The following is a 144,179-nucleotide window of genomic DNA, read 5'->3' as shown; positions in this document are numbered from 1 at the left end:
CAGACAGCGCTTGTTTAATTTTTCATGCTACGAGAATAAAAACACCCTAAAGCGGTGGTTATATAGGCTACATACAGATGGTACGCACACACACACACACACACACACACACACACACACACACACACACACACACACACACACACACACACACACACACATACACACACACACACACACACACACACACACTGAAGATGCAGGTTTAGAAGGGAGTCAATAGCAGTTTTAATTATAACTTGAGATCAGACCATTATTTCAAACTTGTTCTCCCATACAGTAGATGCTCAGGTGCTGCAGTCATGTCTGAATACACACAGGGTGAACGTGTAACACACACTTCTGCTGCTCTGCGACTGAACGGCTGTGTTTTACTTGGCACGCACATATGCTGTAAAGTGCCTTGCTTCCTTTTACAGTTTGCCACTTGTAATTCTCCTCTGTTCCCGTTATAAGTTGCGTATACACAATGTGTCAAACACACTTAGGAGACAATCTTCTACTCAAACCCAAACACTCTACTTGGTGTAAAATCTAAAACTGGCTACACAGGCGTGAACTCTGAAAGCTTCCCCGTCTTACTTTTTGCAGTTTTCTGTTGTCACTACCTGGAAGGCATACAGAAATATAAATTTGTACAAGGAAAGATTTTCAGAGATTCATAAATGCTCAGTGGTACAAAACCGGATACTGAAATCATCTAACATCCAGCTCAGTCCTGGCTTTTCTTATAGCTGGTTCGTGTATGAGTTACAATGCATTCTAAATAGGGCTATCAGTTTTAGTTTGATTTAAAAAGCGTAGGAAATGGGCCAGAGATGAAGTCGATTAGGGAGTGTTGTTTTACGGTACAATGATAATCTCTACCTTATGCTGAGTAGAGATAACATTAATTAATGATGAAACAGGGAGGGGTGGAGAGTAATTTAGAGCAACTGGACTTTTTTATGTTATCTACTTGAGCAGCACACAAATGTACTGAGCACACTCACATTGCAGGCTATATTTACACATACTCTGCATGCATGTGTAGTTGTAAAAGTAATTATTTCTGGCCCATTTCCAAGCATTTAGAATAAGTTCAATTCCCAATCAAGTCTTTACTTGTTTCACTCGGTCTGGCAGGAATTCCACACGAGGACTCATGCATGGCGAATAATGGGTCTTGCATTATAAATGAAGAAGAGGAAGGCAGCAGCTGCTTTTGCTCACAGGGAGTTTTTGGTGTGAATATAAAAAAAAAGTCAGAGGATAGGGTTAGTTAAGCACTTCATGACTCCACTCCCGTCAGGAGAGGAGGACAAGTGCGACGGCCAGATGTCAGACAGATGTTCAGTCAAAGTGGAAAGGAAAAATTAGAGTTAAAAGACCATCCTGAGTTTGGATCAAACAAAAGTGATGGCACATGTCAATTTACAAAGTCACGGCTTATTTAACCTTCCAAGCTCAGGCCTGATACCATTAAGTTTACGGCATATTCTTTGTGTGCACTGGAAAACATCAAGAGAAACAGAGATGCTGCTGTGTTTGGGACTAATGATGATACAGTACGGGTCTTTCAGAGCAAATGAACCAGGCACAATATATTTTCTGTTTCAGGCAAAGAGAAACAGAGCAAAAAGTCCTACAGCTGAAGGACCAAGAAGGGGATTTTAAAAGAAACATATTTCTTCACTTATGTTTATTGGTATCTTGCCATACAGTTTACGTTTTATTTATCCAGGTTTTGAGTTATCTGTCTCTGAGATATCTGATCTGCATTAGTGTGAGCACCAAATGCAAAATTCCTCTTGCATCGTTTGTTTTGGTGTGGAGGTAGAAACATCAAAGAAGGTTATTTCATGAAAAGCAAAGAAAATCAAAACTCATTTCATGGCAAACCAAATCTAGAAGGACACTTGGTTGGCTGAGTTGGGCAATAATTAACAAGTGAGTGGGTTCATCACTTGCACATCATATAGTCATTTTTTCCATAGATGTTACAAACATATTGATTAGTGCAGCTTTAAAGATAATATGGCATTTGTACAATGATGCTTGAAGTTACACCTGAGCAATTCATTTATAAAACATAACTTTGCTTGATTAAAAACCATAAAAGACTAGCTATATGTTTCTTATAGTCAGATGGCTAAAATATCCATTGTAGTGGGTTGCCTGTGGAGTGGATCTCTTCAAAGGTCAAAAACAGATCAGACACAGAGTGCTCCAAAATAAGCGTCACATGTACATTGAATAATGGCTTGTGATGTTCTCTCCTGTTACCTACTACCACATGCCTGATAAGGCTCAGCCCTTCATAAACCATCCTATGCTTACTGTTAGTGTGAAAGCTCTAATCTCTTCCAGATCCGCAAATGTAACTGTATAGGCTGGACACATATGGCTGTGAAGGCTTGATATTTGGGGGGCCTGATTTATACCGCACTCCGTGCCCAAGCTACGGATCCGGTGTTTAGACATCACCTAATTCATCCACCATCCCGACGGCTTTAAGAGCTCAGCCTGATGTGCAACTTTAAGTTCACCCTCCACTCCATCAGCTCAGCAGCACGCTTGTGTCAGAGCCGCTGATGAAACTTCAGAGACGTGTCACAGAAGAGAAGGCAGCTGCTTTACGGCTTATGGAGAAACACAAATCCATGTAGACCATTTGCCTGAATTATTATTCAAATATGTGTCATAAATTTTATAAGCAACCAGTAATGTGTTTGGAGTTAGGAGGTTGATTATAACTTCATGTGGAAGTATCACTTTACTTATATTCAGCCATTGTTTATTCAACTAATCGGTCTTCTTATCTTTTCATATTAAGTATTTTATGTTTCTAGTGTGTGGATAATGAGAATGGATTATAGACATAACATCATTACACAAAGAATCTATGCTACACCCAAAAAGCTATGATGTGTTGAGCTCACAACTCTTGCTTTCGTACACAGTCTGGTTATGTGTGTCATAGTGTAGCACTCTGTCAAATCACTCCTTTTCCCCAGATGGATAATGAATGACTTACCCAGAGCACTTTGAGACTGGCTGTAGGTAATGATAGCTTATTTTGGTTCCTGGGGGAGAATGATAGAATGAAGCTGTTGACACACTTTTATCTCAACAGAGTGTCTTAACAGGGACAACTAAAATCAAAAGTAGGATTTATGTGCTCCTCTAAAGTGACAAAAAAAAAACAGCTTTTGGCTGCGTGTGATGTTTTGTCTGTGATGGTGTTTGGGCAGATGAATGTCCTCCTTTGGTTCCTGTCTGGGGTCAGACTCTGGCATTCGGCTGAAAAAACAAGCCTGTTTACTCAAACCGAAGCAGGGCGTCCCAGTCAAGCCAACATGACATCACTGCACCAGCACCCAGTTTAATAAGCTTCATAAACTTGCAGTTGCCTCCTCAGTCTTCCTTCTTTACAAGACATGCCACATTCACAAGATGTGTCCTGAAAAATAGGCTTTGTTCTACAATGCAGCATGAAACTTTACACCTAAGATCAAAACATGGAAATCCCCAAAACTAGAATTAGCTGGCTTTACCTTCACAAATGAATGCAGCACACACAATAGAAATTCTGTTTTTCTGCCTTCTGATATTCTCATTACTATCACTGAATGTTTCTTATGCACAATTTGAACACATTCCAACACTCTCTTATTCACTATAGAATACAAAATTACACGGAGCATACTGCATGTTGCCAAAGATGTAATTCATCTTATTTGGGTTTTGCCTGGAAATAATTAAATGTCATTAGAACCTGGGAATTCAGAAAATTATTACTCCATGTAAAGCAATATCCCCGGGTCAGTATGTTCCCAACAAAAGCATGAGGGAAACAAAGAAAAAGAGATGGTATGAATTAATAATTGTAATTTGACTTTATATGCTCATTCTCTACACCTGCTGACTCAACTCATCTTCGACCGCTTATCCGGGATCGGGTCGCGGGGGCAACAGCTCCAGCAGGGGACCCCAAACTTCCCTTTCCCAGGCCACATCAGCCAGCTCTGACTGGGGGATCCCGAGGCGCTCCCAGGCCAGTTTGGAGATATTGTCCCTCCACCTGGTCCTGGGCCTCCCTCGGGGTCTCCTCCCAGCTGGTCGTGCCTGGAACACCTCCCTAGGGAGGCGCCCAGGTGGCATCCTTACCAGATGCCCAAACCACCTCAACTGGCTCCTTTCCACGCAAAGGAGCGGTGGCTCTACTCCGAGTCCCTCACGGATGACCGAACTTCTCACCCTATCTCTAAGGGAGATGCCAGCCACCCTCCTGAGGAAACCCATTTCGGCCGCTTATACCCGCGATCTAATTCCTTCGGTCATGACCCAGTCCACATGACCATAGGTGAGGGTAGGAACGAAGATTGCCCAGTAGATAGAGAGCTTTGCCTTGCGGCTCAGCTCTCTTTTCGTCACAACGGTGCGGTAGAGCGACTGCAATACCGTTCCAGCTGCTCCGATTCTCCGGCCAATCTCACGTTCCATTGTTCCCTCACTCGCGAACAAGACCCCGAGGTACTTGAACTCCTTCACTTGGGGTAAGGACTCATTCCCTACCCGGAGTGGGCAATCCACCGGTTTCCTGCTGAGAACCATGCCCTCAGATTTAGAGGTGCTGATCCTCATCCCAACCGCTTCACACTCGGCTGCGAACCGATCCAGTGAGTGCTGGAGGTCACAGCCCGATGAAGACATCAGGACCACATCATCTGCAAACAGCAGCGATGCAATCCTCAGCCCACCGAACTGTAAACACTCCTCCCCACGACTACGCCTCGATATCCTGTCCATGAATACCACAAACAGGATTGGTGACAAAGCACAGCCCTGGCGGAGACCAACCCTCACTGGAAACGAGTCCGACTTACTGCCGAGTACCCGGACACAGCTCTCGCTTTGGGCGTACAGGGATTGGATGGCCCCCGGAAGTGGCCCCCTCACCCCATACTCCCGCAGCACCTCCCACAGTATCTCCCGGGGAACCCGGTCATACGCCTTCTACAGGTCCACAAAACATATGTAGACCGGATGGGCGTATTCCCAAGCCCCCTCCAGGATCCTTGCGAGAGTGAAGAGCTGGTCTGTTGTTCCACGGCCAAGACGGAATCCGCATTGTTCCTCTTCAATCCGAGGTTCGACTATCGGCCTAACCCTCCTTTCCAGCACCTTGGAGTAGACTTTACCAGGGAGGCTGAGTAGTGTGATACCGCGATAATTGTCACTAATTGGCACCTCTTGCCAACGGTCTCCTAGAAATAACAATACATATATATTGCCTACTATGAATTTGTTTTCTCAATTTACTTTTGTATGGAAACATAATTTCTGCCTGGGCTATGTTATTTTTTTTTCTAGTATGGGAAGCCTTAAGGGCCTTTCACACAAAAGCCGACAACGGTACCACTACACTCCGACACCCATTATTTTCAATGGCTTGCACGGGGCCACAACAGCTTTTTGCTACAGTGACCAAAGCATGGGTGGAGTGCGCTGCTTGGGCGCAGCAATGTGCGCAGAACACAGCAGTGAGTGCTTCCTGAGTTCAGAGCATATTTACTGCCTCCACACTGCTCTCAACATGGAGACGGCTGAGCTGGTGGCTAGCAGCTAAAAGTGCTAACAGTGTTTACCTGAGGGGGAAGCAGAGTCAGGGCATTACACTTCCGTGACGACGCCGTGGATCGGGAAGCTGTTAACTTCTAACCGCTGCATGAGCGCAGTGCAGAGTGGCGACCATTAGCTATCCAGCAGGGCACATCAGAGACTCACATGCACTATAATGCACACCCGGCCAGCCCGCCTATGTAAACAAAGCACAGAGAAGCAACACACAGAGAGGGAGAGCGGCTTTATTCTCTTCTCAGGTAGACTACTAAATCTTTGTTGTTTGCTGCCGTAGTAATGCTCTGAATTTCAAATTTGCACCTTTAAGGTTGATTCATGTTTTTCTACAAATGGGTATTTTATTGTAAGAGCAGATATTATGTGGAAAAATGAATATGTTGTCGTTAAACCATAGTGACATTACAGACATTATAGCTGGAGTTGTGGTTACATTGCATTTATCCATCATTACCCATTGGCAATTCACATTGTTGGTCACAGACACTCTAACACTATTGTACTAAATGTTTGCAGCGAGTAGTCAACAATTATTGTCGCCAATGATGTGTCTGTGTCTATGTCTGCCTGTCATTGAAAAGAAAGCATCTCTGTCTCTCTCCTCTGCTTTATTTTTCTTCTTTTCTGGATAGCAGCGATAGAGTTCTGCACGGTATCAGTTTTCAGGGAGTTTCTCTCACCATGACACACACACACACAATTCACACCCTGAGGTGAAAATGAATGTATGTCATTCAGCAATCACCTATAGCGTGTTGGCTTTAACGAGAGGTACTCGTCATCCTCCATAACACCTCACTTACTCCCCCCACAGGCATGAAACTTCAACTGCTTCCCTGGAACTCACTCAACTCTTCTTCCATCATGCTGTCTTGGTTGCAGGTTCACTCCACCCTGATGTACGTCATGCATCTTGCTGCGATAAGAAGGAATTCATAATGAGTGTGCGTAAACACACCCACACAAACAATATAAATTACATTTGACTGTTTCCAATATAAACCAACTTTGAACCTGAAACTGAAACTGCTGTATTTCATTGTGGATGAGGTTTGTTGCAGTTGGCCTCAATACAATAACCCCAAAACCTTTCTGATTGAGGTTTCTGAAATCCTTCTCTGTGTATACAAAGGAGAGTTTCCTTGCCACTGTTTTCCTAAGCTTGGTTTCAGGGTGCTCAATAAACTTTTGTGTGGCTTGACAAATGAGTTTGTAAAACAGCTCCTGAGAAATAAAACAAAATCGCAGCGAGATGAATGGGGGAGGAAGTTGTAGTTTCCGGGTGTGGATGAGGGTGGTTTGGATGGGGAAGCTGAGAGCTGACACGCCCAAGTGTGTGACACCAAATCTCAACATTCACCCTCACAATTGACAAAAAGAAAACATGCTACGGATTGTATTTCCCCTCCGGCCTTTAGTTATGAAAAGAAGATTTTCCGAGGTTTGTCCTCTTCTGTCCCCTTTTCATCCATGCAGTGGTTTTGAGTCGCTCTCGTGTATCAATTACTACCAGTTTTATTGTCTTCAAGTCATCAAGTCATCACAGCTGCAGCTATTTATTTTTTCAAGAACAAAGATTTTGAAACGCTAAAATACACAATGTAGCAATTAGCATCACCTAGCACCACTTTAGGCCCTTTATCCTTTTTTAACTATGTATGTTTGATTTGGTCCAGAACTGATGCGCAGTGGATCAACAAGTTAAATTTTTGCTCAAAAATAATCATTAGCATCAGCAGCAGAGTACAGGAAAGAGATTCACTCAACATGAAGACATGGAAAAACAACACTGGAGCAGAGATTCCTGTTTCGCTTCTTGTTTCATGAAACAAAATGATCATTTGATCATTTGCAGCACTGTCCAATTATGTTGCCATAGTTACCTAGAACATCAAAGGACAATCATTTTGGTCTTGGGGCCAAAAAATGCCAGAAAAATGGCAGGAGAGACAGAGGGAGTGAGCAAAAGATGAAATGTAAGTCCTTTGTGCACGATTTTCTAATTTAAGTGGGAACTCCCTCAATTAAAATGAAGACCCTTTGAAAAAAGGCAAAGAACATGAAAGGAAGGAAAAATACTGAGGAACATTATTTATTTTCGTGAACTTTCAGTTTGAGGTCTTAACATTATCACATGCAACAGGCACGCCAATCTTACACACTGGACACAAATCCAAATAAAGATTCAAACATAGAAAAAGAAAGAGAATATCATTTAGATGTTAGCATTTAGCTCAAAGGACCGCTGTGCCTTAGAGTACAACCTCACAGAGACATTAGCATTGTAGACTATAAGGCTTGTTTCAACATTGCTCTCAGATGGGTTTAAAGCTTGATACTTGTTAAACGTTACCTAATATTCTTCAGTTGTTCTAGAGTGGGCTGTACAGTAGAGGAAGAATATCAATAAAATGGTCAAGACCTGTATAAAACAATGACTAATTGTTAAGCTTTATGCAGAATTATTCTCAATAAACAGACAAATCACCTTCCATGCATCATTTCAACAGATGAAAAGTGGTAAGTTCTCTGATTCTTTTAGTCTGGTCTGTAAACTCCTGACTGTGTTGTAGATTGATGGATGAACATTTTCATTGGGGTCAATATGTCACAAGTAAAGCCTGCAACCCAAACTGGGCTTTCCATCCTGGCCTTACACTTGGTATATGGGTTGTAATTCTATAGGAGAAGTGGGGGGTTTGAACAAACACAAGTTTTGGGCAGGAGGCGTGCGTAGGTGTGTGTTTCACCACTCTCTGCTACAGTATTAAATAGCTTTACTTCACATACCTGTCACCTTGTAATCAATAATGCTAGAATAACACCCGGAACACAACAGCCATTCGTAACCTGTCACTCATTCACACCTGAACTTATCCACACATGCACATAAACTCAAAAGCATCTATCATCCATAAATGTCTGGTAGCTGCTCAGACAGGCACTCATATGAACACTCTGCAGCTCCAGAGCTTCCAGGCATCATCCATCACCTCGGCTCACCAGAGGGGGTCCATGGCAGGGACACACACAGGCAGCAAACCTGATCCACTCCAGGCCACAGACTGGTCACACACAGACCTTCCTCTGGGGATGGACAAATACAAACACACATAAAACACAGGTCACCCACGAGCGCACACAGGTGCCCTTTTACATTGCTCCAAGCTCTACAAACACTTCACATCCCTCTCTGTCATTACGCTGAGTAATTATTTTCAGTCCTTAATCAACATTCTTAATTAAATCCTCCTTTTTTTGTTACTTTCCACCCATGCCAGGCTCTTACCCTCCTCCTGCTTCTCCTGCTATGCGGATTATGTTTGCAGTGCTGTGTATAAATAGTGCTGAGTAGGTGGCCTTGTAATGGAAACACAGATATACAGATATCAAAGGTTCAGTCCCCTTCTTTCAAATTCTGAACACATTAATCAAGACTTCTGTTCAACAGATGTTTCTAAGCACATGTGTTGGCTGCTTTTTGCGCATGTGCGGCTGCAAATGTGCAGTGTGCACCCGTGCATGTCATGCCAGCGTGCAGGCTCAGTAAAAGCCTCAGGCAGGCTTAAAGATGTTGAAAGAAATAGCTCAATGAACTCGCAGGTGTGTGCTTCCATGCAACATCTTTAGCCTGCTTCATTCACAAGCTGAGGTGTAATAACTGAATGACAATGCAACTCAGTACAGAGGTAAAGGTGTTCATGACATACAGTCCCGAGAAACATTATCAACTCTGCTCTTCCATTAGCATCAGTCATGAGACGCTTAGTGTGCTTCAGTGTACATTTGGTCCCTCTTTCCTGATCCTATTCCCATGACCCGGTTCTTCTCAAATGGCAAAATACATAGTCTTAACTTGCTGAGAAAACAGCCTCAGTTTCTCTTAATATAGTCATAAAAGTTTTTGTTTTAAAGATCAGATTTGCTCTGAAGGACACAGTGAAGTTTATATAAACCAAAATGTATTTAGTACATATACTTTTCTATTGATTTTCTGTTTGCTTCATCGGCTTGAATATTTTATAACGTTTATTTACTGTTCTTGTGGTTCACCGTGTTCTTTGTTCTGCTGTAAAATTGTTATTGAGCATTCTAGGGAATAATAGCGACCATCATGCCCAAAGCAAAGATGAAATCAGTCAGTAAAATGCAGCCATGTTCACTTACCAGGCTAGCTCTCCTTTTTCATAAGTCTTTTACAACATTGTGTTCGGGTTCTGTCTCTTATCTTACTTCCGGGGCTTGTTGAAGGCTCTAACATTTTGTGTAGGGTGCTGGAAAGGAGGCTCCAATCGATTGTCAAACCTCAGATCCAGGAGGAGCATTGCGGATTAGAGGTTTTCCAGGCATGTCCAACTGGTAAGAGGTCCCTGAGTAGACCCTCGCTGGAGAGACTAAATATCTCGTCTGGCCTGGGAATGCCAAGAACAGCTGGAAAGCGTTGTTATGGAGCACGACGCCTAGAATACCTGTGACCCGGCCCAATAAGCGCGAAGAAAATGGATGGGTGGATGATTGATAGTGTATCACCTTGTATCTTAGAGTGTCCTTGTTTTGGTGTCAACATGGTGACGATGAGATAAAGTGGTTGACAGTTTCGGTTCAGGAATAAGGCTCCATTGTTATGTTTTCAGTATTACCTCATTTAATTTATAGTCAGGGAGTCAGCAAGTTGCTGACATGCTGCTTGAAGAAAAACTCCCTCAGTAATACATGAGTATCATGATTTTACAAATGAGAATTTATCACATAAACGTCACTGTTGAGGATGTGTACATTTTTGCTTGGTTACATCATGTTTTGTGATTTAGTTACTGTGTAGTTTTCCATCATGAGTCAGAGTCGAGAGAGGAAGTGACAGTTGCAGCTATAAATGGGTCTTCACTTGAATGCTGTGGTGATGGAAGTGGTGTCAAGGAATTCTGGTACTGTTGGTGGTCGTTCCTCTGGGACACAATACTGAAAAAATAGAAGCAGAAGCAGAACTGTGAAAATAACCTGAATAGGCCTCTGGAGCAGGATAAAGTCAAACCAATAAGTAAAAAGACATCAATACAGTCGAAGGACAGCCATCACATTGCTCACACACATGCAGGCCTCACAGAGGATTTCACATGTGAAATGTATATTCCTTGATTTGTGCCATCTGACAATACCTGGACAGCTGTCTTGACATTGTTAAATCCCTTAATATTTTTTTGGGTGCAGCGGATACAAGTTGTTAACAGTTCACTGACATTTTATCACCTTTTAGATAGCAGCCTTTTTACACATTCAGGGGACACAGGCATTCAATTGGAGTTATGCATCTGGACACCTGATGAATGTAAGCCCAATATTCACACAGTGAGAGTAAACCAAAAAAGTAAAAGTTGCATGCCGGAAAAGGCGCTAAAACGCTCTGTAGAGCTGAGGGGAATTGCAGTCTGGTTTTTATATCTCAGTCGGTTTGTCACAAGCGACACTTTTCACAGTACACATTCAAAGTACACATAGTCATTTAATCCTTTGTCATTTTAAATAAATATTCCTCATAGCAGCTTTAAAGAGCTTTTTATCTTTTGTTATCAAATGAATCAATTTGTCTGCACAGATAGCAGGAAAGTTGTCAAGCAAAGAGAGGAAATATCCCAGTGTCCACTATAACCTGCAAAAAACATCTGGACATGATATCTCGCCGCTGCTCAGAAGAAGAAAAACCCGCCCTTGCAACCCATGTCTCCATTCTCCTGATCTTTGCCATCACTGACTATGTCAAACCCTCATGGAAAATTTTACACAAACTTATGCAGTGAAGGGGATATTGATTATAGTCTACGTTTACCCATAAATCATTTGGGGAACACAGCTCGGAGACAGCTCTGGGCAGAAAGATGAAAATTGGACCCTCATGGCATCAAGCTGCTGCTGCTGCTAAAAAAAGCTTCCTCCACAGAACACTGGGATGTTGCCAAGGCAATGACATGAATCACTTCTTGTTTTTCTGGTATTATTTTAAGATGCTATTCACGGGTGTCTCGTATCCTTTGTCTGCAAGTAATGTGATTCTCCCACCGGTCACCAGCATAATCATTGCAACAATCATCCTATTCCTTTATGTATTCTTGGGTTTGTTGAACATTATGGGTTATTCTGCCTGTGTATTACACAGAGGATTTGATATGGATCTGAGTACACTGTGAAACAGATCCACACATGCAGGCACACTCAAAAACACACACATATAATTTAAACTTTCATTATGAATTAAGGAACCTGCCCAAAATAATCGTAGGAATTAAAGTCTTAGAATCTCATAGTGAGATGGAATTTTTGCCTTAAATAGTGCAGAGAAACACTCAAAATAAAAATAAAGATGCCCTTTCAGATTCCAGATTTGGTGTGGTTGAACTTTCCCTCACCTCCAGAAGCAGGGCAGGGACACAGCAGAAAAAACAGAGAGCGGGCCAGGGGAAATTCCTACCAGGGACGCACTAGTGTCTTAATACCACAGGAATGCACAAGTGAAATCTACATGACTGTCATGACAACTACAGATACGCAGTGAGATAAACCCAGGCCATCCCAAGCAGGTTGTTATTGCTGCTGTTGCCATTGGTTGCTATTTGTTAGTGAAAAGCTGCAGACACACCAGCACATTGTGTTTGTTTTCAGCTTCATCGCATTATAAACTTATGAATGTTGTTTGTTTACAGCGATCAAACTTTTAATGAATCATCATAGAATGTGTGTGGTCTTGTAGCAAGATTTACATTATGTTGACATATGCAGAAACATCAAAACAAAATTTAAATAATTTTATCGTCTAATGTATCTTAAGACAGCTAAAAAGCGTCTTACTCAAACTTATTTCTTTAGATAAACTTTATTCCATAAGGAATATTCCAGGAATTTAAGTTCAAACAAGAATAATATTAGTGTTGCATATTGTCATGCTAATTTGGCCCGTCTACCTTTAATTTATATAAAATAATAGTTTGACATTTTGGGAAATATACTTTCTTGCTAATGGTTAGTGAGCTAGTTAGAAACAAACAGAACATAATGAGAGCAAATTAGTGAGCTTTAGAAGTGCTGGATGGCAAATTCTGTTACCTCTGGAAAGAGAGGCAGGTCTGCTGTTTTCCCTGTTTCCAGTCTTCAAGCTAAGCTAAGCTGTTGGTTGCATCCAGGTGGCAACCTCTGGGTCTGAAAAGTGAAGCCAATTAATGTGGAAGTTGCTTAAACTTGCATTCTGTCTGATGGTCATAAGGGAGCAACTCCTCTGGTTACAAAAACAAGTCAGATTGCATAGAAGTGACCTTACACTTGACTTATTATCTCAATAAACATTGTAAACATGAGTTTATGGTCTCAATCACTTGTTTCAAGTCTTCTTCAATGCAGCATGATGATCATTTAGTAAATGATGCTCCCATTATGAGTAGAATAGACAATAAAGCAAGGTAACAGGTTTTCAGTTCCCTAGTGCTAGACCTTACATAACACCAGTGAGGGAACACCCTGTCACAGCCTGAAAAACAACATTGATTTGTTCCATTGCTGTACTTTATTGCTGGGTGGATCACCTCCAATACTGCCAGCGTTTCTATTTATCTCTCAAATAGTTTCTAAATTAGTGAGAAAAAGATTTGTCAAGGCTGGTGTGGATTTGTGGTTTACTTTTGTGCTGCACAACTCCCTATCGGGCCTCCATTCCTGTTGATGGAGTAGCTCGTGAAATCTGTTGGCAGAGGGCCCATTGATCCTTGCTCCTCAATTGAGATCCATATTTTCTGTATTCTCTTCTTCTCTCTCAATGCCGTGGGGTGTTTCCTGGCAAAGACGATAAAATATAAGTACCTTCCTCTTTGGAGCTGCTCTGGCTTTAGGAAACTATAAGGGACCAGGTTAAATGCTCTGTTTATCTCTAAAATCTGTTGAACTCTTTTCTTTGCCATTGATGGATATCACTGTGGATAACACTATAACTTTGTCACATTTAATGCAATGCATAAACAGTACCCTAACCCACATTACTGTGGCTTGTACCAATAAAGCTGTTTCTTTCCACCCCATCTTCTCTCATCTGATGAGCAGAGCAGTACTGTATAGCGGAGTCCATTATTAGCTGCTTCTCATGCTGGCTATCTGCCAGAACCCTGTAGAAAGCCACTCAAAGAGGCCAGCACCAGCCAAAGCCTGAAGCGTTCCCATGCCAAACAAAAACACATCCCTTAAGTCAATATTAGACTTTAATGTAGCCAAGCAGCAGGAGAAAGCAGAATACCACAAGCAAAAATACCTCAAAGGATATCTAAAGGCTGAATGAAAACTCTCAGATAGTAGGATCGGTGAAGTGCTCTCGTAGGTCTGTGTGTCTCCAGAGGGCTATAACCCATCACACTTATGCTCTCACTTCCGTCCATTCTCTGTGTGAGGTTAATTGGACGGTGGGACACTTTGTCAGGATGTGTGTGTAAGTCTTTACAGTCATTCACACTGGCCTTTTTTTTCTTTTTAATGGAAAGAGCTATTTCCCCTGACAAAGGCGCTCACATGTTTTACTGAAGACTCAGATGGAGTTAACTTAAATCCAAGCTGTGGTTCTCGTACAGTGACAACCACTATTTATTTATTGTTTCGTGCTTTTATTTTCTGACATTTGCAATAACTGTCCTTCTGTGCTGAAAGTACCGAGAATGATAGTGGTATGGATTTTTTTTTTACTTCATAAACAGAGAGAGTACACAATACCTCACATGACATATTTTGAAAGCCTTACATTTAGTGTCAATGACTGAAGTGCCTGAGCATTAGATGCATCAGAAATACCCCATTATCCTCGTATCGGTGAGTCATCTGTCATCTCAGAAAAATGCACCACCAAACAACACGCTTAGAAAGAGTAATGTTCGTTATCAGCTACTTTACAGCAGATTCTTTGGGGACCTGCGGGATTTTTCCTGGATTTTTTCAGACTTCCTTATACACCCGTCTTTTAGCTGCACTACCAATACATCTGCACTCACTCACTCGTGGATTAAGATGCTACTCCAACATGTAGAACATTGTTGTGATAAATTATTACACACAGACACACAATGGTATATTTGACAAATGATTAATACATTTAATAAGCTGTAGGAGGTTTGAGCTTTCAGTTGTGTTCATCATCAGTAATGACAATCCTGTCAAACTATTTATTTGATCTTCAAGTACTGTAAAATTGTCTGATTTTGTTAGTGGTTATAGTTAACTGTGTCAAAGACAGCAAAAGAGAATGTCACAGAGAGTTATGTTGTGTGTTCAACTTGTATGTAAGTAACTGCATCTGTGTGCATCCCAGAAACCAGTGTCCTGGTGTTGAAATCCCTAAACGCCTCTTCACTGAGGAGAAGGATTTTGGAGAATTTCTTGATACTGCTCAATTCTGAAGCACTCTCCACAGTGGGTCCAACAGCTGTTGGAAACACCAGATGGGGTCAGGATTCATATTTCCACTCGGAACATGTGATTGTGATAGTGATATTTCTCACTTTTTTTTTCAAAATAAAGTTATTTCCAAATGCGATCAATGCTCAGTGCCAAAGAGTTTGCTACATGTTGTTTTTTTCCACAGCTGAGTAATGCTCTGCAGCTGATGTTTGTGTTGTATTCTTAGCACTGACAGCGTGTTAACTCTTCCCAGCAGATGAGAGAATCCTCATGATTCACAGTTCAGCCTGCTCATAGATATCAACCAGGCTGCTCTCTGAAGAGTTTGGGCAAATTATCTCATTTGTTTTTAGGTTTGCTTTAGCTTTGTAGGGATTTAAGACTGTATATCTATATCATGTCGGTGTATATGTGTGTTTGAATATATTAAAGCAAAAAAAGCATAAGAGAAACAGATTTTGTTTGGCTGATACTAGCTATCTAAAAACACAGTTTAAAGCAATTCAGGATTGCACCAGTTTGAAGAAAATAAAGGAATAATGAAATAGAAGATCAATAAAAATCTTTCTGTATGATCTCATTAAACAATTTCATTAGAACTGGATTTTCTGTTTTCATAAACCAAACTCCTGTACTCTAAGAGTTCATGTTGTGAGAAAATATTAAACCCTGCTGTGTTTTCTCAGCAGCCCCCTTACATCCACAATCTTCAAATATTAAAGATTAAATCAAGTGGATTAGATGTTTTATGAAGTCGGGAGGAAAGCTCACATAAACCTACTCGTGGGCTACTGCTATTAAATCACAAAAAAAATATTCAGAATAAATCTTATTTTATTCTTCACAAGCTCATGTTGTCATTTTGAAATGTCACCGGTGCCCCCGTGGTCACATTTTTGGCCCTTTCAAGTGACACTTAAAGCACAAAACTATGACATTTGGAAAGGTCCATTTCTCCCTAGAGGGGTTTTTCACATGAAATTACTGTTGTATGCTGACCACTCCTGCTCTGTTCTGTGGTCAGGGTACATACAGTTGAGGTCATGTCAGAGAATACGCACCATGATATAAATTGATTAAATGCTGTTTAGATAATGGACAAAGCTAATTATTTTGATGACACTAACAGATTTTGGACATGTAGCAAGACAACATCTAAGCACATGTTGAAGGACCACTTCACAGATTTACATGTTTTTCATGTACTTCTAATGGTGTGATATACAACATAAACTAAAAGAAATCCTGCAGTCACAGGTCAAGCAGCACAAACAAAGACCTTGTTTTCCTGTTTCCAAAGTCTCAGTTCAATGTGGTTAATGATTACAGGCCTGTGGCCCACAGTGAGTCTTTGCATTTACTGCATTCCCTGTGAGTGCATCGTCATAATGAAAAGCCCTTTTACAACATCCAAAGAGCACCCTTTTTCCAGCAGGAAAACAAACTTGATTGGGAGCATTAACCTAGCGAAGGGAGGCAGCACCCACCCCACCCTTCCCTTTACAGTTATGGACCCCGACAGAGCGTCATAAAGCCCAGGAAGGGAGAGGCTGCAAGGACACATGTTCCGCACGTTCCTTCTGACCATCACAAGAAACTAGTTTATCGCTATCTGTTTGCTCAGGAGTCCAGAGTCAACTGCTGGGATGAAGCGGCAGGAAGGTTTCAATCAAGATAATACATGAAAGTTTGGAGTTTTACCAAGTCCTTGATAATCAACCACGTCAGAGGACAAAGAAAAAAAAAACTGGGCAGCAAAGTCTCAGTTCCTGTTCCTGCCTTCTATAACAAAGGTTATAGATCACATAAGCCCAGGTCATTAAAGGTTACAGCTCACATATTGTTCCAAGCAAATGTACACATCTTGAAGTGCACTTAAAGCATACACACAGGAATCCTCTCCTACATGGAATTAACTTACCATTTCCCCTGCAGATTAGCAATTGTAATATAGGAGGCTGATTTTCAGTGGGTTGTTCATTGGAACTGAGCTCACTGTTGGTTTACCAGATAATTAATTCGTAGTCGGTAAATGATGCACTTCAAAAAACCATTAAACAAGTTCAAACATGTTTAATTCACGCTGCTGTGTGGCTGTTAATTAGCTACCTGCAACGGCTAAATCTTAACCTGCAGGGACACATTTGAAAGTGCTGATGAAGCCATATGCCACTTTAGAGAAAAAAGTAATACCTTGTGGGAACACTGTGAAAAACAAATATTAATTTAAAGAATACTCTGACTGAAAAAAAGAATACTCTGACTGAGAAAAAAACACATTAATTAGCAATTTAACAACCAGAAACTGGCAACATATAACTATATAACTAACACATATGAAAAATGAACACACACCAATTTAGCAGTCGGGAATGGAATTGATTAGTCTTCAACTTTTCAACCAAAGACATTTTTAAATTGTCTTCACAGATGACTGAGATGCAGTAATGCATGTAACGAGGACCGCAGACCTACATGCCACGAAGAAGTAGAATATGTACAGTGCATTTTAATCATCCAAATAAATTCTGTAAGTTTTAGCCATTACATGTGGAGGGACCCACTCTACGCCCGGTAAGATGGTATTACAGAAAAGCAAGACTTAAAGCTCAATCCTCAACTTAAGGCTGTGAATCATCTTTAAAGCAGTAATGGAGTACAGTACTGGTAGTACTAGTTATTCTGGAGTGTTATTAAGATGAGAATATGTCAACAATGAGCAATAGAGACCAGCTTGACAGCATCCTGAAAGTCACATTCCTGAGCTACACTTAACCAAGAAAGGTGTCTTTAATGGGGACCTCCGGTAAGCAGAGGCCTAGGGTAGACTGAATGTGTGCTTGGTGTTAGAGCTGTTTACAGTAAAGGTGAAGAATGTATCTTTGTGTCAGCTGCAAGAGAAAGAATGGACCCTCTTAAAGATAAAACAGAAATACATCAACCAGATAAGTGGCATAAATCAATGTTGTGTTATTGTTTCACCTGTCTTAGTTAAAAAGATAATTGACACTTATTGCCGTTGTGAATCTTCCTTGGACTCCCACATCAAGTCTGCTCTCAAGACACCATGAAGGACTTCTGTATGGACAGACTTATGGGATAAAAACCAAACCCCTTGCAGACATGGCACTGGTCCACAAAATGACTGTCAAAGCCAGAAGCATTTTTTACCTTCCTCAGAGACTCTGGAGGCCCCAGTTCTTTATGTAGCCCACTTACTCTACATCAGCCCGACTCAAAAATCAAATATATCATCTTCCTGTCTGCCAGAGTACACCGTGCCACCAGTGTTTCAATCATTGCTGCAGTAAATGCAAATACTGGATACAACTCGTAAATGTCAGATTCTGTTTAGCCAATCTGAGTATATGAGTGTGGCTCTTTGTGGGCTGAGCAGAGTGCTGCAGAGGCTTTTTAAAACCTCAGCCATCTGCTTCTTATAAATCGCAACAACTTACACATCCCATCTTAAAATAATCATACTATTTCAGTGGCAAGATGATGAAGATGACAAACAAATGAAATATAATGAATACATATATATATATATATATATATATATATATATATACATATATATATACATATATATATATATATATATATATATATATATATATGTATATATATATATATACATATATATATATATATGTGCCGGTACTGAACCCTTGATCTCTGAAGAGTTATAGAGACACCAAACTGTAGGAGATAAATGCCATTAGGTCTAGGATTATGCAGGTATTGTGAGACATCTGAGACTAATTAAAACTTGTGTCAAATAACCATATCTTAGACATCACATGATCAGATTTGTTTGTATGACATCACAGTTGACATCATTGAGTGGGATGCAGGTGAGCAATGACTGGAGAAATAATACATGTGGCAAATAATATGAGATTTTATGTATGAAATCAAATTATTCACGACTAAAGAGTGTTGTTTACAAGCATTTTAGTCTGCACTAAGATATTGTTTTCATGGAAACCTATTGGCTTGTTTTGTCTGTTTTGTCGTTTGTTCATTTCTAAGTTGGTGTCAGGTATCGTGGGACAATAAAGGCTTTTCCAAAGGTACGAGTGCTACTGACCTTTTTTTTTTAATTATTATCGTTGCAAGAGGTTTTCTTTCTTCATACAGGTATCTGGCAGAAAATAGTAACTTTGCAGGCTAGCCAACGGCTTGAATCAATAAAATCAATTTTTTCTAAAGCCCGGACAACTTTATATCATTAAATGCCTGTGTCCTTGCAGCACCAAGCATGAACAAAAGTTTCTTCTATGGGGCCATCAAACTATCTATCCGGTCATACTCAAATGTAACTTATATTTACAGTGATGGGACAGCAGAAAGAGACTAATTGAAGGCAGACAAGAAATCTGTGAGATCTCAGAGAGTTGTTGAATTGTGAAATATAGAAGCAAAGGGTATGTTGGATAATTTGAAGAAGAGATTCACAAGGTTTGGCAATTTATGCCTTTTACACCATTACGCAAACTGTGTGTCCCACATTAGGCCTACTTAATGTGTTCCACATAATAAAATACACTGGTGATGGCAAAACAGTGTCCTGCATTACCCAACAAAGAACCGTTTGGATTTTAGGTTGTGTTCACATAACTTCTTGTTATGACAGTTCCTTGCCCATATGAGCTTTGCGCCATCTAGAGTCAAGAAGGTAGAAACGTCTATTTTGAAGGCGGAAGTTAGAGACCACAGGTGCATCAAGTTAACAACTGACACTAGCGTAAGAACGGAAGTGAGGATGTATTGCATTAAACAAAAACTATTCGACACCGCAAGAAAAATAATATTCTTGCAAAATTATGACTTGTTTGACCTGAAAGATAGTAGCTGCAAATGTATTGACAAAGCAAAACTCGAATTATTTACTTTTTTACTGTTTTCTTTTTATCTTTATTCCCTCGTTTTATTTTGAAGGGTATCAGCGGAAGTTGTGCTTCATGTTGCGGTTAACTGGTGTTAGCTGGCTGACTGCATGCAGACACTCACAGCAGCAACAGCATGGCTTACATTGCGAAGATCGGTCCGTCCATCCTGAGCAGCGACCTGTCCTGTCTGGGCAGCGAGTGCGTGCGGATGATGGGTTGCGGGGCAGATTACCTGCACCTCGATGTTATGGACGGGTTGGTTTGTCAGTTGGTTAACGTTAGTTAAGACAAGCTAGCATGTTAACTAGCGAGCCGATTGGAAGTTCAGTGCGTGAGAGCTAAAGTTGGCTAACACCGACAAGCTAAACTAGCTTGCCAAGAAGTTAAGCCGGGGAAGCCAATGTTTATGTAACTGAATTTAGATGATTTAAGTCTGTCGATAATGAGGCTTTCAACACCTCAGGGTGTCAAACATTATAATGTCTTGCAAGTGTTAACAACATACTTCCTCCTCCTGCTTCCTAGTTTAGTCGTTGTTTACCTTCCTCTTCACCTCTGCAAGGCGTTTGTTTGCAACCGTTTACGCAAGACGAGAGAATTTCATCACATCTGTTTTTGTTTCCCTTTTAAGGCACTTTGTCCCCAACCTCACATTTGGACATCCCATGGTAGAGTGCCTAAGGAAGTCAGTAGGTCAAGACCCTTTCTTTGGTGAGAGAGACTTGCCGTAACTTATTAACCCCATTTAATTGAATCCTGAATGCATCAGCTGTGCCTGTACATTATTGTGACAGTGATCATGTTTGCAGACATGCACATGATGGTGTCTCGGCCCGAGCAGTGGGTGAAGCCCATGGCTGCAGCAGGAGCCAACCAATATACATTCCACATAGAGTCCACCACCAACCCTGGTAACCTCATCAAAGAGATTAAAGAGAGTGGCATGAAGGTGAGAACATTGTGCTGCAGACTGAGGCATTAGCATCAGTGCTTTTGTGTAAACAATATATGAAATATTGGCATTGATCAACTACATACAAGATTTGCTGAGGCGACCTGTAATTTCTATGTCTTCATACTAACACTGTGAGTTTTCTAGGTGGGTTTGGCCATAAAGCCTGGGACTACTGTTGAAGAGCTAGCGCCTTGGGCTAACCAGATCGACATGGCTCTGGTCATGACTGTTGAACCTGGCTTTGGAGGCCAGAAGTTCATGGAGGACATGATGCCCAAGGTACGGTCAAACCACAGGCAGAGGAAGGCAAATGGGAACCGTACACACAGCAACAACAACATAAACTAGACCTCAAAGATTGTCACACAGTTAATCAGCACGTTTTTGATGCAGTGTCATTTTGCTTTTCCTGGCGTTTTTAAATGTAGTCCATAGGATGTTTCTGAATCAACCTGTAGCACTGTCTTTTTTTTTTTGCCGGTACGGTGTTATGCATGTTTCAAGCTCTTTGTTTTATTTCTGTGCATGTGTCCAGGTGAGTTGGTTGAGAAGTCAGTTCCCGTCATTAGACATTGAAGTAGATGGAGGAGTCGGCCCTGACACTATTCACAAGTGTGCAGAGGTAAGGGATTCAAACACGTATCATTCAACTAAAATTCCGATCCAGTTTTGTGTGTTTTTCAATAAATTTGCGCTCATTTCTGCTTCAGGCAGGAGCCAACATGATCGTGTCGGGCAGCGCTGTCGTGGGCAGCGAAGACCCTCGCTCTGTCATCGCTCTGCTGCGCACCGTGGTGGCTGAAGCAATCCAGAAACGTTCACTGGACCGCTGAGGTGTCCTCTTTGTGACGAACCTACCAGCCCATCCCAGCAATACAACACAACATCCGGTGGAACAGACTCAACACGAACATTTCTGGGGTTGAGGTCAGGGGGTAAGGGTACTGATGGCCTAATCCAAATCACTTTGATGTGAGTGAAGCTGCACCGTGCCTCTACAAAACATTTTGAATTCCATCCCGTCCTACCGCAATCGCCTCTTTGAACAGTTAACTGAAATTGAGTCTCATCTCAGCATGGGGGACATCCATTTGAAGACCGGAGCTGAGGTTATGCTTGTTTCACATATGTAAACAGTCCTTATTGTTTGACACTGTTTTAAGTTGATAATAATTATGGAAATAAAATGGTCCAAGGAGAACTGTGTTTAGAACATCTTCACTTTTGTGAGTCATTTTCTGACTTCCATCTGAAATCATGTTTAGTAAATTCTGTCTCTTTTTGCAGTTTGGTTGAAATAAACCATTCACAACTTGCTAAACCGCTCAGCTTAAATATTGTACACTTGTAAATTCAATGAGATTTGCTTTTGCAAATTAAAGACTCCAATGAAGTGAAGTATGGATTCGTATAAGTTTGCATTTGAATTACCACCAAATTGTAAAAGAAAATAGTGTTTGCTGGCCTATTAAATTAAATAACCCACTGATGTTTTACATTCAGCTTGGGAAATGCAGTTCACACTTACAAATTCTCACTGATGTGGTGGTGCACCTACTGTACAGTCTTTTTATTTTGAGGTGAAAAAGAATCCTCAGAATATATCCCTTGTAATGATACAATACAATATGTGATCATGAAAAACAAATTACATGATTTTTACATCATCAAAATCATCATCAATACATTTGAAGACATAATCTGAAGTGAAACCAGAAGATTAAATACAATTGTCTTTATATAGACCCATATCACAAATGTGCCTAAGAGGAAATCCTCTGTCCTTGGACTGTCACATCGGGTAAGGAAAAACTCCCCAACAGGGAAAACACTGGAAGAAACTTTAGGGAGAGCAAGTGAGGAGTGCAATATATGTCATGTAAAACTAAATAACTATGTAACTATGTACATTTACTGAAGTATTGAACTTAAGGGGGAGATATTGTACTTTTTACTCTACTACATTTAATTGGCAGCTGAAGTTACTAGCTACATAGCAGGTTGAGATCTTATATAGAAAACTAGTTTTTAGACAACTGTACATTGCTGTAGATTAAATCACCAAACAGTATATAAAGCATTAACATTTTGGTAAATACAAAAGGGTAATTACACATTAATAGTACTCAAATAATATAAATCTACAATATAACATAACCCAGAGGGACATTAAAAAAAACTTTTAACAAGTAAATGATTCTCTTAATTCTTCGGTATTTTAACTTGAAACATATAAATGTTTTCTTACTGACTTTTACTCCTTTTTCATACACTAGATGGCGAGTCTGGACAAAAGTATAGCTGCTAGCACCTGGGGGGCTCCATGTCAGTGTAAGAAATCATTTGATTAAATTGTAAGCATATATTATTCATTTGTAAGCATGGACAAATATTTGTACACAGTTCTAGATTAGAAAACACACTGCTGTAATCTATAATGCATTCAATTCCGTGGTGTGAACAGCGGCACTGACGGCGTTGCAGAGAATCGGCTACAGAGCGACTGCCACTGTTGGGTAGTTTGGCAAAATGATTGGAAACTTAAGTGTATTGTCCGACTACAGTACGTGCTTTTGCCCTTTTTCCTCAATCAAAATCATCACATTAATAAAGTTGTGTGTTTTTGTTAGTCATGTGAATCTCAGTAGCGCTGCCACTGACCATTTAACTGGAATAGAAATAAATCTAAGTTTGTTTGAGTAGGACATGTTTCCAAGAATCAATATGTTATTGCAGTTGTTGAGCCGGGTTGAGAAGCCTTTTCCAGAGGACACCCAGAAACACCAAAGACATGTGTGCGGCATCCTCATCTCTTTGAAAGCTGAAAGAATCCCTCCTGTCATCGAGAATCACCCATGACATACATTCCAACTGCAAGCAGCTCGCTCTTAATAATGCAGCATATGTCTTGGAGGCAATTCACGGACCAGTTGAAATATTGATGCCTGAAATCTGTATTTTCATTTCAACGTCACATATAATGCCAGATAATGTCATCATTTCTGCTCATCCAATCATGCGTTATAGAGGCACATACAGGGCTTGTGCATGTGACGAGGGAGTTTGTGTATAATACATGTTTGTGCACCGTGAGGGAATGTCCTGTGACAGACTCGTGTTCTAATAGATGATGACAGGCGTTTTGTATGCCTGTGTCACTGCCGCCTCGCAAAGACAGGGACACAATTCAATGCGAGGGAGCAGTCTGCACCTACACATGCACCACACTCCTTAAGCCATGTCGCAGTCTCATCATCAGTTAATTGACAGTTTCTCTCTCCAGATCACCTCGCACTGTCTACGTGCCTGTTTGTTGATTTATTATGAGACTACATATGCAGAGAGGGAAATATATGCAGCGTGGGGACAATGAAAGAGTCAAGTGCATGGAGGATGTTCATACAGTGCGAGGCACGGACGTGTCTCACATGCTGGGCCCTAACTTATACATCAAAGTCTCTTGTGAGAGGCTGTGGTGCCATGGCAACCATATCCACAGGTACTGTCATACGTGGTTAAAAGCAGTAATAGCTTGGGGATGGCAGGGACAGAGAGAAGAATGGTCGGATAACCATCAACACTTGGCCTTTCCTCCTGATCACCTGTGTGAATCCCTACGTCTGTCACAGCATGCACACACACACACACACAGGAAGGGAGAGAGAGAGAGAGAGAGAGAGAGAGAGAGAGAGAGAGAGAGAGAGAGAGAGAGAGAGAGAGAGAGAGCAGTTATTGAAAGTCCAGAAAAGATTTTAGGCCAAAAATGAGTCAGACAGCCATCATGTGGAGCTTTTGATCATCAGAGCAGGGCTGTGAGGGAATGTCTCAGTGGGCAGACTTCAACAGAGTACCACAGGTTGAACAACCACACAGTGAAGGCAGTCAGATCACCAAACAGCAGGTCCATTGATGGACCGCAGGAGCTACTCACTCACAGGAACACAAACCACTACAGGGAACAGCTACGTCTGGTTTGAGAAGGTGTAAAATCCACAAGAAGACATTTCACACCAGCATTCTGATACCAGAATATTCACGATCATGAGTGTTAAATCACTGAATGAGGAACCCTTGTATAAAATAAGCTGTCAAATATTCAATGGAATCATCCAAAGATACTGTTTGAAGAAGGTGTTTTTCCCAGAGGAACGTGGTTTTTACATTTACTCCCTTATTTATTTCTTCTCTTGCACTTTCTGCTGCCATTCATTTTGGTCCTTCTATTCCCTTCTGTGTTCTCTTTGCCTCCATGACTCACCCTTCCCCCTCTCTGGGATCATTTATATAGTAGAATTATATCTTTCTACTTCTCTCCTCATCTTCAGCACTAAAGGCACATTAGTGACGTCGCTTCGCCCTCTCATGCTCATTCATAATTACTTGGCTTCCCACAGGAGAACAAGATGCACATCGCTGATTATCTCGCTGTTGTTACCAGCTTTACTTATGCATAAAGGCCTCATCCTATTGTCTTATTAACAATTAAAAAACAACTTGCTTAGAATAATATTACAGAAGATCTCTTTGCTTTGCCCTGTAGCAAGGTGGGTTACTGTACAGAATATACTGTACATGATGGATAACTGTGGTTTAAAGAAGGGGGCCAGTGTCAAAGGGCAGCTATCAGCCCTGCTGCTGCTTCTCAGCACCCGTTTCCTTCACTGCTGTGTAAAATGCCTCAAGGCATATACTGTGATGCTATGAACTTATCTTTTCCTACAGATGATAATTATTCCTTTGCTTGTATGGATCTCTTACTATATAGCCCAACTCTGCGTTGGGTCCAGGATGAGTTCAAGGTAATTAAAGTCAGTACTCCATCCTCTTAGATGTACAATATATCAAAGCCAGGTTTTTAACAACGTGGCTGTAGGGATGGAAATGACGGTCGGTCGGTCCACTACTCTGTTCCAGACTTAAATATCTCAACATCTATGCAGACATTAATGGTCCCCATAACATAGATGCTATTTTGAAGCTTGATTCTCTGACTCCTCCTCTAGCACCACCATGAGGTTGAAGGTTGTGATTTTGAGTAAAATGTCTTCACAACTATTTGATTGATTGCCAAGATATCTTCTACAGACATTCATGTACCTGAATTTGGTGGATTTAGTAAACATAACTGCAAAACATAAGAATGTTAGCATTGTCATTGTGAACATGTTACCATACCACACTGTTAGCGTTTAGCTTCCGTAGCATGGCTGTTTACTCATGTTTAAAAATGCCTCAGGGATAGTTTCATCTGCTGCTGTTCACTGAAGCTTCCTCTGGTAAACCCACCCTTAGATAGTGAAAAGGTCCTTCATGCAATGACCAAGCTTGAGATTAGCTTTAGTGAGAGAGGTCAGGACAAACCGGCTTTGGCAAATTTTCCCTAATAAATTATACATTTTAGCAAGGTCATCCCACCTATCAGGTATTTAAATGTTCATTTAAATTCTCACGAAAACAAATAAAACAACGAATGCCTGGGACAGTTAATTAGCTCTCTGTCTGAATATCTAGGCTTCTGCAGGGCCTCAGAGAGTAGAGAGACTAAACGCAGGTCCCAGGGGAGCATTGCTTTAGTAGCAACCTTTGCATCAGTTTACTCTATCCTAGGCAGAACCAGTGGAAGTGCACACACAATTTTAGTGTTTATCAATTATGGATAAATTGAGAATATTCCAGTGTGTGTATCAGTTTGTGTGTTTGTACATTTGTGCATGTTTTTACTCCATAATGAACGATGTGTGGGACCACAAGTATTTTTGTTGTTTTTATGTCAGTAGGTGTCTTGTGTGTTTTGTGCTCTATGTGAATCCCTTTCTATGATAATCAACACCAAACTCTTTAACGTTTTTTCCAATGACCAGCCTTAACTAACGGGCCCATAATACAACTATTGATTCTTTTTTTCCCCTGCATTATTTATACAAATCACACAGCCCTTGAGATTACTGACTGCTGCTAATCCATCAAGAGCAAAGTGGCATTTGCATCAGTACAGGTGGTACATCTGTTTCTCTACTTTACTTAAATCATGTAGAGGCAAACCTACTCAAGATGTGATGTTACAGTTTGTGTATTAACAAGATTTCTCGCTGTTCTCATTGACTCACACTTGCATCACAGTGAGTCATACCACACAAAGCAATGTGAAATCACACAAAGGTGAGTGCAACAAGCTGCGCGCAGGCCTCAAAAGACTAGTCACACTCTACAAGCTGGTAATGTTATAGCTCTGCCTCCCTTATCTCTTCACCTCTAAGAACAGAACATATCCCGTTGATACATAGTGGCATTGTGTGTTCGCAGGTTAACTTGTTTTTGTACATAAGCGCTATTCACACCTGTATGCTGTTCATCTATACCAATCTTCATGGATTCTTCTCTCTGTCCTTGATATGACGCATCCAAGCTCACCACAGTGAAAGCAGGAGACGACATGTCCTGTCCTTGCATTGTCTTCGGCGCTTCCTCTCTCACTGGCGATAAATCATAATCTATTTGCCTGACTGCTGCCCTGCTGCTCTGGATCGTTAAGTACTGTCTGCCCATGTGTGCCCTCTGGTGTCTGCATCCGCATCAGCGAGGACCATAGATTTGTGAGTGTTTCTTACTTTTATGCAAAACAGATCTTTCCTCATAGGGTGTGCGCTTGAGAAAATGGGAGACAGAGAACAGAAATCGGGGGGGAAAGTGGGACAGTGCTCAAAGCTTGAGGATTGAATGTTTTTTTGCATCCTGTGAAGTTGTGATGGAGCTGACTGACAATAACATCAGCGGTATCAGTGTGCCTGCGATTAGCGCCGGCAGCATCAATGCATCTCTGAATGTGGGGGCTCTTTTCAGTCAGGACAGATTGTTGTCAGAAGAATCGACCAAAAGCTCTTTCAGGGGAACCTGTATGCATCACAACCCAGAAAACAATCCAGTAACTCCACAAGCACACACCAAACAGATTTTTCTTCCAGTGAATGCAGTTTTCCCTTCTGTGGCACCATGATTTATTGAATGGTTGGCAGCATTTGTTCTTGGCTTCATTGGGTATGCGTGCATCGATATGAGTTAATATGAATTCATGGGAGAAGGAGTCAAAAAGCAGTTTATGAATGCCATGGCCTGGTGGAAGACTGCAGCTTAATGCTGTGGAGTTATGTGGGTACATGTGTGTTTAAAAGAGAGGCAGGAAGAGTGAGCAAGTCCATCTGCATTGGATGAGTTATGAGTGGCGAGATGTGATTTGCTGAGGTTGTCAAAAAAAGTGCCTGGTTAACTTGCAGGAGACCTTCTAAGCATTATTTATCCCCTGACATGCTGACCCAATCCTTCTCTCTCCCACACACACACACACACACACACACCCAACTGAACATGCAGAATACATAAACCCTCGTGTTGAGGGGCTCAAAGGTCCAAATCCAACATAGACTCAAAAAGACCCTGCCGCCTGCAGGGCATTAACCTTGAGTTTATGGTTAAAGCAGAACTAGATGAGTGGGAAGGATGCTGGTAGTATTTAAATATATCAAGGTTGTTGTGAGAAAACTGGATCGATATGTTGTTTTAATAACTAATCTCAAAGTCGGTCTCCAAATGATCTTCACATAGAAATGCAAAAACGCATATAGTTGGAAGGAAAACAGGAAGAAGCACTGAATGTATTTTATTGCAATAAACTGACAATAGCAAAGTGCCTTTTTAATGGCCACGATGGCAACTATTTGATAGAATAACAAATGAAAAAATAAACAAACCATGGTCATATAAAAAAATACATCACTGAAAATAAAGCACCACTGGCTGAACTGAAAACATCACCACAAACTATGTTACACCTAAATCTGGAGCCAGCACACAGCCAATACATGCAGCCCTCAAAACGCAGCTACAACACTGTCATGTTCGGAGGAATCTTGGGAGGCAGCTATGGATGGTATTAATATTATTACAACCCCTCCCCCCCAAAAAAACACCATTCAGAGTTCAACTGTACATCCCCAATGATGGCGGCAGCGCGGTGACATGATTTTCATGATTTAAGCGTGTGAATATGTGATTTACACACTGAGGCCGAAGCAGCTGTTCAGTGGCACCATTTCCCAACCTGCATCTCTGGGAATGTTCAAGCTTTATAAAAGGCAATCACTCAGCCAATAAACACGCTCTTGTAGCTCTTTTTTGATTATAAATAACTAAAATCAGCTCCCTATTAGCATTTACTGCCAATGCAAATAATAAGATATGCAACCATTACCGTCAAATCACAGAAGAGCTTTCCAACAGCTCCATCAATTATTCCTAGTGATACTCGGGCCGGAAAAGGAACAGCATGGCTTCCCTGCAGTTTTGAAATATATATATATGTATACACTTTGACTTGCAGTAGCATCAGATCATATAGCAACAGGAGGCTAAAGACCGTTTACAATGGAAAAGAGAGGTAGTCCACACACTGACTATTGCAATTTAATGAGGCAACATTTCGACCAAGAAGGCCTTGGTTAGGCAAACATCCGTATGTGAGAAGAACAGGCAATATGTACAAAGAAAAGGACAACTCCACCTCCACTGAGGAGTTCACAACATACTATCACAAACTTGTTTCTTCTCACACACAATCACAATATTGTACATATTTCTGTCATAAATGTGTATTTTACAGTATATATTCTTAGGCTACTAACCAGCTTTAGCATAGTTGCCGTGTGAGGTTATGTATAGTGGATCACTTTTTGGCGTATAGGATTGCTTTTCAGCATCATGTGTAAATGTAGCTGGAGTTGTCATTTTATGTTTTGTTTTTTCCTCTGGATGTTTGACATAGAAAGACTCTGATGGCGGACATGTTGCCTCATTAAGTGCTTGCGAGCAGGCAATATGCAGTGTGTGTGTAACACTCGTCTTTGTCTGTTGTGTGCCTCTTTTGTCTGGCACCTTGTACCCCCCGAAAACACTTGTAAACACATGGTTAGTAATGAGTAGACTGACAGCTAATTGATGGGCATTTCCTTTGAAGACGGAATTCGCTGCCCGTGCATAACATTTCTCACTCCCCTGACTAAATAGCACCAGCCTTTACTCAACGTGGAATAGTGGGTGGTCTACTTAAAATGGACCGGTTACCTTGAAAAAAACAGTGAAGGAAGTTGAAATCACAGAACTTGGTGGTTCGTGTCAGTACCAGCTATGTACTTTTTGCTTCTTTCTGACATAAATCTGTTTAATGAAGTGCTGCATAAAAGCAAACATTAAAAAGACAAATATGAGCAATAATATTAAACACAATCTCCACAACAGCCATTCTTGAAACGGATTACTTCACAGGTTTCAAAGGGCATCTGGAATTGGCAGTCAAATATTGTAGAGGGGGGGGGGGGGGGGGGACTGGGCTTTTATGTTGACTCTTGGCTCAGGAAGTCGTGTTGGGGGGGGGGGGTGGTCAATCACTGCTTTGTCACACAAACACAATGCTCAAAGAGTTCAAAGTTTACAAAACATCAAAATTCCTCCTGCAGTATTGTCATGCAATATACATGTTGACACGATTGAGACAAGTTTTTCAAGAGTTTTCATGTCCAGTCTGGCAGTGAAAGGGTTCGGCCCAGGTTGGGGTAGAGGACTTCACGCCTCTCCTGGCTGATGAATTCCAGGGAAGGTGACACAGATTTTCAACCCTTCTTTCTTGCATCAGGGGAGCCGAGGATGACGCCTTCAGCTACAATCCATGATTAGAAGACGTTGTAACAGTTGGGTTTGAGTTGTCTTTGATCAAACGCCCTACCTCCGTGTTACATCACATTTCACTAAATAAACGCGACTCAAGCAAAAAGCATTAAGTGAATTAATTTCTGTGACTTGTCTGTTCAACTATTGTACATGTAAAGCCACAGTAATTTCATTATAGGTATAGATATACAGTGTTTTGACACTGACCAAACTCGACAATCTGGTATGAAATGCTACAGACTGCAATGCGCAGGACAAATCTAGCATTTCTACATCTATCACATTGCCAACACACAGGCTATTGACATAATCTGCTTGGTGCAGTTGCCTGGCAACACAAGCAGCAGAGTTCTTAGAGAATTTCAAAGCAAAAAGATTTTTTTTTTCCAAAGCTATGCAAAGTAGTAAAAAAAACAATAAATAGAAAAATCTTTAAAATAAACACAAAAGTCAAACATTTGCCCCCGAAAGTCATTTTGTTTTCATATAGTGTGCAGATTACAAGAACTGTTTTACTACACATCTACACAATATCCAGTGTGGCTCGTAACAAATCAAAAGTCCTTTTCAAATTCAATTTGCATCTTCTGTTATCTTTAAGGACTGGACGGAGTGGTCATACTGGGCAACTTAAAGAAATGTGCATGGAACTTAATTTTACTCAATAACCCCAACTGTGAAATCTAAGCAGGACAATTCAACTGATTTAACATGAGTGTAAAAATGTCCCTTTTGCCCTCAAGGACCATAAACCCACAGCAGGAGGTACGCAGACATATTTACAATCTGCTTCAAAAACCAATCAGCTTTCCGACTCACTTTAAAACTTCAAACATCAGCTGCAGAGAACAGCATGAAAATAAGGAGGTCTTGGCACTGAAAAAAAAGAAGAAGGAAAATCTCTTATTTGAAAGAACATATATCCTCAGCAGGAGAGCGCTGTTCATTTACACCCCCACCATTTCTGACGTCCCTCCCTCTCCTTCTCTCGTTGTCTCTTTTCGGAGAGGAGGAGGGTGAAGAAGAGCAGAGCAGTCTCTCATGAAGGCCAGAGTGTCTGGCAGTGTTAAAGTGGCGCGAGAAGACCGGTTTCTGTCTGCCAAGGCAAATTCATTGTGGAGGCAGGTGGGCCAACACACATCCTCACTTAGGACACAGACTTGTGTGTCCTTGCCTTTGTCTCTATGCAGGCTGGCAACCAAGTCATCAGCCACGGACTGAGTCAGTGGGTGCAGAGAATCACTATGGCAACCAACATAGTGGGCCAGGCTGTGAGACTTTTTTGGCTTCCACTCAGTGCCGGAGTCGATTATAGAGTTCCTTCTCTTAAATGTTCTTCCCGGTTTGGCCAATGATCTCAAGTGCACAGTTTTGTTTTTTTTCCTCCCTTGAAAAATAGACAAATATTTAGAGTAATGAAAACAAAATGCAGCTATGAGTTTCACAGAAAACAAAAAACAAGAGAGGCTCCTTCAAATCGCACTCGTACAATTAATCGTGCTAACATGGCACACCCATTCTAGTCCGCACACACACACTCACACTCACACACACACACACACACACACACACACACACACACACACACACACACACACTCTAACGTAAAACAGACAGCCACCAGGGTAGGGATTTTTGAACTGACTAATTCAGCACATCAGTGAACGACAGTAAGGTCTGAAGGTGGAGTCCAGATCTGCTCCCTGACATTGTGTTGGCTGGATCCTCGATGTGTGTGAAGAACGGGGGGCGGGACCCTCGCTTAGTCGACAGAGCCGGGGTGCAGGCTGAGCGCAGGTGGGTCCAGACAGGTGGGGGAGTAACTGAGGTGAGGTTCCTTAATCCACAGGAGGGGGGCGCCGTTCTTGCCTTCTTGGCTCTTGCTGTTGTTGCGGCTCTTATAGCGCACAAGCAGCACGGCGATGAGGAGGATGCCGAAGATGGGGAAGGGGTAAAAGAAGACAAAGTAGAAGAGGGAGTCGTTGGCGCACACCACCGACTGGAGGGTGGACACTGTTGACGGAGAACAGACAACGGTTAGTTTTTCACCGATGCAAAAGAGGTCCTGAAGACACTGGTGAATGAACCTGTTTGACATCTTTAGATCAGAGCACTACTTCTGACACCGCTAATCACTTAGCTTTAATGCTTAACAGCGGGTGGCCATCTCTGGCTGCTGCTTTTAACTGAGCTTCATCCTATCTTTAAAATAAATGCTGCAAGTGGGGAAGCCATATCATCAGAGGATGACATATAGAGTACCTGAGAGCTCCTTAATTGGCCCATAATATTCTCTAGTTATGTATACTGTAACACAGAGGACCTATTAGGATTGGGCAATACGACAATAGTGAGACGAAACATCTAAAGACGCAGCAGTTAATTACATCTTGTGCTATCTGTGAAGAAGCTCCCCGGTCTTAAATTGCCTGTATAATAATAGAAGACAGCCATGGATACAAGTATAGTTTTGTCACAGTGTTCATTTTCACCTGCATTCAGGGAAGCTTTGAGGATTTAGATAATTAAGGACTTACCTTGTTGCATTACATTGACGATAGTGAACCCAGAGTTGTTGGTGGCCAGCCGGTACCATGCATTGCGGGGGTTGAGTAGCCACTCCTCTACATGGCAGTAGTATCGGCCCGCGTCGGTCGGCCGCGCTCCTTGAATGGTCAGGCTGTACTGGTCGGAGGTCATCCTCTCAAACTGCAGACGGGAATTTGGCCCCGGCTCCTCTCTGGGGCTGCAGTTTCCATTTCCAAACACGGCGTCGTGGCCGATGGAGAACACGCACTCTCTCTCCTCCTCGCCCGGCTGCTCGTCGTCGTCGTCGTCTTCGGAGCGCTCCACGTACCAGGACACAGAGAAGCGGGAGTCTCGGGACGACTGGGAGGGAATGCTGCAGCCCAGCCGGATAGAGGCAGACTCTTCCACTGTCACGTTTGACTCCAATTCCTCCACCTGCAGTCGAATCTCTGCGGAGGTCCAAGAATATTAGACAGAGACACAGATGGGGGCGGTAAAAGTGGACATTTACTGATATGTACAGTATTTCTTGGGGCATAGCAATAAGAGCACCAAATCACAATGTTTATTCAAATTTACATTAATTACAACTTTTCTGTAATCTATTTGAACAAGAGCTGAGATGGCGAGTCATGGATTAGTCAATCAGTTAAAAATTGGCATCTATTTCAATAAGCGATTAATCATTTGAGTAATTTAACATTTAACGATAAGAACTTCTCAAATGTGAGGTTTTCCTGTTTTGTTAAAAAGCATCTGTGTTTTGGACTGTTGATCAGAAAACAAGTGGTTTAAAGATGCGAGTCTGGATTCTGGGAAATTGCAGCAGGCACTTCCACTAACACCGCACACAAGCAGCAAATGGTTCAGCAAACAGGGACACCAAACTTTCAAAATGTGTAAACAGAGGACAAAAATAAATAAATCCCACAGTGATGCCCACAGCTATCACCAGTCTTTCAGCTTTCCAGCAAGGTTAGATCCTACCCTGAGGCCAGCGTGTCTGTCTGTCTGTGTGGGTATGCTACAACCCTTTAGGGGTGGTACAATGCCCCAGTTTTTACTGCAGTAAAAAAGATGGCAGTGAAGACCTGGCTTGCTTAGGCTGCTCACACACACAGTTTGGAATGGTCCTCTTGTTAAAGCAAAATGAGAAGCAGAAAAGACAGCAGGAGAGCAGAAAAAAATAAGCGAGTTCTGGCACACATCTCCACTCATCTCTCCGCCCGACAGGCTGATTTCTGGATGGCTTCCTGGGCAAATGCATTTTTTAGCACCTTTGTGAATATCCATGATATTTATACAGCATATTCTTTTAATCGTATGTAGATATTTATGCATCATTAAAAGTAAAAACCTGTATGGTCACATATACTATACTTGTCATCCAGTAAGTGTTAAATATTAACCCAGACCCTGGTGAGCTTCCACAAACAACCATGTTTTAACTTTTGACTAACTAAAGCATGAAAGCAATCAGTGTCTTACACAAAAAAAATATAAGGTGCACATGTTTTCAAACCTATGCATTTGTATGGGTGCTGTAGCTCAATTAATTGTTTGAGCAGTGTCAGCTTCACCGTCTACATAACATACTAGCCTTTTCCTTGCCCTACTGGCTTGTGACCAGATGTTTTGATCCTCACATTCGAGTTGGACAGATGCCATAAAAGGGATTTCACTCTGCATTTGAAACAGGACACCTGAACAGATGAACAGCGCTCTCAGAGACGTCTGTGATAAGTAGCCCTTAGTTCGTGTGAGTGGAATGGACTCATACAAGGATGGGTTGTTATCATCAATTTGCGTTTGGGGGAGTTTGATTGTAAAGGAGGCGTTTGTAATTATGAATACTGTATGTGAATATGGGCTATGGGAAAACTCAGGACAGAAGAAGAGTGTGTGCTTAACACTACAGCCATGAGGAAAGACATCAGGGTTTGTAGGCAGTAGGTACATCATGGCTTTGAGTGCTCTGAAAGTTTTTGAGTACTGGACAAGAGGATTAGGTTCTCCGTCTGAGCCAGGCTCTGCCCTCTGGCATGGCATATAAGAACTGGCATGACTTCAACAAATTTTTTTGCCACCTGAGCTCTGCCCAGGACAGGTGTAAAGTCATCAGAGCGAGACGGCCTTGAGGCCTTGAGCAGAGCATGTGGGAGTGGTGAGGGCAAAGCAAATTGGAGGGGGTGGGCGGGAGGGGGGGTTGACAATGTCTAATGGTCTAAAACAAGGCAGCATGTGGGGCTAAAGTGGCAGCTGCTGCTTACCTGCAGTGGGAATAAATAAGCATTTATTAAAGAAAACAGCAGTTCGGACCGCTCGCTCACCTGGCTGTCTGACCAGAACCTGCGTGAACCCCGAGGATTCCCGGGAGAGTCGATACCAGGCTCCATCTGGGTCACTCAGCCACTCTTCCACCAGGCAGTAGTATGTCCCAGAATCGCTGTTCTCTGCCCTGTTTAACGTCAGCACGTAGAGACGGGTTGACAGCCTCTCGGCCTGGACTCGACGCCGCAGTCTCTCCTCCTCTGCGTAGGCGCCGTACTCGAAGGCCCCCGAGCGTTCAATCCTCAGCAGGAGCTCGTCAGCTTCCGACCCGGTCGCGCGCCTCACATACCACAGCACAGCATGCTGGGAGTCCTGGCTGGTCTGGGAGCTGATGGAGCAATTGATCCTGACGCGACTGTCCTCCAGGTGCACCTGGGACTGGTTGGTCTTTTGCACTCGCAGCTTGCTCTCTGCAAAGAATCAGGAGATGGAGGGAGGGGGGGGGGGGGGGGGGGGGGGGGGGGGGGTCAGGAGGGAAGGTAAAAGAGCAGACAGTCATTCCTTTGGGTGCAGGAGAATGTGAGCACTGGCGACAGGTACACAATGCAATTTCTGTTTTTGTGACAGACGACCTGCAGCTGGGTATATTTCTGGTGGCAGCAGGGCAGGAAAAGACAGTGGTGTGTGGGCGGGTGAGGCAGGTGACAAAAAGAAAGAAAGAAATACGAGGGAAAGGAGGAGGAAATGTCAGGCAAATCAAAGCTGAGGGGATGGTAGGTCTGTGGGTATCAAAGTAAAAAATGTAAGCTAAGATGCAGAACAGCAGAAGAAACAAGGGTGAAGGAGAGGGGGGCGGACTGTAAAGTTCGGCTGTGGATATTATTAGAGGTAAGATACAAAAAAAAAAAGCACTGCAGGAGGTCTGATAGTCTGCCAAAAAACAGGAGGAAACGGAAGGAAGAAGGAACCCATTCATATAAAGTCGAGCAAGGATGGGAAGAGAGCAGATAGGAGAGGGAGGAGATAACAGAGAGGTGTGACAGAGATGTCAGGAAGAAGCTGAGGCTGCCCTGAGTGCTGTGACAGGATTGGTTACAGTGACATCGGTTGTGGGATAGGATTAGCTGCAGGTACATCAGGTGTGACCACGGCCAGGGCCTCGCTGTCAAACACTTGGGGGGAGGATTAGTTCAGCACAGAGAATGTAGAAAACACACACACAAACACAAACACACTGCCCTAACACGAGGTGTATAAAAACACAGAAAAACTATTCACATCATACAATCCTCAAACATGAGATTCATAGATTTTTTTTTCTAGAATAGATAAGATTTGTTTCAAATTATAATCTGCGGTGTATTTACCTGCTCTCAAACAAATATCACACAGCTTGAATAAATGTAGAAAAATCACACGTGTACATCTCTGTCAACAAATTGAACCATCTTTGACCTAAGCAATAACCATTTGATTGGTAGCACTTTCTAGCGTTGGCACACTGGCAGCGAGCCAAGAGTTGTTTGGTGGCTGAGGTCAAATTGGGGAAACAAATTCACTTAATTGATCGCAGCAGCAGACATTTAACTGTAGAATGTCATTCTTCCACCCTTTCCCACAAAAAGGAGAGATGAATGCCTAGTTTAGGGTGAGAGCCCTGATGTCTGCCAGAATCGTACAAATAAAACACACATCGCACAAATACACACAACAACCTATAAAGATCCCTTTTATGTGTACATTTGCACAAGAAGCGCATCAAATACAGCCTTTGATACAATTCATTGTATGTAAATTGGTAAAAAAAATATACTTATTTCGGATATTTCAAGTGCCAAAAGCTCCCACCAAATGCTTACTCAGATTCATACTCTCAATCAATGTAATCTTTAATCAGACTGTTTCTGATTTGGAGATGCGAATGCATTTGATTTTAACGGACATTCTTGTACTGCTTGTGTTTAGACAATGATGGCTTCTTTTTTTGTGAAACAAATGGTAAATATTGCTCAATGTGAGGTATACATTTCTTTTTTTTATTGTTTGCGGATTGATACCCCAACTCTGGTATTGTATTAGTGCGACAAATTTCAAAGGATATCCAGCCTTGTTCAGGAATAAGCACATTCGATTGATTTACTGGCACAATTCTGAGCAAATACAAAACTCTATATTTCACTTCCCTCTCTGCGCTTCTCCTGCATTCTAAAACAACCCCTTCATCTCCCAATTTCATGTCTGCTTTACTATGACTGACTGACTGCCTGACTGACTGCCTGCCTGCCTGACTGACTGCCTCGGGTCACAGCCATGTGGCCTGGGAACCTCACCCTCACAGATGCTCAAATGAAAGCGGTTTGTGATTCTGCATATTTGCATTACACGTACAGTATGTACACACACTTAGTTGCATTCAAAAGATGCATGGCTGCAAGGCATCGCCAGACCACCCTGTTCGAGCAAGCGTCTGAAATGAGTCGTTAACATTGCCTCGGTACCCACTAGAGACTTGGTAGGAAGCCTGACAATCTCCCCATCCGGAATTACTGCCGAGCCTGCGGAATCCTGGCAATCTTTTTTTTTTTCTTATACAGGAGAATTACCTCCGAACCTCCTGAAGTGGAACCATGCAGGATTGGATTGGCACAGGACAAAACAATTCTCTGCTGTTCCCATTTGAAGTTTGAATCCGCAGCCAGGAGAAAAACTGGGGGCTGAGAGCCTGTTGCCGTACATCAGTGTTTACAGAAATGCTTTTTCAAAGCGAAAATAGGCTAATTATTCAAGCCCTATTAGGTAGCTATTACAAGTTATCATAACTAAGCACTCACTCAAGCAGAGTAAGTGGGACACATAAAATGGAAGAACAACCGGCAGAAAGGCAGAAGGGAAATAAAAAGGAAGAGAAATACGGTGTTTTTATGTCCCAAAACAACCTTAAGTCTCCGCTCCCTCCTAACTCCCTTTGCTGTGAAATGCCTCAGTAAGAGAACAGCGACTTCACAGACCAGCCTGTCACATCCTCTGACACGTGTCCATTCCCTCTGAGAGGGAGGTTTCTTCAGCTACAGCACAGCCATCGGCCACAGTCGCATCAATGCACCTTCTGATGCAAACAGCAGAAAAACAGCTACAAATTCTTTGTGGTGTATAGAATTCCGTATATGAGGGCACTGATGAGGGCAGATTGTTGGAAGAGACGCAGCGTAGGAAGCCAGTTCAATCATCGCTCACAAGGCCGTTCATCATGTATGTGAATTCCCTCAACTGTGTGTCAGGCTGTCAGTACCTGTTTAAAGTGTCATCACATGTTCTTTGTCATTGTGTTTTTTAATGAGCCTCAAGGGTGCATCCACAAAGTAAGAATAATCCCTAATTGGCAACAGTATTCTCACTGCTTTGCATTAGTTCATATGACACTCAAAACTGGCCTTGGTGAAATAACAGTGGATGCCAATTTCATAAGCACCTTTAACTCTTTTTCTCCTTTTTGGTCAGTTTACTTTCTCCACAGAGAAAAGGGGCGAAAACTGTGTCCCATTCATAATCAAGCAGAGGACAAAAACTCAACAATTTTGATGTTATTCTTGAGCGTAAATGTAGACAGCCTCTCACACACGTCACCTGCCTCTGTGGTTTCCAGGGCAACCTTTTCTCCATGAACAACGTGGCACGGCTAAGATACGTCGTTTAAAGACCTTATTTTCAGTAAGAAAGGGCTCAACTAAACAAAACCTGAGCCAGACATGATTAAATCAAATTCCATTAAGTCACATTATTGGTCTACATAATAATAATACAAAATAATAACAACAGTATCATTATTATTAATAATAATAACAACAACACTAATAAAACAATAACAATACCCAAAATAATAAGCAATGATTTGAGGTGTATCTAGACAGAGCGCCTCTTTCCCCCTTAAGTATCTCAGCTCCACTGGAGGTACTTGTGTTTCAGCAGTTTGCTGGGCATGTAGTGTCAGCAAAGCGCGCACACACACACACACACACACACACACACACACACACACACACACACACACACACACACACATACACATACACATACACACACACACACACACACACACACACACACACACACACACACACAGTACTGTCACTAATTGGCTCATTGAACCCTTGTCTCACCCCCTTCCCAAACGTGCCCAATTTGTCTCGTTTAATAGCTACAGGAACTGCAGAGTTGAGACAAAACTGTCTTTATTCCTTTTATCAATCAGTGGAGGTAAGTACACAAAGGCTACAAACTGCAGCCCAGTTTTGATAGGGAAGACAGATAACAAAGTACACCCCAAACCCCAAAAGCTGTATAGCAGCACCACACAACTGTTGTTCATGAAGCAGAGCAGATGAAAACAAGTTTCCGGGGAGAGGAGGAGTGTACAGTTAAGGATGCTACTGTGGCACGTCAGCGCACACTAACTACAGCTCACAAATGCACGCACACACATGCCTTAACAAAATGTTAGGACTTCAAAGGAGCTAGTAAACTGCTTGGTTCTCTTTCAGAGGAGGAGAATACAGCCCGAGATTGTAAATCAAAGAATGTCATCCTTTATTCTGTGTATAGAGAGGATTCAATTCATTTTCCATCTCTATTTTATGCTGCTGCTCCAGGTGGTCTTTTAATACAAGCTCTAAACGTTAGGGTTGAAATGTCCACTTCACCCCTCTCTTTTCTCCTTCATCGCGGTTTTTGTTTTGACCAATCACCAACTCTTTCCTCCCTTCTGTGTTACCATTATCTATGTCTCTCCTGATCACATTCTGTCTAATCGCCTGACACTGACATGAATATTCAGCAGACTCACCTGTGGGTTCATGAATATGTATGAGACCTAAATGAAGTGCGAACACTAGAGGTGCTGGTGGGGTCTCTGCGTAGCATTTTGGCTTCTTTTTTTTTTTAATATGATCTAATATGTACTTAATGACCACTGAGCTGACATCCTATCCACTGGGCCACAGATGTAACGCTTCCACTTAGTTAAAGGAGGCCAGAGTGGGCAGCAGACAGGGAGAAAGGGACATACAGAGATGAAAGGGATGAATAAAAGGAGAAAGGTAGACACAGAGAGAGGGATGAGATTCTTGGAAGAACACATGATGGGAGAAAAGCAGGAGAGTTAAGGGATGTATTCCCACACTGGATATTCACAAGCACCTACCAACAGAGAGCTGAGGAGTGAGAGTGAGTGTGCAGAGGGAGAGATAGAGCCTGGAAAAGATGAGAGAGATGTAAAAGACAGAAAGTGAGAACATGCGCCTGGGGGGATTTCGGAAAGCAGTAGGCAGTCGCTCCAGCTCCACTCCAGAGGACTTATAGTCTTAATGGCTGCCTGCTCCGCCTTTAGCGTTAGCATTAGCACAGCCATGGGCTAATCCACGGCCAGGACCCCGGCATGTCAGGACTGAGGGCTTTAGACACGCCCTGATCCCCTGCAGAACAGCTTACTTTGGCTTGCTGCTCCTTGCCAACCTCTTCAACCAGAAAGCCTAAGACACACACTCACAAAAGTGCTGCACACCCCGGCCAATCTGGACCACTGTCATAGACGGAAGAGATCAGAGGGGGCGGCTAGTCAGAGGCATTGACTGATGGGGTTCCCCTGACTGAAAAGTGTCTCCTCTGCCGAACTGGAAGCCTAATTTCTATGCTAATGACTGTGATGTATATATGATCCCATTGTGTCAGAGGGATATTACCACTCCTCGTTCCTCCCCTTTCCAACTCCCACTACAATATCATTAAGACCGCTCTAATTATGGGGATCTGTAAACGTAACGGCAGCCTTTAACACACCAAGACAGAGCCAGCAAGACAGAGCTACACACACACACACACACACACACACACACACACACACACACACACACACACACACACACACACACACACACACACACACACACACACACACACACACACACACACACACACACACACACACACACACACTTTTTTACAATCAGTGCGAACACACGGATGCACTGACTGCACTTTCCCTCTTCCTGCCTGCCTGTCTGGGAGAGTGATTGCTGAACGCAGGTTGGCCCAACGGGAAAAACGGATGCGCAAGAGAGGGTGAGACAGAGGGTCAGGACGGGGGAACTCTGGGAGATTAATGGCACGAAAGAAGCTTGCATCGTGGGGAGAGAATAAAGACATATCACATCGACCGTGCGACTGCGAGCATGCCTGTGTGCGTGTGTTTAAAATGGGGTCTGCCAATAAGCATAAAGATATGCTGTTTAAACCACAGAGAACAGTGGTCATTCAGTTAGTGCAGGCTAGAGTCTGGTGTGTGTGTGTGTGTGTGTGTGTGTGTGTGGGCGCCTGTGGATGTATTCAGGAGGCGGCCCTGCTGAGCCTCTCCTGCACTGCTCCTACTATTAGCCACTGATTTACATGGGGAGCAGCAGCACTGTAGCTAGCTCTGAGTTACGACTTCAATTACAGCAGCAGCAGGACACACAAGCGCGCGCGTGCATGCACACACACACTCACAGGTGCTGAAGAGAGATGGAGAGACAGCACAGAGAATCTCATTGTGTCTTCAGCTTGGGCTGAACAAGAAAATGAGGCCTAGATTGGATTGGATTTGACAGAAATATGTGCCTGTGTTCTTGCATCAGAGAGAGATTGTTTGGGCTTTGCCCTTGAGAGGAAGAAGACACAGGAAAAGGAGCCTGACCTTGAATGTCTGAAACAGGCGCGATTAATCAAAAATCTTTGATGAAATTATTTTCTGTTTCAGTGCACCCCTTAAAGGCTCTTTGTTTATCACCCATTACGACCTTGTGTGGTCATGTGTGACAGACAAAAACCCAACAAGTGCAGTCTGATCATGTGTATATGCATGTACAAGAGGCAGGTTGTGTGCTGCAGACATACACGGAGCGCCGCCTTCAGGTGAGCTCGTGGGCAAACTCGAACTATAACTCAAACTCGAACTCGATATATACTATATCAGCTGCAGCCAAAAACAGGGCACAGAGAAGATTTACAACCCTGACACAAACAATAACACTGTGATAAAGCTGCTTTTGTGTGCAAACAAGCACAGCTGCCACATCCTTATTATTCATGAAATACTGACAATGGTGAAGAAGATATTTGAAGAAAAATGTAAACATAATGGAGGGAATTACGAGGAGAAGGGAGAGAGGGCAGAGAATTATGAAATATTAAAAAAAAATCACAAGAGTGAGAAAGAAGCTGGCGGCATGCGCAGAGGGAAACATGCAGCTAAGTGAGAGTGAAGGGGAAAGAAGACATTAAAAGAGACTCGTGGGGAGAGTGAGGACGAAATGTAGAAAGACAGAGATGGAGCGGGAGTGGGAAAAGGAGGACATGAGGATGATAGGATGGGCCTTAATGAAGACAGGCAGCTCCTATCCATGCCCTGATGAGCAGGAATCTCCAATCACCGAAGTGACGCCAGCGCTATCAATAACGGCTGGGTGGCAAGTACTTCACTGGCATGAAAGGAGAGCACAAGCGGCATCTGCTTGTGCCAGCCCGTATTAAATGGAAAGATACCCTCAAGAACTAAGAGAGAGAGAGAGAAAAAGAAAGAAAGAAAGAAAGAAAGAAAGAAAGAAAGAGAGAGAGAGAGAGGGAGAGGGAGAGGGAGAGAGAGAGAGAGCGAGCATACGAGGCAGGACAAGATAAAGTAGGAGAAGGTAGGAGGCATGTATCCTCTAATTCAAAGAGAGATGGAGAGAGAACAAGGGCTAAACAAGAGAGGGGGATAAGAATAAGCAAGAAAATTGCGTGAGGTTTGATCGTGTGAGTGAAAGGTAGCCAGGCAAGCGTAGGTGTGTGAGGAGAGATGAGGAGAAATTCTAAGTGGGACACCCCTCTCCCCTTCCCCTCCTCCCCTCCATCATCACCATCATCATCCTAGCTCAGCCAATAACCAGACGGTCTTAATATCCCACTCCTCATGCCAGATACACGCGCACAAACGTGCACGACCACACACTCAAATGATGAGAAAAATGTCTTGAACTCCCAAAACCATCATTAATCTAAACTCCGGTTCCATTAGGGGAAGATTCAGCATAATTAGTTTTGCGTGTTTTCTGTGTGTGTGTGTGTGTGTGTGTGTGTGTGTGTGTGTGTGTCAGAGTGTGTTTTTGTGTGTGTGTGCAGATTGAGTTATGAGTAGATGATATTACAGTGTGTTGTAGAGACTGAGGCTTCCCTGGTGATCTGCCATGCTGAACATGTGTTTGCCATTATTGTATTTCAGACAGAGACAAAGAGAAAACTCAATCAGGTGGAATCTAATATTACTGCTACTGTATGTGGAACTGTGTACCGCATGTTTATGGGTTGTTGTTGTTGTGTGTGTGTGTGTGTGTGTGTGTGTGAGCTTGAGGAGAACCTCTCCTGTGAGGGCTAATATTGAATTGTGTTCTACCAAAAGATAATTACACCTTTGCTCTGGGAGGCCCCCCTCCCCTGCGCCCCCGTGTGCATCTACTGCATGTTTGTATGTGAACGAGCATGATAGTATTGGTGTGTGCAAGGGTTCTCTGCATGAAGCCTGTGGTGGGTAATTCAAGCACTGGGTTGCCCTCACAACGAACATAAAACTATTGTGTGTGTGTGTGTGTGTGTGTGTGTGTGTGTGTGTGTGTGTGTGTGTGTGTGTGTGTGTGTGTGTGCAGATGATGGTGGTGAACTCATCTAATATGACCCACGGGACTCGGATACAGACAGTGTGCTGCGAAGGCAATCTGGAGCAGGAAGTAGACCTGGGCTGGGCTGCAGGTACCTCACTAGTTTGACGGAACGCGGCGCTGACCGGCTGACTGCTTCTGTGTGTGTCGGGTTCTGCTTTTATCTACATCCAACAACTTCCATACTGCTAATCTAAAGAGGCATGGACGTTGGATCAAGGGTGCCATCTCTGATGCTAGTTTTTATTCTTCGTTTTTGAAGTTCTCCAATAATTTAATGAGGAGCGTCACTCCGCATTTGCAGACCGTCTTATGTTAAGGCACGTGTCTTCTCTTCTGAAAACAAGATGGTGGTGTAATGGACCATCAGAAAGCTGAGAGAAACAGTTCTACTGTTGCTGGGTGTCAGGGGTGAGATAAGCTTCTGTATATATGCAGAGTAAGCATATGGAAGCTCTCAGAGGAACATCACAAGAAACACGGTTGCAGTGGCATTCATGCAAGAACTTGGACATGTGTATGTGCACACATAATGCTGGTGAGGCAGCTCATACATATTGAGCAGGTACCTCTGGAAGCATGACTTAAAGCCTCTCAATTATGAATCTGGTCCGATGCTGTGTTTGCTCACGCCTCATTACACACACTCCCCTTTATCCCACTTCTTTGAGAGAGGAGCTGAAAATGCCAGTCGCTCATTTAGCCAGGAGTGGTTAACATTTAGCAAAACTGAGAGGAAAAAGCAGATGGGGAGGAGAGGCGTGAGGCAGAGGGAGACGTCCTACATGCTGACAAATGAATCATCGGGCTAAATGAAGGTCTGACTGCACAACTAAAAAAAAAACACACAGGAGGTGGAGGAGACAAACACAGCATGACCGCGACTGAGCCAGGTCTCTATGAGATAAAGAAATGGCTCACTCACCCCCCCCTGTGAGATAGTGCCCTTACAAACAGAGTGATCGCACCGTTATGGTTAGTGATTGGCTTTCAGTTGGCAACTGATCACATTGTCACGGTTACTGATGGCATTACCAAGGTAACTGATCACTTTGTCATGGAGGCCCTGCTGAAAAAGGGTGTGGGAGGAGGACCCAGTATTTATTCCCCTGCAAAATGTGTGTGTGTTTGTGTCCTTTTCCGGGTTAAGGATAAACAATGTAAACTGCACATAGGGGGGAAGGTAAATGAGCATTCAGGATGATAAGCTGATTTCCAAATAACTCCTGAAGGGCCCGGGGACACTGTGTATTCTGAGTGAATGGTTAAGGTCAGGGCACAGTCAGTCAAGCAGGTAAAAGCACCGTCTCTGAACTGAGGTGCTTCTGTATGAGTATGTGTGTGTTTACATCAGTTTGCATTCATCTGAATCGATAGCAGCAGGGAATAAGAGACAGTACTGTACTTGTGACTATTTTCCACTGCCTCACTTTTTAAAGTGTTATTGATCACCTCAGTCTGCCTCTGAAGCCAATACGGTATCTTACATGGAAGGGACATGCAGGCTCGCACAGACACAAGCTTGCACATATCTATTCCTGCACTGCTTATGGTTACAAATATAACGTTACAGAAAAAGAAGGGAAAAAAAAAAAGGTTTCAGAAGTCGAAAACCCTCTGATTCCACCCACACACCTTGCTCATATTTTCTCCCTCCAAATCCATCAAATCTGGACCCTATTGGCATTTCAGGCACCATAATGCTTTGCTGGACTGCTTTGAAAGCCAGACTATTTTTTATTATTAGCAGGATGAGCATTTGCCTCACCTGAATAAATGAAGTATCATACTGTCGAGGCACACCAGACTGTGCTAAATTGGGGCCAGTGTGTGTTTGTGTGCCTCTGTGTGTGTGTTTGTTGTTTGTGTTCAGCCACTAATTGGGCTGCGTCTGAATGGGTTTTTCTCTGTGTATGTGTGGAGCACAGAGGGCCAATGAGGGTGGTGTAGACAGTTTAATGCCTCCACTGAGGAAAAAGGTTCAAGGACAGATCGCTCACTCCTTATCCCACTTTCTCTGTCTCCGTCTTTTGCTTCCCTTTCTTTTGCCTTTTTCACTCGCTTTTCTCTTTCTTCCTGTGGGATATTTAGCAATCTATTCACTGCGCTCCATTAGGAGACTACACCCTGCCCTGCACGCACACACACATACATACAAACACATACACACACACACACACACACACACACACACACACACACACACACACACACACACACACATCCACACACATCCACACGCACTCCAATTAGTGTCTAAACCAGAGACTAAGAGCAATTAGAGCAGGCAGACATCCTCTAAGCTCTGCTGAATTCATTCGATGTGTATGTGTGTGTGTCTGAATCTGTGTTTATCCCTGTTTGTGTGCTGGTCTGTGTCCGTTCCAATTAGGTGTGTGTCTCCCTGGCAAACAGCCATGCAGCTTTACCTGGCTGTAGGACACTGATGCCAAGCAGGTTGGAAGTGCGGTTGGCTACTTTGCTCCAGCTGTTGTCGTAGTTCCTCCTCCACAGGACGGCGGTGCACTGGTATTTGCCTGCCTCGCGGCGGCCTGCCCGGGTCACCGACAACCGGAAGTTGGTGTTGGAGTGGGAGCGGTCCACTGTGGTACGGGTTCCCAGCCCCAGCAGCTGCTCCCCCCACTGCAGCGTGCCCTCGCGGGTGAAAGTCACCAGGTCTTTGAACTCTCCCTGATCCTCATCGCCAGCTTCTGTGCCAGCCGGCATGAAGCGCCAGGTGACGGAGGTGGGGACACGGGCGTTGTGACGCGGCTTCACCAGGCACAGGAGGTCAAAGGAGTCTCCAAAGGTGACGGATGGAGTCCGGGATGAGGCCGACACCATGAAGGAGGACTCTAGATGGTGGAAGAAGTGGAGAGAGAATGTGAGGAAGTGTGGAAAAATTGCATTTTTATTTGACTAATGATGAACACTTCAAAGTACCATTGATTGCATTTTATAGCAAAACACAGTGTGGGTGTGTGATGGAGTCTCTTCTTTAAAAGCTTAAAGCTCAGCGAATGATGTGGGGATTCATAATCGTATCTAGGAAGGAACTTTTCTTTTGAGCACGGCCACTAAGAGGAACAAAGCCGCCTGCTGGAACAAATACAGACAGTATTTACTTAAAAGTGCAGCGACTCTCAACAAGCATTTTTCCTCTATCATTAAGCACCTAAAGACAGACATTTAGCTTATGCACATGTTTGTGTATGCATGTCCTACCTTGTGCTTGTGTCTAAGTATGAGTTTGAGTGTTTGACAGCATGAGCGCCTCCAAATTAATGGGTGATGCAACAAAGAAAACCCAGGGGAGAGATTTCCTCTAAGCGCCGATGTTCAATCTACGTCCAAATCCTTGCCAAGTCTAAACTATCCTCATTAAACTAAAAACGTTCACCAAACTCCATATGGTTTTGCCAAGAAACAACTACACAGGAGAGCAAGGGAGTCGAGAGAGAGATAGAGAGAGGCAGACTCCATGGCCCTTTGACAACCTGGCCCTGCTGTGCCTATTTCAGGGCATTTCAATGGCTGTGAATGATTGAGCTTGAATATGAGAAGTATGGTTTTGCACAGATAAGACAAAAGACAGAGGGGGGTGGAAAGGAAAGATATTGATTAAGTCTATTATTTTTGCCAGATCAGATAATTGATTTCTTTGAGACTTTGCAGATTTCTCCATTATATTCTTGTCAACAGCCACGTCGCTTTGTCTCTGTCCCTCACCCTCTCTCTCCGTCCCCTGACGGCCATCACCCCCGGTGTCCTTCAGGGTGTATAATCAATGGCTTTCCGTCCAGACTTGGCTACTGCTGGGACAGCTGCCTGGGGACATAATTCTCTAATAGACAATAACTCTCCCCTCGCACTCTATCTCTCATCTCCCTGCGCCCCTCTTCCATCCATCCATCCATCCCTCCCTTTCCCTCACCGTCTGCCTGCCTCCGTGACAGAAAAGAGGATTTCATCCCGATCCATTTTTTCCCATACAACTCTTTCTTTCCGTTTGTGTGAATAACTATGAATGTGTTTGGAGACTACTATACATCAACTTGTGTATGTGTGTATATAGGATCCTCACACACTTCCCACCCCAGACACCCTGAGGGCCCCTTAAGCCAATCAGCTGGAAACTCTCTACCAAGCAACAAAAACACAAGGCTCCCAAAGGACGACCCTCTCCCAAACCCTACAGGTCTTGTGAGCGAGCACAATAAGTCCATGAAGGAGGAGGCTGTGATCTAAATTAAGGTAAAGTGACCATATATCATTTCTTGAGCTCCAGCCTGTAGAACAGCACAATCAAGAGGACAAGTCACTGTGGAGCTCAGTCTAAGCTCATAAGGAAACTGGAGAACAAGTTTTTTTTATTCATTCGGTGCAAAGGTCTAAAGTAGGAGGGCAAAAGTAGTGGAATATAAGAGAGCTGAAACACGGGGCAAAATTTAATTAAAGTTATCTGCATCTTTAAAAAATGAAGTTGGAAGCTTAAGTGAGGAAAAACAAGGACAGAAATCTGAGACAAAGTAAAACACACACATTGACCGTCACACAACAGCGCGCATTTAGAAAATCCTTTGATCAACAAGCATGGAGGAGAGGGAGAGGAGATGTCGAGGAGTGTAACTGAAGAGAGACGAGCTGCTTCGGACTTCTTTTCCCTGATTTGCATAATGCGTCCCTTGTTCCTCAAACTAATGTTTCTGTTGTTGCCCGAACTTAACAAATGGCCACTTAAAAACCGACATCTCTTCTCTGCAGCACCGCTGTGTGCTGCTGCAGGGAGCTAATCCGCTGGTTGTGTGTCTGTGTGTGTGTGTGTGTGTGTGTGTGTGTGTGTGTGTGTGTGTGTGTGTGCGTATTGAGCCCAGTGCTCCTGGTCTGCCAGCTTCTCACTGCTCCGCTCCAGTGACTTCCTCAGCCTGTACCGAGGATGTTCAGCTTAACTCAGCACTGACAGAGAAGACCCACAGACTGTGAAACACATTGCCGCTGCATTTCCATTCTAATAATTCTGGCTAATCCATATGGGTGTGTGCGAATGTGTGTGCGCATCTATGATGGGTGTCACGGAAGCATTGCTCTTGACGTGTGGCAGGTGGTGTGAGTGTGAGTGTGTGAGTGTGTGTGTGTGTGTGTTTATGCCATAATAGCGCTGCTGTGCATGAATAAACCATGCTGTAGTCCACTATGTGGACTGCTTGTTCTTCCTACACCGTTCATCCGTCTTTAGCAAACCACAAACCACACACGTCTTTTTGATTTGGTGTGAATGTGTGCAGGCACAGGCTTGTAAGAGGGTTTACATGCCTTACCAATGCATGCAGGAACATATTTTCAATAGTGGGGCTGCCCTGGATACGTGCATATGCTCAACATTTTACCTGTACGTGCATATGAATGTGTAGAAAATAATTAGCCGACAGTACATTTTCTGCAGTTAAATCTGAACCGTGCGCGGATATAATACTATAGCTGGATAAACAGTATGTTCCACATGATCAAGGATATTTAAACCTGTAACAAGTTCAGCTGCTGCTCATCCTAAAAATACAGGCTTAGCATGTACAGGCTGATCACTAGTTACTTATGAAGCGTGAGAACTGGTGTAGCTGCTGATCTACAGATAGCATATGCAGCAAGATCACTGCCGGATACATTTTATCCAAATAGACATATTTTCTTTATTTAGTTTTGGACTATACAGTGAATAAATATGCTATTTTATATCATTTTCTGCAGAGTTATGAGTAGCTACTCTTAATTATTAGCTCAGTCATGTGCGTCCTGTCAGTTAGGATACTAAGGAAAACCATATACAGGCCTCCACAAACACTTGAACAGAAATATTTGAAATTAAATTAGTTAAAAAGGTTAAATATTATATCCCCACTGTGTTTTACACACAATGTGCCTTACTGACTTGGCAGGATCGGAATACAGACTATATTGAGGTTGGATAAGGTTGCGCTAACTTACCAACAGTCTTGACGGTGACTGTCTTGGTGGCCGACTTCTCTCCTATCTTCTCCCAGTTCAGCTCTGGTTCAGTGCCGGTCTGAAGCCACTCAGTTGCTGTGCAGCGGTACTGGCCCTCATCCCCAGGTAAGGCGTTATACAGGGACAGAGAGAACGTGTCGGCCCGCACCTTCTCCACGCGTATCTCCCCGTAGCTGGATCGCTCGCTGTAGGAGGGACTGTGCCATACAGTACCGTCCCGATCGAAGGACGCCACCTCCAGGGCCGGTCCAGTTGCCTGTTTGTCTGTCCATTGCCAGGCGACAGACAGGGGGCCTGTAGTGGATTGGACGGAGCAGGTCAACTGGATCACATCGCCCTCGAGGGCCTCCGAAGAGTTGCTTGACAATGACACTGTGATGTTGCTCTCTGTGAGGGAAGACAGAAAGAAGAGAGAGAGACGTGGAGGTCAGCATGAGAGGAGATGGGACACATGAAAGGAGATATAAAAAGATCCTCAAAATCTCAGCTCCCTCTCACGACAAGAATCATACTTTCTGTGTTATGACATCAACTGGGGCAATGAAACGAATTGCTGAGCCTTATCCTGGGAGTAGAGTATCATACAGTCCTGTGCGAGTGCTGCGCATGAGTGTGTGTGTGTGTGTGTGTGTGTGCGTGAGAGAGGACCATAGTGCGGTTTTGTAACTGGCCTCGGGCACATCAAAGTGACAGCCAGAGAGGAGGCCCTTGTGAGTTTGTGTGGGTTGAGACTCTCTTTTTAAACCCTGTGTGGCTTGTTGACCAAGTCCACAAGGGCACAGAGAAGATCACAGGGCTGAGCGGCACTTGAGAAGTGGATAAAAGTCATTACTGGCTCTTCTCTGTTTTTCTGCTCTATCTGGACCCTCATCACTTCAACGTTCACACTCCATATGTATCACGGATCTCCAGTTGACCCAAAAGCTCTCTTAGCCCTGCGGGGCCAGTGCTGCTGTCTCTAACGGATGTGGCTTAAGGTCCCCCCCCCCCCGGGCCAAGCTCTGCTGCTTCCCTCTCAGCTTGCCGGCCCTCCTAATAAGCATTAGCTCTCTGTGAATATATGGAATAAACTGGCTTCTTACTTCTATCACGCTCAAATGAACAAAGGGAAAAGGCCTTCATCCTTTTTCTCTTCCTTTCTTGCATTGAAACAGCTTGATGGGGTTTTTTTCCACAACTAAGAGCACATTGCATTATATCACCTTTTTTTTCTGCACTTGAGACTTAAAGAGAAGATTGCTAGACAGTTATAGAAGTAGATACACACACCCTCCTTCCTATACAATTGTCTGGTTTCTGGACAGCTTTTCTTTTCTTTAACTTTCCCCTTTCCTTTGTCTTTGAACTTTATTCTGTTCATTTTCACATTTCCCCTCAACAGCTCCTTCTTCTTTGTTTTTTTTTTAACTGAAGAATGCATTTCCTCTCTATAACAGTATATCCTCTCTATTTTCCCTACCCTTGCGCTTGTCCTTTCTATCTGTGTGACAGAGATTCAGTGTGGCATATAAGCTCTCTCTCCCTTTCTCATTGCAAAGGTAAATTCATCCATCAACACTGATTTGTCAGAAGTGTTTACCTCCAGTTTTCCTTCGCTGTCACCTTTGCCTGCCTCTGACTCATCAACTTTAACCCCTGTCGCACCTTATTACCAACTCTCACCCAATTCACCTAATTAGAGTGATGAAGCACATCTTGAAATTGTGTGTGGGTGTGTGTGAGAAAGCTTGCATGAGAGGATGTTTTTTGCATCAAATACATGCCTGCCTGACCACATCTGCTGTATATCATGGAAGTTCCCTTCCAATAACCAAAGCCATTATCCTGTGTAAACCCTATAAACATCCTTTATGGGGCATTAAGGTCTTTTGTTGGAAAAACAAAACCTCCCATACAGAGAGGTTCCCTGGAGACTGCTGCAGGCTCGGGGCCATTGTTTTTGGGCTGATTTAGCAGGGGGTGCAGAGCGGTCATGATAAGGTGACGCTGGCTGCTTGAGAGGAGATACTTCTCTGTGCTTATTATGTTTTATTATGCTGGTAGCAGCTGGCTCCACACACTGTTCTAGTCCTATGAGACGTAGGTACAGAGAGAAGAGGGAATGAAGCAAATGACCCAAACTGGTGGAGGGGGCGTTTTCCTGCTGCCACTGAGATGAAGAGAAATCTCAGTGACATATAAATGGATTGTGAGAAGGGGTTTTGAGCGTTTGACGGTAAATTTCCATCGATCAGCTGCCGAGCCTGAATCAAACCCCACCGGCCAGCCCTGCTTAACCCAGCTGAAGAGGTCTGCCCCAGCAGAACGCATTCATTTAGCTCGGGGAACCACTTAGATGGCCCTGGAGAGCGAGGCGCCTTTCTCTGCTTCTTTTCTTTCTCCACGCATTAATTTCATGGCTGTTAGCTCAGCCTCCTTGAGTCCAGACTCTTCTGCTCTCCATTATCCTACTATAGTGTTACCCCCCCCCCCCACACGCGCACACACACACACACACACACACACACACACACACACACACACACACACACACACACACACACACACACACACACACACACACACACACATACACACACACACACACACACACACACACACAGCTAAGCCAAGGAAATGGGAAGGACGGTAATGCTGCATTACCATCCCTTAGCAATCCACTCAAACAGAAAACACATCAGGAATAAGAGTAGCGTCATCCTTTTCCCTTCTTACTCTCAGTTAACAATAGAGACTGTGCCGCTATCTGTTATAGGCCACCTTGGAGAAAGAGCGGGGGGGGGGACAGAGAGAGAAAGATAGTGAGCAAGGCTGGAGAGGAGCACAGCATGACATTCCATGTGGCCTACATGAAGATAAAACGGTTATTATGAGAAGCTCATCGTTCTTAGTGTAATTGACAACTAAGGACAGGACAACTAAGCCAGTGGCCTCGTGAACAGATTATTACTCACTGAGCGGCTGGACTGTGATCTGGACATTGCGGGACCTCTTGCTGCGGTCGATGAAGTCTCCCGTGGGCGTCTTTTCCCTCTCTGTCACGCGACAGATGTATTTCCCAGCATCTTCGGGGCGTAGGTGCTGCAGCTTGAGCAAGTGCACGTTGGCGCTCTCTTTACGCACGGTCATGTGTCCGGCTGCCTCGCGGGCGACATAATCGGGGCCCAGGACAGGCACGGCACTGGGGCCCACCACAGCCACCGGTGAGCTGCTGAAGACCCACGACACCGAGAAGAAGCGCTCTGGGACATTCTGGGCCTCAATGGTGCAGTGAAGCTCCAGCGGCTCACCGGCCGTGAAGGACCGTCGCTCTGTGCTCACCTGGATGCTGAAGTCCCGATCTGCATGAAAAGATGGGGGGGCAGAGGGAACCATCACGGTTAAAGTAATGTTTCGTAGAACAATCAGGAATGTGGTCAAAAAGTTATGTATTGTGTGGGGAAAACTTTATAACTTTGATATACTGTATGAAACAAAAAATATAAAAATCCAATATTAGATGAGAGAGAAAGACAGAGACAGAGCGAGAGAGAAAGACAGAGACAGAGCGACAGAGAAAGAGACAGAGACAGAGAAAGAGACAGAGAAAGAGAGAGACAGAGACAGAGTGACAGACAGACAGACAGAGAGAGAGAGAGAGAAAGAGAGAGACAGAGACAGAGTGACAGACAGACAGACAGACAGACAGACAGACAGACAGACAGACAGACAGACAGAGAGAGAGAGAGAGAGAGAGAGAGAGAGAGAGAGAGAGAGAGAGAGAGAGAGAGAGAGAGAGAGAGAGAGAGAGAGAAAGAGAAAATAGACACTAGAGAAGCTTGAGGTCACACAGTGCATCACTCCGATAAAACGCTGATCTTTCAGAGAGCTCTGCTCCCCCCTGGTTTCACCTCTGCAATAAAAAACACATCTAATTAAAATTCTCTTCAGCAGTCTGAAACACAGTCGGGCGCTCTCCTCTTCCTCCTGCACAGTCAGAACAGACAAAGCTAACACTGCTAGTGCTAGTTCTTCTACTTGCCCACATTACGCGTGTTGTCTGCGCATGTGCGGCTGTGCTTGCACGTGTGTGTGTATGTGTGTGTGTGTGTGTGTGTGTGTGTGTGTGTGTACGGCTGTGAGTTCAGCTTTATTTGCTGTATTAATTTCCAAAAAGCACAGTATATATCAGACACTGCCGCTTTGCCTCTCAGTGATTCGGTCGCCCGGAGCTGTAATTACAAAGCCTTTAAACAGACTTCCTGAGAAACGCACTCATGTGAAAAAGTTCAAAGCCTGCCGTTTGGTATAGAACTTGTTTTGAAGAGGAATATAATGGTGGGGGAGAGCGGGATATTGTTTACACAAACGTAAGAAAGCGCACACATACAAAATATTGACATACATACACATATAGTAACATACAGACTTGTGAAGTGGAATACTGAGTGCAATTTATTAAAAGACAAACAGCATATACTGTCAATCATAGTAGTTTGGTATTTTTTTTTACTATACAATTATTATTTAATGATTATCACTGTTAAAAGTATATATGGATTTAGAACTGATAATCCCTAGAATAATTGATTGAATACTTTCAGCAGTAGTGCACACATACATGCACATAATGGCACAGGGGTGAAGAGAAAGACCCACAGAGTGCATGCTTCACCTACAACAAGGGCAGCAAGACGTTGTATTATTGTATTAATTGTGAAAGAAGGACCGCAACGCTAAAAAGGGCTGTGACCCGATTTGACAAGAATTGGTTCCCACTCAGCACGGAGCTCTATTTAGGCCATTTTTACAGGAAGACTTCCGCTTAGAGGATGCAGAGAGGAATAAAAGCAGCCCCACAGGTCATGCATTTGTTAGTGTTTAGAGCTAATTAGAAAAGAAAAGAGTACTAAGTGCGAGTAGCAGAAGGACTAAGGAGGAAGTGGGTGATGGAAGAAAGTCTGAGAGAGCAGAAAAAAACACAGTGATGGGACATGACTGGAGAAAATGAGAGGTGATGTGAGAGAGAGGGAGGAAGAAGGGAGAGAGGGGAACAAGGAAGGAAGTGAGAGAAAGATGGTAGAAAACCGAGAGCGAAGGGTACATTAGGATTCTGTCCGTTGCTCCTCTCTCTGATGCTGCATGGCTGTGGGTTATTAGCTAGTGATGGGGCTGTCTTGAGATCCACTCCATCTTTTATAATAGGAGCCTAATGGAGGAGCTGCTCTATACCCTTAATTTTTTTTATCTCCGTCTGTCAAATATGCACACGGACAGGTGCAACATCAGATACACAAGTTCAGCCTAAAGGGATTGCATGTCGTGCCCACATTATGCATTAATAAGTGAGTACACAAGAAAGAAATCAAAATGATCCACACACACACACAAGCTGGGGCACTCACACCAGAGCCGCACACTGCAGCGCAACTCTGCTGTATTCTCTTTGTCACGTAACAACACCTCCATTTATTATAGATCACAGAGACGACGGAGAGTGACGAAGGGTGTTGAGAGGGGAGCTCTCTGCGCCTTTTGTCTCCTCCCTGAAGTAGCAGGAACTCATCTGACAAACCCGCTTTACATCTGACTTTCCGCTCTCCTTCTCATCCACCCCAGCACTATCTGGGGCACCATCAAGTTGTATTGGTCCAGAGCGGATCTGATGCTTAATGGAGAAAGGCAAAACGATTCCACTTTGAAGTGATTTACTGGCATGAGACACTCGCCACTGCGTGCTGCCTTGGTAATTGAGCTAATGTCAAAGCGGTTTATCACCCATCTCCGTGGCCCTTTCTTGGAAGCACACAAAGAGATGCTATGTATGCGGAATACAGAGCAGTGAGTGTGATGGGGTCAAGTCGGGTTGGAGGTTGTAAGTACATGCGAAGAGCCGTAAAGTCGTCTTTGTTTCGGTTCCGTCAAGTCTCGAGGTTGACAGCTTATTAGATCATTATCACATGAGGCCTACTCCTCAATCATTCACCCCAACAAACCCCTTCTTTCTCCCTCATACTTTTATTGTGCACCCGTTGTTTCCTAACCCTATGTCTGCCCACCACCCCTCGCTCCCCCTTCCTCTTCCTCTTCCTCCCTCTGTTGGTAAGTCCCCTTCTCCCTTCCATTAGACAATCTCCTCCTTCAGAGTTGGCAACCACACGATTTCTCCCACTAATGCACTCAAGCGCAGACTAGAATGGTGTAATTGTTTGGCGAGGAGTGATTGAAAAAAACATTTTTGGCTTCTGATCTCTGGGCCACTTGTTGCCTGGGAAATTGTATATGCGGAACCCCCCCCCCCCCGCCAAACACCCACGCTGTTTGGAGCTGGTTAACTTATTCTTGGATGTGCTTGTAATGTTGCCCATCAAACAGACACAAATACAAAAGTGGGGGAGTCTGTGGAGGTTTAGTTAAGCCCTTTTTAGTAAGCTAATGAGCTTAGTGTGAGATACAGATCAGCAATCAGAGGAAGCCGGCCCACAAGCATGTGTGTGCGTCTGTCAAAAGGACGGGGGTGATCTAAGTGTAGCAGCATCTTTACTCTCTTCCCCTACCCTTTCTTTTTACCACAGAATCTCTTCCCTTTACTCACCAGTGGGCTGAATGCGGAGCTGAGTCTTGTCGCTCTGCTTGCGGGTCATGGCAAACCAGCTCCCGTCTGTGTCCTGAATCCACTCAGCAGCCTGGCAGTAGAGCAGGCCCTGGTCCACCGGCTGCAGCTTGTGAATGGTGAGCCTGTAGGACGTAGCGCTGGTCTTATCCAGCCTGAGGTCCCCCGCCGCCATCCTCTGCCGGTACGGTCCCCCGGAGCGCAGAACAAAGTCCCTTGACAAGGTGACCAGCTCCTGAGGGGGCGCGGCCGCGTCCTCGGGGGACCGCAGGTACCAACCCACGGATAAGTGAGTGTGCTGCAGTGTGGTCCGAGACACCTCGCAGGTAAGCTGCAGTGTGTCGCCTTCCACCTTGGACAGAGTCTGGGCTGGTGCCGTTACCGTCAACGAGTCAGCGATGACTGCAAAAATAAAGAGAAGAAGAGGAGAGAAAATCAGCACTCAGTCAGGACAGGCGGAGGCTATTTGAGATATCAGGGCAGGGTAGAAGTCTTCATTTTACAAAAGCAATTTTTGGTCCTTTAAATACCATATGAAGTCTCTAGAAGTTAATAAAACATTGAAAATACCATGTGATGCTGTTGGAGGACTGGCCCTAACAGAGCAGGTTATGCCTACTATTATTATTGAAGAGAAAATAAACAGGCGTTCTGTTTTAAGTGCTTCAAAACCTGATTTACTCCCCAATGTGGGGAAAAGGTGTTAATGCAACAAAGCTTTTTTTTTCCTGAGGTGACTGCCCTCTATTTTCTCATCCATGCATGACTTTCACATGTCATTGTGTGTTGATGGTGTTTTCTCTATCTCACACAGCCAGATGCCTCCAGAGACCCCCCCTACACTTCTTTCGGACTGATTAGATCTCATGTGGCTATGCTGTAGCAAACTTTAGACTGTACACTTAAAGCTTTACACTGGCATCTTACAGCTGCACTCCCTCTCAATAAACTTTTTAAACTTTTTTTGATCACACATACTAAATATACAAGCAGCGAGTTAAAATTGCTGTAATAAATGCATCCAAGCTCCTCCATCGACAACACAAGCAAGAACAGAGGACGGACTTCAAGCCAGATGGTTCAGAACAGTGGAGATGAGAGAGGGGGACAGTCGAGCGCAGGGAGACAACAGAGACATCAAGATGTGATCATTTCAGAAAGCGGGCTGGAAACACTCCACACATCGACAGAAATAAACATGTATAGCTTTAAAGAAAAAGGAGTTAAGGGACTATTTTTGGATATGTACCAGGGCGCCACTGTGTATGAGTGTGTGCGGAAGCGAGAGACTGATAAAAAACATGACCTGAGATTCCAAAACTTAAAGGATGACAACCAAAAGGAAGTAAGGTTGCGATTAAAACAAATTCCAGTATGTGGAGTGTCTCTCAGCTGTGTTTGGATGCGTGCGGCTGGCTGCACATGAGTGCTATCCTATAAAGCCTCCTCTCAGGTTGAGGCTGCATTGCCTGCCTTTGGATGGTGTAAACATACGAGTATACTATGCACACATACACACAATACCTTAGAAACAGAGAAGAGGCAATACGTCAGTGTTCACAATGGACAGCAGTCAACCATTCAAGCGAGGCTGGGATAAAATGAATTGAGCGAATATTGCCAAGAGAAGCTTTCTTGCTTTGCCATGTGGTGATGACTGTGAGCACTTCTTGAAAGCCAGAAAAAAGCGTTTTGGAAGCGCTTTGTGTGGGTTCATGCTCGTGGAGTACTTTGTCAAGATGTTTGGCTATTCGGGCTCTTAAGGGATTGTCATTGTGAAGACTACTCATCAGCATGTTTGAGGTATGTGCTTCTCTGCAAGTCACCTGCTATAACTAGCTTTTGTTTTCTCAGCAATCATTCCATGAATGTACATGCTACATGCATCTCTATGTGTGTGTGTGTGTGTGTGTGTTCTCTTGCTTCTGGCTTTGAGAACATGAGTTAAAGTGAGAGATGGGGGATTGCGAGAACAGAGAAACAGACACCACTAATGAAACAAACGAGGGGGAACAAAGGCAGAGAGATCAGAGAAAAGATGGAGGCGGAGGGAAGAGGCTTGACATCTGGTTATTGGAGTTTAACAAGACACTCAAAGAAAGAAACAATGCTAAAACAGATGTGGCAGGAAAAGAAAGTGAGAAATCAGGTGGGTCAGACACAGTGGCACTCTAATGAGATGCTGCATTGTGGGGGTACATACAGTAAGTCAAGACAAGAATAAACTGTTTCATGCAATAGTTTGAAGCAATCTTGAATATACCAACGCGGTCTAACTCAATACGCCCTCTAATCCACTTCTTCATTATGAGTGTTTGATAAACTGTCCAGCAGCAAGGGAGGCAAATGGTAGTCAGGGGCAGCAATAAAACTATTCTGCTGATATATTTGTTTGTTGGTTGTATGAAGAAATTACTAGCATGGGAGTCTTAGCCGGCCTGTACTAGTGTTTGTATACAGAACCCTATAGGTTTATGCTGCGCAATCAAACCCTGCTAATGTTGGCAACTGCTGGGTGATAATCCTTCAATATTATCATGAACTCACATTCAGTGGAATCACATTGTGATGATAAGATCTCAAGTTATTGTTCCACGTGTGTGTGTTTTCCAAATAAATGTTTCCGTGTAATAAAGAATAAACACGACTGGTTAGCGAAGTGAAGTTTTACAGATATGAAGAGTTTGTTCCATTATCTCCGCCATGAGAATCATGCAATCGATCGGATATGTGCGTGAGTGAGCGCCTCTGTGTCTGTCCAAGGCTTATCTCACATTCTGCGGCAGCAAACTGCATGATAAATAAATAAATGATATATAACAATATATCACAAATGAATTGGTTGTCCGGTAATGGCAGCATGCTGAAGGACCTTTCATGGTTTTGGTGACTCACACTTTCTCAAAACACATTTTATTGCCATTGACTGACCGCTGACTCTTCACTCAATACTCTTAACCGGCCCTCATCAGGAAGGGGCCGCTGATAACACAGCTGAGTGCTTCTCCGACCCCCCATCCACAGCTCGCCCACTGTGGACGATGGGTTGGACAGTTTAGGGTGTGTTTGGCTAACAGATCTACTAGCATACACACAACTGCATACCTCTTGGTTGCTGCTCTGCGGCTTACTTTTATGGTTTTAGACGATGTGTTTGGCTCACCGCTAACAGTTAACAGAACTACCAGTTTTGCTGTACGTCTCTGCAACTCGGACGCTGCTAAGCAGCAGACAGCTTGGTGGGTTTAATTTTAGTTTTCGGCAAGATTACAAGATGTGTCTTACACGACGACTTTGAGAGGATTGGCTTCATACGTCGCCCCTGTCTATACAAGCAAGCTAAAAAAAGATAATTTTCATTACACAAACATAACAAAATGTGATTCTGCTCTTCAAGGACCTGGTGTTGCCATGTCCTCTCACTCTGACTCTCCAGTCAACACCGAGGGAACGGCAGCCTCGCGTAGACATACTGTTACCACAACAACACACCTACGCTACAACCTGCCATTGCCATGGCAACCATCCTACACGATGCTGAGGGTTACTATGCCCCCCCCCCCCCCCCTCCCAACCCCAAACAGTGTGAAAACAACAAGCTGATACTTCATGTCCCTCTGCCTGCTTCTTATAAAAATATTAAACACTTTCACTTCATCTGGAGTCCTCTGGGCCAATCAGATACCCACATACAGATACAGATGTGTCCACATACAGATGTGTCTCCAGACAGAACCAGTGAGAGAGCACCAGCCAATCTCTGCATTTCAGAGGGTCAGACTGAGGCTGTAAACACACTGAGATCCTCCAATAGCCCCACTGACCTCAATCTGGGAAGGATTAGGAACAGGATGAGATGGCATTCTCTGGCACACACACAAACACACAGAGACTCACTTTCGTCCGTTGTGAGGACGTTGTGTTGACTTGTTCATTCTTAGCCATAACTGCTGTGTGCCCAATTACAACCATTATAAAAGCCTTAAAAGACTGGGGATATTCTATATTTTCTTTAGTAAACAAATCCTACAAAAAGACAAAATTCAACAATGAATTGATCCTTCTTTTACAGTGAGTGCAGCTAAGACCTCAGTTGTACAAACACAGCAACGAGCCACGCCATTGCACTGGGTAACATATTTCTTCATCAAGATGCGGATGAGCACTGTTTATGTTAAGTTACCATCCTGCTGCAATAAATATTCGGCGTGGAGTCACCGCAATGTTCCCGATTGTTTTCCCTACAGTGTGATTAATGCAAACACGCAAACACAAACACACACACACACACACGCAAACACACACACACACACACACACACACACACACACACACACACACACACACACACACACACACCCCTTGGGTTTATTCTGTATTAAGCCAATCTGCAACCACTTTGCAAAGCCAAAAGCTGTGCAGCAGCATCATCTTCCTAGTTGTTATCATAATGTTACCTGAGAGTAAACACTTAAATAACTTGGAAATTGAAATTAGTTTGAGAGCAAATGCTGAGCATCATTAAAATATTTGGATATATTTTAATAAATGTACTTAATTTCCCTCACAAACCCAAGCAGAACTGCCAGACAGTCTGTTGAGGTTGATGAGAAATCCTCTTCAGTGCATTTTCCACCAATTCAAAAAACATAATTTTACCATTGCAAAAAAACTGTAAATGTGTGCAACACAACTCAGTGAGCCAGTTTTAATAACCATGAAATAAATTAATACATTTCTTTCAGTAATTTTCCTCACTTGTATCACATTCGTAGCGACTGGAATCTCAGAAGCACGAGCGATTAAAACGTTTCTCTCTGATAAATCAGGTAATTTTTTTGCATTCTGAGATGATGGTTCTCGTGTGTGGATGTGAAGAAAAACATGTCAGTGTTATTCCGCTTTTCTGAGTGACACCGAAGCTGTCAATCCTTTATAAATCTTTAAAACTACTCTCTTACTGCTCTACCTCATCTGCAATTTATGCTTTCATCTCCCTTCATTTCCAATCTTCCCCTATTCGCTCAGCCCTCTGAAGTGAACTGCGGTTGTCATCCTTCTAGCTGGACTTTTAAGTCCAGTCACACAGGGATAGATGTGTGGGGGACGCGAGGACACAAAAAAACGGAGGAAAAGACATTTTGCAAAGACGACATGGAGGGGGGAAAAACATGATAATTTATGAAGCCTGATCTGAACATTTTGCCTGCACCCAAACCTTTAACATCTCTCTGAAGTGTGTGCGATTATTGAAGTTGCAGAAGCGAAAAAATATTCCTCACATTAAAAAAAAAAGCAACAACAGGAAATCAAACAGCAGTGTTTGTTTGTGCATCCACCGTTCTCACATGTAAAGATGGCACAAAAACAGCAGATAGTGAAGATCCAACCAGCCGACACTTTGTGCTCTCTGTTATGGTCTTGTCGTGGAAGAAGATGATGACAGGAGGAACTGGAGAGATTTACACTGCCCTCTGGTTGTTACCGCCGCTGTAAATGTTCTGGCTCGAATAAGCACATGCTCTCTCTCCTTTTAACAACAAAAGCAACACATGTATGCACCCACACAGATGGCATCTCATTGTGTTTGTGCATGTATATGTGCCTATTTGAAAGCCTAAGTGTTAAATGCAAATGAAAAGGCAGCAAGTTTCTGGCTCTGTTGTTCGTTTCACTGATAGTCTGGTGGTAGCTTAGCCTCAGTTGGAAATGTCAAATATTTGCCACTAGCTGCTGGCCAATCAGAATGAAGGAGTCAATATCAAAGGTGGGTAACAATATTCATGATGGAGCTTTCCTCTGACATATATTTGAATTATTTTTTTTTAATGCCTGCTGGCAAATACTGCAACAAACCGTAGGGTGAGGCAGTTAACAGAAACTCCTTCAAGAGCCGGTGGGCTGACCCTACTAGCTCCACAACATGGCCAAGTATGGACTTCCTTTGCTATACATCTTACATCATAGCGTTAATCTGCTGCCATAACATCCTCTGCTCTGCTGGGAAGGCGTTCCAAAAGATTTTGGAAAGTGACGGGAAGAACAAAAGCAATAGAGAGGTCGGGCACCGGTGTAGGGGAAAGGCCTGACTTGCAGTCGGTGTTACATCCCAAAGATCTTTCATGGGGTTGAGGTTAGGGCTCTGGGCAGTCCAGTAAAGCTGCTCCACACAAATCTGGAAACCCTCAGGCTGCGTTCAGACACATGCAAGCTAATGGATTCCTAATGGACTACTTATGTAACATGAGTGGCTTATTTCTACCATTTACCTTGCGATTGTCTTGACGAAAGATAAAATAGTTGTCATCCCGACAACATTGCTGTCTGAAATACCAATGTATAATTGAAACGATGAGAACAAACCAAAAGCAAGAAAATAAGCCCCAATCCAAATCAACATAGAGGTATATGGACTAGGTGACCACTGACAACGCTTTTTGGTGTGTAACGGCCATAAGTGGCTGTGTTTGTGTGGCTCTTAAGCAAATGGCCATTTGGCAAAGCCAGCAGGGTAATTATTGTTAATTACTCTGTGAAACTGAGAGAACTGCTGAGAGGAAAACAGAGCGAGTGAGTGATCTTCAGCTGCACTTCACGCGAGTCAAGCCTCACCACCAAGCAGACGTCACTTACTGACCCAGGATGCCTTGAACACATGCGGGCGTATTGGGTCAGGAAGCAATAGGGCGAGAGACAAATACAGAAACTGTGCCTACACCTGGCTTCCTCATACTTGTTATCCACTATCCTGCCCATACACATCCTCCACTCCTTTGTTCTTCTCTATGAGAGCTGTTGATGAGTCAGGATGAGGCATGAAGAAGTTCAACTGGGAAATTGGGAGAGAGGAGGATGAAGTAGGAAGAAGAAGAAGAAGGTGAGGATGAAGACAACGAGGAAAGGGGCTAAAAGAGAAAAGAAGAACTAAAAAAAGACGGCGCTCTTTTGCCTGACGTATCCAACAACCCAACACACAAATAATTCTGTTTGTAGCCTATGTCTAGTGAGTGTACATGTCACTCTTGTCTTAGTCACACACACACACACACACACACACACACACACACACACACACACACACACACACACACACACACACACACACCGAGCACTTTCTCAGGAGACTGGAAAATCAAGCAGGTCTTCAAACAAAATACCACGAGCAACCAGTAAAGCAAACTCTGACGAACCAAGGTCTATAAACCATCCCCAAGAGGCTGAACTGATAATCAGGATAGGATACGGAGTAAGACTAGAAGAAAAAAAGGAAGAGTAAGGATCATGCCTTGGAGCCAGAAAGGAGGCATGAGGGAGCCCTCTTTAACAGAGAAGAAAGGGGTGAATGGAAAAAGAGAAGACGACTGGAGTTGAAGTCTGCGGTGTGGGATCTAGGTCCACAGCAGGGGGTCCATCCATAATAGAACACACACACTCACATGATCAGAGCCTGGCACCTTATTGAGTCTCAGATAGAGAACACCACTCCTTTCATCTGTCTCTTTCTCTGTTTTTGCATATTTATGTGATACAGGCATAAAGGCTGTTGTGCATTGTATGGACCCAGGGAAACAATTATGTGTTTATTAAGTTGCGGTGACAAATTGCTGTTTGTTAAAATTACGTTCTCTTATGAATTTGAGAGTTGCAACGGTGTTGTTTTTTTTAGTTGGGTCTGTTTTTGTTTTGTTTTACATCTTTTATTTTCATCAGCAATGTGCAGTACCCAGAAAGTTTCCATTTCCTCAAATGCTGTTGTGTTCAGGAAGCTCTGGCCGCTGTAGTTCACTAAAAACGTGGTCCTGAGATGATCCAGCTTAGAACATTCCCTATGAAAACAGTTTCCTAAACATCAACCCCCCTTAGTCACTTTTGCTACGAAGAGTGTCACATTTCCGGTTTACAGTGAGAACTGTAGTGGATTTTCCTCCCAAAGTTCTTAATAATTACTGAAACAATATGTCCTCCTTGATTTCAGAAAGACGAAGACCAAAGCGTGCTTTTCTTTCTAGCCAGCGACTTGCTCTCACGTTTTTGGGGATTTGGAAAGTCTCCAAGAAAGACGACAGCTTTTCAAACTCTTAAAATGTTGTGCATCACTCTCACTAGAGCCCTGTGCACACCGCTGGGCCATGTGGAGAAAATCCAAAGCTTGACAGGCCTGCCGTGCCTGGTGATGGGTGCTAAGCTATGATTGGACAAGGAGAGGTTAAGCCAACTGCCAATTACTTATTCAAATTCAAATTATTAATATGATTTTCATCCATTCCTAATATTCTGAATGAATATCAGTAATCTCAGTGACTTGTTTTGAAAATTAAAAAATTAAGTATCAATTTATTGCATTTAAAAAACATCATACGGTTCATACGGTTTGTATGGAAGGTGTTGATAATGCCTCGGGACACCTCACATTTAATGAGGAAGCACGATGAGAAACAAAACAGCACATTCATTAGTCTGCGTGCGGATGGCAGTGTGGACTCACTCGCAATTATTCTTAACTAGCTAACAGCTTTCAGTTTGCAAAGCTGTCAGATATTTGACTTTGACACAACGTCTTAGTCAGAGGCATAAATCATTTTCACATTGCTGTTTGGCATAACAAGTAAATGTTTCATGAACAAATCACATTCATCTATGTCACAAAAGCAACCAAGGAGCAGAGACTTTTTCGCAACTGCATAATTACCGTATCGGCAGAATGTCGGACATTGATTAAATAAATTCTTAGGTCATCAACAGTCATAGAATTAGTCTTTACTGTCTTTAATCTTTATCAAATATTGGTCAGGTTTTTCTCTAACGTTATTTTCAGGGGTCAGAATCTTGTGCTTATTAGACGGCCGAAGCAGTTGGGATTTTGGCCTCCAGCCCCTCATCTATTCTAAACTAATTTGTCTATTATTTGCTTTTTAAATGAGGCATTGCGAGTTGAACGTCTCACACTGTCCCATTTGATCAAAAAGGCTTCCACACAGTCCTATCATAACACAGCACATCCAATCTTCTAAAAATGTGAGGGGGGATAAAACAGAAATAAGGGAGGGATATAGGGCAGGGGTGAGAGGATATGAGAGATCTTACAGATGCTGTTATGAGATTTTCAGCTAGGAGCTGTGAGGTCCCCTGCTAATGGAACATCAGGCTGAGTGGGTGTGTGGGTGTAAGTGTGTGTCCTGCGCTATAACACAGAGGTCACAATGACTGAAAGGAAAAAGGCCTCTTCATTTAATAAAGGGGTCTCTGAAGCATTCTTCCCTGTCTCCTTACATTCTTCAGGCTCTGTCCCATTTTTCTCCTTGAAAATGTCTCCTCAATCAACTCAACCCCCCCTCTCTCCAGCCCCCCCTCCTCTCCAGCCCCCCCTCTCTGCCACATTATGTGGCGAGTTTCTTTTTCTTAAGACAAGTTGCTTGTCAGCACCCAATTATCACTTATTCTGTTTTTCTCGGCATCCTTCCTCCTCCAGCTTAGAACACAGGCTGGCACATTTTATCGAGTGCTGATCACTCTCCATCCAGCTTGTACTCTACATGTCAGTCAGACAATGACCCCGTTGCAAGTTGTTGTTTTTTTTGTTATTTTATCCTAGGGGGTCATAAAACTAGTAAAGGGAGCAACATCTGCTCTGTGTATGAGAGGGAGAGAGAAACGGAGCTAGGCCCCTGTGGCTATTACAGCTCATTATACCTAAAGTTAGAATGAGAGGCACATCAAAATTGGGCACTCTCTCTCACTCTCACCCACCCAAACACACGCAGATAGTCATGCTTGAGGGGACAGCTGCTCTCTGACACACACACACACACACACACACACACACACACACACACACACACACACACACACACACACACACACACACACACACACACACACACACACACACTAGTACAAGTGACTGAGGTACTCCCCTCTGCTCACCCAAACATTTCCTCCAGACTCAGCTGTACTGGGTCACTGAATCATGCACAGTCCTAAGGGGTGTGCTGCTTATTAACATAATGTTTGGAGAAGAACACACACCGGGTTAATAAAAGAACTTACTGGCACAGGATGTGTTTTTACACTGTGCTGAGCTGCAAAATGCATGATTTAGAAAACTAATACTTCTAATAATAAAAAAATTAAGCATTAGCAGTATATTATATGAAAATAGATGAATGTAATAATAAATATATAGGAATACATGTAAAGCACTTTTAAAATCACTCTGCAAGTTTCACCAGTTTGTTCTATTGGACTTCTATTCATGTGTCCAGGTTTTCTTTCTCACTGGATGGAACCAGCAGAGAGGGAAAGGTATGACAACAAAAGGAGAAAGTGGGAGAAGAAAAGGAAAGAAAGATGGGCAGCGAGTGAAGGAGTGGGCTTTGTTATTGTCGCAGGAGTATGGTGACGTGGAGTTAAAAGGCTGAATGTTGCGATAAGAAACGTATCCGTGGCGAGAAGAAGCTTTCAAATATGAGACGCTGTTTACACAAAGGCAGAAGAGGAGGATTTAACACTAACTAAGACGCACGCGAACCCACAACGGGCGCTTGAACGCATATACACAATATGACACAACCTCTCACTGAGGCCCAGCCAGGAAATGAGCCTGAGTGAGTGTGTTGGGAAGATGGAGAGTAAGCGGGAGATTATAAGGCAAAGCGTGAGAGGAGGGGTAGTCTGAAGAGAGGTGGGAGTATGAAAGACAAATCTTCCTAAGAGCATTTGAGAAGAGCTGTGTGCAAAGCTATCGTTGACTGAAATCCTTTACAGCATCAAAGATTTACTCATCATGCCTAAACACATGCAATGTTCCTTCCATCCCCACCCCTTCCTCTCTCTTTCTTTTCCTACATTTCCCTTCTCATCTTCACCAGCTTCAGACCCACTTTCTCCATCGTTTCATCTGTCATACCCTTTCTTTAGCAGTTCCCATCTTCCGTCTGCTCGTCTATCCAAATAACACAAGTTACAGCAAACACTCTGTGCTCAAGAAGAGAGAAATACACACAGATGCCACCCCTGTGTGTGTCTGTTTGTCTTCTCCATCGCTGCTGTCCTGGAGGTTGTTAGCACATGTGCAGGGTTTTGCTCCGTCTGCCAACATCAGCACAAACACACACCCTACAGTCATTACCACTTTCACACACACACACAGACATGCAATAACCCGTCGACCTACTGTTCAGCCACACAAACATACCATGTGCAATGATTCGCATTCACACACACACACACACACACACACACACACACACACACACACGCACACACGCACACACGCACACGCACACACGCACACTGTAAACGGCATTCATCAAGTATATTATGCTTCTAATAATACTGGAGGTGCAAGTATTAAAACTAATAAGCTCCATCCCTGTGCTGCACTTACTGTCTCTCCCCCTCTTTTTTTTCTCACTCTCTACCCTTTACAGGAGCTCCCACCATCTCCCTTCATCCCTCCATCCGTCGCCCCAGCCCCAGATGGTAAAGCATGGTGACCAATTAAAGACTTCCCTGAGGATAGAACCCGTTATAGCCCCAGCCATCTGACCATCTCTGTGTGTGGGTGTGGGTGTGTGTATGTGTCCAAGTAAACCTTACAAAACATATCACTGTATTTTAATCAGCACACAAAGACTTGTCTTCCGGCCAGTTCCACATGGCTTCTCCTCTTTAATAAAAAAAAAAAAAAAAAAAAGGTACAATAGCAAAGGAGTCCGGGAACACAGTCCTATATAAAAGCCCTTTGTATTATGCATAAACACACAATGACAAGCTCTGGAGTACCACTTCGTAAGGACACATTGCAAGGCTAAGGTCGAGTGGAGCAGAGTGTGGAAGCTGGCCAGAGGTGCAGCGTATTAGCAGGTGTGCGTGTGTGGTGTTGCTGTATGAGACACATTGTCTTTGAGGGAAGGGAAAAAAACTAAAACAAATAGAGTGTAGTGAAGGGAGGTGGGCAGCACTCAATCACCAGGCACCCATCCAGCAGGGCAGCAGATGAGGGAGCAACTGTCTGTCTGAGCTGCCAGCACAGAGGGGAATTAGGCATATGCCAACCCCACCCCACCCCACCCCCCTCTCATACACACAATCCCCCCTCATCATTCTAACCACATCCCATGGTGGCCCCCCTGGCACTGGGGCACAGGTGGAAACATATGTCTGCCGTCTCCCCCTCAGTCAACTGAGAGGAAGGGACCGGCCATGCTTCTGTCTGCCTGTCTGTGAAAAAGTCAAAAGTCCTTGCTAAAGCTTTGAGATATTTATGAGTGTGTGTGCAGTATTGAATTCTGTACTACAGATTTTAGATAGCAGTGTGTGCCTGAGATAGAGCTTGAGGGGTCATCGGCTCGCTTGCCTTGTCGGCGCTTCACCAAAATGAGTTTAGCCTCCCAGGCTTCTCCACTTTTACTTTTCACTTCAACACCGACACTTGAAAACATCCTGCGGCTGGCTCCGCAGCCCACACCCAAATCCATTACATCGGATGTTTTAACTAAACCTCTGTTTTCCATTGCAAATAATGAGGCTGTGATTAGCATGCTAATGAGGTGGGTGCGATGCTAATCTTTAAACTGGCATCAGCGGTCCTAACTGACAGGCCCACACCAAGAAAAAGGACGAGGAGGTGGTGACTAACTCCACACGGGAGCTTGTATGGAAAAGCATTGTCGCACTAAACAGCTGATCTCCGTGGGATAAAAAGGTCTAGCTTGCTGAACCTCTGACCACACCCATGATCATAGCTGGTGTGGTCAGGTGTGGTCTATGGATGCGCACCAAAACCCCACCGGCACAGTGTTGGTTTGAGATGAACGGCCGCAGTTTCCATTATATTTAAATTTGGCACATAAAACTTGTGTAGCAGGTAAACAGAACACCAAAAGCATCGTAAACACATATTTCCCTGTGACTTGTTGTGGCTAATGTCCCTACTTAATCAGAAAAGGCTGTGAAGAGATAATATTTAAAATTGACTGCGGCATTTTCATGATGTGCTGCTGTTTGATTATTAGCCGATAGATATTCAACATTTTACCTGCTGCCCGTTCTTAGTTTGATGGCGTTTGCCAGCCATTGCCACTATGCAACAATCAGCATGCTGGCACAGCCAAATGGAGTGCAGCTTATGTGCTTGTGACCTTAGCCAGCTGTGTTGCACAAACAGCTACACCAACGCCAACCACTAGTTCACTAGTTGGCATTGCAAAAAAAAATTGCCCAGGTGCAGTTTCTCTTTAGCAATGCCAATTACCTCCACGGACAAGATAGAGAGTGTGCATATGTGCATGTTAGCATTTATAACGGGTCTATATGTGCTTCTATAACCCTCAAGTGAGGGAATGAGTACCAATATCTGCGCAATATCTGTGTGTGTGTGTGTGTGTGTGTGTGTGTGTGTGTGTGTGGTTGTGTCCGTGTCAAAAGGAGTTATTCGATGTATAGCTTGAAACCCGAAAAACCTTCAGTCCCCATTGTGCTCAGATAAGGCTTCATAGCAGCCGCCAACATCAAACAATGCAGCAGCGTCCTGGACCACACTCACAACCACATGAGTCCTGGAGGCCATTATACTGCAAGCTCCACTCTTTACTAGCACACATTTTAACGACATGAACACAAACACTCGTTAGCAGCACATTCATTCACATCCATATTCATGCTGAATTCATATTCAAACTGTGGCTGTGTTCTGTTAATCTCACAAAGAAGAGGCAGCAGGCCCCTGAGGGTTAGCGCTTAGCTAAGCTAATCAAATCAACTAGAGGAACAGTGGCTTTTTAGTCCATTATATAAACATTAATAAACATATATATTCAACACATACGCGCACACGCACACACACACACACACACACACACACACACACACACACACACACGTGTGTATTAGTTAGCACATTAAATCGTTTCTCATTAGCCTAGCTCAGTAATGTGGGCGATGAGCTAAATACAGACCATCTCTGACATCATTTGGAATTTCAAAAGGGTAACCACTACAATTTGCAAGGCAGTGCTTGAAAGTGTGTCTGTAGGCTGCAAGAGCATTCAGATTTAGGTTTAATGGCAACAGCTTCCAAGCTGGAGAAAGAGCAGTGAGCGAAATACAGTGGGTCCTGGGGGGGTCGGAGACCCATTGATGCAAATGTTGTGCAGTTCAGAGAACCTTGTACAACCTGAAAAGCAGTGGATTATTTTCTACTTCGACATCAGACCGCTGTGGCAGATTCTTTTTTTAGTAAGATAGAATTTGTTTTTGATCTGTAGCCTATGTTTGCTGTGAAAAGTTAGCTACAGCGACACACAAGTGCCCGTGTGTCGGGTTTGAGAGAGAGAGAGACGCGAGCCTGCTGTGTAGATTCTGTAGTTGTTGCGTGGTTGTGGGGTTGTGTGAGTCGCCTTAATGTTGCCGATATTAGCCTTGGTAATGTGTGTAAAGCGTGTACAGCCTAGTTGATTGCCATAGTTGCCACTGTGAAATCTTGTATATTGCGTATTGAGTCTTGGAAGACTTCAGAATAACACTGGAACACTAGATATAGGGAACCCCCCCTTATTGTCACCAGGTATTTCGCACACTGAACAGGAGGCAGCCTCATCCAGAGGTCTTCATGGGTCTACTGGGCTTTCTAAGACCTGATGTGGGACTTAAGTTGGGCCATGTCCAGTTTATATTCAGTGTAACTGGGTAGTGTAGGGTCTGTGTGTCTGATTGTGCTCTGGTCCCTTTTTGGGAATGTACTTAGGGATGTCAGGTAGGTCTGTAGGTTTTTCACAGGTCCTGTGAAGACCTGTAGCTCCATCACCACGGCCCTCTTTAACAATATATACTGTTAAAACTGCCCAAAATTTGATTACAGTCTTTGTGAGGCCCTATGAGGATTAGTGTGAAAATGTCAAACTTGGAATGCATTCATTTTCCACCCACATTGAAGCCCAAACCCACCATGGTTGTCCCCAAACTACACATGTACGTATAGTATAGTACTGCTTGCCCTACATGACTACAAAGTATCAAGGTGTCTGCTTGGCCTTGTTCAACAGCGCTGTTTTATTCAGCAGTTGTATTGTCTGCAGTGATCCGCTGGGTTTTTAAAGCCCTCTTCAGTGATGTTCAGTAGAAAGGGTGCCTTCTGTTGGGAGCGCTAGAGCACCGTCTCTCTCAGACTCAATTATTCTATATGTGCGACATCTGTCCTGACTGACAGCTCGCTACACTGTGTGACTGTGACTGTGTTTCTATGTGTGTGAATACGCGCGTCTCTGTATGGTGGGTCCGAGTGGCAGTAATGTTATTGAGCAGGAGCACCCTGTCTGCTATAGTGTACGAGATGTGCAAGGAAATGGCAAGCCAGACATAGAGATACAATCTCTTTCCATTTGGAGTCCCGCTTGGTCTGCAGCTTAGGGCCAGTATGTGCTTACACACACATGCAAACACACACACACACACACACAAAAGGCAGAGAAGGGAATGTAATAGTAAATGAAACTGAGAGGTGATGGTAAGGCCAGAGAGAGGGGGAGCAGAGAGAGCTGGAGTGTCACTGCAAGGAGAGACAAGGGAGATAAAATGCTCCAGTCATACATAGGCCTCTGCCCCCAATCAATACCAACAGACACAGAGATACAACTTCCCTTGTCTATTCATCTACTAATTATATCTGACTGTATCTTTCTTTGTCAACACAAGGCTTCACCCATGTCTTCGCCTTCTTTAAAAAAAAAAAAAAAGACCCTCCTCTTTTTCCTTCACATCCTCCTTCCTCTGTCTTTATTCAATTACTGGCTCCCCTCCACAATCTGATGCCGTGTGCTTCAATCACCCTTTCCCCTGTGATGAAGCTCAGAGTGCAGCTGTATTGACCAACCCATATACCCGCATGACCAACGCCAGCTGGGGGCCAAGGCGTTGGACCAGGCTGAATCGACCCCGGAGCTTTGGATTGATGGAGCGAGAGCGGGGATTCAGATGATGACAGAGAGCGAAGAAGAGGGTCCCGGTGTCAACCGGTGTAAAAGATAGAATGCGAGATGACATCTCCACATTTGGGTCTATCTCATTAAGTGAAGTAGAGCAGTGCAACTTGGCAGCACTAGCTCCCTCAAGAAAAGAAAGGCAGGGGAGGGACACAAATCAGACACACACACACACACACACACACACACACACACACACACACACACACACACACACACACACACACGCTGAGCTCAGCAGAAGCATGATTCAGCCTCTCTTACTCTGTATGTATGTTTAGCAGTGCACAGGCTCAGCTATGCTAAGAAGAAAAAAATCAACACCTCCATTCGTAAACACTTGCTCAGAACTGCATTTTGACCTTGGGTAGGCAGTGCTGCACAGACTTACAGCACCACCACAGTTTCATCAAGTGAACAGATTCCCTAACAAATAAAAATGTAAGTCATGAATGTAATGAGAATCAAAAGTGTGACTGGAGGAACGCCGTATTTTGCCGCGGAATGTTCTGAAAATTATTCGCCAAAACGGTTTCCTTATTCCTTAATTGAAATTCCTAGGTCTCATCTCTAGCCTGCTCCTTCTGTCTTTCTCAGTGTCTTCAATTTGTGCTGGCTAATTGCATTTATAACTTGCATGGCGGTTTGTAACTGCATTAACCTTAGGAGTCACATCAGGCACACACTATTTAAGACGCAACCCTATTGCGCCAGTTGTATTGTGGGTAATGCCTGGGGGAGGTGTAACCAATCACATTGGAGTCGAGAGGAAGAGCTCATCATTTATTGGTCACACACTCCATTCAGCATCGCCCCAGTACCCATTTCCAATACTGCCGCTTCTATCCCCATTCCTCTCTTTTTCAATTTCCTCATCTCTGCCTTTTCGCACCATCCATCTCCTTTTCTTTTCTTCAAAACCACTCGCTGCCAAACCTAATTTTTTTTTTTTACACTGTCACACATCAGAAGATGAACGTTTTCTTACTTTTTCTTGTCCAGGTGACGGTGAATAACAGAAAGAAACGAAAACGCTTCAGTTTGACAATACACCAAGGCTTTAGCTCTCCAGCTCTATTACTGTATTACTACAGGAATGAGAATGGATGACTGCTGCCAAATGCGGAGGCTAGAATCTGTATATCTGCCAGTATGGTGACTCCTATGGTGCTTTCTAGGACAGTAAGGGTATATGTGAGCTTCATGAGTAAGAGCAGTGTGATACTTGTCTCAGCGGAGGGCTTGTTGTTCTGCTAGCGGTTGGACTCGCTCGCACACAGGCTGGTGCGTAGGATAAGGACAACCATGATGGCCATGTCAGGCTGTTGTCCTTTTCTTCTGCAATCTGATGTGTAGGAGGAAGTCAAACACTCGCACACACACATACACATGAGAAAACAAGCACACAGAAGCGCACACTCAAATGCAACAGACTGAGCTTAATCAATCTCAGAGATCAGGGTATGGAGCGGTGCAGAGAGAAGCTACAAGGGACCTTTGGCCTCAAACCGCTTCCCAGCACCCAGGTTAACTGCATGCCATGTGCAACACTTAACCACCTGCAACTTCTCCGGTAAACAGACACACGATGTAAGAGTATGAGAAATAATGCCTTTAGGGGGGGAAAAAAAATAAATAAATAAAGCAGTTTCATTTGAACTATATTCATTTACCAAGAGGGACACTCTCTTCTCTCTGCGTGGGTCACACAGTCAGCCAGAACTGTGGTGCCACTGCTGCTGGTGAAAGGATAATGCTGCCACTGTGTTCTCTCTTTTGATCGTCATTATCAAAAGTCAGAAACAAAACAGGTGTTTGGAATTTATCCAACCGTTTCCCAGAGCCGCAGTATACTGTAGCTCATGGTTTGCTGCTTTAGAACCGCCATTCAAAAACACATTTAAAAATACAGAAATAAAGTGCCACACAGAGGCATTTGTATGGCATTTGAGAGACATTCTTTCATTAAGATCAACACTTTGTGTGTGGTTTACTCTTCTCAGTTTCTCAATCTAGTGACGCAGTGTAAACGTGGAAGCTACTCTCTAGAGGTCCAAATTGCATGGCAAAGTGGGGCTGCACACACGAGACGTTTTTAGGGGCAAACAATAAAAATGAAGTTGTGTTTCTGGCCACTTGATGAATATAAGTGACCTTATTTTAACTGTTTTTGGTCTCTACCAACTCCTTAGGCAAATATCTGGTACTTTAGCTATTGAATGCTTCACTATGTTCCCCAGCTAGTTGCCAACTTTGTCTGTCCGCTGTTTGGTGCTGAGCACGCTGCCTGCAGCTGCTGGAAACAAGGATGATGAGACCAGTGAGACTGAACCGAAACAGTTCAGCTGTGAGATGTGAAACCATGAACTGAAATAGGTGATGAATCGCTTTAGAGCTGAGGGGAAAATGCAGAGTCGGGTGATAATTCTCTAAGGGTTTTGTCGCTACCAGATTTCACACAACACACAGATTAATTCTGGATCTAAAAATATTGGTTAAAGAGGCTTCAAGTACGTGGGCCAATATTATTTACATCCTTATTACCCAGTAAACCCCTCTGCCTTCACAGCATTCAATATCTTGGGAGTAAAATAACAATGAAAATGTCAAATCTAACCTCTTCTGTATTAGGAAATAATGATTTCCCTGCCTCTCTGTGTCGCCCTGTGATTTAGTGGACATAATCCAGTAATTGTGCCATGATGGCCAAATACTCTTCTCACATGTGTATAATAATAAGGCAGTGCCTAAAGGCAGTATTGGCACTTCGGGGGCGGAGTTGCATTTTCATTTGATTGATCCAAGTTTAGTATCAGAGGATAAAAAGATGCACACACACTCATGTTTCTCTGCTAATTCCCTTTAAAAAAAGACTTCATACAAAGAGAAGCAGGGGTCACCTTTCCAGGCGATCAACCACATGCACGGCAGAGGTGTCTGATTCTAGTTGACAGACAATACAGCGTATGAAAACACAGCGTCACAGTATCAGGGAGAACGTTGTCCAGGTGCACTGGAGAAACTGTTCTCCTCCTCGGGCAGCGGCTATTAGGTTCCACAATAATAATCCTCCTCTGCTATTTGTACGGAAAGGTGACAATGGATGAAAGAAATATCCCTGTGAGTAAGCCTTAATGTAGCACTCAGGACACAGGTTAGTCTGTGGCCTTCTATGCCTACAATTAACCCAACACACACACACACACACACACACACACACACACACACACACACACACACACACATACACATACACACACACCCCCTTTCTATCTCATATCCTTCCTCCCATATGTCCCCCACAATACTCCCCTGCTTGTGTTTGTCCTTTGACATCACCCTTGAAACACACATTCTCAAAGCCATTTTTTTATATACAACAGAGCAAATTGGAGTAAGGGCCAGGGCTGATAAATGGAGACAGACATATAGATGACAGAATGAAAGACAGTGGCACGATGAAGAGGAGAGGGATAGGAGGGGGAGGGGAAGAAGGACAAGGTATCATTGTTTGCCCGGCACGGTCCAAAGAGGCGTGCAGCTGCCGGGGGGGTTCACAGAGGGACTCAAGAGCACAGCAAAGAAAAGAGGGGAGAGACCCTGCCGCGCGCCCCTGACCTCTGAAACTGGGTTAAGAGGTTAGAGACACAGAAAGGCTCACATAACAGTCCCTCTATACCTCCGCTCACATGCATTTCTATAAATACTGGGGGCTATCAGCAGGGCTGTTTTACAGTGCCCTGTGCCTGAGCCCTGCCCCACATTCAGATCATACTGCGCATACTAGAAAATGCAACGGCTGAGGTTCTTATAATAATAATAATAATAACACTTATTCAATGAAAAGCAGAGCCTATTAATCCTGTTGAGTGCAGAGGAACTTTTGAACTGCAGACCCACGCAAACTCAAAAGAAAGCCTTACAATATTGGTATTTCTCAGCTTGCAGTGACTTTGATCAATACGAAACAAATAACTAGAATTTTCAGGCAACAGGCATTTTGGTTTGGACTTTGCCCCTGAGAGAAAGGTCAGCCTTGTCAGGAATGAAGGGCTGAAGTTATGAAGGGAATGGAATCTCTATCTATGACAGCTGTGTCTTCAGTACTGCAGGCCTTTTGGGTGGATCTGTATTTACGTCTCTGGGAGAGAGAGAGAGAGAGATCGGGCAGGAGAAGAAGGCAGAAACTAATGCTGTTTGAAACAGTCACACATCACGCCAACACACCGGATGCGCTACTGAAACAGCTCTGGGCAAGGGAAGAATTCAGTAGGTGTGCAAAGGAGGTATGTGAGTTTGTGTGAGTGTGTACGGGGGTGTGTGTGTGTGTGTGTGTGTGTGTGTGTGTGTGTGTGTGTGTGTGTGTGAGTGAGATTTGAGGGAGATAGGAGAGAGCTCGGTTGTCCCTGGGCAGAACAGAACAGGTGGGACTTGTGTTAAACCGGAGTGCAACGCTTCCTCTCATCACACTCCTTCACAAAGAGAGCACAGCTAGGTATGAGATGGGTCCTGGTTATTGATTCATATTTGTGAACATCACTGATCGGTGATACAACTAATAACTTGGTTTTACTTGGACTTACACAACTCTTAACGAGACACCACATTCAAGTTCACAGCACACAGGCCCCAGACTTTCATGGGCCCCAAAGGCCCCGAGCTGAAGATATTATTGTAAATTTGTTTGGGATATACGACATTAAGGCACAACATGTACCAAAATGACTCCAGGCAGGCCCTGCATTACTAAGTAAAGAACATTGGGAGCATTTCTATTGTCTCCTAACGGCTCTCAACATGGCGACGGCTGAGCTGGAGTCTCACAGCGAACAGTACTAACAACGCTAACAGTGCAAACAATGGCAAAGGTGCTGGAAGGGCTAACGGTTGTTACCTGAGGGGCAATCGGAGGATGGGCGCGTATGCTTCTGTGATGACACAGTCGGTCGGGATGGCTTTATCAGCTGTACCCGCCGTATGAGAGAAGTGCAGAATGGCGACCATGAGCTAACCAGTGAGGCACGCTCACATGCACAGACATTCGCTAAAAGTACACACAGCCAGTCCGGCTCAGTCAACAAAGCACGGAGAAGCTCGGACAATGACTCACACAGAGGGAGAGTGACTCCTCTATATCTCTACATAGAGAACAGGTGTTTGCTGCTATATTTATGCTCTGGATCTTTTATATTGCACCTTTTTCTGTCGGGGGCCGTGTGTCAAAATGTACTTTCCTCCTTTCATATACCTAAATAAATGTATGTTTAGCAGATTGTACTGTACAAACTGAATAGTATTCCAAAATAAAATTGCTGCTTGTTGTATTTTGGGGCTCTTGGTAAAATATAATGAAGCTGCCGTGTGTACTCCACCATCTTGATCAGGTATAAGATGACACCAGATGAGCATATGTGATAACAGGTGATTTATCTGGATATTGTGTGTGTGTGTGTGTGTGTGTGTGTGTGTGTGTGTGTGTGTGTGTGTGTGTGTGTGTGTGTGTGTGTGTGTGTTTAGAGACTCACCAGTGAGGTTGGTGCGTGCGCTGTAGGATCCCAGGTAACGACCGTCCGTGTTGGGTGTGTAACACTCAAACAGACCCTGGTCCTTGGCCTGCACTTTGGTGATGTGGAGCATGGCCGAGTCGCCGCCCAGCCTCTCCACATAGATCTCTTTGCTATTGGCCCTCTGTGCATACACGGCGTAGGCATAGTTTGGCTGAGCTGTGCTCACGATGCGGATTTCCCTGTCCGGTACTGATGGCAGGTACATGGACCACTCAAAGTCCTGTTCCAACCCTTCTTTGTAGCCCGTCACGTTGCACAGGATGGTCACGTGAGAGCCTTCAGTCCGTACCAGCGGTCCACTTTGCACAGTTACGACTCTCTGAGCCACGGCAACACCGGCTACAGACAGAGGTGGGGTGAGAGTGATGGAGAGAGAGAAAAAGAAGAAAGACAGATAAGGGAAAGAGGAAAGAGAGAACATGGGTTACAAAACTGCAGTTTAAATATTTAGCGTTGGCAGTGTTTATGCACCTCACATCTCCCAGGAAATACAGAAATAGCGTGACATGTGCAGCTAAGCATTCTGGAGAGTGCTTACTGAGGTTGAGGTGTGCACAAGCACACACACGCGCACAAACGAACACATTTTTTGAACACCACTAACTACTTGAAACATTCGCAGGAACTCTTAATAACAGCTGTCATCCAGTCACGCTCACCGCTATTACACACGGTCACGTTAACCCTTAACCACACGGACGGCACCGCAGCTATATTATTACACTGGAGGTGAGAGGCAGCCGGCTGGGAGTTAGCTGAGAGGTCAGTGTGAGCTGCTAAAACACAAGCTGGGCATGTAAATGTGTTAAGCTGCAGAGAGTACAGGTATTTTTGAAGTGAAAAAAAAATCCATAATTATTAAGAATTATGCTAGTGTCTGCATATATGGTGGCTAAAATGTAACAAGAAATTTAAGTACAGAAATGCCAAAAATGCTGTATGTTTGAAATCATTAGGAAAGAGTGTTGCCTCCGCATGTAACGGTGTGTCCACCAGCGAGCATCAACTATAGTTTTGTCAACAATGTGTGTTTGTAAAAAATGCCAATTGTCGTTATCAATTAAGTTAGCAATAATATGTGTAAGAGGATATATGTTGTTTTCATTGACAAAAAATGTAAATGCCAGCAGGTGTAGTTCAATTACATATACATCAACACTTTACTACAACCTGAAAAAGTTAACACACAAGCACAGCAGGATGAATAAATACCAAATCTGCTGTTGTAATGAGCTGTTCTCATTTAAACGAAACGTTTCATTAGTGGAGTGAACCATGAGCCGTATACTGAGCCGTGTAGCTACCCGAGAACTGACGTCAGCGTTAAACCCCTTGTGAAGAGTGATTACTACTTTCCTGTATGTTGCTTTGTAGCCTATATTTAGGTAGACAGCATATGCAAGTCTTGCCTCAACCCCTTGCATTGACACACACACACACACCTACCAAACACACACAGACAGACACACACAGCATTCACCATTCAGGGAACAACTACAAACATCCCTCTCATTGGGGCCGGAGACAACAGAGCACTTACACATACACCCCCAGATCCAGACAGAGCGACAAGTACGCTGTTTCCTGTGTGCACTAGCAACTGGGGATTGCAGCTGTGTGTGTGTGTGTGTGTGTGTGTGTGTGTGTGTGTGTGTGTGTGTGTGTGTGTGTGTGTGTGTGTGTGTGTGTGTGTGTGTGTGCATGAAAGAGAGAGAGAGAGAGAGAGAGAGAGAGAGAGAGCGAGAGAGAGAGAGAGAGAGAGAGAGAGAGAGAGAGAGAGAGAGAGAGAGAGTCTGTAAAATGCTTTGTCTGTGGGCACAAAACTTGGCATTAATAATTCACCAGAACATCTTTTTAACTTTTTCTTACACTTCCACTACACCTTTCATTCATGGTTATTAATGCGAGTCCATTTTACGCCCCTTGTATGTGTGTTTCTTTTCACAAGCTTGCATGACTCTGTGCCTGTGGATCATACGTCTTATTTCCCCCTTCCTGCGCTTGGAGCTTCAGGTCTTTTGTTTATTGATTGCTTTGTTTTTTTAAAAACACATTCCACTCATAAGCTGTTAGAATCTTTACAAATATGTGGTGTGTGGCCTCAATTGGAAGGGATTTGAATTTTGTCCCAGTGGCCTCCCAAAGTGAAAACTCATTAAAGTCATCATTCCTTATAGCTTGATTTCTCCTAAAGGACCCCCACAGACAACCAGGCTATGAATCATGAAACTCTACTCATAAGTGCCTCAACTTTAAAAAGTAGACATGTTAACCTTATTCTTAACAAATGTGAAGTGTGTTAATCTCACTGTCAGACCACAGATAACCCTCTGGGGGCAAGGGGCAGTATTTCTGGGGTTCTGGTGTATTCAGTGGCTAAACAGGCCAAGACTTCCTTTTATTGTGCGCTGCTCATTGTTTACAGTCCGATTAGCAACTTGAGATGTAAGACTGGAGTTGGAGTAAACGAGACCACATGTACGACCGGATTGTTTCACAAATTGCCAGTTTAAGCAAAATTCAAACAAATAAAAAGCTGAATCATTGTCAGACAATAGCCGCTGGGTTCCCAGCTTGCATTTCAGCCAATGCGTTGCGCCTCTTTTGCTCTCCTGCATTCAACCAAAGCCTGCGAAAACGTGATTAGTCATTACAACTCAGGACTGCAAACTGAAACCAGATCAATCCCAAAATCTTGTCCCGCTACCTATAAAATCTGCTTACTGAAATTAAGCTTAATGTAACGTCAGGGAATCCTAACAGATATGTCCCTATAGGAATATATTAGAGATACTATATGGGGCTTGAAATGATAAACCCAGTCAACTAGCACTCCTAATGTATTCTTAAATAATTCTGTACTTACTAATACAGTTTCTCACTCGCACACTGCTTACATTTTTCATGCAGTCCTGCTGAATAATATAAGACATCTCCCGATTCTTTCTTAACACAAATATAACAAACATAATAACATAATCATTTTGTTTGCTGGCTCAGCAACACATACTGCTGTACCACACCGTTGTAAACATAGAAGCCACAAAATACAAAACATTTGTCCGCTGGCATTAAAGAAAGTCAGTTAACAAAGGAAATCCTTCCACAGTTAGCAAACAGCGGATATTAAAACTGAGATTGACAGAAAGTCTACGAGTGACGTGTGCTGACTGAATCTGGCCGAGCATACTATGGGATGCATTAGGTAAGAGGCAGCCATCTATTCTGACTCAGGCTTCGGTTCCCTGTTTTTCTCTACTGGGATGTCAGTGTGCTAATCTGGCGGCGCCCCGTCTACCCACATCCAGCTCAGATCAGGTCAGGGCTGTGTACCGCTGCATCACTGCTTCTCATGTTGCAGCTACTCATCCAGAACTGCTGGAAACGTATTACTCACCCCCCCCCCCCCAAAAAAAAAGCATACTACTCATACTGTGTTGGCGCACTAAGAGCTTTCCTCCACTCGCCTGTCTCCTGTCATCCTCCTGAAACAAGCTTCCCTTACTGACTTCTGATTACTCTCACTCCCCTGCATGTTTCACCCGTCATCAATCCTTCCCGTCTTCCTGCCCCTTCACTCTCTATATATTCCTGTCTGTTCTTTGTGACTCGCTGTTCTCTGCATCTTTTCAGACAGGATTTAAGCAGCTCTGTGGAACTTCAAAGTGCCCATCGCTCTGCGGGCTATTTAGAAAGCCTGACAATGACATACCAAACCCTGCAGACCTTCAACTGATCGCTATATTCCACCAACCTTCCGCAATAATCTCCCGACCACAAACCTCTCCCATTTTTGCACCTCTGGCTGCGCTGCCTCGATCGCAGAGTGCCCATTTGCTCAACGAGGCCCTCATATTTTCTATTATTAACACTCATCTCCATCTCTGCATTCCGTGGATGTCTTTTCTACCCCTCTCCTCCTCCCGCCCTCACCCCGTCTGGCTTCCCTCTTCTGTGTTCTCGTCGCTCATCTTTGCTGCCAGTTGCTTCCCACACAGCTCGTTGACTGGACACGGGAAACATGAGTCCCACGTCAGATGATGGACAACGACCGCGGACAAGTTCTCCAACTGACCTTGCTGTTTTCGTCGGCTGGAGCATTCCGAGCAACGGGAGCAGATGACTCAAAGCACACGCACGCACGCACGCACACACGCACACACGCACACACGCACACACGCACACACACACACACACACACACACACACACACACACACACACACACACACACAGAAAGCTGCAAAGAGGATTATGCTAAGTGCAAGGGGGGTTAAATACTAATCCAATCATTTGTGGCCAGTGTCTTACATTCTCAGTGGAAACGGCAGGGAGGCCACTAGCATTCATGCCTCCTTACACCATCGCTCTTCTATGACACATGCTAATTATACACCAAGAAAGGTGTATAATAAAAAACACTGCAGGGTGTAAGTAGTATAGAGGTGGTGTGGAGATGTGCTATCGAGGGGGATTTGAGCTGTCCATCACATCTTCTCATTTCGCTTTGAGTCCTTCCTTAAAAACACACGTACACGTATGTTTAGACCAAAAACAGAAGACACCGAGGAATGACCTGCCAGCAAATGGTGCCTCAATAAGGTATCCACAACTAATGAAGTCTTTAATTACTAATAATAGCAACCATTCAGATTCCTGCTTCCGTTCTGCATCACCTGCAGTTAATTCACATGCATGTGATTAAGTCATTAAAAGAGAACAGTAGAAAGAAACGCTTGATGTTTGGCAAATTATTCAGTGGAAATGAAGATATACAGAAGCGTATGCATTCACACTATAAATCACAACGCACTGCTGTGTTCTACCTTATGTTATAGCTGATGAGTCTCTTTTAAAAAGGCCCTGATAACCTTCCAATCATCTTCTTCATAAGAGGGATTGGGTCCGACTCCTAGACAAGTGTTTTTGCTAAAGTTAGAACATTTTGGGTTATTTGGCATGAGAGATTTCTGTATTTGTGTTTCTGTCTGGCTTCTTCTCACTGGTGTGCAGAGCTAATTTGCAAAAAGGAAAGCATTTCCATGAATTTAGTTTAATTAGAATCTGACAGCAGTTGTGGGGTTGTTTGCTTATGTTGCCAGGCCAGTGTCAATCAGATCTGAATAAACCACACACACAATACTGGTGAAGCACACTAGTTAAGTTATGTAGTTTTAAAGTTTTAAACTCTAAACTAATATTAACCAATACTTGTTTTACTTAAAGTGTTACTTATTAAGTAATTCATATTTAATGTTAAAGACAAATATTTTTTAAAAACTTAACAATAGAACATATGGTTTACTATATCAGCACTGTTGATTGTGGCCCTGATACTAATTGATTTTAGATCAAAACCAAACTGTGTGGTTTGAGCCACCCCTGGTGTGGGTATGAACAGCAAGTCCTCCTCCTCCTCCAACTTTTCTACAAAAACTTTCGAGGAAAGTTGAAAAGTGGGGGAACTGAAGCAACTCCAGCCAGTGAAATATGAATTAATTATGAACTTGCTTGGTAGACGTGGAAAAAAAAGGGGGCCTAGTCAATGTCCTATCTCCCCAAGGGAGGTTCAGACTCATCCCACAGATCTGAGATCGTGTGAAAATTCTCAGACAGGGAGGTATGAGCAAAGGAAAGGATCGCATGGTGAGAGGAAAGGAAAAAGAGGAACGGGGAGGAAGCTAAAGAGAAAACGACAGCTGCCTCCAGGGTGCTGAACACCACACAAATGCACAGAACTAAGTGAATATACAAGCGCACCGCTGACTTATATGCTGCAGACACGTGTGTGTGACAGAGAGAACTAAACGCTGGAGAAAGATGAATAACATAAGAGTAGTTCCCTCTCCGCACTTCTCAGCCCTGGTTAACCATTCCCCAAAATCACTCAGCATTTTTCTCCCTCTAGGCCCCCAAAAGCATTTGACCCTGTTAACATCATTACCAGAGAGAGCACCAGTGTGAGGGAGACAGAGAGATTCGAAGATGAGGGGAAACTGGAGGGAGGAAGATGAAAGCGGTAGAAAAGGGGAAATATTTTTGCTGCAAGGGAAACCTTACCATTTATAGAAGATGTGGTACAATACCAATCGGGCCTGAAATCGTGCAACAAAATAAACCTGTATGTGATCATTATACTGCACCTTGCAAGATTATAATTGCCGTTTCTTTCATTTCCCTCTTCTTCATCTAAATTTGACATAAAAGAATTTGAGCCTCTGCTGATGCAATGTAAAAACACATTGTCCTTACGCAAGTGAGCTGCTCACTCACTGTACATGGCAGCGTGTAAGCATGTCATCCCAATGTAAACCATGTAATGGAGTGATGAGAATTCCCCCACGCGTTCTTCCTCTACAGATTTCTCAGATTCTTTGATTGATGTGCTCTAGGCAGGATCAAGTATTACAATTCGGGCCTCGTTCTCACGAGCCTTTTTCCACTCCTTGTCCTTCCCGCGCTGATAATCCTCATCTGCTTCACGGTGTAGGAATCAGTGAAGCAGGGGCCGTCATTAACAACCGCTGGCCCTTTTTGACGGCTTCAAAAAATGTAAAAACGAATCCCCACATCCACCACTGAGTTATTAACTGGGGGTTTTAAAGACAGACGATGGAGACTGCATGTGCCGTCTGTGCTGCAGAGAAAAACTAAATGATTTTCAGTGTTCAAGGGAAAACATTCAAGCTGTTGGAAGCCTGTCAGCTGGGAAACAGCAATGACACTCCATGCGTGAGTGTCTGACATGGATACATACAGCCAGAAAGGGAGACTGAGTGTTCTAACTTCCATTAGAGGGCCAGTTAGACAGGCCTGCAGGCCGCGCTTAACAGCTGACAAACTGTTGCAACAACTGCCCATTACATTAATGCAGCTCTAATCAGAGCAGGGACAAGAGAGCAAAGGAGCATTCAGAGAGCGGGGCTATGACGGGGATATACTGAGAGTCACGATTTTAACGTTGTATGGCTCAAGTATAGAGCGCCAGATGATGTCAGTGGTGTATATATGAGGGGGATTACAAGATGAAAACGGTTCCATGGAGGGAAAGATTGACGGAGGGAGTTTTTGAGCTGTAAGACAGCGGTGTTAAGGAGGACTCCACATCACACGTTTCAGAAGCTTGTAAAGCAGGAAACATAGCCAGAGGGCAGAAAAACAGACACACAGTGCAGGTCTAGTACATGAATGTACTACACATGTATGCTCCCTCCCACTGCCTCTACCAGGGCTGCTGCAAGAAGTTTTCATGCAAATGCTGTATCTTAAATAGTTCTCCTCTCTCCCACTCTTTTTAAACTGGGACAGAAGTGTTTTTACATAGTTTGACATTTTGGGAAATAGACATATTCGCTTACTTGCTGATAGTTAGATGAGAAGACTGACATCACTCTGTGTGTGTGTGTGTGTGTGTGTGTGTGTGTGTGTGTGTGTGTGTGTGTGTGTGTGTGTGTGTGTGCTAAAAATGAAGCTACAGCAAACAGCTGGTTATCTTAGCTTAGTATAAAGGAGGGGGAATCGGCTAGCTTAGCTCTGTCGAAAAGGTAACAAATTGGGTTTTGAAGCTCAATTAACATACATCCTACGGAGGGTTATGTGCTGGAGTATTTCTTGGCTGCGAGCAGTAGTCTCTGCTGTTTGCCTGCCAACCTCACAGTGACAACAAGACATCGGGAAGTTAGTGCTCGTGGCCAAAAACAATTGTGCTACCTTTGGACAGAGCCAGTCCAAGCAGCTTTTCTCCGTTTCAAGTCATATAAGCGAGGCTAAGCTAACCGGCTGCCAGCTGTAGCCTTATACTCGCCACACAGACAATTGTTTTTACTATGACAGTGTTTGCTTTCAAGTGTCAGCAGTAGGAAGCCAAGTCCATGTAACTCGCAGCAGTCGAGTCCATGTCAACTTCATTCAACTCCATTTCTGCAACTCAAACGTCTACAGCTCTTAAGTGGGACTCCTGCTGTGTGTCACACCTGGGTCATGCTGTCCTCTCCTCTCTCACTATGCTAACTAGTCCTAATTTATGAGCCCCCTGGGCTATAACAGTCATGACCCCACCTGCGCTGTTGCTCATAACAGCTGGTGAGACCGGGATAAAAGCGATGGGGGGGTTTAAGGCTAATTCACACGTCTGTGTTAATGTGTAACTGTACACTGCAGGTGCCTGTGGGCTTAACTCTTACTAAATGTAAGTAAGCGCAGGGAAATGGGATTTTTTCCATGTGGGCTGATTCACATTTTCTCCCATCCGTTTCCGTTGCTGGTAGTATTTGTCGATGGTGTCAACAACAAGGAGCAGATAATAAGGCATCCTTCTCTGTTGAACAGCTGCCTCTTCATCCTCCCTCCTACACCCTCAGCTGCTTCGCCTCCCTGTTTGACCACGATGGAAAACAGCATTTGAGTTTTATTGTTTCATGCTGAGTGATCGTTTGAAACAGATAATCAGCATGCAGTGATTCCTCTGAACCTTTTAAAAAAAACATTCTCGAAGCAATTTACAACAGATTTCTCGTGACGCTGGACTAAACATATTCCTTCTCATCTGGTGATTATCGAATGCTATGTAGCTCCATCGCTCTGTCCCTCAACATGAAGGGGGAGGAAGGTAAACATGATTACTTTGGAACGTTATTAGGAATGATTACATGACTCTGCTAGTTATTTTTGCAGCAACAGTCCACAGGGTGAGCTGTAACTCAGTTACTACACCATAGTCACATATGGCACAGCTACAGCGACATCTTGACATATATAATTAAAGCCTAAAAATTGTGTTCGTACATGAAGGCAGTTCCTTACCAACCTAATTATGAATAAATAATTCAAAGACAGAGCAGCAGTGAGGAATAAAGACTGTCGGGATTTTAGGTGAGCAGATAAAAGTGCCAATCACTCTTTCATAGAGAATTAGACCAGTACCCCATCTACTGTTTATAACAGTGTGGTAGACAAAGGGGTCCCAACAGGGGACAGAGGCAAGTTGTCAAAATGGTTTATTCATATCAGCCCATAACACACACACACACACACACACACACACACACACACAAACACACAAACACGCTTCCAGTACATTAAGTGCCTCAATCTACTCCCTTCGCCAAATCCATTAACTCTATAAGGACACCTGCTACCCCACCAACCTCATCTCCCCAACCCCCAGTCCACCCACACACACACACACACACACACACACACACACACACACACACACACACACACACCCCCCCCACTCGGTCTACATCACAAAAGCACTGAGGTCTCAAATCTACCCCAAACAAAACTTTCAATCAGACACAGATTATACAACAACAAAAAAAGATCAACTCATAATATCCTATCCTGTCAACTGTTACAGCAGAGCCGACTGCATATTTGCTTTAATTGTTGTAAAAGAATGTGAGGCTATAAAAACACTCAGCTATCTACGGTCATTATCCATCTTGTGCTTGTGCACAATTAAGCCCGACAGCTGTATCTACTTTATGTACAGTGGTTGGTTTTTTGTGTGACTGGCAGCTTGCTATCAGTTCCCACGTTTGCGCATTAAGCTGCAGATTGGAAAGGAAACTAATTAACTATTAATTAGTCTACTACAAACAGACTTCTTTTCTGCCATTGTCAGTCATTTTGCCTTTCAGGGAGTAAAAGACATGGGCTTGTAAATTCATGCATTTATGCACAAGCAATTAGGACACAAACACACACACACACACACACACACACGCATCTCTTTGGTATAAGGTGTTAAGCGGAAAAGAAGTACATTACCAGAACGTAATGGCAGAGTGAGTGAGGTGCTCTTCATTATTGCATAAGAGGATTTTTAAAAAGGGGTTGAGGGTTGAACATGCTTTTTTTTTTTTCCATTTGGACGTGCACGGCGAGCCAAGCGTGCGCCACTGAATATGGATCGGCAGTGTGCAGGTGGGGAGCGGTCACCATAGTTACGGCGCCTGGTGTGTATCCCACCAGCGTGGGCTCTGCTCTGCTGGAGGATCAAGCAAGGAGCAGGGGAGTGTGGCTGCACCGCAGGACAGCAGCTCAGAGCGCTGTGGGTGCTTGTGTGTGTGTGTGTGTGTGTGTGTGTGTGTGTGTGTGTGTGTGTGTGTGTGTGTGTGTGTGTGTGTAGGAGTAAAGTGGAATTCTCGAGCCGGGAAGTCATCATCAACACAGAACAGCAGAGAAAGGGGGGAGGAGCAGACCAAATCCCAAAGGAGAAGGGGGCTGGGTTTTTTTAACTGGGTAAGGAAGGTGTTAGTAAACCAGTCCAAGGTAGATGAGGCCGTAAAACACAGATTCCTGCTTTGACGCTGTACTGATGAGGGAAAGATCTGGTTTGGATCACCCTCGAGGGCAATTTCTAATTAGTTCTCTTTGAAGAAGAGGTGGGCCGGGCATAGTATTGTTTAGAGAAAAAAAAGAGTGGGGGAGGGAGGTCAGGGGCTATTCACTGGAGGAGGAGGAAGAGGAGGCAGCTGGAGCAGGCTACCTTTTGAGTGGGGCGAGGCAGAGATACATGCAAATCCTCCTAAAAGAACAGTTACAGGTTTATAAACTGGATGGCCTAAGGTTGTTGGTGGGTTGTATGACGACGCCTCCCTTCCACTCGGGGTCTGTGTCCTGTTCAGGAAGCCCAGCTGAGCCTGGTGGAGTTTCACCCATGAAGACCACCTGAACCTGGTTCTCCTCCTCTTCCTTGGCTGCTGATTTGTTTGTTTCAGACATTTCTACACACGCTGACATTACTGATTACTGACTCGCCACGTTTGTTTAGTTTAGTTTGTATGTATTCTTTAAATACAGTTGCTTATTTATTACTTTTAACTCGTCTGGTCTCACATTTATGCTGCAGCCTTTGAGCCTGGGTTGTCACAGTTGTTATCACAAAACATGGAGGTATACGGCACAGCCATGCGATCCTGGCAGGGAGTTGTGAGGCGGGACAGAAGAGAGGTGCTGCTGAAGAGTCGACATCAGACACAAAGCAGGCCTCTGCTCCGGCTCCAGACACTTTCCTGATTCACTGTGGCAGGCAGGAAGTCTCCCTCAAGAACTTAACTTCACTTCACACAGTCACTCACCTCCCCATGTGGATTGAAGAGACACTACAGCTCAGATCTGGGTCACGGGGGAGGATCGGCGTTAAAAAAAAAACAAGACACTGCATGAAAAAGATTAGCTGCGATTATTCACAACTAACTTTAGTTTTTTTGATTTATTTGCTCTGCTACCAATGAAGTAATTTCAATCTCAGGTTATTTTTTCCTTGAGCTCCTCTGAAAAGTTGCTTTCTTCCTTCACACCGACTTGTGACAGACAGAGAGGAGGAGGTAACCCGATAACAGAGGACAGTGGCGCTGTAGTAAAACTGCAGTGGTAGTTGGGTGCGAGTTTCTGTAGCAGACTGTGAAGTCTGTATGACAAGACAATTACTTGCCCCGTTGGTAGTAGACACTAGCAAACCAGTATGTGAAGTGCCTTTGGGTGCACCTGATGCAACAAAGTCCACGAGCACAACCACACACGGCTCATCCAGTTCTATTGATCCGTGACTAATAGGACATCTCAGTCCTGACACTGACCTACCAATGGCCTGCGTCTGCTTTACCCATCCCATTAATGAATATTTACTGAAACCCCAACCACACGGTTGGTGGATGATAGCCAAGCTGACGGCTGTGTTTCTACTGTTCTATTGTTTGTTGTCTGTCAGTTTAGTCAACAATGTTATGATATAAAAAAAAAGACAATAGCACAAAAGGGCCTCTTGTCATGGGTGTACACAAAGACATGGGCTCCAGTGCTTGTAATGCAAACAAGCGTGCGTGCAACTCGAGAGTGTCGCAGCCAGGCCCAGAAAAATAACAAGGGGAGCAAACGGAGCCACCATCAGACAGCTGCACACGCCCGTTGTTTTCCCCCCCAAACAGAGAGACGTAGGTGCTCTGTTTCTGGTGGTAACAAGAGGCAGAAATAATGAGTGACAAAACTTGGGACAATCACGTGCGCACGCAGCAAACTTTTCCTGTATAGCATAAACATAGCGCTACATCAAATATGCAAACATCTAGACGGTGAGTTATTGCATTTTTGCTTCACTGTCTAGACTCTGCACTGTCTGTTGTGTCAGCTGAGGATAACGGACACATGGAAAGCATTCCCAGTGCGGTAACAGCTGATTCAAGACGCCAAGCAAGAAGACGCATGGCTTGACCACACACAAGCTATGATTTCTTTGGGGTGGGAGCCCCCAGCTGTCATTCTTATTCGGGACCGGGGGAGAGGCTGGGGTGGGCATCAGGGTGTAGCAATGCAGACTTTGAATCCTGACAGAATTTGAAATGCCTGTGAGTTTGACCTCAACATTCCCATGACCATACAAAGTTAAAAAAAAAAGTCAACGGAAGTAATTATGACACGTCGAAGTAGTTTAAAGGCCGTACCTTCATCTTCAAGCAAACAATGATCATAATGTTGAAAAACTAGTTCATACAGTTTTCAATTACATGTCCCTGACTACTTTCACTTTGTTCACATTAAAGAATTGCACACATTTTAATGAGAGTGTCTGAAATAGAAATGAGATTCTTCCATCTCTTACCACTTTCAAGCATTTGTGACGATTGTCACAGCACCACATGGACAATCAAATCTATACTTAAGTGTCGGTAAGTGCTGCCCTTCTTCCAGCGCACAAACGCTGGAAGAGAAAAAAAAAAAAAAAAAAAAACTCAACAGTTATGCCTAAAATGGAAATGAGCTCTTAAGTACCGTCATGTTGTTTGATTGGGCCAATTATGGAGAGCCAGCTTTATACTCAAAAGTTTGATGGCGTTACTTCCACTTATAACTTTTCTCTTTTCAATCAATAGCACTGTAATGAGCCGGGATAACAGGCTACTGTTTCAGGGCCTCTTCCGACTTGAAACTACTGATCGAAAATAGCATCACAAATCTCACTAAAAGATACGGATGACTGAAAGACAACAAGAAAACATCTCCCTCACACAGGGAGACTGAAATGAAACGGAGGAGGAGGGAGAAACAAGATATTTCTAAAAGCATCAGACCACTCTTTCAACTTCATGAATGTATTTTTCTTACTGTCCAGGAGGTAGTCACTGGTTTTCATCGGTTCCTCGAGTTGTGCAATCTGTCACAGCGAATTCTTTTTAATCCAGTTTTACTGAAATTAGTGGTTAAGATATGTTCCTTTCAAATAGGAGGCCACACCCACTGCCACATGCCACTTTGAACCAACCTCTATGCATTATTTATCACATTTTTCCTATCCCCACGACCAACCATCTGACCAAGGTCTGTGCAATTGAATTTATAACAAGTTCAGATATTGTGTGAACGGGGTGAAAACAGCACCTGTTTTACAGAGTTGGCAGAGATAACGACGCTATATTAAAAACACCACATCATGAATAACTGCATGTGACAGAATGTGCATCTTGTCAGACATAAGCTTTAGGGGGTTTTTCTCCGTGCGATGCGAAGCTGCTCCCAGACCAGCTTATAAACAGGACCAGTGGCAGCTCATCTGAACCTGGGCAACTGGAAGCAGCTCTCCTGTCAGCCCGGTAAATGGAAAGCACTCAGGCATTTCACAGTTAAACCAGCCAGCCTCGCAACTTATTACATTTCAATTGAGTTATATAAACCGGGACGTCTTGGGTACTTTAGGTTGGCTCCCTGTTTCAAAGGCACTCTTACACAAACAGAAGAACACCCCAAAAAAAGCACACTGTGTCACACCACACAAAGCGCATGACATCTTTCTCACTGTCTGCAGGGGGGGGGGGGGGGGGAGACATCCTGTTTGTAAAGCTAATAAACATTCGTTGCTTCAGGCAACTCTTTTTTGATATGCTTTATATCATATACCCCGGTGCCACAAAGAAGCACCTGCGCACACACACACACACACACACACACACATACACACACACACACACACACACACACACACACACACACACACACTCACACTCACACTCACACTCACACCTGGTTGCAAACTCAGCAGCAGATATAACCCTGATATAAGATTTGCCTTCCAAAGAATTGTGTAAGTGGCACCTCTGGGTTTAACAATGACGGATTCAGCCTTCATCTAACACAGCTGCCATCCACCTTTTATTTCATTCTCCCTTACCAAACCAGTGCAAGTGCAAACACATGTGCCAGCTGACACATGTGGCAAAAGCAAGCACACATCTCATTAAAATCACAGCAGCTTGTATGCACCCTAGGAGAGGGATACATATCTATACATTAGCACCAATGTTGCATTAGCTGTATCCTTCCGTGAGACACTGGAACTGCTTTTGCCAGGGTGATTTGGTGGAGTTGAAGTGTTAAGGTGGCACATCGGTATGTGTTACACCCATCACAAGGTCCCTGAGCCCAATGTGATGTCTTCAAATGCCTTGTTTTGTCTGACCAACAGTCCAGCCCTGAAGATATAGAGCCCTATCATGAAAGATTTGACTTGAGAAGCTAGACCCAGAATATATTGCCCTTTTGCTTCAAAAACAACTTGATTATCAAAATATATTTTCTGTTAAGCTCTGGGGGGGGGGGGGGGGGGGGGGGGGGGGGGGGGGGGGGGGGGGGGGGGGGGGTTTCTCTGCAGCACATCACATACAGGCAAATTACCAGCCTAATACCATCACCAATACTGCTGGCAACATGTCACAGCAGCATTAGAAAGTATCCTCTAGTGATTTGTGCCAGCGATCCACAGACACTCCACACAATAAACTCTTTCCTAACACCTGAAATGTTCATCGCCACCTCAAACTGCTTCCTGTTTAACCCAACAATATGATTCATGGTTATGTAATATGAAAACCCTCCGTTATCCAGCCTACACCGTAGATTACATCCCGTCTGTGTGCAGTCTTCTCCACTGAGCACGAACCAATACATCTCACGTTGTCTTCGGGAAAAGTCATTTTGCTGCCCCCCCCCCCCCCCCCCCCCAAATCCCAGTGAAAGTGATTTCTGATGCGCAGAAAGGGGACGCAAGGCAAGGAGCTGACCGGTAATCCTCTTGGCCAAGTGGGGGCCTCCAGCAGCCCCCCCCCCCACACACACACACACACACACACACACACACACACACACACACACACACCTCCCTCCTTTGTGCCCCGGCAGCGCTGACAGGCCTCCCCATACAGGAACAGAAAAGCCATCTGGTGTTTGTTTGGGACAGTTTGCAGGCAGGATGCACACGACGAGTGTGTCAGCAAATCATGCCTCGTATTAGTGTTTGCGTGTGTCACTCTGTCTTATCGACTGTACATGCACCAGCTCGCATTTTGTCAGTGACATCCAATAAATTGCAGGTAGAAGTTACAAATGTGTGAGAACAGAACACACGGTGGCTCTACCCCCCAAAAGGGTGTTGACTTACTGTACAACACTGCTGGTGGAGTGTCTTCACACCCACTGGATGACCTCCTAGCCTGGAGATGTGAGGATGTGTCATCCAGGTGTGCCCATATATATGTGTGTGTGTGTGTGTGTGTGTGTGTGTGTGTGTGTGTGTGTGTGTGTGTGTGTGTGTGTGTATACACTAATGGCCATGTGTGTGTGTGTGTGTGTGTGTGTGTGTGTGTGTGTGTGTGTGTGTGTGTCTATACATGTGTGTCTGGGCTCACTACAGACAATAGCAGGTTGTCTATTTGATCAGCTCATCTGAGGTCAGACTGTATAGGGTTAATCTGTGGCTGGAAGTCCAAATATTACATTAACCTAGTTCAGCGCACGCACGCACACACAGCTGTTCACAGGCATCTGTCATTACTGCAGTGGTAATCGATGTAGCCGACTTCCACCTGACTCATGATGACTAGTAGTTGCTCCCCTAACTAAGACGTAGGCCTGCATGTGTCATACAAGTGTGCGTCTGTAACCTGAACAGAGATTCACGGCACAGATGAAGGCTTCTCAAGATGACTTACCAAGCAGCGCGCAGGCGAGGAGGAGCGCACCGGTTGCCATTGTGCGTGTGTGTGTTGCCCCGCAGATTCCACTTGTTATATTCCCCTCAGATGAGGCGGGGGATGTCTGGTCGGGTTCGACAATGTGGTTAACCGCTGGTCCTGAATCAAACAGAAAGATCTTCGAATCCCGGGCGACACAAAGACCAGCCGGGGTTTTGTGTCAAAGCCACAGCCGGTGAGTCCGGCGGTTTTCCAGTGTCCGGCTCACCTCTCCGGCGTCCTCCTGAATTAAAAAAAAAAAAAAAAAAGCCTCGGGTTTCGCTTCCTCCCCCCTCTCGCGTTCACCCTCACCTATCTCGCTTTTATCGCTGACGACGTGTGCGTGCCCAGGCGCCTAGGCGACCCAACCCACTCCCCGTTTACTACGCATCCGAGACTGCGGAGGCGATTCTCACTCGCAACCTCCTCGGTGAAAGACAAAAAAAAAGTCCGGCGTGACTTGCGCGTTTTTGGAGAAGAAAAAAAAACCTGATTACAGACAGAAGGCTAAATGAGTGTAGGGGTATCTGAGGGGTGTCGGGCTGAAGTAAGTCCGTGCTTTAAATTTTTTTCTCCCCTCTTCTCTGACGGGGGAGCAGATCGCAGTCCAAGCAAGCTCTAGCTGGCAAATCCCGGAGACTATAATCAATCTCCCACTATCGCTCCGCAGAAAGAAAGCCCAATGGGCGGGCGCTCTAGATGAAGCCGACAAGGCTTTGTGCTCTGACACAAAAAATCAGATTAATCAATGATTAACTTCAAACACTGGGTTCTCAATTGTGCTATACACCTGAGCCAGTGTGTCCTAATTCATAACACTAAAAAAATTTCTACGACAAAACGGCTTAACGGCCAACAACAACAAAAAAAGAAAAGCGGCTTTACTCATGAATTAAAACACTACAGCTTAATTACAATCTATTGCACAAACGCTGTGATCTGGTCCCGGACAGAATCAGTCCACTGCGTTTCTTCTTTCAAGGTCTGTTTCCCTGCTTCCTGTTTGGCAAATCACTTTTGTTCGCCAGGCAGTTTGAAAACTTAACAGCGTGCTGTCTGCCCCCACCCCCCTATCAAAAACCACGCCCAGGCTGTGTGGACACTGGGGGAGAGGACATATTTGCATTTACGAAATTTTAATTCTAGGCCAGGACGTTGAGGGTTTGAATAGGTTAAGTGAAGTGGAGGGTAATTAAGCCTCTGATGCTCCCACTTTCCTCAGCTTTTTATTTTGCAGGGTTAACTTTAACCACCATCTGAGGCTGACATGAATCATTATGCCACAAAATCACACAATACTGCATTTTGAAATGCATAATGATAGGGTCTGTCAAAGGGGAAAAAAAGAACATTTTATAAGACTATTAATTTATGGTTCTCGTCTGATCTCAAAAAAGTCACTTTCTCATGCATAATTTTTCCAGCAGTCTGTGTGTTATAGACAGGAAATGTTATATCACCCCCCCCCCTCTCTATTTTATCCTACCCCACACCGCCAAACACACGACTGGCAATCAGCATAATGAGGTGCCACTCTGCTTGGGAACTGTAGGAAATATCAGAACAAACACTTTCTCCCCCCCAGCACTACAATTCACCTTTCAGAGATTGCAAGATACAAATTCCATCCCTCTATGATTTGGCGCATAAGTATCTAAACCAAGCGTTACTTTGACATATGCTGAGGTTTATTGATTTGCACGACTCTGTGCTGCAATATTAGGAGGTTCTCAAAATAGACAGGGTAAATGGGAGTTTGCAGGGAAACAGAAAGTAGCACAATGAGATCATACTGCTTTGGTGGGAAGCTGTAAAAGAGTGTGCTTTCTGGAAAGGACAGAAATGTTGAATCCAAAAAGCTCTAACTTAGTGAAACAAAAAAAAAGCTCCCTCCTTTGTAATACATAAATAAATGAGCAAGCCTTTGCATGTGCATACAAAAAGTACACTGCCATGGACCCATCTGGTATTCTCTTTATCAACTGGGAATTGCAAGTTCCGAAAACTTCCAGAATTCAATATGAACACCAGTTTTTGGAAGCAGTAAAAATTATTTTTCTGCTCATGGATTTCAACTCATATAAAATTTCATGAACAACCGGTGAAATAGGTCTGAGCCCAGAGGCACTAAGAAGGATGTTTACAGAGTCCAGTGAGTAAATAATCTGCAACCTCACACCTGAATAACACAAACCAAACTGGTAATACAAAATAATAACAATGTTTGTCCCTCCTTCTGTCTTAAACTGATATTAACAGAAAAGAGAGACAGATTTTAACATGTTCACATAGAGAATACAAAGGCTTTAGCAGACAACAAAGCATGTGGGCTTCTCCAAAGGTCTATCCAGGTCCAATGCAGCCGAACTAATACAGAGCTGGCTAGGTAGGCCATGTGCATTACACCTGGTCTACATATTGCTGCACCTAAATTTAGCTGAGTTCTCCACAGACTCCTTATTGCATGGACGAGTGATGGCACAGTTTGCACAGGCAGGCAGCTAAAAGGCTGTAAAGTTATGAGCCCAGCATAATGTTAGCACTGAAGATGAGCTCACCTTTGACCTCTCACGCCAGTTTTGGCAACTATCCACAAGTATGTTTGCTTAGAGAGAAAAAAAGGCTTTAGATTTATGTTTGCAAGTATAGTGGGTTCTGGGGATTACAATAGGTCTCCATGGAAACAGAGGAGTCTGCATTGTGTGCACTTCATAACAGGGTCCATCACCTAAAGTGTTGATCGCTGCAGCCATTTTCTTTTTTTTCTACTAGTGTCTTTTTGTAATTGTTCAACACTGTTTCAGGCCCACTTTTGTTTTGTGTTTATTTTATCTTAATAATGAAGTACCCTTACAGCAGTTTCTGTTGAGATAGTGTCAGCAAGGTTACAGAGGATAGCAGACAGAGGCTCGATGTGGAGAGAAAGAGAGAGAGATTTGTTCACTTATTTCATCATACACACATCTTCATAGTAAGTCCCATAAGTACATGAATGATTTATTGGATTTCTCTGTGCATTTTGCTCTAGTCTCACATGGATGTCAGTTATACACAGAGGAGTGTGTAGAGGCATTCAACACACAAGCACATGCACATATTCAGATGCCACATTACATTCATTAAATTAATGAAAATATGCCCCTACATTAAATTAATGCAAGTGTGCACACACAGATAACGTTGTAATTCCGAACTACATATAAAACGCACATGCTAAAACCACACAAACGTAGGATCACATGTGAAACCACTTTGCTGATGAATTCCAAACCCAAGCTTGGGCAAGCTCAGGCTACTATGAGCCCCGGATGTTACACAAATTATCTCTGAAACAAATAAGACAATTATAAATAAGTAAACAAAAGCTCTTTGTTCCGATGTAGTAAAAAAAAAACATTAGAAATTCCTTCTGGTCATATTTATTCTAAGAGGTTTCCCTAAGAGGAGAGAGAGAGAGAGAGAGGGATGGAGAAATAATCCATGTGCTTACAGATGAACAAAGAACAGATAAAGTGAGGCATTCCATTCTTAAACAAAAGTTGTGTTGCAATATGCGGTTCATTTGTATTAAACAGTACAAGTAGGGTTATAAGGGGAAGCGGTGTGGGCATTGCTGGGAGAACAAGAATCAAACATACTTTGCAAACCATCAAGAATTCTCCTAATCCAAGCACATGTCGCAGGCTACTATGCTGTAAGAGGGCCATGAGCGCATGTAGAGTGTATAGTCGCAGGTACCAACCTGACATATTGTATTAAAACTGTTGGTTTTGACAGTCAGCAGACTGACAGACAGCAGGCAGAAGGCAACACTCTGGCTGGGACCAACCAGATTGAAGAGAAGTACTCTTCTATCTAGGATTTAATGTGAGTTGAGTCACTGCACAGTCAAAGTAATACACTCCAATTTATCATGCCACACTTCACATCAGCTCGGAAGATTACACACTGCATTGTCAGATAACCTTTGATTATATACAGCTGAGGCTGGTGCAGTCAGGAATGTAATTGTGCCTTGATGTTATGAACCAAGTGTCACAAGCTGTTTTTTATTGTATTTTTTAAAAAGCTACACCAAACTTATGCTGTTGACATTCATAGCCAGAGTCACAGGACTTTCTTTTGCATTGCATTTTCCTGCCAGGATCACAAATCGCAACATTTTCCAGCCGATTAATTATTCATCATATGGGCTCCTAATGTAGAGTATTAATATGAAACTACTTTTTTTGCCTTCTATCTGTCAGTGTCTATATTCCATCCATCACCTCTGAAAGCCCCTCTCTTTGTCTTTTCTCTGCTACATGCTCTTAGACTATATGTTTTTTTTTTCTTTCCACGTGAAAGCTCTCTTTGACATAATTGATTTATATGTACCGTTACTTATGTCTGTGTCTGAATGCGTGTTCATTTTTGTAAGTGCATGCATGTGTTTACGTTGTCATTTTTTTGTAAGGAATTGTATAATATAAGTTACTTTGCAGTTGACCCCTCACTTACATGCATGTAAGCATGTGCAATGGTAATTACTACACTCGAGTGAAAGTGTCCACTCTTTCCCTTCTACCTCTGCAGGTGGTTGTAACAACAATGGCATGTTTATTGAAATCTTCTTTGTTTTCAAGTTACAGCAGAGATGTAATCATTAGCTTACAGGCGTCTCTGATAAATATCCTATATTTATTTAATTGCAAATGATTACTCTAGCTAAATGTGACAATTTATGGCTTTTGAATGAAGTGAACAAGCACTTGAACATCTGGGCAACAACAGATCCTGGGTAGGCTTACTGTGGGTATTATTACACTGTGTTACTCCAGGTGTAATATACACAGTGTCAGCAGCAGAGCCACCAGGTCAGACTGAATAACAGAAGAAGTCAGATACAATTCTGACTTGTTTTTGGCAGCGGTGTGGATAAAACCCTCCTGTGTCATGAAGAAGGACAGCTGTGTGCTCTTGCTCTTTCATTGTGTGAGGCAGAACTAATTATCTGGGATCTTCATTAAAGATCATTTTAGTAAAGTTCAGGTATTTATGTTACATTAATCTCTCTTCTTCTCTCCGTCTGTCTGTCATTGTTTTTCTTTCTCATCTTGATTACGTAGTTGTTGCCCAACGTGCAAACACAGCTGAATGTCATACATTATTAATTTACAAAGGACTGGACAAAGTGACGCGCGCACACACACACACACACACAATGTAATCTCAGGGAATAACTCGTGACGCCAAGGGCATCAAGGTGAGCTCAGACATGCTGTGAAGATTGTTCGACATTATGCCCCAAAACACAAACCACATTACACAACACGAACACATTTCATCACCATCCCTCTCAGGTACAGGCTTGTCCTTTCTGCTGTTGGGTAACAACAACAAAGCAGATGCTATCTATCAACTCCAGGCTGAAGAACATAATTTGCTTTTCATGGTCACACTTACTGGAGCTTTTGCTTTGTGTATGCAGAACAAGGTAACTCTAATTCTCACCACACACCCATGTAAAAGTGACATGACTCATAGATGGGAGAGGAAGTATGTGGGCCAAAAAAAAGGAGGCAGAGGTAATACACTAACAGATTACTGAATCACATCATTATTCAAGCTGGTAACAAAAGAGGGGCACTGCATGTGAAATGTTATTCAACTTAATGGATACATGATAGTATGTACCATGCTGAGTGTTGAGCTATATCATTTACTCTGACATTGTTTCACTACATCATTTAATTAATTCAAATATATACTCAAATAGATATATTTCATATAATACTGAGGAATATGTCTTTACTGTGGCTGGTTTATTATACTAAAGGTGGCAGTGAAGTCTGGAGAAATTACAGGTTAGTTGTGACTTTAATAGTAGCTGTTAAGTGATTTCAACCAGAAGATGTCAGGTTTATCCTCGGGACACCACAACATTACACAACAACACAACATTTATTATCTGATCTGGGTTCACAGCCCAGTTCCCAAAGAAATGGTAAACACAGGTCTGACACGGCTTGATGTTTGCAAGGTATTGAACAATAATTATATGATCACTATATGCTTTTATTATTGGATTACTTTAACATCAAGGGTAGATTTTGGTGTCAACTTTCAGTCGTCTAAACCATTATTTTCTATGTTCTCTTTGATATCATTATAAACTGTTGCAGTTGAATTAGAAAAGTTCACAAGAAAAACTAATAATATGTTGCTGGTATATTTCTGTATTTTAAGTGATGTTTATTAAACAGCAGTGGCCATTAGACTGATGTTATTCACTCAGAGTAGCAGTCTGATTAGTTGGTGGGTCAAACCTGTGTCAGACATGGTGTTTGTGTGTGAAAGTGGTATACAGTGAGAAAGGATGTGTTTCAAATGACAGTAGAGACATTCAGTAGCAATTATTTCAGACTGGCTCGTAATTAGTGAAATGGACGTTACGTCTCCTCTGTCTTATACAGTGTGCTTTCAGCTCAGCTTTTTTTCATCACTTGCTTGTCAGTGTCTCAAGGGGGATGCAGCCCATCCCAACATGCCCTGGGGTGCAAGCCATAGAAATTATTGATCCATACAAAATAGAAATCAAAAACACAACTCAGATATCATGCATTGATGTGTGAATTTTGCTGTGCTAGATATTCCCCCTCCTTCTGGTCTTTATGCTAAGCTAACTACCTGCTGGTAGCACAATACTTACCTTGCTGACAAGGACTGGTGGTATCAATCATTTCATCTAACCTAACCAGTTAAAAAGCAATTAATGTTGCTTCCCAAATTGTCAAACTATTACATAGAGTACAAGGCAGGGAATAGACATAAGTTGTATTCAAACATCGCAATGCAATCTGTAACTTTATGGCAAGCAAGGAGCAATAGTTTAATCTGCAAATTTGTCCTTGAGCAAGCTCCCAAACCTCTGAAAATCTGAAATATTAACAATATTACAAAAACTATGTGACATCATCACTGGCAGTGAAATGTGAGACGGGACAACTGAGAGTGCCACGGTCTCCAGGACACGAGTATTAAATCCAGTAAAGGGTCACATTGAGGTATTGATGGCTATGACACACAATAAGTTCCACATTACATTTGATGTACAGCAAGTGACTCAGATAAGGGCCTGTTAATGTTAGAGTGTATTGGCAATGTTCTGCTTTTTACTTGTAATAAGTGTTGAATGTAGCAATGTAATAGTCTACCTATCTGCCTACCTACCTGCCTTTCTGTCTACCTACCTGCCTACCCAACTAACTACTTACCTACCTGCCTACCTTCCTACCTACCTACCTACCTGCCTATCTACCTACTGACCTACCTACCTAACTCTGTCTAGCTTCCTGCCTTTCTACCTCCCTACCTATACCTACTCACCTACCTCCCTACCTACCTCCCTATCTATCTATCTGTCTATCTATCTATCTATCTATCTATCTATCTATCTATCTATCTATCTATCTATCTATCTATCTACCTCCCTACCTACTTACCTCCCTATCTATCTACCTACTCACCTACCTACCTACCTACCTACCTACCTACCTGCCTACCTACCTTCCTGCCTTTCTACCTACCTACCTACCTATCTACATTTCTACCTGCCTATCTATCTACCTACTCACCTACCTCCCTACCTACGTACCTACCTATCTATCTACTTACTCACCTACCTACCTGCCTACCTTCCTATCTACCTATCTACCTACTCACCTACCTGCCTACCTTCCTGCCTTTCTATCTACCTGCCTACCTACGTACCTACCTATCTATCTACCTACTCACCTACCTGCCTACCTTCCTGCCTTTCTATCTACCTGCCTACCTACGTACCTACCTATCTATCTACCTACTCACCTACCTGCCTACCTTCCTGCCTTTCTATCTACCTGCCTACCTGCCTACCTAGATACTCTACCTACCCTGCTTGTTTGACCCGAGCGCTACCAGGTACGATGATATTCCATTGTTTTGATTTAGATCAAGGCGATCTGTGCACTGATACTTGAGATGAGAGTTACCAGATGAAGATTTCTGATCCGCTTGTGTGTGTTGTTTAGCAGAGGTAAAGCCCAGTGCTTCTTAAATGATTGGGTCAGTCCGATCTTATCTCTGCTGCCTGCCAAACAGAAGAAACACGAGCTGCTGCCTTCCTACCTCGGGCTGAGTCATGCACTTCACTTTCTTAAACAAACACACTTGCATATTCTTTCACGCAGACAAATACACACAGACACACATGCACACACAGTAGAACACAAAAAGCCTGCACTTGCTATGAAAACCCTACTCTGATGCAAATGCAATCTCATGCAAGCAGTACCATGCAAAACACTTTCCCTATCATGCCTTTGAGCCTGCTCTCCATTTTCATCTCACCAAGATTCACGTGGGTTTTTAATGTCCTTCAGCATTCATAAACAGAGGTACACAGTGCTATATATTTGCTCCTGTTGACTGACTGTCTTGCTGGAGAAACATTATTCTGCAGAGAGAGAGAAGTTGCAAAATATCAACTTGTGTGAACCTGCAGATGGTCGTGCATGCACACTCCGATCTTGCCCAAACAAACTTTGACAGTCAGTTTTTAGAAAATCAAAGCCCTTCTTACTGTGAGCACTTAGGTAATATAGGACCATCGATACAGTATGAATCATAACATGCACAATGTTGCAAGTCTTGACATTTTCATCTTAAATCAAGAATTCGGAAATAATTGTTGTGGTCTGTATTGATTTTTGGCTTCAAATCTATCACTGAAGGCTGTTTGTAATGTTGCTTTGCTGTAATAAGACTTTCATTAGCGCAAAAGATGTAATTATAAATCAATAGGGTATTTGGAGGCAACAAGTCATGTCAAGACATGTCTTATTGGTTCAAGCATAGCCTATTAGGCTACTGTAAATGTTCCAGAGGATATTAGTTCAAGGACTTGTCAATGCTGCAGGATATTTAGGGAAAATAATAATCAGATTGTTGATTGATTTGGGTTGGATGGCATTGCTGATGAGCATTGCTATAATTAAAAACAAATTGGATTCATCCTTTATATTCATAAAAATCACTTTTCACCTTTGGTTTTTGTCAGACAAAAATACGTACACGTACCCTTTGGCAACAACAAACTGTCCATGCAATCAATTCTCAACATTGCATAGCAAATACATTCATGAATAAGTTAAGTGCATTTGTCTGGAAAAACAAGCAAACAATGTATTGGCCCTATTTGGCCCATGTCGCAAGCATACATGTTTAAGGCCTTCTGCAAGCAAGTTGTGAGCGGCACACATGAAGTAAAGTTATGAGTGCAGCTCTCATTTCCCCAGGCTCCATATCTACGCTCTTCTTGGACCACATTCTTCAAAAGACTGTGTGTAGGTTTCAGAGTGAGAGGGGGGGGGGGGGGGGGCTAACAGCCTCTTTCAGGGCTGTTAGCAAAAGAGATTTAATTGATTTTGAAGTAGTAGCTGTTGGGAATGCCTCTCACCATAAAACATGCTTGACACACAGAAATCAAAACAGCTTATTACCACATCAAAGGGGCAACCACCCTCTTGCCATTTGTGTAAACTGAACAGCCAATTTTGATGACACAGCGCATAAAAAAAAGTTAATTCACGAGTTCCCCCTTTAGCTGTGTTAAGGTCATCTTATTGAGTATGCTAGGGAACTGCAACAGCCATTATCCCTCGGGAGAGGGATTGTAGCGTTGTGCTTATCATATACAGAGAGGTTGAAGGGGAGTACATCATAGCAGGATGTGGAGCAAAAACCAAACCAAATCTTCCCCAACAAAATATGATTGAAGTTCGTCGGTGACGTATTGGAGTTTGTTCATCCTCTGAAGTGTTTATGTGAGTGATATGTCGCTCACTGCACAGGTTCAGGCATGTGTTCTCTGCAGCTCTGATATCCGACAGTCTCCAGCACAGCGTGGGGCTCAGCTGTGGGATAAAGAAGCTGCTTACCAACAGAAATACCAATTACTGCACACTGCATCATGAAGCCTAATGGGCCTGCTGTGGCAAAGAGACGCTCAGGATGAAAGACTTGTAAGTTCTGTAACGGTAAAACCTGTATCTCAGCCCTCAGCAGCTTGTTTTAAGACCACTACCAGCACAGCGTTTAGGATCTAATGCTGACACAAGGTTATGATAAAGCTTTATCATTGTATAGCTCTACTTGCTCAGCTCACATACAGTGCTAAATATACTGTGTATGGTCCATTAACAGTGCTGCATCTGCTGTTAAGTGACCGTAAACCAGGATCTAAACTCACATAAGCTACAACTTTTTCACACAGAGAAGCAAGGCTAAGCGTGACAACCATGCTGGCGGGCTACACGCTTGTCTCCTGTTTGAGGTTCACCAGAGGTTTGCCTTTCATGTTAGCTGTGACGGCAGCAGATTTGCCTATCTCTGCTGTTAACAGCTTATTAAATGCGAATAAAATATTTGTGTTATTAGAAAAAACTTGGCAGCATCTCCAGTAAGTTGTAAACTCGTAATGCCTCCATGGTCACTATATTCTCCATGTTCAACTCTCATCAGTCAGAATGAAAGAGAATTTAGATGACAGCATTTATTTCACTGTAGGAAATTGTTAGTGACAAGTTTCCTGGATGATCTGGTGCTCAAAAGAACAAAACTTAAAAGATAAATCAGCAATGCATTACACAGAGTAGAAAACTGCTGCTATATGCTCTCTATGGGTGAAACTGTCAAGCATGCTGCACTCTTGGCCACACCCCAATCAGGGATGTTTTCAATCAGCTGCAAAAAGGAAAATCACATGCTTTTACAACTCTGATTGCAGAGTCTCTATAGGGGTGCAAAGTGATTTAAACTTTAATTGCATCAGCAATTGTCCGCCTTCTGTTTTTTTTTTCTTTGACTAGAAAGCAAGATAATGAGAAAAGACTGGTTTACAATAGTATTCATGTTAAAGTATCACAGTCACCCCCAATCAATACTACATCAGCAGCATGCAAATTAAATGCTGCAAAAATAGGCATATTGTGCTTCTGCCTGCCGGTTAATGTCCCTATTCAAGGTTGCAATCCATAAATGAAATAAAAAGAGCAGCTTCTGTGATGGCGGCATCTGTACTCTATGTAATTAGGCCGAGACTGGCAGATGATGAATAAAAGAAAACGCAGCATAAAAGTATCATGGGACCTCTCATTACCTCCATCATGACTTTGAATCTGCCGGTGCTTTGGACTAGAACTAAAATGATAGCGGTACACGTAGACATGGACCAGACCATTTCTGTGCCCTGAAGGCCTACCGTGTCACACTGTGAGACCCTGATGATGTGTGACAGGCCTTCCTGCCTCACTGTCACATCAACCAGCTGCTTAGGAAGAGAGAAGCTGTGTGAGAGAAAGAGAAAGACACAGACAGATATAGATATAAAGTCCTTTCGTGTCATATTTCTCCAAAAACGGACCATTACGGAATACTAAGTGTCAGAAAATACACAAATATGGATAAAAAATGACATATAGCAGATATTAATGTCAATCGTAACTGGTTAATTCAAGATTCATATTTTTCACTTACTATTAACACTCTCAAGGTGTTGGTTACCATGGTAGCCACAGGGATCTGAAATGGGGATGGTAATCAGATTAAGCGTCAATATATTTATATCTGTACATACATCTACATCTATCTCTATATCTCTATATCTCTATATCTATATATCTCTCCATCTGTCCATCTATCCATCTAACTATCTATCTCTCCATCTCTCCATCTATCCATCTATCCATCTATCTATCTATCTATCTATCTATCTATCTATCTATCTATCTATCTATCTATCTATCTATCTATCTATCCATCTATCTATCCATCTATCCATACATTTCTACTGTAGATTATGTAATGTGTGTGCTCTGTAAGTAAAGCATGACACTTTGAGTTTGTATCTTGTATGGCCAAATGATAAGTGTGCATATGTATCATAAGGAGGTGCATATTTGTGTGTGTGGTTGCAGATGTATACAAACACGAGTGCTGTAAACGACCCAGGCCCTTGGTTGAACTGTACAGTGTTTGTCAGCTAATTAGCAACATGAGTTAGTGCGACAGCAGTTGGGGGAGCGCCTCACATGCAGAGAAAAGCTGATGGGAGCTGATGGGCGCAGCAGCGCATCGTTGCTGGTGACTGAGGAAGAGGAGTGGGGGGGGGGTTGACAGCATCTAAACCACTGCTAATGAAGACATCAGCTCACTAGCCGTCAAAACTGGCATTATGGCGTGAAGATAATGCTCAGACAGTGCAGGCGAATCGTCAGATGTACACATGCCGGTACACAGAATAGAAACACTTGTGCCAGTGAACACAATTATCTCACTCCAGTAGGGATGCTGGTGTCCTTGTGGCATTGCATATAGCTAGTCAAATGTGCAGAACTCACCTAAAGAAAACAGCAAATACAATCAGATTGGCTCTGTTTGTTTGATGGATCTGTCTGATTTGAGCTTTACTTCATCTTAGTCTGTCTCACTGTATTTGCCTGCTTTATTTGGGCATGCATGCAGGCAAATACAGTAATCCACAAAGGCTGGAATATAGTGGCTTAAAGTGGCAAAGGATGCTGAAAGTTTTTTCTTCTTTTCTTTCAAGGTTGCTCTCATTTTGGTTATGGCGTTACCATGACAATTTGAAGGCTATAGTGTTGGGGAAAAAAGCGTTAATTTCTCAGTGGCATAGGTGCATATAATGAAATCTAACATACAGTACATGACAAAAGAAAAAAGGTAATATATGCTAAATGAAAGCAATATATAATAAGTGGCATAGAATACAATTACATGGAAACAACGTCAAGAAGAAAGCCTGCAAATTAAGTGTGGAGGAAGATGCAGCGACAGACACTATAGACGGATTTTACCAGTAGCTAACAGCAAAACTGTGGGAGCAATCTCTTTCCTGGTCTCATTCCTCTCACAAACTGTGTAACAACAAGGTGGTTAAAGTCAAACCGACCATGACATTTATTCCACCTCTACCTTCCAGGAAGAAAAAAACACATTTTGGATGTGAGACCCCGTTGGCCACTGGGGGTGAGGAAAGCCTTCAGTGCCATGGGCTGATGTATTGGCTGATTAGCAGCTTACGTGGCCTGTGCTGATAGAGTTCCCTGATAGCTGCACAGCTATATTTGCTGAAAACGAATGTTTTGGAAGCAGCTGACATTTCCCCCCCCACTCTCATCCGCTCAGCTAAGAGGCCTCTTCACTGCAGCAGCTCTGTCTGTATCAAAATCAGATAACGTCAAACTGTACGCGCACACACACACACACGCACACGCACACGCACACACACACACACACACACACACACACACACACACACACACACACACACACACAGTGTGAACCAGCTTAGCTGTTGTTTTCCCCTTTTTTTCACCCGAGAAAGTTCACATCAACAGCTTCAGTCAGAAATCACAGTTGTGCTAAATTGAAAAGTCTGACGTCTCAGACATCATGCTACTTCTGTCTCCTTGGTGATGCTTGATTTAGATTGCCCTTGCCAGCACGTCATCTGCATGCCAACTAGATGCATGGCAACTCCCACTGTGTTAGTTATATATGTCATCAGTTATTCACATTGGGCACCTGTTGCTGTCACTGTCTCTTTGATATAAATGCCCAATGATTTATTAAAGAGGGTTTCTGAATGATTATGAATGATGACACTCATGATAACAACTAGGAGTATAGCTGCAAGGCTGGCACCACAGGAAAGCAGCAGCCTCACAGTAAAAGCCCCTGCAGTCCTATAAAGAAGTATCAATGTTGCGTTTGTTTTATCATTTTATCAGCGCTGGAAAGTATGTTGAACGTAATCCCGAAACGAAAAATCTATCTCCTGTTTGTCAGTGGGATGGCAACTTTATTGCTGTCTTGTTAAATGGAGTGGTCTGTGGAGGATAGGAGAGAGGCACTGACAAAGGAGAAATATGCTCAATCAAGAGTCGGTTAAGATTCATCGTTTTATTCTTATACCCACTGCTGCAATATCATGTGAAAAAAAACAACACAAAAGACAAACCAACAAAAAAGCAGTATTGATTTCCTTTTAAAACATGAACTTGTCATCATCCTCCCTGTTTGTTTTGTCTATCTTCTGTCAGTGGAGACACACAGCACATTGCAAATATGATTAAAGGTAGCAGCGACAGCATGCATGCATATGTAGCGCACAAACATGAAAGACACATATCGGTAAGGTAAATTATCATAACAGGAAGCACACAGATAGAGCAGCTTTGGGGGTGTTCATCTGTGCAGTTCCAGTATGTGAGAATACGGCTGAGAAAGAAAAAATAAAAGTGGGAGCTCTGAGTTTGTTGAGAGCTCCCTTGACAGGGAGCAGAACAGGCTATTACTTCATATTGCACCATTTAAGCTGTTTTTATTTTGGACTCTCCAGCTCCTTCTACCAGCCGACGCTGTCTCTGGGGATAACAATCAGGCCTCAACAAGAAAAGGCAGACAGCTCTTAATAGTTTAAAGAGTTGTATACAGCGTGTGTGTCTATATACTTGTGTTGGGGTGGGCTCGGATAAATGAGGTAATTCCCTCTCTGCGTTTGCGTCAAGAGACCGTAGCTGTCACTCATGCTCAATTTGCTTCGACTTTTCTCTAACACTGCTAATCTGGGTGACAATGCGTAGTCTGAAGTGTTTTTATCCTCTATTCTCTCACACAGACTTGCTCACCGAGCTCTGAGAGGACTCATATAAACAAGTTGGCTCAAAAAAACAAGTGAAGGCGAAGAAAGAAGTTTTAAAGTCTCAGATTTTCAGATTGGGTGCTGCAATTTGACTCTCACCCTTTTCTACGTTAGCCTGTTGGCGACTACATGTCTCCGTCCGTTTGAGTAACAATTGCTCCCTCTAGTGCTGGAGGATTATAAGACTGATGTGGAGAGACGAGAGAGAAAGAGGGAAACCATGTAGCTTTTGGGTCAGGGGAGGGACAGAAGGCGTTTCTGTCAGGCCTGTGTCTTCTCCTTGTAAGAAAAGGGAATATCGAAGGCAAGACGGGGTCATGAGAGACTAGAGAGCAGTTGAGGGTGGAAGCAAGGAGATTCAGTGAGCTAAGGTGAGAGGAGGCAAAAGTGCTTCAGAGAAGATTTTCAGATTTCAAGAGAGACATTACATAATTTGTGCAGATGGTAGCTTGAGTGTCTCTATCCCCTCATGTCGCCCCTACCTCTGCCAGGACACATTATCCTCTTGTTCAGGAGGGTTGAGGACTACTTTTGATCACACACTGTGCATGTGTGTGTTTGTGTGTGTGTGGAACATACTGTAGCTTTGACAGGACACTATTAAATGTGCACAAGCACCACATACAGAGCCATAGGGAGTCTTTGCTTCAGACAACAGTAAGAAAAGCAGGAAGCACAGTAGACCACAATAGACTTCTCATGACAAACAGTCTAAAGTCAGCTGCTAACATGCTTTCGGTGGCAATGCTAACAAGCTGTGCAGATATAATATTTACCATATTCACCATCTTAGTCTGGTGTTTTAGCAGCGTGCTTATATTTGTTATATACAGCACTGATGGAAATGTCTTTTCTTGCAGGTATTTGGTTACAAACCAAAATATCAACTGATTGAAATCTTGACCAGATGATGGCACTAGACACACAGTCAAGGGATTACCGAAGTCATTCTGAGAGGTTCATGGATGTCTGTACTAAGAAGCATAGCAAATCATGCAATAGTTGAAACCTTTCACTCTGTAAGATTGTCAACATCATGGTGGCACTAAAGTTGCACTAAGTTGGTGGATTCATGTCCTGTGAACCTGCCAATACATCAAGTAAATGCTGACATATTTCACTCAATAAGGGAAACAGTTGATGGCGGCGCATCTCAGATGATCTTGAAAGTCATTAGCATTCATCCATTCAGTACCATGAATGCCTCTGGAACAGATGTTATGGCAATTCATCCAATAGTATATGATACCTAAACGGAATGTAAGTGAACAGGTATGCAAATTGTTGTTGCGTTTGTTGCTACATACAGAAGAAATTTGTCAGACAGAACATGTTGCTTTGTAGGTGTAAAGCCACAAAGTTAATCTCCTGCCTATAGCTCAACTGTCCATTGCAGTAAGAAGCCGCTATTTATGCTAGTGATACATTTTAGCTGTAAAATGAAAAGCGCCTGTTTAATTTTAAAGGATTAATGAATTTCATTAATTCATAAAGGCAAAATTATTCCCAGCTGCACAGGCAGTAAAACATTTAAACTATATTTTTTAGAACATTAACATATTCATTGAAATGAGAATTGTTGAACTTTCAATACAAAATAATAAAAAATCTATACACTGCAACTTTTTGAATTATAAAACGTTGCATATATTAAAAGTCAGGTGATCATAAAAGTCATTAGCATTCATCCATTGAGCACCATGAATGTCTGGAAACAAATGTGGCAATTCATCCAATAGTTGTCCAGACATTTTACTAAAACCAAAAATGTCTTTACACTTCATGGTGGCACGAGAGGAATAGGAAGATTACAAATGCACAGCTGAAAGTAATAACATTATTGATGGCACTGGGGAATTTATGTGTGTCAATGCAGCATGCTCAATGCCAGGATCCTGGAACTAGGATACCTAAAAGGAATGCAAGTGAACAGGTATGCAAAAAGCTTTTGCTTTCAGATTAGTAACCTTATTTCAGTTTCATTATAGATATAATGATACTACTGTGATATTGCCTTCCGCATGATAAACCTTTCATAGAAGTGGTTATCTGTGTCTTCACTTATAATGTTCATGCTCCTGTAGTTCAAGGAGCTGCTGTTGTTATGGAACAATGGCTACATGGTTTTCAAAAATGTAGTCCATTCATGGCACATGAAGGACAGAGCATAAAGCTGATGCCAAATCAGATCTGGAGTGAGATCATAGCAATAGAGTTATTAACCGGCTCAAAGCATCCAGCTACATGCTGGCAAAGTGGGAACCGAAAGGTCTTCTAATGAGTTTAGGATATTTGGAAAGAGAAGGATTATGAATTCTGCTTTGTGCCTCATGTACTGCATCCAGTGTCACAACAACAACTAATGAAATTACTGTTTAATATGCTAATCTTCAGACTTTATTAAGGCAAAAAGCGGGACGAGGGAGTTCTAGCATGGCTGCCATTGTGCCCTGTAGTTCGTCCCCGTAAATCTGGTCTTTGCTGCAAAAACACAAGCATTGATTTGCCTCCCAAGTTCAGTGTTTCTTTCTTTGCTCTGACAGGCATTGCCATGGAAACACAAGACAGTGGTATTACAGTAAAGTTAAGAGGAAGGCTGTAAGCAGCCAGTCCACCAGACTGTGAAGGGCTGGTATAATTCGAGACCAAAGACAGTGCTACATGTGCAGCATCTCTCTGGGGGTGAGACGACTACAGCCTGCTTTGCAGGTCCGTATACTTTTAGTCCCTCACATCTTTCAGGAACCTGCTGTTAGTTTTACCTTCAGGTGTACATAGCTGGTTTACACTCATCAGGCAAGAGCTTTTCTCTGTATGGGTGTAATCTGGTGTCTGTTTCTTTAAAAGTGAAGGCAAAGAATGGATCTATTCTTGTCTCTTATACAGATGTTGGTGTTAAACATTGATAGGGCTGATGCAGGGAGAAAGGGAGAGAGAGAGGGGGAGATAGAGAGAGAGACATGGCTTTCTTCTCCTTTATGCTTGATTTGATTACTCTCCAGCATCCAATTTTGTTGAGTAGGAACATCTGTTAAAATGCAGCAACTGTATTATGGCAGCAATTCAGAATGTATTCATGTGTGCAACAGCCTGTGTTAGACAGTGAGAGTTTTTTTCAGTTAAAGTGCTGACTTTAATTTTTTACTTCAGATTCTTACATGTACATTTTTAACTTAGTGCCCCCAATTGTAGGGGACTAAATTAAATTTAACAATCTAAAATATGTAAAATTGAAATGAAAGAGGATTTTAGGTTATTCATGTGGCCAATCAAGAACACAAAATGCTCTGGCTGTGTATTTGGGATCTTTGATCCGCTGCATGGTCATACATTGTGCAACCATGTACAGTTGTGGTCAAAAGTTTACATACACTTGTAAAGAACATAATGTCATGGCTCTCTTGAGTTTCCAGTTATTTCTACAACTCTGATTTTTCTCTGATAGAGTGATTGGAACAGATACTTCTTTGTCACAAAAAACATTCATGAAGTTTGGTTCTTTCATGACTTTATTATGGGTTAACAGAAAAAGTGATCAAATCTGCTGGGTCAAAAATATACATACAGCAACATGAATTAGCAATTTTGGTGACTTAGAAAGTTGTGTCAATGAAATGAGCTTCATAGCATGGCCTCTTAACTTCTTGTGAGTGATTATGAGTGACTACAGCTGGTGACTTCTCTGAGGCCATTTAAATAGGGCTCATTGGATACAAACGCCCACAAACGCTACAATGGGAAAGTCAAAGGAGCTCAGCATGGATCTGAAAAAGCGAATCATTGACTTGAGCAAGTCAGGAAAGTCACTTGGAGCCATTTCAAAGCAGCTGCAGGTCCAAAGAGCAACAGTGCAAACAATTGTTTGTAAGTATAAAGTGCATGGCACTGTTTTGTCACTGCCACGATCAGGAAGAAAACGCAAGCTATCACCTGCTGCTGAGAGAAAATTGGTCAGGAGGGTGAGGAGTCAACCGAGAACCACCAAAAAGCAGATCTGCCAAGAATTAGAAGCTGCTGGAACACAGGTGTCAGTGTCCACAGTCAAGCGTGTTTTGCATCTCCATGGACTGAGAGGCTGCCGTACAAGAAGGAAGCCCTTGCTCCAAAAGCGCCACCTTAAGGCTCGACTGAAGTTTGCTGCTGATCACATGGACAAAGATAAGACCTTCTGGAGGAAAGTTCTGTGGTCAGACGAAAAGGTGAGGCCTTTAACCCCAAGAACACCATGCCTACCGTCAAGCACGGTGGTGGTAGTATTATGCTGTGGGGCTGTTTTGCTGCCAATGGAACTGGTGCTTTACAGAGAGTAAATGGGATAATGAAGAAGGAGGATTACCTTCAAATTCTTCAAGATAACCTAAAATCATCAGCCCGAAGGTTGGGTCTTGGGCGCAGTTGGGTGTTCCAACAGGACAATGACCCCAAACATGCATCAAAAGTGGTAATGGAATGGCTAAATCAGGCTAGAATTAGGGTTTTAGAATGGCCTTCCCAAAGTCCTGCCTTAAATCCCACTGAGAACATGTGGACAATGCTGAAGAAACAAGTCCATGTCAGAAAGCCATCAAATGTAACTGAACTGCACCAATTCTGTCAAGAGGAGTGGTCAAAGATTCAACGAGAAGCTTGCCAGAAGCTTGTGGATGGCTACCAAAAGCGCCTTATTGAAGTGAAAATGGCCAAGGGACATGTAACCAAATATTAGCACTGCTGTATGTATATTTTTGACCCAGCAGATTTGATCACTTTTTCTGTTAACCCATAATAAAGTCATGAAAGAACCAAACTTCATGAATGTTTTTTGTGACAAAGTATCTGTTCCAATCACTCTATCAGAGAAAAATCAGAGTTGTAGAAATAACAGGGAAACTCAAGAGAGCCATGACATTATGTTCTTTACAAGTGTATGTAAACTTTTGACCACAACTGTATAAGAAAAGTGACAATTCCGACATTGTTATGGATGTGAAGATCCTGAAACAACCTTGAAAGTCAGACATTTAATCTCATAGTGAATGTTTAATTTCAATGTGATTGAGTAGAGCCAAAACTATGAAAAACGTTTCACATTTCGTCAGCAATTTTTTTTTTTTTTTTTTTTTTTTTTTTTTTTTTTTTTTTTTAAGCGCAGACTCCTTGAAGCACATTCATACACATACTACTTCCATTTTTCATCTATTAGTGAAACATCGAGAATCACACGCAAATTTTTTTTTGCATTGGCAGATTTTATACCTCCGTTGCATAAACTGACTCGGTCTGCTCAAATGCTTGCCACACTCACATCTCAGCACATTTGCAGACCACACAGTCATACTGTGCTATTGCAGAACCACAGAGCACTTCCTGGTTTATTCATTTCTGTGTTACTTGCAGACAAAAGTTTCAAATCTTACCACACATTGTGTTAAGCTGCTCCCTTATGCTATGCTTTGACTTCTCCCCATCAAAGACAAAGTATCAAGCTGCCTGGTTTGTTGCTACATAAAGAAGGAATTTGTCAGTCAGAACATGTTGCTCTGTAGGTGTAAAGTCAATGCATTAATCTCCTGCCTAGCTCAACCGTCCATTGCAGGCAGTAAGAAGCTGTTATTCATGCTGGTGATACATTTTAGCTGTAAAATGAAAAGTTCCTGTTTAATTTGAAAGGTTTAATGAATTTCATTAATTCATAAAGGCACATTTTTCCCAGCTGCACGAACAGTAAAACATTTATACAATTTTTTTTTTTTTAGAACATTGTAAGCATATTCATTTAAATGATGATTGTTGAACTTTGAATAACTATTAAAAATATATTTACAGGGCAACTTTTTGAATTATAAAACATTGCATATATTACATGGCACATAAAATAGAAGTGCATTTCCCCCCCCCTCTCCTCTCATCTCCTCTTCTGGTCTATGAGGTTCAGTCCTCTTCACTGGGTTTGGTTTTCAGTGGGTGTTGCTCTGCCCACAGATTTTGACCCGATTTATTTCCTCCTGAGACTTTGCTTCTGCATATCTTCAGCACCAATAGGAATATGACCAACAGTGAGCAGATGACGAAAGCTATAAGAATCCCCATCCAGATACCCGACTTGCATTCTGGCTCAGAGACGACTTTGGCACCTCCTGCAAAGAAGAAGACAAAGAAATGCTTTACCGGTGCCCGCATATGCATAATTTAATATGATTTTCAAGCACCGTTATTTGCTGAAAGATGCTGCATCACATTAAGATGTGCTTACCATCTGCATAGACATTAACAGTCAAATATCCTGACTTTTCCACTGCAAGCTTCCTCCACCCATGAGACAGAGATGGGAGCCACTCTTCTACCTCACAGAAATACAGGCCACTATCTTCAGGACTTGGCTTTAAGACAGTAAGGCTGAATTGGTTGGGCAAAGGGTGGCCAAATCTTAGCTGATCACCCTTCCCAAACCTGTCCTGTAGGGTGGAGTTGCGGTAAGCTGTGAATATGGGGCGTCGTTCAGTTTCTGTGTCTTTCCGCCAAAACCATGTGACCTGGAACTCAGATTCACTGCTCGATTGGCTGGCAATATGACAGGGCATAGGGAAATCCTGGGATCTGCTTATGTTCAACGACTTTTCTTCCTTCACAATGGACAGGTTTTTTTCTGTGAAAAAGCACATAGATGAAAAGACTAATTATATTCAACTTTATCTTCACAAAGCAAAGCAATCAATGGAACTTAAAATAAAATTTCACAAGAATACAGACAGACAGGGAAGAAGTCAGCAAGGAAAGAAGACAAAGGGGTGATTAGGAAGCTTTGCAAAGGGCAGAAACAGAAAACACAACAAAACAAAAAAAAAGAGAAGCGAAAGTAGGTCATATGTACAACGTTAAGACAACATCATGCATAAAACCATAAACACCACTAGAGCAAAACATATGACAGCACCATTAGAGAAGCAGTTAGTTTGCTGAGAAGTAAAGCAGTACATGTGTAGCACAAGCCACACAAACAGTCATGCAAACACACAGCAACATTTTTAGAAAGCTGCCTACAGAGTGCGCTAAAAAACTTGGTCGTACCTGCAACATTTACAGTCAGCGTGATGGGGCCTGTGGTGTCTGAGGCCTTTTGCTGCCAGTGACCTTCATGATCCAGCTGGTATTGCTCCACCTGGCACCGGTAAGTCCCACTATCACGCTCGTGGGCCCTCTGAATTCCCAGAGGGAAGCTGCTCTGATTGGGCCTGGAGAGACGAAGCCGCCCCTGCAGGTCTCTGAGCTCCTGGTTCTCTGGGTAACTCAGCAGCCCCGTGTGATCAAGCTCCACCAGGACATTTGTGATGGGAGGATCATGTCCAGTATAGAGCCAAGCAACTTTGTAGAATAAAGATGGACTGGATGCACCTGACATGATGTTACACTTGAGCTCCACCTCGTCTCCCTCTCTGGCTGGCGACGGCTGCTCATTCTGGTCTAAACTAAGGTCGTTGGCTGGAGAATGAGAGTGGGCAGAGAAATGAGCACTTAGTCAATGAGGAACTTAGTCAAATTATTTTTGGTTAAAAAAAAAGTATTTCTATATATGATAAAGTAAGCTAAAATCAACGTAAAAGTTCAAGGGCCATATTCAGCAAACCATACGTTTTTATTCCAAGAGTAATTCTAAAAGGCTTTAGGCATTAAACACATTTGATTGACAGTGCTGAAAACACACTAAAGGCACATTTTGATTAAAATGTTTCTCAATTGGTGCATAGAAATAAATTACATTTTTCCAACTGAGCCCCAGCCATTTAAAATCATTGAGAAAGAAAAGGAGAAATAGATAATTATGGAAATCTCTCATTTGAAATAAGCAAAGCTGTTTGGACATTGGTAGAGCATTGTGTGTTCATGGAGGGAGCTTGTTTAGAAAATAGATTTTTAGGGGCCTATACAATGGTATGGACAACATGTTGTTGATGACTTATGTTACTTACTGAGAAATTCTCAGTGAGTTATTTAACACAAACTTACCAGGCTCGATAACTGTTAGCTTTGTAGTTTTGGACACCGGTGAGAGCTGATACCAGTCACCATGAGGATCTTGTAGCCACTCCACCACCTCACATATGTATGAGCCACCGTCTGAGATCCGAGCTTGCTGAATACTAAACTCAAAACTAGGGCCCTTGGTGCGCTTCATGCTGATTCGCTGCCTGTCACTTAGCTGTACCTGGGGTCCGAACGTCACCAGGGCATCCTGGTCTGAGCTCACAATGGTCTTATTTTCTGCCTGTTGCTGGAGCAGCCAGGTGACAGCATAGCGGGAGGACGCAGAGGGTTCTGAGATAACTAAGCATTTCATTTCTATGTCAGTGTTGATATTTATTGTCAAGGCAGGGGTGGTGGTCAGCACGAGCTTGCTCACTAGGAGAGGGAGAAAAATACGAGAAATAAAGAGAAATAGAATGCACAATGCAGCTTTCATCCTAAATTGCTCCAAAGATGACATGTAGCCTTACAAATCTCAACGGTACCTGGGTTCTGCACCAAAACAGCCAGCGAGTTGGATGGAGGCAGCTTCTTGTTAAAGTTCTCCAGGAAGACAGACACCCTACACTGGTAGCTTCCCGCGTCCCTATGGCTCGCACCATTGATAAGCAGATAGTAAATGAATTCATTCTCTCTGTTCTCTACTTTCAGCTGGTAGCGGTGCTGGTCTCCAGACCAGCTGATGGCACCATCAGAGTACAATGTCAGGATGTTATCCAGGGTTGAGGCATCACGCTGCAGGCTCCAGATGAGTGTTATTGGTACGCGTGGCCCTTTAACCCGGCACATCAACTCCACATTTTTTCCTACAGTCACTCTGCCGTTGCGACTTTGCAGATGCACTTTAACAAATGAATCTGTGAGAACATTTTTAATAGAAATAGAAATGGTGAGTGAGAAAGCAGAAGTTGGTGATCATACAATCATCATGCGACCATGAGTGTTCAAAGTAAAAAAGAGATGTGGGTAAACTATATTTACAAAGTACTGTCTGTCGCTTCTCTTTGTTTTTATCATACTTGCACATCATTTCTCAATATCATTACCTTCTTTAAAATAAGACATGTTTAATATGCCCATAATCATGAAAATATATTTAAAAACATTCTATGCCAGTATTTCTGTGTCAGCAACATAAAACATAGAACTAAAGCGGTCCTAAAACCTTTTGAGGAAAAACATTTTTCGTTATTATATGCAAATATATGCAGTGAGGCAGCCTCCAGTCTATGCTTTAGTGCCATTTCAACAAATACCTGTTGACAAAAATGTCAGGTCTGAAGCCCTGGAAGTGAAACCTACAATATCTAATATTACACATGACGCAACAAAAGCTTTTTTTTTATTTATTTTTTTATAAACTTTTAGACTTAAATGGGCTAACAATACAAAGTTTGTGCTGGTTACAATCCAGAATAATTTTCCTCGTGATTGTGTCTTATAATTATTTTTTGATATTTCTTGTATGTAAATATCTCCAAGATACAGAGAAACCAGTTGTCTCAATATGCAGGTTTCATCATTCATTTGTCTTGAATCATTTGTACTACACAGACAGACGGAGACATATCTTACCTGTAGGAGCCACTGTGACAGTGGCAATCTGTGACTGCTGGTTGGTCTTGCTATTGATTTTCCATTCAGCCACAGCACACTGGTAGACACCTGAATCAGAAGGCTTGACTTCATCAAGCTCTAGGGTGAAGGTATCAGTCGCCGGACGCGTTGCCTTTACTTTGCGACTCATGAACTCCTCCGCTTTCTCCGTAACACCCTCCTGACTTAGACTGATGACACTGGTGAACATGGCCGTCGGTGTTGATTTGAATTGCCAGGTGACGGAGAGCTGATCTTTGACCCCGTGCACTTTACAGGTGAGCTCCAGCCGGTAGCCTTCGTTAACACCCACAGTGTTTTGCATTTCAACTGAGAGCCCACTTTCTGTGATGAGACATGGCAACAGACAGATGGAAAACAAAGTAACTTTATTATACATAATATTATCTTATCAATAATAGCCTCCATTTCAAAGGATACAATTAAGAAAACCAAAGCTGAATCATGCAGGTAAGAAAAGTAAAGCCTAACTAAATGTGTGTGTGTGTTTGTGTGTGTGTGTGTCAGTATGGGCACATTTGCTGACTGACCTGTGGCTGAGATGCTGACCAGCTGGGAGCTGGAGTCCTGGGCTGCTCGCTGTGTAAAGGCACCATCCTGGCCTCTGTCCTGAAGCCATGCCCTACAGATATACTCACCTTGGTCCTCGGTTCTGACAGGCTGCAATATGAGACGGTAGTCTCTATCCCCAATCCGGGCTGCCCTGAGCTCTCCTTCTTTCACTCGCCCACTGTACTCGGGCCCCACAGACAGAATGCCTGTAGGGCCAATGCGGGCCAACTCAACATTAGCCCTGAGCCAGGCTAGAGAGAAGAACCTTTCCTCCAGGTTCTGCGAGTTTACGTTGCAGGACAGCGACAGCTCCTGCCCCTCCTGCAGAGTTTCCGACTGTGCCGAGATTCTCACCACCAGAGACGACGTGTCTGGCACCACCTCTACTCACGGCAAAAAAAATAAACGAGACAGTGAGACAAACATAGACACACACATCCTGTCAAAGGAGCCACTGCGCAGAAGAAGAACAAAGCAGAATGTGTCGACTCACATCAAAATGTGCTATTTGATAGACAAAATCAGCTAGATGACAGCTGTTTCTCACCTCTGGCTTTAACATTCAGGGTAGTTTCCTTTGCATCCTTTTGTGCGATAGTGTACCAAGAGAGATCAGGATCTTGGATCCACTCCTGAGCCTGGCAGTAGATCCTGCCTTGGTCTGAAAGCTCCAGCTGAGCCATGTTTAGCTTGTACGTGGCCTCTCCCATTTTATCTAACCTGATCAGTCCAGCTTGGTGACGCGCTTCAAACCCGGGGCCTGGGCTAAGTGTGAAATCTCTATTCAGAGACACGATAGGGCGAGCGTTGTCCTCGCCGTCTTTATGGAGATACCAGACAAGAGACAGATGGGTGTGCTGGACGGTGTTGGTGGAGGCCTGGCATGTTAAAGTGAGAGCATCACCCTCATTATAGCTCAGTGAGGTGGAGGCAGGTGATGAAACACTGAGGGAGTTGTCGATCACTATGGCACCACATCCAAAATAGAGATAAAGACATGAAAGTCATACATTGTTTGCAATCTTTTAAGATACACTTATGCAGTTACATTTGTCTTAAAACTCAAAAGCTGAACAGTGACTGCTTACCTTTCACTGTTGTCGTAGCGCTGTAGGTTCCACGATAAACATGTTCTGAGTTGATTACAGAACAGTCATATTCCCCTTCATCCCCTTTCTCCAGGCTTTGTATCTCAAACAAGACTGAGTTTGGAGTCACATGTGTCAGAGTGATTTCTTTGCTCATCACGCGCCTTGTATACACGGCATAGCCGAAGCCTTGGTCACTTGTGCTGATGATGTTGATCTCAAATTTTGGTTTTGCAGGCTTCTTGACACGGAATTCAATATGTTTTTGAGTGCTCTCGCTGGCAAAACCACTCACATTGCAGGAGATGGAGAGCGGAGAGCCCACCACGCGATACAGAGGCCCAGCCTGTACTTCGGTGTGCACTATGGCTTCTCCTGTGTGAAGCACATTCAAAACAGATGATGAAGTCAGTTGAATACTGAACTTTAAAGATTCAGCCATTTTTTATAAGAGTGCTACAATCCAGCATCTAACCTTTGTTTTAGTTTTGCGGACATTTAAATGAGAAGAAGTCCAGTACACAGTTTTGCTTGCTGCGGAAATATTTATTTGATTATGTCGGACAGACATCAAAACTGCACCTGCCTTCTGTCTCTGTCACACAGTAAGGTGTGCAGAGATTTTTTTTCAAAATATGATGTATATGTGAAGCAAAGCTCTGTAGTCTTCATGATGCTTTGCACATTGTAAGAAAGGTTGTGTACAGTTGTGTGAAGTATTTAGTATTCATTATAAGTATCTGAGTACCTGCAAACAGCGGAAAAAGGTCTCCTACAAGATATTTATTTCAGGAATCATTGCTGTTTATGAAAAGGATTTCCCAGTAATTTGTTTGTCTTCATCAGTTAAATAGTTTTCTAAAATGACAGCAAGAATAACATAAGTGAATCATCAATTATGAATAATTGACTTCATTCACAGACATGTTTGCACATTTTGCAATTTTATGAAATTGTAAAAAATAGTGACCAAAAACACAGTGATTATTTTAGATTTATCAGAAGAATTTAGCTTAACATATACATATATTAGTGGTTATCATTATTTTGTGTTATAAGTAGTATATTTAAGATTGCCATAATGACAGGCGCACAAATAACTTATGTTCCACTTTTAAAAAAGCGCTCACGAAGTTTCTTTACTTCACTATACCTCCTTACTGCAAAATTGTACTTTTTTTTTTTTTTTTTTGAGGTTTTAACAAAATAAATACTACAATCCAACTGCAGTAATTCAATGTAGGCCACTTACCGCAGTGCAGCAGTCCCAGCCAAAAGAGTAAATTGACCCTCAAACAAGATAGCAGGGAACACTTCATCCTGAACCTGTCTCAGAAGTAACAGCGTTCACACCATAGCATTCGAGACCAGGCCCTTAGTACGTGTGCCAAAATCAGTCTGTGCCCTTCACACAGACATTTAGGTGGTTAAGGCTTCCTCTAGGTACACCAAGAGGAAGTCTGAAATGGTTCCTGCATGCTCCGCGCACTGTTGCAGCATTGTCGGTGTCACTTACTGTACGTGCCTCAAAATAATTTGGGATTAGACATATATCAGGGGTCGGAAAACATGCCAGTGTCCTTGTTAGGGCTCATGTAGCCTTCATGGTTTGACATCATATGCAGATTCCCGTTGGACAAACACAGCTTTTGACATACTTAGAACAAGACGGTTAGCGCTCATTTTACAGCAGCCATACCTGAAATAATGGGAAGTGAAGGAGAATAAATGCGACGCTCTCTGCTGCAGGCAGGTGATGCGTTCTGACGGATTCACCCTCAGAGATCGACGCACCTCCCCGTACTAATGTTTTTGCCCGACGAACGAACCACACCAACTGTTTGGCAAAACTTTTATGTCAGAGTAAAGCATATGTAACTTCCGGTTTTCCAGTATTCGATTCTTAATTTATTCATTTAGGCTACATGATTATCAAAAGTGAAATGATATTATATCAAATATAATAATCCGATCATACATCCTCGTGTGGAGCAGATAAAGGGCTTGCGATTGAATTTCGTTGGTAGGAAGCAGCTTGGGTCCAAGTTTGACCTATTTCGACCACGATTTGAAGAGGAAATAAGATTGGACTCATTAGGATTGTGTTTGAATGGTGTTGTAGACCGACGAGGCAGTAGTGCCACTTAGTGGAGAAGATGAAAGCGTACATTTCTGCTGCAGCTGTGGCTATGTTCACATTTCAGCATCTAGCCTTATAGTTACTGCTTTGATTGAGTAAATAAATGCTGGGATATTTGATGTATCTTTTCATGAAAGGTAAAGATAAGATAAGATAAGATATGATAAGATAAGATAAGAAAATGCTGTACTGATGCCAAAGGAGTGAGCAGCACAGAGAGACTTAAAGGATATGATTATTTGAATGAAATACAAAAAAGGACATATAAATGAAAAAAATTAAACAAAATATCTAGAACAAAACATGCATTATATACTGACCTATAATGCCGTTCAACTTGTAAGAATTGTGCAAATATTTGTGCAGCAGGAATCCAGAAATACAGTACATGCATATAATGTAATTCTGGCCTTTGTATAATGTGCTCTGAATTTTAACTGCAATCAGTGACTGTGATCAAGACCTACCTAGAAACTTTGTTTACTCTGTTGTGCAGTCTGTACAATAGTCAAACACAGGGCCTCCATGCAAGGACTGCTGGGTGCTCGCTGGACAGGTGGCCCATTGTTATAATATAATAATATGTAATAATCCTGGAAATAGAAAATAATACTATGATATAGCATATCATATAGAGAAAATACAACAACAACATACTAATACCTCATGGTGATATAAATAATAAAAAGCAATATAGTGGTAAATATGTTGCTACTACTTAAACTAATACTTTCAATCATAAAAATAGTTATTCATTATTTGTTGTTGTATATAGCAATAAGTAAAAAACATCTACAACATCTACAAATGTATTTATTCTAAACTGTTCTGTAATCTTTGTTTGATAGTTTTACGTCTTCAGGCCTTAAAAAGGTACGATCTGAGAACCTAACTATTGCTCAAAACCTATAGACATGCAATTGTGCAAGGGGGTCACACGTAAAAAACACTTTAAAGAGGCACAAGCCAAAAAGGTTGGTAACCAATGTATCAGGGATGAAGGGCCTTGCTCAGGTGCACTTCAGTTGCACCTCAGGCACCAAGACAATCAAACAAAAAGATAGCTTGTGTTGACAGCAAATGTACGGACACACAACAACAGATATGTATTCAAGATGTCACACTTAAATCCACTTTAAATCCATGCAGATAAGACGCTGAGTGTTATCTACAAAATTATTTGGTGTCATCTATTGGAGGAGACCTGGTGTCTGCTTCTGAGAAAAAGGGGAAAATTGGGTAACTTAGAGGAAATGAACTCAGCACCAGAAGAGGAAGTGTCTAGAAACAAGCATTGGTACACGCTCCTCACAGAACAGGAATAGGAAGTATGAAGAGTGCAGGCAAAAACAAATCCACATTTCAAAGCGACACAACTGTTGCAGGCGTAAACCACAGGCATCTTTTTTACTAGTGCAGGTGCACCTACAGTAGCTGTGTGCAGTTCTTGACAGTTGTTGATGTAAAAGATGGGTGACTCACTGGAGAGGACGACAGAGTGCCCCTTGGTGCTCCTTGCAGAGGACTCCAACCAAGACGAGGAGAGAAACAGCCTGACGGGCTCAAGTGAGCTACGTTGGGAAGATGGAGGTCTACCCGTGGAGCTGCAGAGAGGGATGGAAACCCTACGAGTGAACAGAGAACTGACCGATGTAGTCCTGTGTGTTCACGGACATGACTTCCCTTGTCACAGAGCCATACTCGCTGCTGCCAGTCAGTACTTCAGGTAAAATAAATCCAAAGTTGTCTAACACCACTGTAATGGCACTGCTGGTTTTCCTGAATAAGCTTTTATTTTTTTGCGTAGGGCCATGTTTTGCAGTGGTCTGAAGGAGAGTCATGAGAAGCATGTGGAAATAAAGGGGTTGGACAGCGAGACGATGCACTCTCTCCTGGAGTATACCTACACCAGCCGTGCCCTCCTTACAAACTCAAATGTCCAGAGAATACTAGAGGCTGCCAGTCAATTTCAGGTAAAACGACAAATTACTAACAATAAAAGTGAGAGAAGATACTGGATTAGTTTACTTTACACATTATTCGTCTGTTTCTCAGAGTTCCATCTAAATCTTTAACTCTTATCTTATCTCCTATCAGCAACATTTGTTAGCGTATCAAAGTGAAAGTCAGTAAAAGCAAGGAGTTCTACAAAAAGTGGACTGTTATCATCAAAGAAGCTGATTTTTGACTTCATGTCAACGTGCCTTATATGTTAATCAACCAGCAAAGAAAAAACACTTTCTGTTTTAGCTTGTCCCATTTTTTACTTGACAGTGTGAAAGGTTTTTATACAAGATGAGGAACTTCGTCCCATTCTACGCAAGTGTGACCACATGCATGATCATGTGGATCTTCAGTGACAATAAAAACATAAACTACCGGATTTAGAGTCATGAAGTTCTACCCGACTACAACAGATTACCGTTTATCAAATATAATGTAATTTTAATTCAGTGCCATTGAATCAGTCAGTTGGGGCACATGGTTTATAAGAGGCTTAGCAGGAGACACTGTGGTACAGAATTAGCAGCAAAAAGCATATTTATATACATTCAGATAGACTGGTTCTATTACAGTGATATCACGCTGTGACCCTGCTGTAGTTTAGAACTACATTTAATATCCATACTGATTGAAGATACTGATTATGTGTCTTCAAATTGTTCTGATCTTCTCACTCGCAACATTTTTTTCCCCTATTCAGTGGAACAAACATCGAACTGAGTGAGATATGATTAAAAGAGGGAAGTGAAAGTTGCCCAGTTGTTTACACTTAGGATCAGTTTTCCATACAGGCCTAAATTAACTACACAGCTGTGCCACACAAGGGGGGAGGCAGGGTTGTTTTCTTTTTATTAAAATGAAGTTCAAGGATTCTTGTTACTCACTTCTTTCACAGGCTGATTTAGGGCTAGGACTGAGGTTAGAATTACAGATTAATGTTTAGGGTACAATTTGAGGATGTCCATGTAATAATAACAACTTTATTTATATATCACTTTTCTAATTGGAGTTACAAAGTGCTTAAACGAACACTGTAAACAGTAAAAACGTTAAAAAGATCCGAATACAAAATAAAACAGTAAAATAATGAGCAGCATACAAAACATAATGTTGGTTATTGTTAAGGGTAAGGGCAAAAAAACGTCTGGGGTTCTAAGACCAATTTCATGTTACCTTATCTGCTTATCAAGGACACTGTTGAGAAACCCTGTATGTGTATCTCAATGTGCCGTCTCAGTTTTCATCTTGATACCACTGCCTATGCTGGCCTTGTCTCTTGTAGTTCCTGCGTGTGGTGGATGCATGTGCTGGCTTTCTGAGCAAGTCTCTGCACCTCGAGAGCTGCATTGGGATCCTGAATCTTGCCGAAAGCCATGCCATGCCGGCGTTGAAGACCGGGGCTCAAGACTATATCACCACTCAGTTCTCCCTGGTGGTCCAGCAGCAGGACTTCCTGGAGCTGCCGGCGGAGTCGCTGGAGGCTGTCCTTCAGAGGGACGACCTGGATGTGCAGAGCGAGGAGTGTGTTTTTGAAGCACTAATGCGTTGGGTCAGAGCCCAGCAGGACGAACGCTATCCTTCACTGGCCAGGCTGCTTTCACATGTGCGACTGCCATTGTTGGAGCCTGCCTACTTTGTGGAAAAAGTGGAGTCAGATGAATTGATTCGACGTTGCAGCGAGGCTTTTCCCTTGCTGCAAGAGGCCCGCATCTATCACCTCTCCGGCAGGGAGGTCAGTATGCAGGGAAGACCAAAAATGTGATGTTACATCTGACATTATTATTATTTAACAAAATGCTGGTAGGATATTTTGGAAACATCACTTTGTCCTCAGGTGGCAACAGCTACCCACTACCCTTTAATATGTCACATATTTTTAGTATTGTTTAGTGAATAAAATCACTGCTATATTTCACTGTTTTATAGTTTAATGTGCTGTGTGCTTGTACAACACATTTATAGGTGGTCTCTGAACGAACAAAACCCCGTGTGCGGCACTTTTTGTCAGAGGTGTTCCTGATCATTGGAGGCTGCACTAAAGACGAACGCTTCATCTCCACTGTCACCTGTTTGGACCCCCTCAGACGCAGCAGGCTGGAGGTTGCCAAGCTGCCAATTACAGAGATGGAGGATGAATCCCAAAACAGGAAATGGGTGGAGTTTGCGTTCATCACCTTCCGCAATGAAGTGTATATATCTGGTGAGAGAGTTCAGGTTTTATATAAAGAGGCTAAGTTACTGGAATATGTAAAGGAGATCCCCTACTGTAGATGAAAGTGAAATTTTTCTCCCGTCTACTGATTATGTATCCGACAAGTTGTTGGTTTCTTTATGTCCTCTCTTGATGTATTCATTTTTCTTGCATCTTAATCATGTAAACAGGTAGTTATAAATGTTCCTAAGCTTCTCTTAGTTAAACATATAGTGTTACAACCAGTGAATCCATAGCTGAGCAACTGAACAAAACAACAGGAAGATGTGACATTATCTGCAGTTACAGTTGTAGTAGGTTTAGGTGTTTCCCAACTCAGGAACTGACACCCCAGCTGTGGTTACTGTAACTGTTCAGCAACACGTACGCTGTGAAAGTTCATGGGAGTTTACATCAGAATGAAAAGTGGGTGGCCCAATGTGGCGCACACACGGCCACTAAAGATTCAATGAAACAAAGTTTGCACAGCAGGTGACCATGTTTTGTAATGCTTCTGTTATTGCAGGAGGTAAAGAGACACAGCATGATGTCTGGAAATATAATGGGGCCCTGGACAAGTGGATCCAAATTGAGTCCCTGACAACTGGGCGCTGGAGACACAAGATGGCCGTTCATGGGGGAAAGGTGTACGCACTCGGTGGATTTGATGGAGTTCAGAGACTCGACAGCGTAGAGGCCTATGATCCCTTTCACAATCGCTGGGCACAGGTAAACATATAATAGCTCAATACAATTTTACACCAAATCTCATTAATGCAGCTGGAATTAAAATTTGTACAATAACAATGAATACATTTATGTGAACGGCGTTGCTCATTGCGTCAAACTCACAGAGCATTATCACCTGACTCAGCAGTTCAGACCTAATGGAGCATTTGGCAGCTAAAGAGCCAGATTCCTCCCCGTAGAAGATGGTGAATGCCCAAACAGAGCTAAAAGGAGAATGAATATATTAACATTCATCAGGCGGACATAAACAGTAAATAGGCAACTGTTTGCTAACATGCTCACAATATGAACTTCCTAAGTTTACAGCTTGGTTCTGCTCCTCCCAAGTAGCAAAATTAGAAATCAGTTCATGCAGGTTTTTAGATACCATTCCAACTAAAATTTCAGTCTTCCTCAGACACCAGATGGAATTCTTACTTCATTATAGCCATTCTATTTCAGCATGCCCCTTTTCAAAAGTCACATTTTATTAGCAGCATTCAGAATTTCTTGACATTGTTGTTATTGTTCAAGCTAGCAGGTGCTCAATGGATTATTCTGGTAGCAGTTGTTGAGCTTGCAAGTAGAAGAGACATGTGATTGGATGAAAAGTCTGGAAAGGGACATTATAAAATAAAGAGTGGTGTGTTATTGGACAAATAACATTAGTATTTGGAATTTTTTTTAAACTATGAAATAAAAATAGAGGCCTATAAAACTAAGCTGAGTTTTAATAATTTGTTTAAATTTTTATATTTCCCACAATTTATTCATGTGATTATTCATTTCATTCATTTATTTTGTTGAACACTTTTGAGCTCAATAATAACCATTAATTACGATATTATGTGGACATCAGGTGTTAAATATCTGACAGTCCATAGAGCGCACTGCTTTAAAACAATATAACTCACATATTTTCTTCTATGCCTGTTACATTGTCCATATTACATTAGATGACCCTTTTTTTGCTGTGTTTGCAGGTGACTCCTCTTGCAGTAGGTGTGAGCTCCTTTGCTGCTGCAAGTTTTGACAGATGGATCTATGTGATTGGTGGCGGGCCGAATGGAAAGTTGGCAACTGATCAGGTTCAGTGCTGGGAACCTGGGACCGACAGCTGGGAGCTGCGGGCGCCCATTCCCATCGAAACCAAATGCACTAATGCAGTCACCTTCAAGGACTGCATCTATATAGTTGGTAAGTTGGCAGTGGTGGATGGTAACTGATTTACTCCAACACTGAGGTATTTGTACTTTACATACAAGTCTTTTCATTGAATGCTTCTTTATATCTTTTTACTCCACATATGCGTATTTGTATATATGTGTGTCTATATTTATTAACATAAATATGTTTTTTTGCTCCCAGGTGGTGCCATGCATGCCATGTACTGCTACTCACCTCTGTCAGACTCCTGGACCCTTGTGACCCGTCTAGGCGAGAGGGCGAGCTGCGCCATCGCTGCCTGTAACAACAAACTCTTCATCACTGGGGGACGGGATAACAAGAACCAAGTTATCTCCACAGTGATGTGCTGGGACGCTACCCGAGGGACGTTGACAGAGGAGTGTGTTCTACCTATGGGAGTGTCGCACCACGGCAGTGTGACACTCATGAAGTCCTACACACACATACACAGAATAACATCTGCTCCAGAGGGCCAATGACAGACTCCTGTGAGCAGGGCAAGGAGAGTGATGAATAATGAAATCATTAATCATTTTGCATGTGTTGCTATGTAATTTTCTTTGTCAATTTATGCCACTTTGGAATGCTACCATTCACTATGTTGTATGATTAATAATAAATAATAATAATGTAAATAATTGGTATACCAATTACATTGTTTCTTGGCTTTCAGCATAAAGATTGCAAAAACATGCTGAGCAATATTTTGATGAAATTATTATATGCATATATTAATAACTTAAGAAATGCATAGCAGCACGAGTTGTGCAAACCAAAACCAAAGCCCTTGCACCTGGTGTTTTTGTATTATTTTTTTTACACGCACACGCACACATACACGTACACGCGCGCACACACACACACACACACACACACACACACACACACACACACACACAGTGGGCGTTTCTTCATGACTTCTGGGGACCTTACATTAATTTGCATTCATTCCTTGAAGACTTATTCTAACCATAACAATAACCGCTACGAGCCTAACACATAACCTTCCTTTACCTGTCCTAAACTCCTAAACCAATCTTCACCCTCATTTTCTATAATTTACGTTATGGGGACGGGCAAATTGTCCCTATTTTTATATGACTGTGTAATCTGATTTTTGTCCCCACAAGATGGGTAAAACAGGTACACACAGTCTTTGCCTTGCTGTTTTTTCGATTACTTCCTGTGAACACCGCCATCCAATGATCAATACAACTAGTTTTGCTTTATTCAAGCAAATACTAATTATCAAATACATGAAGAGATATCTTAATCCAAGGCTATTAGTATGTGTCCTATATGCACACTGCACGTTTACAGACATTACAAACCTTTGTGTCAAACAAATCACTGAAAATAGTTTTATAGATGAAAGACCAGTAGAAAAGAAAAAATATCACACGTCAAACAAGAGGGTCAAGCTTCCGGCATATTTTCAAAATAAAACGCACTGACATGAAGTGGCATGTCCAGTAACAAAAGTTGTTAAAAATCATGAAATCAAACAAAGCTTGTATGAAAATGTGTTGAGCTAAAACAAATAGCCCTTTATTGGTCACCAAACCGAAGTGTCTTTCAGTGCAGACTGGCATAGAAAGGAGTATGTGGAAAGTGAAAGTGTATTCATTTACAAACTTCCAGGGTGATTACTATACTGTTGAGGCGTGGCCTTTAAAGGGTCACATTTCAAACTTATTGTGAAGGGAACTCAGGTGTGAATCTCCGTGGTGTTCTTCTACTGTAGTGATTGACACCAACCTACAGCCCACAAACACGCCCCTCGGAATACTCCCGAAATATTTAGTCTCCGGCCTGTCCCGACTTGTTCCAGGAAAAACAACAATCTGTGAGCTTTGTGACTTATCGTATCGAGAAGGAAGCAAGTTCACCTGTTTCGCCCGTTTCACCTGTAGCTACCACTGCAACACCTGTGCCGAAGTGAAAGTAAATGTACACCTGCGGCTGAAGAAGCGATTTGTTTGTGCTCTTGTGAAATGGCTGCTCGGTATTTCCTGTTCTATAACCTCTTCATTAGCTCGTGCCTCGGTGAGTTTGTGTGTGTGTTTGTTGTAAATAAGATTTAAACTTTAGTGTCGACATGAAAAGTACAGCGCATAGTGTCCAGTAATATCTCAGTCTCCTCGCAGGCCTCACGTTGAGTAGGCCTTCAATAGTTTAATATCTCACTGCAGGTAATAAATATGCGTCTGTGGTACGCCTTGGAGTGACCTAATGATCCAAAAACAATCCACTGTTTCATTTATAGTCTAATTTATTGTTGGAAGAAAGCAATACTTCTAAATACTAAGGTAGTACCATGAAATACACCTAATCCCTTTAAAAAAAGTGTTTTAACTATGTATGTTTAACTTTACACCTGTAGTTACACCTGTGCATTCTAATAACACCTCTGCAATAACTATGTTGTGAAATTATCCTTTCTGTTGAGACTATGTTGGTTGGTGGTATGTGGTACTTTTTCAGGCTGTAGTTTGTTATGTAGGACAGAATTATCCTAATAAAGGTCTGACAAAATAATCTTGATTTATGGTCTGACTAACTTTGAGATTTCAACTGCATGTCATGGTCTTCGTTAGAGGATGGAGTTTGCTCAGCTGACATGCAGATGGCTCAGATTCCATCATGTTATTTAGGTTGTGTTGTGAGGTGGTGTTGCATGGGGGTAGATTGTAATCCGTCACTCTCTGTCCTTGATCTTCCTCCAGCCGCCCACTTACTACTCCTCTTTGATTTTGACTCCTTAGTTGAGGCTGTGGCTGGTTTCTGATCAGGTTTTCACTGACCGCTGATGTTTTCTGTTTCAAGTGCCGATTGAATGTCAGAAAAACAGGAAAAATGCCCGTCACAATTCAGCAAAAAGGGCCAGATGTGTGATGTCATTTACACTCTAAAACCTGAAAATATTCAGTTTACTATCACAAAGAAAAGCAAGAAAGTCTCACAATTGAGAAGCTGGAAAAAGGGAATATTTGGCAATGTTGCTTAAAAACAACCACAATCAATTGATTGACAAAAGAGGAGAGAGAATTTGCATATGCATATGTCACGCAATGACAGCTGGGCTGACCGTGGCTAAGTGGAGAGCAGGGCCGCCTTTCGATCAGGGGGTCAGCGGTTCGATTCCCGGCTCCTGCTCCGCTAGTCTCATGTCAATGTGTCCTTGAGCAAGACACTTAACCCCAAAATTGCTCCCGTAGCTGTGCCTACAATGTGTAGTGAATTGTAAGTCGCTTTGGATAAAATGACTGCAATGTAAAGTTGAGCATACTCCATCCTAAGTTGTGACATGCAGTTAAAATCTCGACAAAAAGATAGTAAGTAGACCTTGAGTTGCCCGCCTCCATTAACATAGATTCATGTTACAAAATATTAGAAAGATCTCTGTATAATGCTGTCCAGTACAACACTCACTAGTCTCATAAATGCTCGTCACACCTATCCAACACAGTGTTGAATACTGAAGATTTTGGATGAATACAAATAGGATTTATTGCTGATTAATTTGTATTGGATTATATTAGATTGTACAGATGTACACATAACAAATTGTCACGTCAGTGTGCTGAGGTGTTGCATTGTCATCATACCCGTCAATGGTACAAATGTTGTTTTGCACATTATGCTGCATGTTTCTATAAGTCTCTGTTCTCTGTGTCTAGTTGCTGGACAGTCCCCATATTATGCGCTCAAGGGGGGGAAGGTCTCCTTGAAGCCAGACATCGCTGGACACCCTGATGGAATTCTGTGGAAATATAATGGCAACAAAGTGGTAGAGTTTAATGGCCGAGAGCAGGATGTGTACAGTCCATATGAAAACAGGATCACTCTGGACTGGGTCTCTGCAGAACTCGATATTTCTGACCTCAGATTTGAAGACAGCGGAGAATATGAATTGGATGTAAACATCAACAAAAGGTTGCACCGTTCACTCTATAAATTGGAGGTCATAGGTACGTTTAACAAAAATATGTATTTTTTTAACAAAGTGGTTATAAGCAGTTAATCGATCAACAAAGGCAGCTGCATTATATAATTAGAAGTTGACGTGTTGCTATAATAACATACAAAGAAAAAGAAAAAGTATCCTGTTGCTTAATAGACCATACTGCTAGTGAGACATATTGGATCTTTTCACGTTTCATTGTTTTACGACTTCTCTTTGACGCTGATCAACAGAAAGCTCTTCACAGTGCCATGCCTGCAGTGGGAGGCGCTGTGCATACAACAACTGTCGCTCGCTTACTTTTCCAATTGCAACATTTATAGTCGAACGGCAAAGAGGAAGCAGAAACCCGAGCTTTCTAAACATCAAATTAAATGACAAACACCACAGCAGTAACGACAAACAGTGGTGGCCTTGGAAGGATTGTGAAGGCAGAGGGAAAATAAATGCAGCACACTATAGAAAAACCTGAAAGGAAAACCTACTGCAGCTGACTAGAGAACCACAACTTGTCAGAAGATTTATTTTCCAACAGTCCAGTACAACAACAGCCTCATAGATACAGACCTTTCCACACAGAGTCCAGGCTGTTGTGCTGCTAAAGGTGCTTTTACCAACTATTAACCTGAGGGATGGCAAATACATTTTATCATTTTTAAATTTTTATCTTTTTGTAGGGATTTGTTTTCACGTTCAAGAGGGAATTGTTTCTGTTGGTCAATGTCAGAAAAGCTTGTGATTCACGAGTATACAACAATAAAACCTGAAAGATGTATGGGCAATATTTATAGCTTGTATTAGTCAGAGTAGCAGTGTCAGAAACATGTTGGACTGCATGCTGGTGCTTTCTGGTCAGTGCAGAAGTTCCACAGACAGGACTGCTCGCCCACACCCAACAATGTCATGAGGAGATCCCGCATATCAAAACCAGTGTTATCTCTTAATATGTCACCCATACAATGGACTTTATAGGGTGTTGTTGCCTTTGTTGTCATGTCTTGTACCAACAGTCAGTGTAGTCTTGACAGCACTTCTTACCTTCTTGCTCTAATCAAACTGTAACAACTAGTTTTAAACCGATCATGATCATACACTTAAACGTTATAGTTGCCTACACTTATTTATACATTTGAACAAGCAGAGGAACAGAAAACAGTTTAATTTATACGTTATCCTCTTTTGTGATGCTAATTCTTTATTTTTTCCCAACTGTATGTCCTTTATACCCTATACCATGTTTAAAATTGTGTTATTATATAAATATAACAAATAATTATTCAATTAGGTATGTATTCATTTCTTTCTTCTTTGATGTGTTCATTAAGACAAAGTCGCCGAGCCCACCATAACCTGTGAGATGAACGATGGCGACGACTCTAACACATCTGGAAAGCTGCTGTGCTCTGCAGAGCCCAGCCAACCTCCACCCTCCACCTTAATGAAGTTCGAGTGGAGAACACACGGAAACGTGCAGCCTGGCCCACAGTTACAAATATCTCTGGGGGATACGCACGACGATGAAGTGTACAGTTGTAGGGTGAGCAACCGTCTGAGTAGTGAAACGGCTACATTCACTGCAAAGGATTGCTACCCAGGTAAGATTTCACTTAGGCATCAGTTGTACTTTTAGAAACTAATCAACACAGGACATTGTTGTCAGTAGCCACCATTCATGACGGCTTTCATTTAGAAACAATACCTGCTAAGCTGCATCGACAGCGACACTGAAAATGAAACGGACACTTTGATCTTTCAAACTCAGCTGAGCTTTGTATCGTACCAGCGGTGACAGGAAAAGAAGATGAAACAGGAAAAATTATTAGTGCAGTGTGTTTGCTTCAAGTTATCAATTGTAGTAATAAGGGAAGAGATGTATTAATAGATCTCTTTTCAAAAACGGTTTCAAAGTGATTTACAAAATGAATATATCCTTTGGTTGAATGTTCGTGTTGAAAATCTAGACTAATACGTCCAGTTTTACGGTACTACTTGAATGTTGTTTTAGTACTGAATGTAATGTACTAAAAAGCTACGGTAAGTTTAACTTTTGTGTTTCCGTGCAGACGCAAGTTCATCTGCATTACTGATTGCCATCCTAGTCACCGTTGCAGTGTTGGTCCTCGTGGGTCTGGCCATACTGTACTGCAAACTACGCCATAAAGGTAAACCCCTTTACCAGAGAAATTATCCCAACATTATTTTTTGATTTTCCAGTAACCTAGGAGTACTAGTTGATATACAGTGTATACACAGTGATGTACATGTATTTAGAGCTATGTGTAACAGTTGACTAATGTAATAAAAAGGTATATTAAGTTTTATATGGGGCAAGGTTCTTTGTCATCTAGAGATCAAAAGTTCCAACAGTCTGTATAGAAGGCTGTTCAGGTGCAGCATATTTCACACAAGCAGCTGTTTTATTGACTCTAACCTCCACATCGTATGCAACTAAACCATACCGTCTCTCTCCTCGTGCACTGCTCCAGCGTGTTTTGCAAAAGACGATCCAGAAAAACGGTCGCCACCTGGTAGAACAGAAGGTACGACATTGTATGTATGCTTGAACCAGCAATTGTTTGGCTTTTACGCCTCACAGATAAAGGACTAAGACAATTAATAGATTGTCAAAATGTTGTTTATCTTAAATGTCTGACAATAGGCAAATTGTATAAATCGCAACTAATCATTTTGGCCGGCCAGATGTTTGTAGTTCAAATGTTTAAAGAAATATAATACTTATAAGTAAACAGCATGAACTTATAATTTATAATTTCATGCTGTTTTTTTGTGTGTGGTAAAATCTTTGAATATGTTCAAATATGGCTTACAGTGATAGTCAATCATAGGATGTATTTTTTGCAGAAGTTCATGAGAAACCTATTGCCCTACCTTCCGATTTTAAGTCAGCACTGTTTAAGTCATCTCTTCTTCTTTCATAACCTACTTTTCACTAAATTGAATTAGAAGATGGACGATGGGCTGAACTGTTAAATCTCTTTTTATTTTGTATCTTGATGATGCATACTGATGGCCATAGATGCACTCTGTGGTCCATTTTGATGCAGTCCATGGCTCTCATGTTAAAATGTTGGTCAGCTTAAAGGTCATATCGTCTAAGAACTCTTTGATCTGAGTTCCATTATATTTTGTGTTTCATCTGTTTCAGAGTCAGATAAGGAGAAAGCTCAGGATGATGAAAAAAGGGCTCTTGTACACAGAGTATCCACTCTTCCCTCTACTCAGCGACTTGGCCATTTGTTCCAAGGAAATGTGAATATGAGGAATGACACAGAAGACACAGATTCAGACCATGAAACTGTAAAAGGTAAAGGCTGCTAAGAAATGTGTTCATATGCTATAACAGTAGCAAAACCTCGGTTTAAAGCAAATTGATGGGAAAACAAACCTCTTTCAGATAACGGTGGAATAACATTGTGTCATATTCTCAATCATTTACAAAACAAAATGTTTATCTTATGCTTCAGCCAAATAACTGAAAGACAGAGGCCTTGACAGGAAGTGGAAACATTTGTATTGAAATAATTAAGTAATGATAATAATAATATTACATCTTAATATTTATCATGTTTTTCTTTTACCTGCTCATTTGGTGGGTATTTTGTGTATTATACAGAATAGAGTGATTATATTATGATCATTTCATATATTATAATTGATTGAAACTATTAACCTGGAGGCATTCTTTGTTTATTCCTATCTTTCATTTTTTTACAGAAGCTGAAATGAATAAACAAGATGATATGCCAAAAACAGGTTACACTAAATTATATTCTAATAACTCTAATGTTATTTATTATGACTTAAGCATTGTAGAAAGAGTTCTACAAACTAATTTGTGTGCTGTTCACTCTCTCCAGGGCATGTCCGAACTGCTAAAAAACGACTTGGACTGAATGGTACTTTTGTTAGTTAGGCAGCTGCAACAACAACACATTTTTATTTTCATTTGCACTTAATCTATTACGGTAGTTATTTTCTCTTTTAATTTATTGATAAATCAATAATTATATTTATAATATGTCAAAAATTATGAAATGTTCCCAAAACCCGTTGACATCTTCAAATATTGTGGCTTGTTTTGTTTGATCAACAGTCACAAAGCCAGAAGGTTTCAATTAACAATAAAATCAAAAATAGAAAAGCAACACGTCCTCCCATTGTTGCTGTACAAGTGACTTTGATTATTGTTATTATTAATGTTATAAATGATTTTTTTGTTGATCAACTAATTCATTAATCAAGGTGTTGTTTCAGTGCTACTCATTATTAACATCACACATTGCTCTTTACTGGTTTGCTTTGGCTGCTTCTGTGTGGTTTAATCTCTTTTACTTCAATTTACTTTTTCTGTTTTTTCTGTTTACAAAATGTCAGACGAGAGTAAGAAAACTGCGTTTTCCTTGCCTAGTGGCTTTTCTTCCCCTCTTTTTCTGAGTAATCTCGCTTGTGACGACAAAGGTGATGCGGATGCAGAGCAGCACAGAAAGCCTTCAGAGGAGACGGAGCCACAGAGCGAGCACTCAGACTCTGAGAAGGACAGTGAACCAGAGCCTGCTGATGTGTCGGACGACTTCAGTGAAGACACGCAGTCTAAGCCAACGGTCCCCATCTCTCCTGAACATGCAGGTTTGGAAACTACAATATCTGAGCTGGATTCAGAATAGTCACAGTGAAAAACACTCAAATGAAGAAAATAAAGAAATAGAAGCAAAATATTTTTCAGTTAACAGCATTATATATGCCCATATACTTTACCAAGCACAACTAATGGGCAGGCTCAAAACCATTGTTCTACAGTACAGCACAGTAGTGTTGATACAAAAGGATGCAGCAGCAGTAGTTTAATTAATTGATTGATTATTCTTAATTATCTTGACATACATAGAAGAAGAAAAACATCAGTATTCCCTTGCTCATAGAGGAAAGATTGACTTCGACCAACGATCACCCTTTAAGAATGACCACGGCATTTCTTGATTTTGACATTTTACACATTCTTTTGTTATTTTAATTACATCTGTGGGTTACTTGGGAAATGGCTTTTTGCCTCTCCTGATTGATTTGAAACCAGAAGACTCTGAACAAATGAATCCTTTTTCAGATTCTTAGCAGTCAGTTATACTTATTTAAACTTGTTTTACTGTCTGTTTCAGAGCCAGAGAAGGAGGCAGATGAGGATGAAGAAGCTCCGCCTGGTCCTGCCGACGCTGAAACTTCTCCTGCTGCTCAGCCACATTCCCCTGTGACCAAAAGCTCTCCAAGTATGGCACCTGAAGAGACGGCTGGTGAACACGAGGAAGTCGCCAACTCAGATCAGGCCACTGGAGAATCTGCTGAGAAAGATGTCAGAGAATCTGACTCATCAGACGAAGAGGAAATAAATGAATCAGACGACTCTAGCGAGGACAAACTGTTGTCCGCTGTTCCTGAACAGAGAGGTTCGAAGATGTTATTACATGATTTAAACTTGCCACAAGAAGAAACAAACACAAGCGAAGACAACCAGCAAGAAACAGTCAAACCGGTTTCTGAAGATGACGATAAAGGTAAAACAGAGAGTGTAGGTGACCATGAAGAAACAGATAGGGAACAGGATCTGTATTCAGCCACCTCCCAGCAACCCCGGAGCCCCACACCAACAAAACCAGACAACAGGAGCACCGATACCTGTCAAGAGTCCCCAGACACTGCACACACTCACCCAGATGAAGAAGAAGAAGAAGAAGAAGAAGAAGAAGAAGAAGAAGAAGAAGAAGAAGAAGAAGAAGAGCACAAGACCGGCACCGACTCAGAGGAGACCGAGGGGCAGTCGGATAAAGGCGAGGGCGAAACTGTTGAAGATAAAAATGAGGTCCCGTGTGGCCTTAAAGGAGAAGAGCAAGGCAATGAGAGCTGTAGTGGGGATAATGCAGGACAGAAGAAAGATGAAGTTGTTGCGTAGGCCTTCGTGCAACTTGGCAAACAAGTTAAGATTTAAGAAGGAAGCAGATAGTGAAGGGGATGCTATAAATACCACACGGCAGGCAAAGAGAATAAGATCAATACAAAGACGTAAATGCAGAGTTAAGAGAGTATGGAGGGATTTCAACACAGTCCAAATGCAGACACATATAAACTGTGGGATTGTATGAAAAGTATGGAGTGGTGGACATACAGTAAGAGCCACTGAGGGAAGAAGCAGACAATTACATAGTGAGAGGACAGTTTGGAGATTGAAAGCAGACGGTTGGTTCATCTATCTCCGTTTCTTTTTTTAATATAACACAAACGGTGTCATTGAAACCAGTAAAACAAGAATTCAAACTAGATTACTGAAAAAGACACAACAAAGATAACATCTTACATACAATGCAACAGTCAGTCAGTCAGTCAGGCACCGGAAATGACTCCACGGAAATGACACTGACGTTTGTAGGAAGTGAAGAGAAGATGAAGGATAGTTTCTACCTTTCTCTTAAGATTTCCTCGATCCTCTTACTTTTAACTTCTTATTATTATTAATGTTATATGTTTTAATAACAGATGCAATGTTTTTTTTAATTGTTTTTCCTTTTTAAACGATACTATGAATTATCGACTAATGATGCTGAATGTTTTTTTTTTATACAATAAGCTATTTTAAATATGATTGTATATGTTTAACTCTAATTATTTTTATAATATATAAAAAATATATATATATAATATATAAAAAATATAATCTGTCATATTGTGACTTTATCATAAGGAAGACTTTTTGTATTAATATTTCAATTCAATTTGTTTGTATTGCCCAAAATTACAAATCACAATCTGTACAGCATACGACATCCTCTGTCCTGGAAAAACTCCCCAAAATAGAATTATTGTAAGCTGAGTCAGACGTCCAGTGACTGTGACGTGGTTTTAACATCTTTTCCTTTTTTAAGAAACAAAATGCTTTATTGAAGGTGTTGTGGGAGAATAAAATCATCACACGCATATATATATATATATATATATATATATATATATATATATATATATATATATATATATATGTGTATATGTGTATATATATATATATGTGTATATGTGTATATATATATATATATGTATATATATATATATATATATATATATATATATATATATATATATATATATATATATATATATATATATATGTGTATGTATATATATATGTGTATGTATATGTATATGTATATATATATGTATATGTATATGTATATATATATGTATGTGTATGTGTATATATATATGTATATGTATATATATATGTATATGTATATGTGTGTATATATATATGTATATGTATATATATATATATATATGTATATGTATATGTATATGTATATATATATATATGTATATATATATGACAATGTACAAAGAACCCACTTTTAAATCTGAGATCAAAATGCTGGATCATCATGAAATATATGTTCTTCCGTGTATTTTTATTTTTATTGAGACCAGCATGTTTATGCTAATTCATTGTTGGGATAATATTTGAAAAATAGCTCAGGGTATATTTGTCATTGTTGATTATTCATTAATGATGTGTGATTTCTGTGCATGACACTACAGCTAGATTGTTTTTGTATTTTGTTTTCCTTTTTCCTGCTGCATTGTTTACTGATGATGAATGTTTTTGGAAATGTCTCATTGCACTAATTTATAAAGGCAATGCTCATGCGAGCAGTTTATTTCCAGTTTCTTGTCTTTTTGTTCGACAATGAAAGCTCAGATTTTTCTGATTTAAAAGAAATATTGTGCAATGATTGCTGAAATTATGAAATAAAAAAAGAAAATATAGCAAACTGATGTTTGACAGCTTAACACGGCAAATCTATAATCAAAACACAGAAATACTGACAGTGCATCAGCAGCATATTTGTAAGTAAATGTAAGAATGTGTTTGTATCAGTAGGGGGCAGTGTTTATTTGCGCTCACTCCTAGTCATGAAGTGATTAGAAATTAGAAATTATTTTTTTTATATAACCCTCTCAACACAGAGAGTTGAAGGGCAATCTCAGCTATAGAGGCCAGCTTAACAAATACACAGTTGAAAAATGTGATGGTTAAATGTGGTCTGACAGGAATTGATAGCAGAAGATTTCTCTAAAGTCTAAAGCGAGTTCAGGGAGGGCAGGGTGTTTATGAGGAGCTGAATAAATGCATTGTGTGGGACTTTTGTTGTAGTTCTGCATAATTAGAGGTGAATTTAGTGAAAAGCTGCCACAGTAAACCATCAGTCAAACCGGCTATGATGTAAATGCTTGAAAAGCAGGTTCACCCACTGCTGGATGACAAGCTGGTGTAGATTTCTTAAGGCACTGGTAGGGCCATGTGAGAAAGTCATGCATGATTAGTTTAACCTCTGAGTCACATAGACGTCTGTGATCTGCTACCACCTGACCTGTGGGTTCAGGGCACAAGCAGAGAATGAACACTATCATATTTCTGTGGTCACAACCAATACCGAGGGGATGTTAGAGTATTGAATTATTCGTGGGGATCGAGGCCCTGCCTCCTCCGACGCGGGTCACAATGTGGTTCCACTGAGACATTTCTGATATGTTGATGGCAGCAGGGAGGCTCCCATCCCGGCTCAGAGTCTTCCAGTGGAGCAATGATTTCACCATCAACATTTTATTTTTACATAAGCATATTTCTTTCTGGGATGATTGTGACACCAAACAGGCTTTTTTTTGTTTTGTTTTTCCTGGATTTTGAAGAAAACATTCAGCCTAACTGGCCAGGGAGTCTTAAAGTAAGAGTATTTGTTACATTTTCCCATCGTATAGTTACATTACACTGTGTAATGTCCCTTCAGATACATGCCCAATTACACTGTTCCCTTCAGATTGTTTCGGCCCTTTTTTTTGGCCTTGTTGCAATAGGAGAGACGAGAAAAAGGGAGAATGGGCCACCGTCCAGAACTTACTTTTTTTATAGCAGGTTGATTAGCAAGCTGGGTTCTTTAAATTGCCTCCTGGAGGGCTGACGTGAAATCGAACAATATCCTCTGGCTTTAGAGACTAGCCCCATAGCTTCTCATTTATTTTTATGCAGAGTTAGGACAGACCTTGGCACTGCTCCGCTGAGGAAGCTGAGCCCAGGGAGGCCAGGTCTAGGCAGGTCAGGACAAATCAATTGATATCAGCTCTTTAAAAGTTCTTGGCTCTTTCTCGGCCATACTTTACTGCGACAGTGCAACCTGGGCACCCAGCATAATTATGTGGATAAATTGTTAAATGTGGTTGAGACATCATAATGAAATAATATTTCTTTCCTATCTCTATAAAATACCTCTATTAAGGCCCGATTTGTCTTTGGACCCTGCTTTTATGAGAAGTGATAGTAGAGCATTGTTTGTCATTGTTATTATTTTACTACTTTAAACAAAGTTTCCCTCTTGGGCGATGATGTTTATGACTGTATATTTGGTTCAAACTCAACCTCTATGCTCAAGTGTGCCCAAGGCAGAAAGATTATTATACCCATGGCAGCTACCAACTCAGTGGAAACACTTATTAATACTTATATACCCATAAATGCTACAAATGGGACATATAAAATAGGTGTAGGGTAAAAGATTGTTGTTTGTCTGTTCTCTCAGAACCAAAAATGATGTCAGTAGTCAGAAATAATTCAAATAACTACAAATACACCTCAGCTCATTCGTGGTCTTATTAACAGAGACCTTGCTCTGCTCTTTCATTTTGTTATTACTCCGGTAATAAGGAGCTTAATTGGAGGATGTTATCTACTGTTTGGGGTCTATCAAACACACCACTGCTGCCATGTTCATATCTGGTGACCACAATAGGAATACTGGTTATTAGACCTCAAGGCTGAATGAAGGTGTGCACAATGGCAGCCATGTTTGCGTGAGTCTCATGGTGAATTCCTTCTCATCAGGACAGCTTTAAGCTAATTACAGAGTCTCGGGCATATCCTTGTGGCCTGGCTGGATTTGGAGTATGGTCACATCTTTGTGCCTGCAAACTTTCTCTGTCACACAACATCTTGGCAATAGTGTCCCTCTGAAACGTCAATTGTTAAGCCAATAAGTAAATATTTTCTTCTGTATGGCCAGGAAAGATCTTGGAGTATTTTGCTTGTTTTCACTACGGTTTCTCTTGGGCTTTTGCTTTGGAGACGGCTCTCATATTTGCGGTAGGGACACAGAACCTGGCCTAATTTGAGAATTTATCTAAACAGTATGGCCACACAGCTAAGCATGAAAGAGACACAAGTACTACTCTTTTTTTAAGCATTAGAAAACATTAGTGTGACTGTAAAGCAATGAAGTAATGTAATGATGTCCAGGTCAATTGTGTGGTGCTTCTTTTTGGTCCTTTAGACCAAGAATTCGAATGACTTTACCTGACTTTTCCCCTATAGCACCACAACCAGGATAACACTTGGAGGTTTTTGGTGACAGATTTGTCCAACTGTTGGTTGGATTGCCAAGAAAATTGGTGCAGCAGTACTCACCATACAAAAATAACCACATTCCCACCAGTCTCAGCATGTGTTTAAAACTAATTAGCAAATGTTAGCATGGTAACACTCTAAACTAAGATGGTTAACATGGGAAACATTACACCTGCAAAGCATGTTAGCATTTAGTTATAAGCATTAGCTTGCTGATATTCACATTTAGCTCAAAGCACCATTTGCCTATGTAGCTACAGCCTCACAACGCTGCTAGCTAGGCTGTAGACTGTTCTTCTGCTGTTTGTCAAGAAAATCATTCATTTGAAATTGTTAAAGTATCTTTGATTTAAGGTGTTCTCTAGCAAAGATAAGATCCGCACAAGTTGTTGAACGCTCTTGACTTTGCAGAACTGTCACAAATGTTTCCATTTGCTCACATTTTTAAACTACTCTGTAGCCATTTGTTATTAACGTTGCAGTGGAAAATGTATGCATTACCCCTTTCAACAATTGGGAATATATCCTTTCAGCACCATGGACAGGCAGTCTCCAAGAACCAGCAGAGGAAGTCACTTTGTTTTTGTTTTCTGTTGTCATGTGCATGTGTTTCTGTAACTACTTTTCTCACTATTCGAGTCGCTCAGTTTAGAGCTTTGTCACTTCTTTATTTGAACAAGCTGCCTGTCAACGTGCCACGCTGACGTATCTGTGCTTGTTCACTTGTGTACTTGCAGAACCTGACACAATTCTCTTGTGGCAAAAAGGAAAAGACTTGTCGCATGCCGCCTGCATTGTCTGATGTGAAGATTAAAGCCAATCCAAACAACTCTTCAACTCTGAGCTGGTCGATGGTGAGACCACCAGAGGGGAACAGCTCGCTCAGCTATGTCATCAGATATACTATCATTGATCTCAGTCTCCCGCTCTCCTCCTCTCTCTGTCTTTTGGCTTCCTGAGTCTTTCAGAGAAATTTCTCAAGGGTCGCTGTTGCTTCTCTTCTCTTGACTTCACCAGAATAACATACTGCATACGAGATTCCCTGGCTTTGAATCTGAACACCTTTACTTGACTCTAATAATAATCAGACCAACCCTGTCAATAAATATTGGGATGGGACCACAGCACTAGGTAACTGTGGCCATTGTAATGGTGTTTTTCTGGCTGTTTTGTCTTCACTCCAAAAATATGGCTGTCTGACACATTCTTAGAGCCTCCATCAGAGTATTCATTGACAG

At 42.6% G+C, this 144,179-nt stretch overlaps 5 protein-coding genes across 7 annotated transcripts; 3 read left to right on the top strand and 2 right to left on the bottom strand.

Moving 5' to 3' along the window:
* Positions 1 to 20,025: 20,025 nt before the first annotated feature.
* On the top strand, positions 20,026 to 22,090 carry rpe (ribulose-5-phosphate-3-epimerase). The gene is made up of 6 exons (XM_068704864.1): positions 20,026 to 20,189; positions 20,566 to 20,645; positions 20,744 to 20,883; positions 21,034 to 21,168; positions 21,425 to 21,511; positions 21,600 to 22,090. Exons 1-6 carry the CDS (start codon positions 20,068 to 20,070, stop codon positions 21,720 to 21,722), a joined length of 687 nt encoding a protein of 228 aa, XP_068560965.1. The 5' UTR covers positions 20,026 to 20,067; the 3' UTR covers positions 21,723 to 22,090.
* A 6,434-nt stretch (positions 22,091 to 28,524) lies between these two features.
* On the bottom strand, positions 28,525 to 95,270 carry igsf3 (immunoglobulin superfamily, member 3). The gene is made up of 9 exons (XM_068704862.1): positions 94,254 to 95,270; positions 78,227 to 78,607; positions 56,704 to 57,123; positions 53,084 to 53,470; positions 50,109 to 50,516; positions 46,556 to 46,981; positions 35,466 to 35,876; positions 33,144 to 33,584; positions 28,525 to 32,619 (listed from the first exon to the last, which is right to left on the bottom strand). The coding sequence occupies exons 1-9, from the start codon at positions 94,291 to 94,293 to the stop codon at positions 32,369 to 32,371; spliced, it is 3,165 nt and encodes a 1,054-aa protein (XP_068560963.1). The 5' UTR covers positions 94,294 to 95,270; the 3' UTR covers positions 28,525 to 32,368.
* Positions 95,271 to 114,656: 19,386 nt separating this feature from the next.
* On the bottom strand, positions 114,657 to 122,164 carry LOC137868221 (immunoglobulin superfamily member 3-like). Its single transcript, XM_068704861.1, has 10 exons — positions 121,531 to 122,164; positions 120,279 to 120,653; positions 119,738 to 120,154; positions 119,169 to 119,573; positions 118,597 to 118,962; positions 117,507 to 117,878; positions 117,004 to 117,396; positions 116,068 to 116,478; positions 115,253 to 115,645; positions 114,657 to 115,136 (listed from the first exon to the last, which is right to left on the bottom strand). The coding sequence occupies exons 1-10, from the start codon at positions 121,595 to 121,597 to the stop codon at positions 114,931 to 114,933; spliced, it is 3,405 nt and encodes a 1,134-aa protein (XP_068560962.1). The 5' UTR covers positions 121,598 to 122,164; the 3' UTR covers positions 114,657 to 114,930.
* Positions 122,165 to 123,736: 1,572 nt separating this feature from the next.
* Positions 123,737 to 129,136, top strand: klhl6 (kelch-like family member 6). Its single transcript, XM_068704860.1, has 7 exons — positions 123,737 to 124,144; positions 124,226 to 124,391; positions 125,705 to 126,154; positions 126,385 to 126,622; positions 127,140 to 127,342; positions 128,326 to 128,539; positions 128,711 to 129,136. The coding sequence occupies exons 1-7, from the start codon at positions 123,888 to 123,890 to the stop codon at positions 129,007 to 129,009; spliced, it is 1,827 nt and encodes a 608-aa protein (XP_068560961.1). The 5' UTR covers positions 123,737 to 123,887; the 3' UTR covers positions 129,010 to 129,136.
* A 1,122-nt stretch (positions 129,137 to 130,258) lies between these two features.
* LOC137868218 (dentin matrix acidic phosphoprotein 1-like) lies at positions 130,259 to 139,467 on the top strand. 3 transcript variants are annotated; one of them, XM_068704857.1, is made up of 10 exons: positions 130,259 to 130,576; positions 132,211 to 132,501; positions 133,820 to 134,089; positions 134,558 to 134,656; positions 134,981 to 135,034; positions 135,661 to 135,819; positions 136,230 to 136,268; positions 136,373 to 136,411; positions 136,974 to 137,141; positions 137,669 to 139,467. In XM_068704857.1, the coding sequence occupies exons 1-10, from the start codon at positions 130,525 to 130,527 to the stop codon at positions 138,454 to 138,456; spliced, it is 1,959 nt and encodes a 652-aa protein (XP_068560958.1). In that variant the 5' UTR covers positions 130,259 to 130,524; the 3' UTR covers positions 138,457 to 139,467. The 3 variants fall into 3 exon arrangements, with proteins under 3 accessions (XP_068560958.1, XP_068560959.1, XP_068560960.1); XM_068704858.1 differs by lacking the exon at positions 136,373 to 136,411; XM_068704859.1 differs by lacking the exons at positions 136,230 to 136,268; positions 136,373 to 136,411.
* The last annotated feature ends 4,712 nt before the right edge of the window (positions 139,468 to 144,179 follow it).

Source organism: Cebidichthys violaceus, unplaced genomic scaffold (assembly GCF_023349555.1).
Source record: "Cebidichthys violaceus isolate CVI_PGR_0920_01 unplaced genomic scaffold, fCebVio1.0.p SCAF_11, whole genome shotgun sequence".
In the NCBI taxonomy this organism is placed as follows: Eukaryota; Metazoa; Chordata; class Actinopteri; order Perciformes; family Stichaeidae; genus Cebidichthys; species Cebidichthys violaceus.
Note: the sequence above shows the minus strand (reverse complement) of the source record. Positions and strands in the feature narration are given on the sequence as shown.

Coding starts and splice junctions, on each gene's coding strand:
- rpe (XM_068704864.1), top strand. CDS start 20,068: ATGGCTTACATTGCGAAGATCGGTCCGTCCATCCTGAGCAGCGACCTG. Junction 20,884..21,033: donor TTAAAGAGAGTGGCATGAAG/GTGAGAACATTG, acceptor TGAGTTTTCTAG/GTGGGTTTGGCCATAAAGCC. Junction 21,169..21,424: donor TGGAGGACATGATGCCCAAG/GTACGGTCAAAC, acceptor GCATGTGTCCAG/GTGAGTTGGTTGAGAAGTCA.
- igsf3 (XM_068704862.1), bottom strand. CDS start 94,293: ATGGCAACCGGTGCGCTCCTCCTCGCCTGCGCGCTGCTTG. Junction 35,877..46,555: donor CATCAGTGTCCTACAGCCAG/GTAAAGCTGCAT, acceptor GATTCTTTGCAG/AGAGCAAGCTGCGAGTGCAA. Junction 33,585..35,465: donor GGTTCTGGTCAGACAGCCAG/GTGAGCGAGCGG, acceptor GGACCTCCGCAG/AGATTCGACTGCAGGTGGAG.
- LOC137868221 (XM_068704861.1), bottom strand. CDS start 121,597: ATGAAGTGTTCCCTGCTATCTTGTTTGAGGGTCAATTTACTCTTTTGG. Junction 119,574..119,737: donor CCTGAATGTTAAAGCCAGAG/GTGAGAAACAGC, acceptor TGCCGTGAGTAG/AGGTGGTGCCAGACACGTCG. Junction 117,879..118,596: donor TGTCACAGTGGCTCCTACAG/GTAAGATATGTC, acceptor ATGTTCTCACAG/ATTCATTTGTTAAAGTGCAT.
- klhl6 (XM_068704860.1), top strand. CDS start 123,888: ATGGGTGACTCACTGGAGAGGACGACAGAGTGCCCCTTGGTGCTCCTT. Junction 124,392..125,704: donor AGGCTGCCAGTCAATTTCAG/GTAAAACGACAA, acceptor TGTCTCTTGTAG/TTCCTGCGTGTGGTGGATGC. Junction 126,155..126,384: donor ATCACCTCTCCGGCAGGGAG/GTCAGTATGCAG, acceptor ACACATTTATAG/GTGGTCTCTGAACGAACAAA.
- LOC137868218 (XM_068704857.1), top strand. CDS start 130,525: ATGGCTGCTCGGTATTTCCTGTTCTATAACCTCTTCATTAGCTCGTGC. Junction 136,269..136,372: donor AGATGATATGCCAAAAACAG/GTTACACTAAAT, acceptor CACTCTCTCCAG/GGCATGTCCGAACTGCTAAA. Junction 136,412..136,973: donor AAAACGACTTGGACTGAATG/GTACTTTTGTTA, acceptor GTGACGACAAAG/GTGATGCGGATGCAGAGCAG.